General features: G+C 49.8%; 1 protein-coding gene across 1 annotated transcript; it reads left to right on the top strand.

Annotated features, from left to right (window-relative positions):
* Positions 1-45,320: 45,320 nt before the first annotated feature.
* On the top strand, positions 45,321-133,733 carry NECTIN1 (nectin cell adhesion molecule 1; the record flags this gene model as incomplete). Its single annotated transcript, XM_080357855.1, has 9 exons — positions 45,321-45,402; positions 87,313-87,663; positions 88,344-88,646; positions 89,038-89,155; positions 90,937-91,088; positions 119,952-120,099; positions 121,976-122,063; positions 122,553-122,663; positions 133,515-133,733. 9 exons carry the CDS (start codon positions 45,321-45,323, stop codon positions 133,731-133,733), a joined length of 1,572 nt encoding a protein of 523 aa, XP_080213981.1.
* Between the last annotated feature and the right edge of the window lie 9,570 nt (positions 133,734-143,303).

Genomic DNA, 143,303 nt, shown 5'->3' with positions numbered 1-143,303 from the left:
ATTTCCCAGCAGAGGGGTGATGTCTGGTGGATGCTCTGCCCCACAGCAGTGTCCCCTGCAGCACCTCACCTGGAGCCCCCTCTCAGGTACTCAGTCTTCCTCACTGCTTTCCTCTTTGGCTTTATGGAGAAGCAGAAACCACTCAGAAACCATTGTTGTGGAGAGTGTTCCTCAGTTTCACCTCAAACCTATTCTCATTTCTTCTTGCTGAGACAATCTTGACTTCCCAAATGAAGTGAGAATGAATCCAACGCCTGAGCGCAGTGCCCAGAATTGCCCTGTGATCTCTGTGCTGCCACTGGGTCCCATGTATTCAGCATCAATGCTGCCAGGCTGCTAACAGACAACCTGAAGAGCTCTCCTCCCAAACCAGGGCCTGCCTTCTGCATTACGTAACATCTTTCCACCTAGAATATTCCCCAAGCTGAAAAGTCGTTCACTTAATAGATGAATGCTCTGGCTGGACACTTCTTTTTATTATGCTTAATTCACTTTATCCATTGCTAATTTCCCTTTTACTGTGTGCCTGTCAGGAATCCATGTCTCAGCAATTCACTGAGCAGAGCAGCCTAAGTATATATCAGGCTTCATAAATAGCAGCCCAGCGGCTGGGGCTTGCTGACAGAGCTGCCAAGCAACACTGATCTACAGTGATCTGCCTCCAGAGACACAGTCCTGCGGGGTCAGATGGGGTAATGGCTGCCACATATACATCCCTCTTTCTTCCCCATAAGTTCTTCTCCCCCATGCCCTCCCTTTCTACCATTATTACTGTTATATAGCAAACACAACAGACCCCCGGCAAAAATCTATTTGCGCTAAGTGCTGGGGAAGGATTGCCCCGAGAGCCTCTGAAAATAGATGGCAATAGGGAAGGGTAAAAAGGGGGTTTGACCTGCCGCTTCACAAAAGGGGAGAGAAATGCTGAAGGATGAAAGGACTTGCCCATTGGCACTCCGTGAGTTTTACAGCGCGGTCGGTTGCCAGCTGATTCCCAGGCTCGTGCCTTATGCGCACAACAATCCTTTTCATCAGCAGGGGAAGCAGAAGCATCAGCCTTACACACACCTTAGGAGGCAGGCTGGCTCACCAACAGTCCCATGGAGCTCACACACAAGGTCACTCTACAAGCTTCCTCAAGGGAGCCAGAGCCATGCAGAGCTCATCTGCCATTCTGCTGTCACTGCAAGGACTGCTGGTCACCTCACTGCTAGTTCCGAGTCTGAATTCCCCCAAACAGAAGCTAAAATAGCTTATCATATAGAAGCAAAGAGCACTAGGAATTGGAGCTCTGTGCAAAATAGTTTTTTTCACGTGCTAGCCAAAACTGAAGCATCTCAAAAGTGCTCTTTTCATGTCCATTGAATAAATTATATATATATATAATCTACATGTCATTGTTTTTAATTTAAATAATCCCCTCCCCCCTTGTGTTTTGACCTCTGCATATGTAATCTTGTAATTTGGGGTTGAGCAAAATGTTTATCTTTCTGCTGAAAACTATTAGTCCAATGTTGCGTGAGCTCATGAATAGTTCCAGTCAACATCAATTGTATTTTCCAGAGGAAAATATTCAGCCTCCCCAAGTCATTAAATCAGTTCTAATTATGAGAGCAGAAGAATGAGAAATGCCCTCAGAGGTGGTAAAGTAAGTGTTGCTCTCAACATAGAAAAGGCAGAAATAAAGCAAAAGGAGATGTCGGAGGTCAATTTAGTTCCATAATGGAGTTATTGATGCACAGGATCTCTTGGCAAAGCATATTTTAATAATGATTTTGCAAGAGCAGCTGTTGGACCTAAAGGCAGGCACGCCTAATAGGGCAAAAAGCCCCTGCTTATATCCCCCAAATCCCGGCCGCAATTTCCCTCCCCTGTTCCCCATAGGTTGGTACTTCAGGGTTTACAGACTATCCCAATGCACACAATTCCCTTCCCCTTATCAATCTATTTAAGGTATGGATTCCTCGTACTCTGGCTACACTTCCCCTAAATTAACTTGTAAATACAGGTATCAGTATGTATACAGGTGTCAGTATATACTCCGGGAAAGGACTGTGTTTTACATAAGGGTTCATAGCCAGATGCCTCTTGGTCCTTCCCCCCCAGTTTGTTCCTCTGTGCAGCATGGAGCCGGAGCATCACTGCGCTAGCAAAAACTAGTGATTAGCACATTACTACACAAATGTTATCAAACTTCACAGGCAGAGCTACAATACAGTAATAACACCAATAGAAAAATACAAGAAGCAAGAACAACAATAACATTTGCAGAAACAGCAGGTAAATATTTTTACGCAGCATAAACTGTATATATGTCTTAAGTGTTTTCAGTGTTATTCTCAATGTAATTATTAGCATTGAGCAGAGTGTAACGGGTCTTGGAAAAAGGCATTGTGCAAACAATAAATATGATATCTACCACAAAAAAAGGTTAAATATGGAAGCTGTAAGACACCAAACTGCCGGGCAGGAGTGCGTTGCATCAATGACATGGTGGTACTCAGTGCATCTAGAAGCAAGTTTTAGCTTGCCCTTTAGTAAGTTCATATATATCAACACTTTATGATAGTATGGTCACTTCCCAAAGTGCTAAATCAAGGCTTGGGTGTTGTTATCCCCAGCACATTGCTAACGCAGCAAAGGGCTCATCTCCAGCCAAACGGCATCAGCAGACAGATGGGCAGAGGGGGGAAGATTCTGCAGCAAAGCAAATCAAGAAGGAGCAGTTTGGTGCTCACCTACAGACTGCAAAACCTGCTTGTTCTATTGTCTTTTAAAACTGTTGGCTTTAGAAAAAGAGGGGAAAGGAGGGAACCAGCCAAGTCCCCCAGCTGGCAGGCGGAGTTCGGTGGGTAACTGGCCCAAAGTGGGCCGTCAAAGGACAAAATAAAGGGTCACTTGATTATCTGTCTTAATACTTTCAATGAGCCCTTCCAAAAACTCTCTCCTAGGGGAGAATGAAGCTAAAACAGGCAGTGAAATATCACAGCAATACGCTTCCCTCAGTAACTATTACAGCAGCAAAACAGCATTGTCTGAGTAACTGGATCATTGAGTCCACATTCAGATAACACACCAGCCGTATCTTCAGAAAATAATCCTCTCCATTAGGTAGTTTTTGTTCTTCTGTAGTGGGTTTTTCTGTTGTTTTTGTGGTTGGTGGTGTTTGTTTTGCCTTTGGTTGGTTTTGGTTTGTGTTGTTTGTTTGTTTTAAGAGCAGGAGAAAATGTGATGGAAAACAAGCCTTGATACTAAAATACTATATTTCCTCTACTTGCTGTTTAAGTAGAAGAGGATTTAGTTCAGCATTTTTTTACAAGGCCATAACCAAACAGACACAGTTGGTATTGTATGTTTCTATAGGCAAAGTGTCACAAAAGCTTTGCTGCTGATTCAGTACTGTTATCTGGGAGCACACTAATAAAAGCACGAGCACGTATGCACATACAGAGAGGCACCAAAAACAGCAGAGCAAAGCAATTCTCTGGGAATAGCAACACAAGTCAATCTCCTTTCACCTCATGCCTCATCAGAAGAGCTTCTTTAGTGCCTGAACCAGGGTTTGATATTAGTTTCAATTACAAAGTGCACAATTTAAACACTTCCCCAATTACCTTTGCCACTTCTCTCTCATTACGGTCCCACAATCAATATATGGGCTGTATTCCTTTCCCAAACTCCAATGGAACATTAAAGGCAATCCAAGTAATGACACCAGCCTGCCTATAACCCTAGAGAGAGGGGACATGTTTTCTTACCCTCTAATATAATGCCACCCCTTTCCCAAGCTGAACTTTGGTTGCTGGATTTCACTTCGGCTCACTAATGATTATTACCTCCTCCAGCAATAAATAGAAAGCCCCGGCCTGATTCTGCGAGGATATTTATTACCCAGGGTGCCCTTTGATCCTGTTTACTCTAATTGAGCCTGGCACACAGCTCCAGGTTGTTAATGTCTTTCCACCATAAACTATATTTGCAGACAGATGGAAGTTACGCGATTGCCTCCTTCCACTGCTACTAGTGAAGCAGTCACCTCCTTACTTTTCATCGCAATTAATTACGAGGCATATGGAAATGTCGAGAGCACTGAAGCCAAGGCCCTTGCACAGATTTCAGTGCTCATTCTTTCGCCTTCTCTCCTTTGCAAGTAACCCCTAAAACAGAGCCCCTTCAATAGCATTGGGTAACTAAGAGATCCCTTTGCAAGCCATGCTGGGGTGGGCTGCTGCCTTGGGGAAGCTGCTCATAGTTTGTGGTGGAAGAAGCAGCTCATAAAATATCTCCTGCATTTCCACTACTATGTGTCAAGGAAACGGGGCTTCTCTGGTGACAGCTGATCCCCCTCCCAAGAAGATCACTAGCAGGGCCTTGCTAAGACAAGCAGCTCAAGCAGACATGCTCCAGCTGTCATTAGACTAGTTAGCTTGGGCAATGATCTTAGCATAGCTGGAGGTACTTAGACCTCATCAGCTAATCGCCTGAGCATTTATGCAACAACAGCTCTCCGAAATGTCAAAGACCTAGTAAAAATTGAGATGCTTCAACTCCTGCCTGGTTTTAAATATCAAGATGCCATTAGCTGTGCTCATTGCCCCCTAGGAAGTAAATGGAGGAAACAATGGCAATTCCTGGGTCCTTTGCATCTCCCTTTCATCCCTCCTCTCCAGATGCTCATGGGGATAAAGACGCTGCTCTCCCAGGCTCCCCTTGTAAAGCAGGCAGGCACAGGCTCCAAGGTACCCTGTACTAGGAAGGGCTGACGGGGTGCCTTCTAGCCATTATATTTCTTTATGTGCAACTAAAGCAACTTGCACATGAGCTATGGCCAAAATACAAAATAGCTTCCAGCTGGTTTAGGTGCTCCTGGTGCACTGAAAAGGTGAGTCTCAAAGACCAAATATTCCTGGTAGTGATGGCATCACCCAGTGATCTTACAGAGAAGACACAGAACAGAACAACACAGACTCAGTTGAGGGCTCAGGGTGCAGCCCTTGGTAAAGGGCACCCATTAAAATAAGCAGCAACACAGCTCAGCATTTCCTGCTGTCCCAGATGCTCCAAGAATCCCAATATAGACAAAACACTCTGACCTCTCTGAGAAGATATTAAGTTTTCTCTGAGGAAGCAATCACTGTGTTCCACTTACTGCAGAGATTAAGAGGCCTCTGCTAATAGTTTGCTTTCCAGAACACACAAAGCCAGCGTTGCCTCCCTGCCCCTGCACTGCCTTGCTCAGCCTCGCAGCGCTGCTGGGGCTGCTACAAACACAGCACCTCCCGTGTCCGATCCTGCAAAGCACTTGACAACCTGCTTCTCCTTCCTCTCCATCTTCCCATTCTCAAATAGTTTTGGGCACAAGCAATAACACAAGTGACAAGATTCCATGACCTGGAAACGAAACTCCAATTTTTGGGAGTGTCTTTTGAGCTTCTCACCCCTTTTGAGCGCTTTGAGTCCAAGTTACAGCCCCTGGTCCATGAAGAGCCACCTGCCTGTAAAGAATCCGAAACAGAAACAGTGCAGATGCTCCACACGAGTGAGAACAACACAAACTCTCACACCTACCTATTATTTGCTAAAACTCCATTCCAGCCATATCCTTGCAATTTGTTTCCAGCCAGATCTCCAAGTTTTATTATAAATTACGACTTGTCAAATGCAAGCTGGTACTTACAGATGCAATGATTCCAGGACAGAACTCTGTCCTTTGGGGAAATGAGCACCACAACCTGTGATAATTTTTTTCAAATCTATAATGGACTAATCATCATTAATAGGAATAGTTCTCTCTTCCTCTGGCTTATGGAGCCTTAACAGCAGATAAAATGCTGGTGAAATAGTTTCCTATTCAGTACATATTGATTGCTTACTTCCGAAACGTATTATTTCTCAGAGCTATCGCTGTGTGTCTCATTACCCAGGCAGCTTTGGTCACTGACAAATCTGTTAGACCCTCCACTGCCTTGAATGAAGGTTTGTAATGTAGCTTTTGTCTACACTTTTCTATAGCTCTATTGGTTTCTTACTGTTCTCCTAGAAGCCTCCAAAGAAAAATGAATTTCATAGCACAATGCAAAGAGAGCACGGCCTAGAAAGGCTTCAAATCAAATTATGGATGATGCTCTTAGGTTAAACAGTATCTCCATGGCTGCTTTTAACAGACTGATTTCTAAGCATCTGGGTGGATACTGCAGAACACTGCCATGAAAGGAAGAGGTCACAGACACAATCGCTCCAGCACTGGGACTCTGTTCGTCAGTCTAAGCTATCTGAAGATTAACTGTCCACTGCCCCCTAGGAATCCTCATACTCACCCTCAGAGGCAATAGTGCCCTGTGGCAGTTAATCTTTAAGGGTAGGGACCATCCAGTTTCCCAATCCTGCAGACAGATCCACCCTCTGGCATCCATCAGGGACCCAGCACTCGGCTGCTATAGGATCCCTCTTCCATTGAGTGGGAAAGTAACTGGCCAAGGTCAGCCCACCACAGTGTTCTGGTGAAGGGATTGTAAAAGCAGGTACCCAGCAATGTAAGTGCTGAATGGGTCACTGTGCCCTGTAGGTAAGTCTGTTGGGACTGACATGCACATTTAGTCCTGCTTGCTCCTTGCTTTGTCCTCAAATGGACCAAGGAGCACCCAGCAGTTGGTCTGATGCCCATCTGACGCATCACAGTAAGACCAGGTTGTTGAGAAAGAGATAACTGAAGTGTCTGAGAAGGAAAAGGGAGGCGGGCTGTAGCATACTGCCATTTGAAGAGCATGCATTCCCTTTAATCAGTGAAAATCACTCCATGCCTGTGGGGACCGGGATTGAGAAGGCTGCTGAAACAATCCCACTGTTTATTATTGCTGCTGTATAACAGCACTAAGTTCCTTAACCTTCCAGTGTTTACAGACTGATATTGAGGAAAAAGGAATAATACTGACCCCTGAAAGGCAGTTAATCTAGACAAGTTCTTCATTTGCCTGGTTTAGACCACCTGGCACCCCACTAACTAATTGAGGATCATTTTGAATCCTAAACACTATCAACTGTGTGTGTGTTTATTATCTCTTCCTCTCACCAGCCTCCGAAATCTCTGGACTGTTTAATTAGCACAACTACAGTACAAACCATTCACTAAAAGGCACTTGAACATAAAATTCCTGCTAAAAATCAGATAACCACAATATCTTTGCAAATCCGGCTTCAAACCTTGTATTTCAGAGATGGAAAATGGAGAAGTTCTCTACCAAGGAATTTGCTGTAATAACAAAGAACTCCAAAGAGAGAGTAGGTCCTTGCTATCGAAACAAATAACCCAAGACTAGGCAACAAAATGAGGCAATTAGAGATAATGACCCAGCATTTGTCACTTTCACAGGAGCTCATTGAAATGAGCAGCATTATGTTGAAGGTATGTTTAGCTTTTGGAGGGGCAGAGGGGGAAAATGATTGGATGGTTATTTCCCAATTATCTTTCCTCGTAAGTACCGAAAGGCGTTATTTGGTGGAGACGCACGTAATAAAAAAGTGAACAGATAATGAAGGAAAAGCAGTAGGAGTATTATTTATCCTTCCTGTCCTGAGTCTGGATTCTGGGGGTCTCAAGGTGCTTTTGTTGTCTGCAGCTTCCAGCTCAGAGCAGATCCTGCCAGACACGCATGGTAAGAGGCAATCTGCCCCAAACCAAAGCAAAGTGGTTGTCAGGAAAGGACAAACAAGCATCCTCCCCTGGCCATACAGCTGCTCACCTGGGGACCAAGTCTCCCGTGTTTGGAGGCAACTGTGTGCACAGCCACCGCGTTGAGTCAGGGACCAGTTCAGGATTAAACACAGCAAGAGGATGCTACTGAGAATAATGACAAATATCGAGCCTTTTGTAAGCCCAGTGGCATCACACAGAGGGCTTTGAGTTCATGGATCCATAAGGTTTTGCTTCTCTTCTGTTCCAAATTTATACTTACCAGTATAGCTTGTAACAATCTGGAGAGAATAAGACTTCTCAGGCATATTTTGCAACTTCCACTTAGGCTCAGTCTGTCTTTATATTCACTGTCATCTAAACTGTGAATATATTATATTTTTTCCACAACTTTCCAATTTTATCATCTGCAGTCCGTATGTCATTTCCATGCAATATCGCCTAGATGGGAGCCTGGGATTTCTATTTATTTCTTTCTTATTCAGGAACTTCACCTTAATGTGTTATAACACAAAACAAAACTGCCATTACTGGGTTGGATAGGAAAGTTAATATTTCATCTTCTCTGTTTCATGTCCTGATGGCTTCCTACTAACATCACAGGTAATTCTCACATACTTTACTGGGAAATGTAATGAAGTGGAAAGACATTCCCCAGCTCTGCAATCGCTATGCAAGCTGAGACACAGACGGAATAGGGACCTGCAGAAATGCATTGGTGGTGTCTATGCTGGACAGACTTCCAGCAATATATATAAGATACTAATACATTTGTCAGGGAGACAACATCAGACATTCTCTTTTTCTTTTGTTTGTTCACGACACAAATGAGAGAAAAGGAACGGGTGCATTTACTGAGATACAATCTTTAAGTTAGCGGTGTGGAAAATTGCATTGATACTTCCTGAGTAAAGTGATCAACTTTATTGAACAGCAGCAAAAGCTTAACATTTGCATTAGGCTTTTTAAAAGAAATCTTCATCTTCTCCCTATGACAAGTAAAACAGGAAGCACAGCAATTTCATCTGGATGTTCTCCATGGCGTAAAAGCTTAATTGGAGACCAATTTGTTTTAGGGGCAGAGGAAAATATATTGATCGAGGGCTACACAGAAATAGGAGACGTAAAATTGGAGACAAATTGAGCTGAACATGCTTTGAAGAAGGAAATTTGTTGGTTTCCAGGTCTGGAGTATGTAATATGGTCCTTTCAGCTTTAAATTGTCAGATTGACTGTAACTCACATTGACCAGCAAATACAGGACCACACCAGGCCTGAGCAATTCCAATTACTTCAATGGTCTCACTTTTTGTGTCAACCTACAGGTAGTTTCCCTACAACCAACAATAGTAATGGTACATGCACATTCAGATTAATCAAGTAAAATAAACAGAAGCTAGAAAATTAAATCATGTATTCCCACAAAGACAGACCAGCTAAACAGCTGGTGACCCCCACACTCCCTCCCTGCTGTAAGGGGACACACATGGCTGTGACTAATGATGCTGGTTTCACGTTCATTAAGGGGCATTTGATCTATTGGCCCTGGCACTTGCTGCCTGTGATGTCTGACAGGAGAGGAAGGGATTGGGCCCTAAAGCTGGCAAGGGTTGGGAGAAGCTGCGGAGGGAAGGACACCGCATTGTAAAATTAGGGGACAGCAACTTATGATCATAATTCAGCTTAAAGCAGCGGGAGGAACAATTTCTCAGGCAGCTATTTTTGATACCAAGGATGCTATAATCTCCTGCCCTTCTGTGCTGCCTTTGTGCCTGTTCTGTGCTCTAAGGAGAATCTAAAGGTGAGCTATAAAACACAGAGAAAGTGGGGAAAAAAAACAAAGACAAGACATGGTTTCAGATCCCAAGTTAGTATCCAGAAGTTTGTGCTGGCCTAAAAAGCTCCAATAAGTGTCAGCAATAAGGACAGGCTGAGAGTCTCCTTCCCACCCGGGGAATGACCTGTATTTTCAGTTTGCGAGGTGCCAGTGAATCCTTGAATCCTCAGGAGGACCTTGTTGAACATCTTGGATTCACACGCAGAGGGCAGCAAAGAGGCCCAGGTTAGATGTCCAGCTGTACAGAGACAATTCTAGTATCATATTGCCCTGAAAAATCTCAAGTCTCACCAGCCTTGAACAGCTTTCATGTCAAACATAAATAGAAATCAGCAATTCATCTCAGGAAATGCAAGGAAGAAACACTCAGGTAACCAAACAACTGTATTTCACTACATTAATTATTACTTCAAGGGTACAGTGAAGTTCCCTCAAGCAGGCAGGCTCCAAGCCACTGCTCAAAACCATTTCCTTAAGCCTCGACTGTTTGAAAACAAGCACAAAATTGCAGCTATGAAGCAGGAACAAATACAGGTGTTCACATCACCTAATCAGAGACACTGCAGTCTAATGGTTCTAGCCTCCCTCATTGGTGTTTAGGGAAGAGAAACTATCCAAGTGTGATTTACGAAGCCTGTTAGATGGATGAAGGACCAGAAATAAAAGATATAAAGCAAATAAGGGAGACTGGGAAGTGAAATTGGAGAGCTTGAAAATGGGAAATGAACGTCCTTGAGCCTGTCAAGAATGAGGCTAAACTCATAAATCCAGGCTCCCCCCACAAGGATTTGCCAGCTGTGCAGCCGGGGGCGCAGGGCACAGCAGGACACGAGTGCCCGCGGCTGTGCTGCCCTTGTTGGAGCTACAGCCCTGCAGGTCCAGCGCCACCAGGGAGCCAGGGACAAGGAGCAAGGCTGTCCCTGTCACACCCCCACCCCCAGAGCACCATGCGAGTGCATCAGTGCCACTGCACACCTGGATGGAGGAGTGTGGAGCTGTGGAAGATGCAAGAGATCGTCACATCCCCAACGACCCCGCTGGCACGGCCGGGAAGAACAAACCTCAGTTCTTTCACTCGCAGCATTTTAAATTTAAGTCTCTTTGAGAGAACAGGCTGGGAAGCAAAGATTTCTTTTTTCTTCCTCCTCTTTCATCCATTTCAAATGTCAAGCAAATTGAGGACAGCTCTGAAGGGCTAAAAACCAGGTCTCTTGCAGCTCCAGAGTGCTGACTTGCAACACATCAGGGATCTCAGCTCCTTGTTTTGTAAGTAAGTTGAGGTCAGCTGGGATAACACCTGTCAAACAACAGCGAGCTTCCAATTTCCCCTGACAGCATCAGCTCACATGTGCTGTCTCCTTCTCACAAGAGTCTGCCAGAAGAAATCAATTCTCTAAACACATGTTGAAGCATAAACACACACTCTGCTGCTTCAGTAATGTTCCAGCCACTGACCATGGACCTGAGAAAGGCTTCACCTCCAATCTTCATTTCTCATTTCGGCTTCAAGGCCATATCTGGTTCTAGCTTTCCACGGTGAGATTTGCTATAGGCAGCATATATAGGATGAGTTTCCTGCTTCTGAGAAGGCAGGCTATGTTAGAGGAAAAAAATCCCAAACCTTACCTATAATAAGAAATAAACAGTATTTTGGCTGAATTTTTGCTATGGTCTCCATACTGATACAAAGAACCTAGTAAATCAGAGCTCATTAACAAAACAATTAAGGAATAGATATAGAGCTCTGGTGGACTCGCCGTCCCTGGAGGTTTTTAAAGTGAGGTTGGACATGGCGCTTAGTGCCATGATCTAGTAAACAGACTAGAGTTGGACCAAGGGTTGGACTCGATGATCTCTGAGGTCTTTTCCAACTCAGTCAATTCTGTGATTCTGTGAAATAGAACCAGCCAAACCACTGACCAAGTGTTTCTATTTGGTCAGGAAACAAAACTAAGTGTTGACAAACAAACCACAAGAGCTGGGCTGGGCAAGAGGTTCCTCAATATTTTCCCGTGTCTGGCTTTTGCTTTCTAATGTTGACACATGCAAAAAAGCCCCGCTGTGCCCAGACCTGGGAACGCATCCCGGAGCCCATGGAAGGTGCCAGCCCTTCCAGCAGGCACTGCCTGTCACTTGGCAGCACAAGCCAGGGCACACGGCAGGGACAAGGCAGGACCCTGCAGGTCACACGCAGCTTCACTTCGAGCGCCTGGTTTTATAACCACTGGTAGATGATTAGCGGGGAAAGCTCAAATTATCTCCCTGCCCCTAAAGAAAAGGCAACAACTAAGCTCGACTACGTTATCAGCTACCAGAGCATCCACAGGGAAGAGCATTTTTATGAACTCCCCAACCATGCACAAAGCTCCGGAAGCGCACATATTATTAGACACCAGGGACTCCGACATAAATCAGAAGTCGGAAGGAAAGCTGGCTGGGTTACTTTTACAGCTCCTGAACTGCTTGTTCAATAATAAAAAGGACATGAAAGGCAACTAATGTTTGAGTACATAACTATGTGTAACCCACCGTGCCCTGCTGCCCGGCTCGTGGTGCAGCACAGCACCACGGGTGCCGCTGATGTTCTATTTGCAGGGAGGTGGGAGAATATGTCCCAGTACTATCTACTCACCGGACTGAACTGAAGGAGGCAGAAGGGTTAACCGAGACCAGAATGGCCTGGGATGGTTTCACTGTGGGCTGGCACGTACTTCAAGCGTACCGATCTATCTTTGGACTTCCTTTGCATATTTGCTCAGCTTATTTGCATACACAAATATAAACTGTACTTTCCAAAAATTGCTCAAGCAGACTCTGGAGCAAATTAAACACTCAGGCTGCGGAAAGAAAGTGAAAGAAAATTGTAGGTATTACGTGTTCTGGGCCTGTAGCTGACATGCCTTAAAGCAAAGAGACTTGCAAACATCAAGTACTAGGAGAAAACACGACAGGAAAGTCATGCTAGTCTAAGAGGAGATGCATGAGCAGTTTATTTCTGCATATTTTTTCAGCTAATATGGAAAGCTGCAGCTGTCAGCAGTGATAAGGATAATATCTAGCTGGGGAAAGATTGAGGCAAAGGACCTGATCCAGAGCTTCTTGGAACAAGGGATACTACCCATTTCTACAGCCTCCGACTGGCAAGGAGACTGAATTGCGCTGGTCCTGCAGATGCGGCTTCACCATAGACAGGCATGAGCAGATCCCACCCTCACCGCTTGATTCCAACCGGGAAGCACATTTTGTGTCAAAAGGCCACCTGGACCGGCTGGTCCGTGCCCCTGCCAAAGCGAGATGCCATGAAACTGCTTGTTTTGTGGCTCAGTGACACAGGAATGGGCTATGATGACTTTTACCACAGGGTTCTACATACAATTGTTACCAACCTGCCCTGGGGGATGTAAATCCCTTAGTCAAAAGCTCACATCAGGCTCCATATCAACAACTCGCACATGGAGCTCACCCAGAAGACTGATGGGAGGCTTAGAAAATACGAGCCCCAAAGAAAGGTCAAATTCAATAGACTTGCTCAACCCAGATACGAGTTTTCTGAAGTGGGGATATAACAGACTTCTGATACATAAAAGGTTGTTCTAAAAAGGCAAGTGAGTAATTGTCTTTCAGGCCACTAGAGGCAGGACAAGGGAAAACAGGGTGAATCCACATGGGAGAAAAAGGTAGGTTTAGGTTTATTGTTCGGATAAACATTTAATGGTGAGAATAAATAAGCACAGAACAAGCTTCTCAGTGCATTGAATCTTTGGAGGAGGATTTTACAGACATCTGTCAGGGCCCCCAAATTTACTTCTATTCTTGCCATTCAGTGAGGGGAGAAACTGAGGTTAAATTAAAAACAAACCAAAAAAATTGATGTGCCTGGGGAAAACTTGGGTACCTGCAGCGACAAAGATGGGAAAAGGCGCAAACAATTCCTTGCCGCTTGCCTTTGATCTGCTGAATAATTCTTTCAAGGCCAAGCAGCATCTTGGGCACACTTGTAAAGGAATTAGTGGAGAATCTGGAGCTGGGTCTCCCAGTGAATAGCACACAAAGGATCTCAGACACTCAGAGGAGCAGAGTGAGGAATCCTTTTTGTTCTGGGCATGTAACATTAGGGAACCTGTCAGCTCTCATTCCGCTTGATGACTTGGGTAAATCTCTCTTTGTCTTTTTTCTGCTTTTATTTCTTTCTTTTATTGTTTTTCCGAGAAACAGTTGACGTGAAAAATGAGAAGCAAGAATTGCGTTGTCAGTTAGAAATGCATACGAGGTAATGAATTGTAAACTGGTTGACCCTTCTTGGGTATTGATTCTGCTTTTTAAGACGGAGGGGAAGCACGGACTGCTTTGCAGATGATAAAAGAAATAAAGAAACCAGCCAAATAAAAACTGAACCCAGGATTTTCTTAGTTTAAGCTTAAGTTTGTCAATTACAGGGCTGGCTGGAACATTATAATAAAACAATCCTTCCACTGAAAAGAGGCTCCCCTAAAACATCACTCTCTGTGTGCATAAGAAACTGCCCTGGTTTAATTTATCATGGTTTTTATCATGAAGAAAATGTAAATAATTGAGACCAAGAGCAAAGGAAGCGTTCTAAAAAAGACAAACCTCAACATGTTTTGCTTTCTGGGATATTCTATCTCCCATCAAAACCTTCGAGATGCTCGTGAAATATTTTCAGTCACTGAAGAAGCATTTTTATGAACAAACATATTTCCTGCAAGAAAAAAAATCTGCATTTTTCAAACAGCTGCAGTAAATCCTCCGCTCACATGGATGCAGAGAGGAATGCTAAGCTTTAAAGAGTTTTAGAAACAGATCTTCAGCTGCCATAAATCAGCCCAGTTCCACTGAAACAATAGGCTTAGAAGCCCAAGTGTGCATAATGCAGCCCCAGAAAAGCTGTCCCAACCTACACCAGGTACCTCTAATATCCCCCTCCACAAAGAAACAACAGAAGCCGCTACAAGTGCCACATTCCTAATTCAAACAAAGCAACCAACATATTTTTAATCATCCCAGCAGAACAGCTGGGTAAACCTACACTGCTTACACTTAAACCCTTAAGCACATTCATCAGCATCACCGAGCTATTACTGCGCATTGCAAATGATTGGAAACAGGTAACAAAGTGTTCCCGTAACTTCCACTGCCACATGATAGATGCTGTTTGCATTGCAGAGAGCGGCACCACAATGATTGACTGCACACGGCAGCACAGACTAAGGGACAGGTGCTTCAAGAACAGACTTGGAAATGAGAGCAGGAACGCCACGTGAATTTCCAAAACATGGATATATTCAGAAGTTATTTCCCCCCACAACCCAGCTGGGCCAATAAAGAAAACACTTTAAAAATCATCTTTAGCAAACATGTGGAACAATGAACCTTCAATCTTGGCAACAAGCAGAAAAGGGTAGGCAACTCGGAAAAGCAGGGTAGGTATGCAGCCTGCTGCTTTACAGCGCTGTTGCCTGCATTAGTAAATGTGCTGCGGTTCCTCCTGCTTGCTTTGTGAGGACAGTTTCTAACTTACTTTTACTAATCTCTCGGCAATCAGCATAACACCCAGTGCATCCAGATCTGTGCAAGCGGAGCATCTGTATGCACCCAGACAAATGCAGGTGTCCAGAGACACAAGTGGCTACTTGCCAACTCACATCTGCCTGCCAAAGCCAGGGGTCCCTTTGCCAGCCTTTGCAGGAAGGGATCACAAGTCACCTCACATGAAGACAAAGTTCCTGTTTTCAGGTAAAACCATCCTGACTTCATAGCGGGATGCAGGTTTTCACCAGGGACCACTGTGGCCCCTGCCTCATGTGCTAGTGATAGAGGGAACTAACTAACTAACACTTTAAGGGTGCAACACACCTCTGATTGTTAGAAGTTGTGATCCCCCTTGCACCTGACATCAAAATAAACATATCTGCTTTATAAGCTTGCGAGTTGTAAAGTGTTATGACTTTATAGGTTGTAAAGTGGTTTCCACGTTCCAATAGAAGCTGGGTGGCTCGGGAGCACGGGGCACTAAGGAAGATCGCTGTGACCTTCACAACAAGTGCAAAAAACCCTGGGATGTTGGCAAAGCATTAGGAATGCTATAGATTTACATATTTGGTGCTCTCATCAAATACCAGAAGTCTCCTTGCATCTTTTGCATCCAGCAAAAGCCACCAACTTGTTCCCCACCTCACACAGCCCTGTGCACAGCCTGGCTGCTGTTTGCAGCTTGCAACACCCCCATGCCCCCCACCCCAGCAAGGGGATCCCAAGGCAATCAGTGGGGCACATTCTGCCCTGCCATCCTGCTGACCTTCCTGAGGGGCAGACTGTAAACGCAAAGCCAACAGATGGGCATTTTTGGATTAATTTCTAGCAGTTCCCCTTGATACTCTTTACAGCAATGCAAAACCTACCAAGGCACAACCTTGGTAAACTTCCACCCATCCAACGCCGCAGAGAAAAGCCTGGGGAGCAGTTTGGGGCTGGGTACAGAGCAGAGCTTTCTCTAGTTTTCTCTGCCCTTTCCTCAATACAGCCCCCAGATACACTGAGAGCAGAGGAGAAGAGGAAACAAACAACCAAACCAACCACAACACCAGAACTCAAGAAACAACCCGACAAGAGAAAAGTGCTGTGTCGACATTCCTGGGGCAGACGAGAAGGCAGAGATGGAAATGAATTGCTTTGCAGCTGCTGTCTCATTGACAGATATCGCTGCTCTTTGAAATGCACTTATCTCCCTGACAGATCTGCTGCAGTTTTCTGCTACCTCCCCAGCACTCCAAAAACCCCCAAAAAGAGGAGTAAGAAGTTTTCCTACCTTATCAACGCAGATCCGAGCTTGAGGGAGGCAGAGCAGAGCAAACAGGAACATCACCTGCACCTACAGCCCCAGTAACACCCAACTGCAAAATGAAAGCACAGCTCTAGCTCCACATGGGACACAAAACAAGAAGCAGCAGCACACTTGCAATACAAAAGCCCAAAAAGGGCCTGTGCTGCTCAATAAATACTTTTCCTGCCAAGGCGGTGCCCCCAGGTGCTGCTGCCTATTGAGGCATCATGGCCTTAACAGAAACAGCTGGGAAGGGCACCTGAATCATGGCTTGTTTGCAATCATAACAGCTCACTCCAAGGCCAATAGAGACCTCAGATGGAGGGTAGCACCTTCAGGTAGTTTTTAATAGGCTGAATAAACTGATATGTGAGAAAACAGTTTCCCAATGAGAAGTGTGAGAAATAAACTTCATTATCCCAATTAACTGAACCAGCTGTGTGCCCAAGTGAGGCTTAGGGTGGCTCAGATCACTTTCACCTGATTCCTTATGAAACAATCATGCTGTTTGTGTTTCTGGAGCGTGAGTCCATTAGACACTGGAGAAGCCATGCAAACAACCGGCCTTTGGAACGATGAGTCCATAGGTTCCACGGTGCAAGGGCCAGTTTGAAAATGCATTTAGGTTTGCAAAGTGGATAAAGTTTCCTTGCTTGTAGGAACGGAAAAGATCCCCCTATGCCAAGCTGATGGTCAGATGTCCCTAGGGAATAGCTGCAGCTATTATCAAAACTGCACCATAATGCACATGCTGATTGTGCATTTGAAATTTTCTATCAATACTCATTCAAAAGACTTGAAATTCCTTAATTCGAACAAAAATGACTGGGAAAATATTTGCTTGAGCACCAAGTGTCATTCCTACACTGTGTTGGACTGGCTGAATTCCTCAACTACAGCTGCAAAACTGTCATCTAGACCCAAGCCTCAAATGAACATTGGTTCAAGCCCAGCTTTTAATCAAGCTTTGGAGAGAAGGAAAGAAGGGCTACAAGATCTAAACATTCAGAGTGGTAGGGGTAGCAAGGGAAATGCTTTGTGCTGATCACATGGAAAATAACATCAAAGCCTGTGCAATAAAGTGAATTTATTTAATTGCTCGAAAAAGTTTATTTTAAAATCAATTCATATTGAACCTCCATAACAAAGAAATCATAAACTCCTTGCAGAGTAATGAACTTGAATTGACCTCAGCTGCTCATCTTGAAAGATGTGAAGCCACTAGTGAACAGAGACAGCCCCTCGCCCGCTGAATTCACCTGCTGCATTCATAAACGCACTGGCTCTGTAATTTAGAACACAATCTCTCCATTCTAGAAGTAAAGGGGCCTCTAAGCAATCAAATTCAGAAACCACTAAACCAATCCATTGCCCATTCTAAGTACATCACCGGTTTAGAACATAGTGACTGTTTTATCTATAAAGTAGTAAATGGCATAAATCTAATACTCCATAAAATACTCTTTCAGAGAAAGGATGTTGTGCTATCAATTTGTACAGTCTACCGACTAGCATCTAGAGACTTTCTCTCCAGCATGGAGTTTAGTATCCGTCAACATTAGAATCAGCAGATCTGCACTGGATCCCAACTAAAATCACAACCCGCTCTAAAATTTAATGTCTGACCTGAGTAACAAAATGGATCAGCCTGGAAGAGCACTGGAATTTTCTCCTGGAATTGCAAAACCTTGCACAGCAAATTTAAGTTCATTGTCAATGAGTTTGTTTTCACCAAACAATCAGAAATAGTGGGTGGGTGACCTGGAATCCATGGACTGCAGCTTGAAAGTCAACATGGACCTAAACTGATGTGGGACACGGTGAAACACCTCCCGGCGTGTGTGCCGACCTGTGGGAATGCTCAAAACAGACCAATAGCCTGGAATATAAGCTCAAACCAGAGTTTTCTTCCAAGTGGCCAGTGTCTAAATACCATCTTCAAAATGGCACTGAGACCTCTAAAGGTTTAAAACCATGATTCCAGATTGAAGATACCCAGTTGGCAAAAGAGAAGTGCTCTTGTGAGCCGTGCAGCTAACAGAGCTTTGGTTGTTTTCTGAGGCTCAGTGCCACACAGATTTCCTGTAACAAATGGATTCGCAAGTGCTGACGGAAGGTTTTCCCAGCACTGAGCAATCAGCACGTTCCTGGGCTGTGTGGATTCTCTGGTGTCTATTACTGCTGCTGTGCTCACACCGTAGCTATTCCTTCAGCTGGGCAAGTAATTTTGGCCTCATTCTCGCAGCTAGAAAAACCCATCAGAACTTTACCTGTTGAAATAAGCTGATAGTTCACTCTGATTAAGAACAGGACTGGGAGACAGGCAGAGGGAGTTGGGCTAAAAAAGGCTGCTGAGTTTGATTGTAGTAAAGAACAAATGGGTAACAAATACCCATATGCATTTCCATTAAAAAAAACAAAAGTGTTATCCCCCCTTATATTCAAGAAAGTCTTTACTAAGTGAACTTCCCACATTGAAACTCTAAGCTGTGTTTGGGTCTGGAGCACCCCATGGCTGGGGAGAACCACGTCAATACCAATTAGGAGTGAAGGGACAGAGGTTTGCCCTGTCAGCACTTTCACGTGTGCAATTAGTTTCCCTAAGAGAGCGGCAGATAGGTGAGGCCGTCTGCCGCCCCCGCTGATGGGAGAGGGATGCTGTGTGCATGACGAAAAGGCCGGACCTTGCTCTGGGCTCCAGCCATTCACGGAGCCAAGTGGCTGTTCGAAATCACATTAGCTCCTTGGAAAAAACTGTTATAGCAAGTGAAAACTGGAGAAAATAAATTGCCATTGCTCTTCGCCTTGCCTCCGGGTTCCCGCAATGGCTGCGATCACTCTTGGCTCTTTGAAAGCACTGGCTTGGCTCGAGAGAGAACCATGGGAAAGGGAAGGGCAAAAAGGAACCGATGGCCTCCCGTCCCCGCTGTGTGACAGTGTACGCAAGCAGGTGAGCCCTTGTGCACTGGGGTGGCTTGCCGGTGAAAACAGATGGAGACAGCTCTTCAGACCTGCACATGAGTGTGTTTGCATCACAGCAGTTATCAGGAGGGATTCCTCAGCCGCTGAGTACCATTTCCTCCCATCTGTTCCCTCTCCGTGAGTCCCCAGGGTCTGCAGGTCCATGCACATCATGAGGCGGGTAGGGGCTGTGTGCTGGGGTCTGGCTGCAGCTGTTACAGATGCTCATGTCCCCCGGGGCAGTAGCTCCGATTCTCAGCCTCCCGCCGGACCGTGTTCTTCCTCGGCTGAGTTTCCTGGTTGAGCACAGCATGTTTGTGGCCTGGGGAGTCCATGGAGCACTCAAGCAGAGCCCTCATCCAGATGCTTTAAGAAAGGAGACTTGGATAGGAGACCTGGATCCATCGCCAGCTGGGCACGTCCCAGCTGTGTGACCCTCGCTCCCAGGACTGGCCTCGCCACAGCCTCGCAGGTGTCCCAACAAGCTCTCCCTTGCTCCATGGGGGTGAACGGTAGCACGCTGGTGCCCCGAGTACAGGTTTTGCAGCAATGTCTAGAGAAGCAGGGCTTACGGACACTGAGAGGTTCCACCAAATCACCAGCAAAACCCTGTGTGCCGAAAAATACTGGAAACAAAAAAACCCACCCACATGCCCAGAACAAGCGTTTAGGGCATGACAGAGCTGTCTTTTTCCTAGACATCTGCCAGACTTGGCTGGCTCTGCTTCCCAAGAAGTTGCTAAGAGTGGCACTGAAAGCCGAATTTGATGGAACAGCTCAAAATTAATCACTAGACTGCTCTTCTCCCCCTCCCACCCAGCCAGTGCACATCCACCAGCACTGCGTCTTTCTTCGATCAGATCCCGGCCAAAACCTCCAGCAAGCGCATCTCCGAGGGACGTGGCCAGATGGTTGATAGCTGCATATCACCAGGGCCAGGATTATGAAGACCTAGTTTGAGATGCTGGTTTATCTTGCTGTGTCGCAGGTACTGGAACAAACCCAGTGTGTTTAGGCAGACGGGATTTTCTGAAACTTATGGGAATTTCAAACCTCAGAGACATTTCTCCTTCTGTGAGAGTCAGAGGAGAGAGGCCACTGACAGCAGAAGCTGTTAGTGGAGCGGAGCAGACACACAGACAGACAGCAGGTTGCATACACCTTGCTTCCTCAGGAGTTAGGCTTAACTTTTTTAAAAAGGAGTAACCAGCACACAGTATTTTCCCCTGCAAGTTCCATCTTTATTTTTAGAGCTATAATCAGAACATTTTGTCTCTCGGTTGGATCGGAATCTCTGGAAATGTACAGGGGGCAGCTCTGCTCTTCTTTTCTTTTCTTCTTTTATAAGTGGAAGAGTGGAAGCAGCGAAGAGAGCGGGAGGAAGGAGGAAAACGGTGCTGAAACGTCCCGGTGAAGTGATGGAGCTGTTATCAGTACCGCTGTGCTTTCTGTGAGTACGTGTGTAAGAATGGAGAGGCACGCGATGCAGAAGAGCAGCTTCATTTAGAAATGCACTTCATTTACATTTTCATAATGGAACTTCAAAGATCTGATTGATCTGAAGGGCTTCGCTGAGTACAAAGAGCAGAATGATTAAAGCTCACATAAGCAATGACTACGGGCCAGAAGTGAAGTCTTTCTCCCTTATTGATGGAGGTATGTTTATCCTGCAAAGGTTTACAACTCCTCCAATAAGAAGAAAGCTTCTCTGCACTCTGTATTGATATGGAAGCCGCACCTGTGCAGGCAGGGTCTCCAAGACGAAGGAGAGAAAATGCCGCCTCATTTCCAGCTCCGTGTTTAATAAACGACCCTGCAACCAGAAGCACAGATGAACCCGTGAAGAAGAAGTTCCCATACACATTAACAGGTGACTACTACTCCATGCTAAGCAAGAAAGGCCAAAGGAGAAGTGGGTGCAAGGCAGCATTGCCCGCTGGTGCTGTGCAGGTTTTTGCCTGCTGAAGACCTAATCCCTTATCTGACTGGGACAAGGAAAAGCCTCAGGGTCCCCAGGCTGGAAAAGGAGTGAAGCACTGGCCAGCAGGACCGTGGGCAGCGCACTTATCCTGCTGTGTGTGCCTCAGAGCCCCCAGCTGCACACAGCGGGAATAACACGCCTCTTTGCACATCTTTGGTCTCCCTCCTTCTCTCAGGTTCCCCAAAGCACCCCTGGGTGCCTGTGCAGCACCCCTGCACAATGAGGACAGGGTTGAGGTTTTGGCAAAAAAACCCCAATATTATACAGAGCAGCCACATTCTGAGTTAGATCCACCACACTGGCAGAGCCATCGAAATAGCGGTGTAGTGTTCACAACGCTCACCACAGGCCAACGCGAGAATGTGATCTGAAGTGCTCACCATGGGCTCTCTTGATCTGGTCTCTTAGGCATCACGAGAAAGCAGTATCACACTAAAACCCATCTCGGAAGCCTTATCAGGAAACCACATCAGAAGCTGCATAACAGATCTCTTCAGTCAGAGAATGTAGAGAACTGATTTGGAAGTGATCCAGGTGATACAATTAAGGGATGAAGATGGAGTTAAGGTAGACTTAAATAGCTCTGAAACTGTATCAGATACATTCAAGTTTTGATGTTTAGAATAAACCTTGTATTGAGAAACGGTCATTTTGTCATGAAACATCTTCTCTGCTCCACGTTGGAAACAGCAGCCCAATCCATATATTAATACTACCTTGGAATAAAGGCAAAAAGGACCAATATTGCAGAAGTCAGGACTTCAGGCGTGAAATTCTTGTCTTACACCCATCCTTGAAATGTTCAACCTGCATTAGGCAGAGCAAGAGTTAAATCACCCCATAAAGATCAAATTTTATGTTTAGGCAACTGCTTAAAACTGTTCAAAAGCAATAAGCAATACTGCCTGCCTTCACTGGTGTCACACTGCAATTTAAGAAAGCTGGCATTCCAAATCACTTATCCCACTTAACAGTCTTTGCTTGCTCCCAAAGCTTCTCCCTTAAACATCACTTAGAGAATTAGCATTTGGAGACTGGAATGATTTAGCAATTGCCCAGATTTTTTTGCCTTTTTGATTCCTGAGCACAAGTCACATCTTGATTTAGAGTGTATCAGATCTCAAGTTATATATATATTTTTTCCTGATTGAGAATACATTTGCGGTGAAAGGAGCACTGTGTATTTTATTTGTAATGCTGTAACTGGGTTTCAGATTGGCCCGATACAGTGATATATGACTGCTTTGTTCTCCTCGTAGCGTTTTTCTGGCTCTTTAGTGGGAGGTTTATGACTTTTTTGTGCAATAGGAATTCACCACCCTGCTTTTTTTTTTTTTTTAAATCATAAATACAATGTTTGCAAGAATAAAACCTCAATTCCAGGTAAAAATATGCACTTGCATATATATGTTAGTGCCAGAGGCTCTGATCTCTTCTTGTTGGTGAGTACCAGGATTAAACTCAGAGATGCGCACAATCCTGACCTGCTTTCAACAGGCTCACAGGAGCTCACAGCCCCGTCCCTGGTGCGGCTCAGCCCAGCACAGTAACACTGTGCACGACCTCTGTGACAAGGGGGGGAGGCTCCTGCTTCCCCAAGGGACCCGTCAGGTCACAGGCACACGGGGGTCACACGCCTGGGAGGCAACAGCTGGCACGTGCCACTTGTCACAGTGTTCCTTGAAGGAAGGGTCCTACGAGGTGATGCTCATCTAGTGTCACACCGCTGCCTGTCCCCTGCTCTGTGACACTGGTGCCCAGCACAGCTGGTTGGCCAGGGGACAGTCCAGCCCACATGGAGGGGACAGTGCTGGAAGCAGGCAAGCCAGCAGCCCCAGGAGGGATGCAAGCTGGAAGATGACCGCTACCACTAAACCTGCCCTTTGGAGCTCAGCTGGGAGTAGGGTATCTCCCACCACATGTCCCAGGAGGAGCAGGATGGCGCAGAAGCAATATTTTTGCAGCATGAGTCCGTCCTGAGCCCACAGACGTGCTCTGGTGCTGTGCACCAACAGCCGTGGCTCTGCAGGCGCTGAAAAGGGATTCAGAGCAGGACTCAAAGCCCCACGGCTTCATGAGTTACCACAGCCCATCCGAAACACGGCAACCAGCTGGACGTGTCGCACATGTGAGGCAGGATGCATTTAGGGGGAAAATGACACTGGAGAGGCTATGGGGCTGTAACCAATGACTAGAACTAATGGATCACTATTTAATAATAATAATACTTAGCACTTGAATAGGTCTGAAGCTTCAAAGAGGTGTGTAAACGGTGGCTAATTAATCCATGCAAAATCCTAACCAGGTATTACCAGATTCTTCCCCCCCCTTACGCAGATTACAGCTGCTAATTGTCCCCATAGTCACAGTGGGGAAGTGCGGAGATTGCTAAGACAGGAGGAAGCACGTTCATGCTGATGTGAACCCCACGATGCACAAAATGAAAGGTTTAGGCCCTTGGGAATATTATGGAGCTAATGATTCATCCCTTTCCAGTGATCCTAAGGGCTACTGTTATTATTACCCTAATTTTCACAGGGAAGAGAGAAAGGAGCATCAGAAAACAAAGAGCCCATGTAGGACTTTGGTAGAGCAGGGTTAGGACGGAGATCTTAGGGGTCATTCCTCTGCTGAGCGGTGGCGTAATTGCACCTGAAATTGCACACAGGTCTGGCTGGGGAGTTGCTCAAAGGGCAAAGGAAAACGCACCAGGAGATTACAGACCTGAGAACTAAAGTGTTTCTTTCCCCATGCTGCAAAATCCAGAGTAGCTGCTGTGTCCTGCAGCTGGAAAACCCACAGCGAACAAAACCGCAAGTATTTCTGTCGCACAGAGGAAGTTTCATCTCATTTCACTCCCTGGCTGCACTTCGGGACCAGCCCAGACCATTTCCATCTTCAGTCATGAAATACCAGGCTTGATACATCCGAGCTGTCCTGAGTCATCATGGATTGCTCTAAATCCCTCGCTGTGTAGTTCTATAGATCAAAAGAAAAGCTTGCCTTGCCCCTTTTGCATGTGGTTTGTGATCGTTCAGCTGGGGGTCACAGCACCACTAACTAATCTTCAGGCTTACGGGGCATTTTGCCATCAGCAATTTAGCACAGGGGAGGGGAACAAAATTACTTCTCTTCTTTGTCACTGGCCCTCACGCTAATATCACAGTACTGAACGGGATCAATGGGAATGTGCTGCTACACTTCCTTAATGCTTTATTACAGGCACCAGGGTCCTGCTAAACAGCATAATAAAATATCAATAAATGGACTGTTTGCTGTAAAGGCTCCTTCTGCTTCTGCAATTTCTCCCCCTCCAGCACGATTTCTGCAGTTCCAGTGTAGCCAGAGGGTACTTTGGTATGTGGGGAGAGATGGGAATGGGTAGATGGAGGAATGAATGGACAGACCATTGGCAGGCACGGGGGCGCCTGTTTTCAGAGGCTGGAAGAAACGAGCACATCGCCAGAGGAAAACTGATGCCCACTGAAACTGTTCTGCTCTCAGCTCCCTGCAAACAGCAAAATCCAAAATCGTTAATGAGAAAGCAAGACTGACCGCCCTCACTTAATAACGATCCCAGAGAAAAAGAAACACAGCGAGGTTTTTTTTTCTTCCTGTTTCTAAACCAAGATTTTGGGGAGTGTTGATTTGAAGGGATATTTCACTGGAAAGGTAGTAAATACACATCCCGAAGTAGTGGGGGAAATAAATACAAAAGGGCTTACATTAACCTGGATCATTGTGATTAAGGCCAGACAAAAATGGGTTTTGATGATTGATGAAAACCACAAGGATTTTCCTTTGGGGGAAAAAAAAAGGCTTTGACCTTCCCCCAGAGCAAGAAATCCTCAACCCATCCTGCTCTTCTAACCTGCTCCATTTTCGATATAATCCTTTCTTTAGTGCGTCTGTCTAGAATATCTCAGCAAAGCTCCTCTGCAGAGAGACAGCTCGGTCCGAGATGCAGCATGGTGCACCACAGACCTCCTTTTTTATTAACAGCTATACCCGAGCCTTTGGGTTAGCAAGGGCTTCCATCCTGAACCTCAGCCGGTCCGTGCCTGAAAAATCTCAGCTGACCAAGGTCTGTCCTACAGCTTCCCCCTTGGGGCTCTGGCAAAGTACCTGATAAAGATGTCTTCAGCGTGTCTGACATCCAGCTATCACGCTGCTTACCAGAGATCTGTCGCAGACAAGTACCGTCTGTACAGAAGCCATTTCCTCCCCGGGCAGAGCAGAGGACGTCCTAAATTAGCTCCCGAGGATGGCGTCACTCCAGCACAGCCAGGCACAAACTAAGCCATGCTTCAAACTGCACCGAGCTGCGTCCTGGTCTGGGTTTGACTTACAGCCTGTAAGCTATCTCATTTCTGATCCCATTCTTTCTCTGTTTGGCTTACTGATCGTTGGGTTTATTCAGAAGTTCAGCTAGAGAGAGGGCAAAAATTGCAGGGGAGGGACTGGAGATGGCGAGGCTGAGGGATGCTTGCTGGGAATGCTTTGGAAATCACCCAAAAGTAGGAACCCGTCATTGTTAAGAGGACTGTTAATATGAAACGAAGCAGCCAGGAGCCCTGTGTCATGGGCTGTGACCCACTCCTCCTCTCATACATGCAGGCAAAACCCAGGAGCTTGCAACAGCAGTTTAATGCCAGCTTGCAGATCTGTGGGCAGAGCCCAGGGACTTTGGATGTCCCTGTTGAGACCTTTCCCTGCTGCCTCCTTTCTGTCTGTAGCCAGGAGAGCAGATATCCCGCATGAACTAGGGTCATCCAGGACCTCTCTTCCCCTCCGTCTCCGTACTGCGGAGCAGAAGGAGGTGCACGCACGGGCAGGCACGTGTGTACAGAGGAGGCGGGGGGCAGCATGAAGTGGCGAAGGGTTCATTTCTCTAATCATAAATTCAGCGTCCCGTAAATTTAATTCCGCGATGCTGCATCTGTGACATCAGTAAATCACAGCCGCGAAGAAGGGGAGGCAACAGCAGCATGCAAAGGGAATGTAAATGCATCTGAGAAGCCGGGGCCATCACTCAGAGCGGCTGCGGCTGAGATCAGCCGCGACAGGCGGGTCTGGAAGCCGTGCAGGCAGAGATGCCCGTGCCGGCTCCGAACCTGAGAGAGTGGCAGCATCCTGAAGTCCCACCAGCTGCTGGCTTCATCCAGCAAGGGCAGCATCCTGCAGAAGATGGGAAGCATCCCTTGGAAGCTGATTCAGCTGAATGGGTGTTTGAGTTCAGTGTTTCCAGCAGGCTTTTAACAGCCAGGTCTCATCAGCTCTGTCTCTCTCCATAAGAGCTGATACTCCTCTTTGTTTTACTGACCAAATTTTCCCCAGAGGAACGGCATTTAATGCACATTTGACAACTACTCTACAAAGCTGGGTGCACAGCTGTACAAAAGAGGGTGGGTTGCTCCTGTCATAACAGGTGAGCTTCTGCCTCCAGCAGCATCTTGACACCCCACTGAAGGTGTTTCTGCCCCATAGACTGCAAAACAAAAAAAATACTGCAGATCCCACTGAGTAGGAAGACACTGCAGATATTCTCACTGGTGAGGAACGGGGCATTTGTGGCTGGACACCTGAAAGATGCTGAGAGCTCTGCCTCCCCCGTGGACCAATAACACCCTGATCCGCTGCCATGGCTGATGCCACCCTGCACGGCTCTCCCCAAAGCACTTGTTTCTTCAAAAGCAGATCCCAGCTGGCTCTCACATCCTTGCCCCCCATTGCCGGGTGGCTTTGTGAGCCCCAGAGCTGTCACACCACGGCTGTCCGCCACCTCCACCCCACCGACAGTGAAGCTAATGCAGGGTGACACCTCACTCCCAGCACATCACATGCCAAAGACAAGACCAGCTGAGGCTGCCCCCCATCCTGGAGACTTCCAGCACCAGGCACCTAAGTGTCCCTGCAAAGAGCTTTTCCAGGGTGATGGAAGGGTTTTGTAATGCATCTGAAATCAGCCTGTCACAGGCTTCTCTGCCTCCTTTCTCCCCAGAGCAGGGGGACCAGCTCAGCAGCAGCAGATTGGGTCGCAGGCTGATTCCTACACAGATCCAACGTCAGAGGAGACTCAGGACAGCCCCGAGCAGACAAGTCTCAACGGCTTCTCCATACTAGAGGCTGGCTGTATTGCCCTTGGCTGTGCATGGCAAAAGCCATCAATAAAGTCTGTGAGCAAATAAACCGGGTAAAAGTTGCTTTCCTCCCCTCCTGCCTGTGTAGAAAAAACTCAGCCATGCAAGCTGCTTTTTAGCTGCCTCCCGTGGAGAGATTTGCACAGGAGTCACACACAGGCAGGGACCATTTCTATTCGATGCCTGTGCTTCATCCACTTGCTGATAAAAACCCCCTCTCCGCCGAAACAAAGTGCAGCTTCTAAAATAATTCCCCACCCCACGCTTCACTTCTGACTGACAGCTTGGAAAGGTTCCTAATTATGTCCCCTGGACACTTTGGAGGCAACCCACCCCAGAGCGTGATTTGAAGTCTCAGCAAATGGATGGCCTCGTTTGTACTGATTTATATTACAGAGCTAGATCTAGCCTCATCAGCCTGGCTTGACCTAGTTTTCCTCTTGCATAGGTCAATAAAAACACAGCAAATAGAGCTAATCAGACGCTGAGGATGCTCAGTTCATTTAGGCTGGTCCAAACTTACAGGAACGCTGCAAACTCTGCTGTCATGAGGAAGCAGAGAATAAATATTTCCCTAAAAAGTCGAGGGAATTGTACAGAGAACATGCCGTTTCCAGCACAGATAATGCACAAGGCACTTTTTTCATTATTATTTGCTTCCCTTTTGGTCTGTCTGCATCTGGTGGATGCTGCACCATCCACCTTCCCCCGAAAGCAGGGAGGATGGGTCCCTTCTGGGGAGCACTGGGGTTATAAGCGATCCCCAAAAGGGCATGAAGTCGGACAATAAGTAAACATAAAGTGTGCAGCTGGCTCTAGAATGTCCAAATAAATGCTGGGTAAATGCCAGGCTGCCTTAGTCACACGATGACCTCCTTTAAACCGCCTGTGCAGCGAGAGCAGCGCCGTCAGAGGGCTGGCTGCGCGGGCACTGTGCCGTGGGCACGCAGACATGGGGCAGGGCTGGGCTGACTGCACACACATGGGAACACACGCACCGCAGAACGTGCCATACAAAGCGGACACGTGCCAGGCACATACAGCAGGGTAACCCGCACGCACAGCCAGGGACATCCGAACCAAATGCTTCGTTTTCGTGCAAACGCTGACTCGCACGTGACATATTAGGGATCTGCAGAGCAACACGTCTGCCGACAAGGATGTGGAGAGATGTAATGCCTTACAGCCACACACATGCCATCTCTACTCAGCCCGTTGCGCCACGTGGATGTGACGTCTGCATTCAGGCATCGGCATAAATAGGTCCAAGGCAGAACGCTTGCATGTATCACCCACACATGGAGGTAATATGCAGGGACCTCGCCGTTTTCTGTATTCATGCAGCCACTGTGTCCCTCTGAACCCACCGCAAATGTAGCACAGGAAAGGTGCACTCTGTGTAAATGTATGTCCCTGTATAGCCACACTTGAGCATCAGTCACAACATGTGTGTTGGCCTGTGTCAAAGTAGGTATGCAACACAGCTCTATGCAAGAAAAGACAAGTGTGTTTCGTACAGACCATACAGATACATATAGTACAATAAATATGCACCCAGCACACCATTATCCCACAGGCACAGCCTACAACCTCCTTAATGACAGTCACTCAGCAATCTGTGTGTTTCCAGCACCTCCACTGGCCCTTTTCCTCCTCAAAGCAGCTAAGAGACCTACCAGCAGCCCTGACAGCAATGTTCACAAAGGACCATACCTGTCCAGGTGCTCCAGCCCTTTGCTGTCCTGGGGTTACATGTGAGCCTGGGCTCTTGCTCCTCCTTTCTCCTGGCTCTTTCCTCATGTGGAGGTTTTCATGTCCTAAGTGAATGAGCCTGAGCAATAGCCTAATTAATGAGGGCATCTCACATCCACCCGCTCATTATCACCAAACGCAGTGGCTGGCAAGCGGAGCTCCCTGGAATTCAGGGCTGGCTTGGTCTAGGGCTGAGCTCAACAGTGTTCATTTCCCTTGGAAAACAAGTAGTTGCTTTCTCCCATGGCAGATATGCGTAAGCTGGCTTTGCACAGTGGCAGGAGCCGGTGCCTTTCCCCGGGAACGCTCCCTGCAGCCAGCCTGCTGCCATTCCCGCTCAGGGACTGCCGCTTCAGCGCCAACGCAGCTGGGAAGCAGTCTCGTAAGGGCAGGCAAGGGGGCCAAGGTCGCCCGCACCCACGCTTGCGCTCAGTGAGAAGAAAAGCTGGCGCTGACATGCCAGTAGTGATGAGGTCTCCACTTCTCAATGGAGCTGCAATGCTCAAACTGGCCTCAAACCACCCTGGGAAAGAACATCAATCCCTGCAGGCACTGAGCAGCTGAATCCCCAAAAAGGAAACAGCAGGGCTGTCTGCACGGAGGAAGAAGCGGGGAGAAAAGCTGGGCTAGTGTGGAGTAGAAAGAGGCTGAGCTGACCCACAAAGGACTGAAGGGCAGCGTAGCTGAATCCTCTGTTAAACAAGTCACGGAGGACTACAGGGCGTGGCAAAGAGGGGCTCCCAGCCCACTGCAGGCTGTGCAGAGCCCACCTGCATGCTCCCCTGAGCCTGGACGTGTGGGGACCAGGCGCCATTCCCCACCATGGGGAGAAGGTTTACCTGCCACCAGAACTGCACCAAATCACCGAAGAGGGGGCAGAAGCAGCAGGTCCAGTGCTGCCTGCCTGTGTGCCGGCTGCTCTCTCAAGAGATGCTTGCGTGTTTGCAGTGGGGGAGAAACAGCAGCTGGCAAAAGCTATTCCCAGGCAATTAGCCCTGAGAGGAAGGTGAAGGATGCAATTGCCGTGCTACATTGCGTTCATGTTTTCCTGTATCGTTGCTAAGGCAGGGTGAAGGAGCAAGAGCCAAATGCACAGAAATATGCTCATATATGTGTGGGAGCGCCCACTGCTCTTGTTACAATGCATGAGAGTATTTCCACGTGGGCACCCAGGCCTCTTGCTGCACAGGGAAACTATAGCTCTGAGAGCTGGCCCTTGGCTTCAGCTTTCTGCATGTTGGCCCGTTTGTTCCAAGAGCTGATGAGAGTTTGGTACTGTCAGAGACCCGTTCTTTATGGAGCGAGCTGTGCGATCCTTGCAGCCGCCCAGCCTAGCTTTCTATAAAGAACCGTTTATTCAAAAGATTGCAGCACCTAATGTTAGCTTGGTAAGGGAAGGTCTATCAGCAAGGTTAAGCCCCTAGTCCAATGTCTTACACTGATGCAAAAACAAGTGAGATATATCCATAAAATTAGAGCAGTGTTTGAGGACATCAGAGACACCGAGATTTTATTTCCCCCTTTTAATCACCTTAGCTCTGCTGCGCCTTGGGGAGCAGAGCAGGGCCGGGCACAGGAATGCAAGAGCCAGGTGACACCACCCGCTGACGCCAGCACCCATGAGAGGCTTGTTCCCCCCTGTGTCCCCAGGAAAATGCTCCTCGGTGTGCCACGGTGCCAGGACTCCAGCGAAGAACCAACATTAGCAGAGCAAACGCATCTAACCGCCTGCTGGCCCTCAGCACATCCCGCTCCGCAGCACTGTCCCTGTGTCTCTGGTGCTGGAGTATCAGCGTAATGTGATGTGACACCTTCCCCCACACTTTGTTATAAATATCATGTTTCACTGTAACTGCGTCTGACACCCCCTTGGAGGCATTTTCTCATGCTCCCAGCCAAGATGTGGGCACGTGCAGGTCGCCGCAGTGTCTCCGATGGCAGGGGGCTGCCCTCCATACCCTCTCCTTCCCCACCAACAGCGGCGCGGATATTAATGGCAGTGGGACGGGGTTGCGTAGGGTGAGCCGTCTGCAGCGCTGTGTGCTCGGTCTGACTCCCAGAAATAACGCTGCTAGATCACGGATCTCTCCCTTCCTTCTTCTGCAAGATGGACGCCAGCACAAGGGATGGGGGCTTGTATTTCCCTGTGACCAAAGTCTGCTACTTATTTGGAGAGCAGAACCATACCCTTACCACCAACTCTCAGGGCACGCCCTTCTCAGCCGTATATCCTTGTAGTTGTAGTAAAATTCCACTAGATGTCTGTCAGGGTTCTACACATCTCCTGCTAGGGATAGCCCTGATAAACAAGGGAGACAAGGCTGGGGCACAAGCTGTGCAGAACGCTGCGTCTATTTCTCACTTCATTATCCCAGTCAGGATTTCTGATCTTTTTTGACCTGCGCAAAAATCTCAGTTTTCCATTTATTTGCTTCTAAGAAACCCAGTGACGCTGAGCGTTATCTCTGCGCACCATAAGCTGCTCTCTGGTTTTATTGCAGCTGGTTTTAGAGAAGTTTTGCATTTGCCCCTCAAGACATGACCATCCCCTATACCCTGCCATGGGGACATGGACAAAAAGAGATGCTGTTCCAGTCAGGCTGGGACTGGGAGCTGCAGCTTCTTGATTTCACCTCGTGGGCAACTCTCCTCAGCAGATGCAATGCAATTACTGTCACTGATGTAAGTGCAATTACTGCTCAAGATGCTTGAGCAACGCCAGTTATCTTTCAAAAGAAATTTAGAAAGGAAACCATCATCTCTCTTTGTGTTTTGGGGAATTTTACATTTCCACTAGCTGCTGCTTCTCTCAAAAGTATGAGAAACATGCTTTTCTTAATACTGTTGATGTAAAAACATATTAAGGAAACACAAGGAAAAAAAGAGAAATTTGTAAGAGCGAAGCTATTTTTGAGTGGAAAAGAGAGCATTTCACATATTTTACTTTCTTTTTTTGAAATCTGTAAAGAGCCAAAATTTTGGCTCTTTTCCTATTCCAAGGGTATTTATATTTCTATGCAATAAAGTTAGTTGGATAAAAATATTAACCAGCTTTACATCCGATCTGGTAGAGGTTGGGAAAGCACAGGAGCCTCTGCATTCAGAGCTGTCCTTCCCATGGCTGCATGGCCAAGGAGGCTGTGACAGTCATGGAGAAAACGAGCACATTGCTGTCCCTTGTGCTCCACAGTGACAGCCCAGCATGGGACCGAAGGGGGACACCTTGGTAAAAGCTCCAGAAAAGCAGCTGGCTGGGAGAAAAAGGCAAAAGGCAGTTAAAAATAATGGAGAGGGCAGAAGAGAGAGCCAGAGATAGGTACTTGGCTCCCAAGATGCGGGGAGGTAAGGAGCACAAAGCAATTGGAAATGCTCAGTTGTATCTGAAAAGCTCCCCCAGTTGATGTGTCAAGAGGCTTCAAATCGCCTTTCAAAAGCTTCTCTTCTCCGCGCTGCCACTCACTCCCTTTGTAATGGGTGGCTGTTTCTAATTATCTGTAAATGTTAAATGTTCCTTAATTCAATCAGAACAACTTGTTCACAGATGGCAAACCCTTCATCTGCGGCTTTCAGCGGAGTCTCTGACTCAAGAGCCATTGATCTCTTCCTTCTCAGAGACGCTGGCTTGCGACATGCAAGGACGGGGGAGGAAAGCAGAGTGTAGCGTCCAGCAACAACCCCAGGTCTTCTCCTTTTGCCTTGACAGCCCCCACACCATCCCCGTGTAACCCAGCGCTCTCTCCCGAGCAGGACACTGAACCGTGACACCGGCAGACGCATCCTTGGGTTCCGTCTCCTCCTCTCCCCGCTGCCATATTCCCTTGCTGCTCCCCAGACTTGTTGGTTAGGGCAGAACGCTACTGCCCAATGCCCAGGAGTAGCTACAACAGGGATCCTAAAACACGTATCCCCATTCATGTCACTAAAATTTGCAATTTACACCACACAAGCCAAGGGGCTTGGGGAACAAAGGAGGGGAGTGGTGAGGTTTTCTCATTAAACCCAAGGGAGACACTTTACTGCTGATTCCTAATGATTTATTGAAGCATCTAGTCTACCCCTCCGACCTAGAAAAGGGTCTTGCCTTTGATCAACCGGTGACTCACCATCTGCAGCCGAGGTGATTTACGACAAGCGCAAGCTATTTCTGCACATGGAAGGGGAGAAAAATAGGCCTCATCATCACTGAGAGGGTGGGAAGGATGAGAAACAAGCCGCCCACAGGATAACGCTGGCTGGGCTGCTGCTCACAGCTTTGCTGCTCCCCCAGCGCCCCAGCGGAGAGCCGGGCTCCCCACTGCAACAACCCTGCTGCGAGGGGCTGTGTGGGGGAGACTCTGACATCTCAAACAAATGGCTCCACGCCAGGAGCGGAATAGAACAGCTTAAATTATACTCGTTGTGTTGTATCGCGGGGCTGGGTGCGGGTCCCCGTCAGCCACACTGGCAGAGCGGGACCGCAAGCACAGCCCGCAGGATGGAGAGCATCATCAGCGGATGCTGAGCACATATCCTGACCACACTTCCAGGTCTGAACCTGCTCTTTTCAACACCCATCTTCCCTTCCCTTATGGTACAGCCAAAATCTAATCGCTTCCAGATCAGGAAACTGTATTTCCTGGAAGCACCTTCCCACCCTCCTCCTAAAAAAAACTCTCCAGCCAAATCACGGCACAAGAATAAAATCCCTAAACACCCCCAAACTCTTTCCATGACGTATCTAAAACCTGAAGTATCGCCTCCAGTACCCTCCTGCCCTTCGCTTTCTGACTCTGCAAAAATGCTTTTAGCTATAAGACTGTCCCCTGTCTCACTGTTGGGGACGTGAGCGGATTCAGAGCCAGCACAGCAAGCTATGCAGAAACAACAACCGGTTAAGGAGAAGCAAAGTCGTTAAAGTGTGCGATATGCTCACTAGAACAACCCTTGGGCAGAAGCTTCATGCAGAGCCTCACCGGGCAAAGTGCTCCGCTGCTCAGGAGCAGTAATTAGGGAGTTTGTTAATGAAGCAGATTTTAGTGACTAAAGGCAAGTGGAGAGAGGACAGAGAGAGCACACGCTTCATCAAATGCTATAATGTGGGCTTGCTGCAGCTGATCTTCGGTGGGCATAAATCAGTTCAGTTCTCCCAGCTTTTATCAGCTGAGGATCTGACCCAGGGGGTGTGCGAACCATCGAAGGGCATAGCACCAATCACATCGTCATAAAACTGCTCATCTTTGGCAACTAGCAGATCTCAAAGCATTTTGCAGGCATCCAAAGCTGCTCCAGAGCCAGAAAGGTTTTGCTCGCATTTCCAAACTTGCCTTTTTCATACACTGCCCGAAGGTGCAGCTGCTCTAAATCTGGATGATCTCCCCAAAGCAGAGGACGGGGGTGTAAAGGGACCACGAGTAAAAGCACAGTCAGCCCTGCTGTTCTGATCTCACTGGGCCATCCGCCTCTGTAATGAAAATCAGCATCGCCCTGCGGATACCAGCAGAACATGACCAATTTACTCTGTCTGAGGCTCTGTGGTGCATGTTTTGCCCTGCGTGAGAGATGAAAGGGCGGATCAGTGCTCTTAAAAACCCAGCACAGTTTTACCAGTGCTCAGATGGTGCGTACCCGAGGATCGCACACACAACATCCCCAAATGCAGAAAAATACGTCCCCTTCTTTGTTATCCTCCTCCCCACCTTCATACCTTTCCCCTCCATGGGTGTCCACAGTCACACAGGCGATTCCCATTTCCTGCAGCAGACTCCAAATAGCAAATAGGGATCTGCTTCTGCCCTTTATGTCTTTCCCTCAACAACAATTCTACCTCTCCAAGTACCCTTGGTGTTGTGAGTCCCTGCTTATACACAAGCTCAGCAGAGGAACCTGTGCCCAATGCAGAAAGGCCATAGGGGAAAGGAACGAGCTGGAGGTGAAGAGGCTTAGCACAGGGAGAGCAAAGTGTCCCAGTGTCACTGGAAATGGATTCATAGGAGTCTGCAAGCCCTGCCCTGAAATAACTCCTGTTGGATGCGGGACAGATGTTCCGAACTGCTCCAAAGCACTTCCCAGAGGACTCGGGCACCTGGCTTTCCAATGGCTTTCTGCTAGTGCCAGCCAACAGTCCCTCCCCATGCTGAATCGTTTGTGACAGGAGGAAATTAGGCTCAACAGGAGCAGGGATGAGTGGTTTTAGAGAGACATCTCGCCTTCCCAGAGGGAAACTGGGGCAGAAGGGCATGAAGACCCCATGGCGCTGGGTGGTGTGCAAGCACAGAACAGAGAAGCAGAGAGATTGCGACAGGTCTCACACAGGCTCTTCATGTATTCTTCACGCACAAGCCCTTCTAAATCTCTGCAGTTCATAGTAAAAATGAGACGTTCCCAGGCACCATTGGATCCTCTTCATCAGGCGCTGCCCTGCACTGCCCACCCACCCATCCCTGCTCATCCTCAGGATAAAACTCACTTAGCCAAGCCCCTTCCCATACAGCCCTTCATCACTAGGGATCGATTTCCTATATTGACTGAGCAGGCCCCAGCCATTAACGAGTTCATTTTCCATCACTTAGATGCAGATGGATTCCCTCAGGAGCCCCAGGGTCACCAAAGTTTCATTAACAGACACTGTAAAAGTATTTAAATACATTTACAAAAATCACTTGACAAACGGAGCAAGCCCATAGTCATACTCCTCTCAGGTTATCTTAAAAGATAAAAGAAAACCTTTGCTGCCCACAGAAGAGCAGAAAGCCCTTAACAGCTTGTGCCTGCTATTATCCATCTCACAACACATCACCTATAAAGAGGTCTAATTTCCCATAATGCTCCAGATGGAAACCATTTATTCATTTACACAAGCTCTTGCTGAGCAAGTTCCAGCTACTAAGGGCTTTTGGCCTCTAAGCTTTCCTGTTAGCTGTGACACGTTGTCTGCTGGTAAACTGAGGCACAAAGTGATGAAGCCTCAGACCTGGATATGGATGCTGTAGTGGAATAGATACCATAGACAGGCAGTGCTTGCTCTGCTGCAAAACGAATTCCCATCCCAATTGTTTATATCAGGGCAAAAAACCTCATAACTGAGACCTATCTGGCCTTGGACACCACATAGAAGATTACGTGGGAAAACATGTGTCAGAAATACAGACTGAACTCGGGAGCTATAGATCTCTAAAACACACTGGATTTCACTCCCATGAAACTCCACGTAGACGCTGGCCTAGCTGTCACCCCTCGAGACGGGGTTTGAAACCCACAAACACCACCAAATCTCCACCAAAAACATGGCCATAGAAAATCCAGCCCTGCAGACAGTTTGCATTGTAAGCTCGTTTATGTCAAGAACTCAAACTACGCATTCGAAAAATCTGCAAACAAGAATTTAATGTGACATTTTTCTCCCCACTTGGAAAGAGATGACTCATTAACTCAGACTACGGCTCTTACTGCGTGCCCAGGATGGCAGGGTCTCACAGCACTTTCAAGTATAGTCACATTATCACCAGGCTCTAGGAGGAGGGGGAAATAAACCCGGCTCTCCCAAGTCCCAGGTCTGTGTGGATCCTTTCTCTTCGTGGGAAGGCTGTAAAGTATCATAGATTTACCAGCTTTTTCCATCATACACACACGCACACTCCAAACCAAACCAAACCAAACCAAATCAAACCAAACCAAACCAAATCAAACCAAACCAAACCAAACCAAACCAAACCAAACCAAACCAAACCAAACCAAACTAAACCACAAACCTGAACCAAACAACAACAAAACCCCCCACCAAACAGCTAGTAGTAGGATTAGCAGGTAGAGACTGGCTCTTTGGCTGGTTGATTGGAAGTCTGGGTACATTTGCCATGGGGACAAGTGCTCGCCCTCAGTGCCAGGCCAGCAGCTCTCCAGGGGAGATGGGCAATGCCTCCCTATCCAGTGTTTGGAAAGGTCTCATGATCCCCAGGCGCTCAGCACAGGGAAGGTGACCTCCTCCCTCCAGCATCTGCAGAAGAAAGCACAAGCTCGTGGATTGAGAAGAACAATTGCTCCCAAATTAGACAGGAGGAGGGAACTGGCCCACGAGGAGAACTTTGTCCTCTGACACAGAACAGTAATGTCATTTCACTGCCCCCCCCCCCGCAGTTACTCCAGCCTGGCAGAAACATTGCCCTTGGAGCCCCTCCAAATTCACTTCACTGGCTCTTCAGACTGCAGCAAAATTCCTCAGAGTAGACATCAGGCAGGCCCAGCTGGCACGTCTGAACCAGTCTGCAAGGGGGATTCCTCCAGGCTCACAACAGCACCGTTTGGAGTACAACCCCTTGCCTTCCCCAGGATGGAGAGGAGCATGCGCAGGAGACCTCCCCTGCACACACAGCCCGGCAGCAGAGTCCCCCTGCTCACCGGCGGGAGACTCATTAATGCTGACAAGGTAAACTCAGGCTGTATTATTCATATCTGTATTTATCAAGTATTTATGCTGACAACCTAGAGGGCGATAAATCAGCATCACGGGGATGTGTTGATTCCTGTGGCCAACTCTGACGCTGACAAGGCTGATGCCTGCCTCACCTGGCGGAGGGGAGCACAGGGCCCCGCTCACCACGAAACAGCGCGTTTGTGACAGCCAGAAATTAATGGCCTGGATGGAAGAAGGGGAGGGAGAGAGAGGACAGTCTTTGCTGCACGTGCCTCAGAAGGAAAGGGCAAGGATTGCATAGGGATGCTGCTTGTGCAGCAGGAATGGTTCCCCACCTGGATGTGGGTTTTAACAACGCTCGCACCTGCGTAGGAGGTGCAAGGGAGCGGGCTGCAGCGCTGCCCACACGGGGGTCTGCTCCACGGTCACAGCAGCAGCTCTACCGCCACAGCATCGAATTTACACTCTCGTGTTATTGACTTGACAGCCTGCAAATGAGAAAGGCCTCTTGACTTCCTGCCCTGTGATCCAGAGATCAGGTCCCACAAGAGCTCATGCCAAAAGAGAAGCCTATTTGTCCAGCTACTAAAAGCAAAGGGCTTATTTCCGCTTGTAAATTTACAGCAAGTTCTGATTCTGATTCAAATCCAAAGCAGAGCATGTCAGTGCGTTTCCAGTTCAGAAGAAATCCTCTCTGTGGCTTTTCCCTCATGGACGACTGCACAGCAGCTTCTAAAACCCTCAGTCAGAAGGCTATTCTGAGTATTGGTTTGGGACTCTATGTCCTGCCTTCCCTGCCATGCATGGGCACTGCCAAGGCACTTGGGAAGGCGGGGCTATGGTGCTGTTCAATAATGCATGCTGTTTTCTAATACAATAACCACTGAGGCTTGTGCATGCTCTGAACGAGCTGTGCCAGTGTCAGAGAACATACCAGTTCAGATGTTGGAGCTGAGAGACAACTCCTGATGAGAAGAGAGAGAATTCCCCTGCTGGACCTCATTAGCAATGCCAGGAACACATGCTCTTTGGAATATTTCTGTTGATTTAGTTTCGTATTTCTCCTCTATGTTTTCTTTCTCTATGCTGTCCTTTCTCTATGAATGCTATGGTTAATCTTCTCCTTAGCATTGGCTCTCTATGCATGTGTACGTACGCACACACACAACCCCAAGTGCAAGCCCGCGCGTTTGTGTGCATGTAAGACAGACCTTTTAATTCCTTCTTAGATGTCAGCTCCGTCAAGAAAGACGCTCGTTCCTTCTACCAAGCATTTAAGCAGCTTTGCTGAAGCAATTGTTCTCCACTGACGTGGAACACGCTCCCATACACCTGCCCTCGCCCCGCCAAACAGATACCTGGTATCCGGGAGCCGCGCTCCCCTGCCCGGGCGGGGATGGCTCCATCGGGGCGGGGATGGCTCCGTCGGGGCTGGGATGGCTCCACCAGGGCGGGGATGGCTCCGTCAAGGCGGGGATGGCTCCGCCGGGGATCCGGGATGGCACCGTCGGGGCTCGGGGATGGCACCGTCGTGGCGCGAATGGCTCCGTCGGGGCGGGGATGGCACCGTCGGGCTCGGGGATGGCACCGTCGGGCTCGGGGATGGCTCCGTCGGGGGGCAGGGATGGGTCCGTCGGGGCTCGGGGCCGCAGCGGGTGGAGGGCAGCATCTGTTTGTGGCCGTTCCACCGTCCCCGGGGCGCTGGGGGCTGGTCCCCCCGGGCCGGCACCCCCGCCCGGGCCGGGGCTGCTCCTGCCGACACTAGATGGTGCTCGGCAGTTGTGCTTGCTGCAGCGGTGCTCGGGCCTGCGCTGCGCTCCCGTGGGGAGCTGCACAGAGGCACCAGCCGCTTTTGCCTCTGTGTTTTTGCAAGGTGTTCGACCCCCCTGCTCCACCAGAAACGCTCTCCCCCCGTGCAGGGGGCTTGCATCCGTTCCAATGGCCCTTGGCCCGGAAAGGGTGGGATCAGCCGCACCTCTCCACGGGGGGATGTGACCTCTGTTCTGCAACTGCAAAGCCAGGAGACACCTCGACAAGTTTGGCACCCTTTTCCTAACCTATGAACAAATGAAGCCTCCATTCCTTCCTCTGCCTAGCTCAGAGAGGGCTCAAAAACATCTCCCTGCAGTAACTTTACTGCTGATGGCTGGAGTGGAAGGTGTTTGGCACAGAGAGCCAAGAGGAAAAGAGTGGACTAAAGGGCATGGTGCAGTCACTTGAGCTAGACATGGATGCTTCTTGCAGCAGTCTCACCCATGCAAGAACACTCCAGCCCAAGTTCACCCCATTTGTGGCTGGTTGGCTTGAAAGGCACTCAGATCAGTCGTTGTTGTGCCTTTCCAAAATGTGGGTCCTCCTGAGCCCACCAACCTTGCACTTCCAGCTGCTTTCCACTGAAAGCCCACAGCAGAATTCACACTGCTTTCTGCAAGACTGGGATTCCTAATCTCCCTGGGCTTCTTTTCTCCATGTATAATGAGGATTATGGTTTAATTTCTGCTTCACAAGGGGGTGCTGTGGGGATTGAGAGGGTTAAGGCACTCAGATAGCATTGCAGCAAGGCTATTACGAACCCCTCAACAGAGGGGGACAGAAAAACCCAGTGCTCTTTGCAGACTGCTTACCACTGCATCAGCTTCCACTAACTGGGAGGCAATTTTCTCACCAGTTCAGACTTAATTTCTTCTTCAACTGCTGGCCCTATCCAGAGAACAGCAGGACAGGAGTGACTGTCAGCACCGAATTGCCCTTTAAAAGGATGATGCTTTCAGATCTGAAGGAGTGTCTGCTGTCTGTACAGTGTATACGTGTGTGCATGTATGTGTGTTCATGTAGCATGTAGGAGGTTATATCTGGAGAGCTCAGAAGTGAAGCCAAGCAGAGAATCGGCTCAGGAAGCCCTTTGCACTTCTGATCCCTCGCTGCTGACTGCGCTGCAGACACATTCTGTGTGTTTACAGATGAAAAAGCAAAAACAAAACTGACGTTGGCTTTAGAATTCTGTTCAGCACAGCTTTCTGCACTGCTTCAAAATGTTTATAAACACAGAAGTTAATGTAATCAGCACTGCAGCAAATACACACCAGGTACACAGCGGAGACGAGAGTGTCAAATGCGCTGCCAGCTCAGAATGACAGGCCTCTGCTGTGGGCTCTTCATCAACAAAAGCAGCTGAAAAAACCCACTGAGGAATGTTTTAAAGAGCAATTCATCCCCCACTTCTTCCCTCCTTCCAGTCCCCTCCAGTAATCATAATTGTAAAAAATAATATAAGGTATCAATTCCCACGGAGCCCGTCAAGTCGCAGGGGCTCGCCAGCCCCTGTGTGCAGGGAGCCCCTGCAGAGCAGCCGCTGCTCGGCATGGGGAGCGGGGGCACAGCCCCGGACACCAGTGCGGGAGCTGGAGGTCACCAGCGTGGGGAATCCCTGGGTGAATTTCCTCCCCCGTGGCAGGCAGCAGCGCCACGGCTGGAAATGCAGCGGTCCCCCGGTGGCCATCCATCAGCCCAGCCCCATTGTTCTGGAGAAGTGCTGCACTCATCCAGAGCAAATAGGAGCTGCCTTTACAAAACTTGGATTGAGCCATTTTGCCCTAACTCCAGCCCAGCAACTGTTCAGCCCTGGAGAAGAATGTGTATCAGCTTGCCAGGGAAGACCCCATCCAAAGGAGTTGTGGCATTGCAGAACCCTTACCAAACCCACCTGCATATTGCCAAAAGACCGTGTTAGCCAGTGGGAAGGATTTTGGGAGGTGCGCATGAAACATCCTATTACAGCAGGTTGCTGCATAGACGTTACCTCACGTCAGCATCAGCAGAAAACTCTTGTGCTGGCTGAACAGCCAAAACGCTGGGTGGACAAAACAGCGCTTGACTACAAGCAAGCCTTTTTTTTTTTCCCCAGCCAAATGTTGTTTCATGCTTTAATTGCAATTTTCAAGAACTATATTAGCATGACAACTTATGTAAGCGTCGGCCAAGTCACTACACCATTTCTAGTATCTGTGCCTAAAACAGATTTCACAGGAGTGTAGAGGAAGGGGGTTGTATATCTTTTGGATCTCTGTTCTGATGGCTAGTTGCCATCTAAAATGAGACTTCTACCATCCCTAAAAATCAAGAAGGAGTAAATATCACTCCTGTACAGTATTAGAAATTATTTTCCTTGGGGAAGGGAGCTCAGTCCTTTGGAATATTTGAAGCACCAGGTAGGCTGTTTTTTATTCTCTTTGTTTCTAGTGCAATGTGTTCATACATTTAGGAAAGGGATTTCTGAGCCTCAGAGTAGTTCATGTGTTCCTGTACTGGGAGGGGAAAGGATGGGCAACCTTTGAACCCCCTGCCCTATTACTGCAGGCACCATGGTATATGAAGTAGCTGGGGATCCTGCTCCCACATCTCTGGGGTCACAGATGTGCTTTAGAAACCTCCTGCTGCGAGGGTTAGAAACACAGGAACAATTGGCTGAGCCAGCTGATACAGCAAAGCGTGAGGCAGCTCCATCAGCTCCTCAGAGGACATGCACACACAGACCTCCTCAAATCAGAAAAAATAAGAATGATGCAATTAAATATGTTACATATTATGATCTTCCTCCCCCAGAAATAACAAAAACTGCCAAACCAGAGTATTCTGCTCCTGTCTCTCCTCCTTATGCAGAAGTCCCCTTGGGCTTCACGGAAATTTTGGACTCATAAAAAGCTGCAGAACAGGGGCCCCATGGCACTGTGTAATAAATCTTAGAAGTTAACAGCCAGAACTGTGCCAAATGTGATGGGTTTTGCTTTGTGCAGGATCATGAAAATAATACATTCTGGCTCAATACGTTAGACCAGGGCTAATGGTCTACTGCTGCTGCTAATGGATTTACATTTTTGTCTCCTATATTTGAGGTCTGTGATTTGGGAGGCCAAGACCTGAGGCTCTATCAAGTCTCCCCATATTCTTGAAGGAAAACCTTAATCACACCCCAGATGTTGCACTGAAATACCACCTTGCTTAGACCAAGCTATGATCAATCCTTTTTCTTTCTGCAATTGATTTCATAGACGAGTTTGCAACAAACCAGGGGGGAAATGTAACGTATTTGCCATGTCTGTTCTGTGTCACCCACAAGCCGCCAGGAACAGCACTCCCCATCCTCATAGTGAACATCTCGGGCAATTTTAGTGTTTGCCAAACCGTCGCTGCTCCCCACGCCATGCAGTGCACTAAAGGGTTGCCAAGGGGGAGAACGGACCTGCCTGGTGTGCTGCACAATCACAGCTTTGGCTATTCTCTTTCCTTTCACGGAGGAGAACCCCCATTTGCTGGACCTGTGGGGGAAGCCCTGAGCCTGTGAAGTGAGGGTAACCAACCCAAGATGTCTTTGCCTGGGTTTGCAGAAGGTTTAATATACTAGTGCTGAGGTCTGGCCCACGCATCTCAGCGGAGGCTCGCTCAGGTGCCGGTGGCAACACATTAAAAGGTAGACAGGAGAGTACCACACTGAGCAAAATATAAGTTGGAACACTGTGTAATGTGAGGCACTTGATGGCAAATTCGAGAGACCTGCCCAGGGGAGTAATATCTCACAGGAGGTATCTCTTCAATGGAGACGAAATAGGAGATTATGAGATTTTATGGATTCAAGTTGAAGCCAGATAAACACTGCAAGGGTGGAAAAACCAACCACTGAAACAACTGTTGCAAGGATTCTTGAAGATCTCCATAGCTTGCCCGTGCACAAGGTCAGGGGTCTGTGGTCCTGCAGCTTTACAGAAGAGGCAGGATGAGGAATCATGGAGGCAGGTTCAGCAGCCTCTGCTCCGCAAGCAGGATATCCAGAGGAATGAATCCCAGTGGGCTTGAAGTCTGTGAATCTATTAACTAAACCTCATTACTACGTAATAACTTTTGTTATTTCGGAACAAACCTTGTATGTGGCTAATCCGCTTTGTTACAGAGCTGCCCATCCTTCCCTTGAACAGGAATTAACTTCTAAAGGAATTAAAAGGAGGAGGAGACTGCTGGAGGGGTCCTTAGAGGTATCTTTTTATAGCTGCTGGCTGCCCCCCCTTCCCTTCTCCTGTGTGGTATCCTTCCCCACTGATTCTGTCCTTTTCTGCTTGCCAGGCATTGATTTGCTCCTGTGTTGTTCTAATGGAGCTTGAAATCAACATGACTTTGTTGTTGGTTGTTGTCATTGTTGTTCACATCTTTGTTTGGGGTTCAGCATCCTTGTGGAGGCCAGGCCAGCTCAGGAGCTGGCATTAGGAGGCTAAATACCTCCTTAGCAAAAGATCCACAAAGGCTGTGTCTGTGTCCACATAATAAGGGCTGTCACAAAGCACAGCAAAGCAGTGCCTCCCTCCTTCAGTGCTGATTCTGAATCTCCTCGCTTCTCGGTGCACACAGAATGTGTCCAGAACAAGCTCCTTCTTTCAGCAGGTCCCATGAAAACGCTGTATATTACATAGTATCTACATCCAAAGCATTTGAGTGTAAATCTAGATTCCATATGATAGCTATGTCTATTTCGCACACGGTTTCTAGAAGGTATTTTTATATGTCGTATCAATGGGCAGATAGGCAGGCTGCTGCCACTGCCAGCAGCCATGGCCCAGGCATTCCACCATCCGTAAGGGAATTCCGGAAACAAGTCTCTCAAGTCCACAAAACCTGGGTGCAGAAAAACAGCCTAAAAAGCACCTTAGGAAACCGACAGCGAGGTGCCCTGGGTTCCGAGATTGTCCCCCGCAAGCACGCCGGACACCCGCCGAACAAAAGACAGCTGCCAACAGCAGCCGGCTGGAGGCGAGAGGAGGCGAGGGGCGAGGCGGGGGCACCTTGTCCCCGCTCACTCCGCTCATCGAGGCGGGCAGACCCCGCAGCCGGGCGCACCCCGCAGCCGGGCGCGGCCCCGCGGAGCGGCCATCCCCGCGGTGCCGGAGCGCGGCCCGCGGTGGCGGCAGCCCGGGCTGCGCGGCAGGCAAAGGGTTAACGCTGCGCCCTCCTTCCGCTGTGCACTGACATCACGCAGGAGAGGGTGAGCGCCGCCCCGCTCGGGACTGTGTGCGTGTGCGAGCGACCGTGCAGCGCAGCCCGGGCAGCCCGCGTCCCCCGCCCCGCGGCCGGCCCGCTGCCGCCGCCTCCCGCCCGGCCATGGAGCACCGCAGCCGGCCCGCTGCCGCCGCCACCTCCGCCGCCTGAGCGCCGCCGGCGGCCCGCGAAGCGGAGGGCAGGCAGCGGGCGGGGGCTGCCGAGCCCCGCCGCCGGAGCCACGGGACCGCCGCGCTGCGAGCGGCGGCATCAGCCCGCGGAGGGCTCTCCCTCGCTTTTCTTTATTTGTTCTTCCTCCCCCCAGTCTTCCTTATTTTTTTTTTTTTCCCCAATTACATTTTCCCCCTCCCTTTCTCACTCGCCCGGCTCTGCGGACGTGCTCGCTCCCGGAGGGAGGCACCCGCGCCGCCGCGCCGCCCGCAGCCGGCCGGAGCGCCCCGCGCCCGCGGAGAGGGGCTCCGCGCCCCGCCGAGCCCCAGGGCCCCATCGGATGTGCGGAGCGTACCTCCGGCCGCCCGTCCTCCCGCCGGCTCGCCTGCTGGGCGCGCCGCCTCTTTGTCCTCCTGCACCTACATTTTTTAAACCTTTTTTTTTAAAGCAGACCTGAAAATCACTGAAGGCGGGAAGGGTGGGGGGGCCCAGGGACGCTACCAGACCGACCCCTGCCCATTTCTTCTAAGGAACTCTCATGGCTTCACAGCTGCAGACAAGTTGCTGTGCATCTTGGTGGACTATCGGAGTTTGCATCCTGGCGGCCGCGCTCCTACCAGGTGAGCCGCTGCCGGTCGGTCCCCCCAGGAGGCGGTGGGCTCTGCCGGAGCGCTGCGGGGGTCAGGGCAGCCCCTTACGGGGTGCCGACGCGGGGAAGGGGTGCGGGAAGGGCTGTGGAGAGGCGGGGAAGGATGGGATCGGCTTTTTGGGGTGCCCGTCCAGGTCTGGAGCAGGTGTGGAAGCATCTGCGTGAGGGTGGGAGAAAATCGGGGACGATTTCATCCTTGGCTTGGAGAGGAACAACACCCGATTGTTTGTTTTGGAAGCAGCTGCAGGCAGTGGGCTCCGGAGTCCTGGGAGCTGAGGCGGTTTGTTTGCTTTTTGGATCGAGCAGCGTCTAGCGAGGCATAGCAGCCAGGCTTCCCGGGAAAGGGAGCCACCGGGCTGGGGAATGAGCACAGATGTTTCGGAAGGAGAGATGGAAGGCTTCAGCTGTCCAGCATCCCTAAAATCCCCACTCTCCTCAACACAAACACTTCCCACGGGCTCTTTTGCAGAGAGATTGGATTGCTTACAGTTTTCAGACCTTCCTTTCACTGCTTTTACACTTGGATGCCTGATGGCATCTGATCCATCCCTTTGGTTTTGATCCATCCCTGGAAAGGAGGAGATGGGCAGAGATTTGGGTTGACTTCTCTGCAGCTCGTTCGAACTACCCTGGTGGTTGCAGAACAACCCATGTGTCCCCACCCCAGGGCTTGGTCCTGCCCTGGGCTCCAGCACAGCTCTTAGAAACGGGAGAGTGACCCACTTTATGAAGTGCCCTGGGGGAGACTCTTATTCTGCTCCAGCGCAGAATGGGTTAATGCCGTCCTGGAGGGCTTTCTGGAGTCGGCTATTGGAGACGTGGAAGGGGTCGAGTGTTTGGGTTTACAGCGCTTGTGAATGAACTGAGAAATGCAAATAGAAATGATTTTTGCCTTCCTGAGGCTGGGCTCTCGGTGGCCGCCGCTGGAGTGCATGGCAGCGGGCACGTGTGCCACCCCCAGGCCGTCGTCCAGCCTTCTGCAGGGGTTAGAGGCAGCCTGTGCCTGCAGGAGGAGGAGGGTCTGCAGCTGGAGGAGAGGTTGCAGGGGAGGCAGGGTGGAATTGCCTCTGCTCCTCTCACTGGGCTGGGGCAGCATCCTGGAAGAGCAGCCGGGCTGGCTGGGCTGTGACTATGAGATGAGGTCTGGGCCAAAAGACTGACCATCCAAGCCAATGCCAGGGCCCAGGGTTCCCTGGTGCTAGCGAAGATGGAGATTATAACATCCACAGCATGAGGAGAAACCAAGAGAACACACTGGATGGTTCAGCTAATATGGATGAGGACAGAGGTGAAACGGGAGGGAGTAGTGGTCAAGAAACCAGCAAGACTTTGAGAGGGAAAAGGTTAACAGAGTGATGAGAAACAAGGCAGGGGCATACCTCTGTATTCCCAGGACAAAAGATCTGCTGTGCATCACAAAAAGAGGTGATGGAAGGGACAGCCCTGGGCTCCCCCACTCCTCTCTGCTTCCAGGCAGGTGCCTGGCTGAGCTCTGGCTCATCGCAAGGAGGCTTGGAACTTTCCCTGCCATTCTTCCCCTGGTGTTCCCTCCTCACCCCTTTACCGGGGCAGCCCCATGCAGGAAGCCCTCCCCACAACCCATGGGGAAGGCACTGGAGGTGGCATAATGCTGTGGTGACTGTCCTGAGTAAATTACAAGAGGTTTATGCTCCTCTAGTCCCTCTAGGAATTGCTTTCACCAAGGAGACACACAGCCAGCGACGCTGGGGCAGCCTGGCATCTCACCTTGTCGAAAGAGACGTTTTTTCCCCACACTTACTCTATTTCTGGCTGTTCTCGAGGCTTTGCTGCCAGCAGGCAGGCAGTCTCGTCTCCTGCCACTCTGCAGTAGCCCCGTAGTTTGTCTTGCGCTGTCCCGCTGGCAGCTCTGCCAGCACAAGCCAGTGGTGCAGCTAGTGGTGCCTTGCCAAGGAAAGGGTACAGCCAGCCCTGCAATGCTCCGCGAACACAATCCTTCCCGACCACTGTCCGTTATCACCAAGTTCCCTGAAGCCTATGTGGGCGAGACTCTGGCTGGACCAGTTTAGTGGTGAACGCTCCACATTGGCAGGAATGATTGATCTGATATTATGCATTTATTCATTTGTTCGTTTCATTCATTTGCGCACCTACTGGTGCTGTGGATGAGTCCCAGGGCTGCAGGGAAGGACCAGCACAATGCTGTGCTAGATGCTGCACAAAGGCTCGGCGGACTGACAGTCCTTACTAAACCACAGGTCTGCATGCAATACTGAGGCAGGTAGTTCCTCAAGTTCACAATCCATTGTGTCAAAATCAGCTGAGGGTGTTTATATATATATATGTATATATAAAGCCATATGTAAGCTTTGAACACAAACAGGCTTGCTTATCAAGGACAAGGGGTGAGGGGAACTTAGGATCCTATATTGTAAGAGAATTAGTAGCTGTGGACTTAGTTGGAAAATGCAGTTTGGTACCTAGTGCCCAAGAAGGATTGGAGGAAGGTGGGAGACACTACCCGCTTTCTGGAAAACCTTTCATGTTCATCTGATAAATGCCATTTCATTTTGTTCCCGTCCACGTATACCACCACCCCTTCTGACCATGTTAGCTTGTTTTCTGATCAGGAAATAAAAGTTCCCTGCTGTAAAAGCTGTAAGGCATCCCTTACAAAAATCTGCTGTACTAATTGTCTTCAATGTGATCGGCTCAATTGTCCAGAACGGATTCAATTCAGGATTCCTGCAGCCTTCCATGCAGATCTGCCTGCCTGTCCATTTGGAACCCTTAACTAGGTATCAGCTGAAGCTACGGCATTAGGGCTCCAGGACATTAATATGAACAGGGGTTATTGAAAAGCTGTGGGATAGCGGGGAGGAGAGATCCTAGGTGGCTGATCCTCAGAGGTCAGGAACACTCGTGGTTAAATTTACGCTTTACAAGGCTTAACAATCTGTCTGTTTATCCCCGCCATGAAACTCGGTACAGCCTGAGATGCAACCGTGCAGAGCAGAGGCATTCATCTTGTGCTTGGTCCTGCATCTGCAGATCCTGGCCTCTATTTCCCAACGCTCCCCTCCGTCTGGGCACAAATTCCTGTCTGCTATCACTGGGCTACCTCTGGGGCTCTGAGAGGGGCCTGTGAGTCTTTCTGTGCAAAGCGCTTTGAGATCCTCAGCAGGGGATAGCTGAGAGGTGTTTGGGGCTTTAACATGGGGTTTTTCTGTCGCGGTACATGGTACTCAGCATTGGCTGAGCTGCAGTGACCTGGAGGCCTTGGGTCAAACTTGGCTGCAGTCGGAGGCAGGGTTCCTTTTTGGGGAGGTACAACAGCTCTCTGGAGTGTTAGGAACAAAGTGTGTCGCTGCAGGATCTGGTCCATCTTGTACTCTTGTAGAGATGCGTTAATATCCCAAAGGAGCTTCCAAAAGGCAAAAAGTTGCCAGAGATTTTTTCAGCCTTTGGTTTGAGTTCTTAGTTGTTCCTTTTTCTTGCCTGCACCTATCTCCTCCCAAAACTCGGAAACAACAACATCAGGCTATTTCAAGAAGCAAAAGTGTGTCTTTTGCTGCTATTTTCTCATTAAACCTCGCTGTTGCAGTGGAACCGACCCATTAGAGTTTTAACCTGGCATGAATTACGAGCTCACGTATGTGTCAGTGTGGTTGAGGCGTATGAGAGCCAGCTCAGCCCACAAGCAGGAGGGTGTTTGCCCCATGGCCAGAGCCGGGAGACGGCCACAGTTAATGCTATTTGCTCTCTGAACCAGCAGCGTTAATCAAACAAGAGTTCCCAGCCCAGTGCACATGGATCCATTTGCAAAGAGAAGTACAGAAGCAGGGACGTTGTCACATCCAGCAACACATTCAGCGCAAGGCAAATGCCTGCAATTAACTGGTGGCTGACGAGATGCCGATGCTGGCGCAGCCTGGCACATCTCTCCCTCATCGCCCCTCCTCTGGGCTGCAACTGCGCCAGCCACAAAGCCAAGTGTACAGGGAGGCACCAGAAGGATCCTTTGGGCACCGCTCCCGCCTCAGCTGAATCACGAAGGGAACCAGAAGAGCTGGTTGTTGTGACCTGCTTTCCAAGCCTACATTTCCACCTGCACCCCTTGCCCTCTGCTAGTGCCGCTAAGGCTGGGGACAGGGAGGACAGCCCGTCATAAGGCGGGGGGAGAGCAGCGAGTGGCCACCACTAGCCAGGGAAGGGCTCCTTCCCACCTCCGGTGCCCAGGGGAGTTACACAGCATCACCTGCGGACAGGAGTGTGGGAAGGTGGTGGAGCAGTGCCAGGGGAAGTCAGGCTGCCTGTGAATGCTGCAGGGGTGAGTTGCCGCGTCCTCAGATGGATGGCCACCATCCCCACGGCCTCTGAGAGAAGGTTCACGCCTTGCAACATCATTGCTTGAGGTCGCGATGACTCTTGCTCAGTCCTTTTCACAGGCCAACAAGGCATATTGGTGCAAAATCAGAAACGAATGAGTGAGGGACAAAGCTACTCCAGTCTGAGTGACCCTAGAGATCTTCTTGGTTTTTCAAAGGCATCAGATTGAACCAGGGCGGCTCTGATGCAGGGTGAGCTGGTGCCGCCAGCCACTGGAGGTGGGACCCAGTTTGCATTTGAGACACCTATTGTGTTAATTACCAGAGCCCAGCCATCCCAGCGCAGAGAATTCAGAGCTCTGCAGTGAGGGCTCCCTAACCCAGATTATTGTTTCAGGTGAAAATGTGTTTAACTAAGGAATGAAACCTCTCATGATACATCCCCTTGCTTTTCTCCTGGCCGCTGTTGAGCTGCAGATATTCTCCTGGCCTTACAGTTTCCTGTGCTTCTCCAGTGAAGGTTTTGGTTGATGCACATACCCTCCCAGCTTGGTTTTCAAGGGAAACACCCAGCTCCGTAGCAAAAGAGAAACTCCTGACCGAACTGCTCAAAGGCAGAAGTGTTGTCCATGAGAGGAAGGGCAGTTTCGCCTCAGTCTGCGAGTAGGAGCCTGTAGCAGACAGACAGGCACCTCCCTGTCCTTCCACTGTGCCACCATGGAAGGTTTGAAGTCCTGCATTTACAATCTTGCCTCAGTCACACACATAAATGGGAAGCAAAAGTCGCAGATGCAAGGGCTGCCCTTCCCAGCACTGTGTTATTTTATATGCCCCACGCTGTCATTTCCATGTGACCCTGCCTGATGGGCACCCCAGGACGCATAGGGAGTTTATCACATTGCTGTTCATTCGCCGTCTCTGGGGCGGATGCAGCCGTTCACGCAGGCTGGCATCATAAAGCTGCGGCAGCTCTCGGCGCTGCAGCAATCCCAAGGCAGATGAACAGCAGCTACTGGGCATGAGAGGGGGAGAGCGCCAGCTTCGGTCCCTTGCTGCTTGACCAGCCAGGCTAGGGAGGCTGCTCGTGCCCTGCAGCAATTGAGGCCAGGTGGAGTCTGGCCAGCGGTTTCTTGTCCCTTCGGCATCTTTGTGGCGCGCTGGGGATGGATGGGAGGAACTGACCCAACTTGATGAACCATCTCTTCTCCATTCCCCCACGATAAAGCTGTCCCTGCAGGAGGTTTATAATCCTACTTTGACATTATTTGGTGCGATGCAGGAAGAAAGCCTTTCTAAGCACTGTCCACCCAGCCCTACCTCTCTCCCTGCTACAGGCCTGCCCTCCTTGGCTGTGAGCCAGTCCCGTTGGAGACTGGTGCACAGCACTGCTTTCCATCCTTATTCAACCTACGGGTGGGCAGGGAAGAGCTTAAGGAAAGGCAAGATCTAATATGTGACAGGGATGGAGTTTTCTGTTCCCCATTCCAGCCTGTTTGCCTTTCTGGAAATAGCAAAGTGCCTCCATCTGCTCCCGATCATGCAGGGATGCTACAGAAGGACCTGCAAATCACATCATTGCCTTGAAGCAGTGGCAGGTACCAGATGGACCACCTGGCTATGAGACAGCAGGTGCTCCCAAGCCTGGTTAGTCAAGAGGACTCTGCCTCCATGTCTCTTCTCAGCAATTTTCTGTCTACCTGGGGAAACCCCTCAATCAGACCGATCAGGAGCCTGTTTTCCCTTTCCCGTGGGAGATCCGTTCCCCCCTGTGCTGGAGCGAGGCATTGGGGGGCACGGCCAGGGCTGCGGAGGGGCCGTGCCGCTCACGGCCAGTGGCCAGCATCCCGCGGTTTTGCTCCGGCGGCAGGCGAACGCGGGTCCCAGCACCAAGGGCTGTGTGTGCGGGCGCCGAGGGGCTGGCGCAGAGCACCGCGTGGCCACCTGAGAGCAAAACCGGCCTTGTTCTCTGTGCGAGGCTAAAGACATGGTACCAATATAGGCCACTGCAGCGGACGGTCTGTAGCCACATCATGTGGATCCAGGGGGGACACTGGATTTCACCAGACTTATAGGTATCTATTTTTTTGTACTGAGGATCCCACACTTGGCAAAACCAGGTTTCGTTTCTTATGCCCTGGCAAGATACCCTCTGGACCAAGAGAGATGCTGCTTGAGAAGCTTTTCACTGACCAGTTTCTCTCTCCGTAGGAAAGACAGCCGGAGCGGGGAGCTGGGGGCAGATTCTGGCTCTGGACTCAGGGTCGAATGGTAATGGGCAGAAGAGGTCAAGAGCTCAAGCAGCAGCCTATAATTAGAGGTCGTTGTGCTGACTGTCCTAGCAAAGCCAGGGGTTACGAACAGTCCATCATGGGCAAAAGTCATAGACTTAGGGGAGAGTTTAATATGATGAACAGGGTTTACTGGGAGGCATATACTGGATAGTTCGGGAGAAAGGTCAGGGTTTCTGTCACTGTCTTCTCCAGGTTTCTGTGTAGAGCAGCTTGATACATGATGGCTGGTGCGAAGGGCTGTGTCACTTAGGGCAGGGGAGGGCAGCAAGGGAGGAATGAACCCTGCCCCATCCTTGAACAGCCCAAGCAAATGAGCTAGCCAGGGCTGGGTAAGTTATCAGCACTCTGTGGAGTCCTACATCACACCCCACCCAAACATGGGGCCGTGATGGAGGTTCCTCCTGCCTTGAAACATCTCACCCTCCCACTGGGACAGGACTAGAAATAAAGGCATTGTCCATATGAAGGCTGCAGTTGCGAACAGAAGGCAGCAGCTAGTGGTTTGGTGGTGTACATTACTGGACCCGTTCATGCTCTTCCCCTTGTCGGCTGCAGCAACGCGGTGGCCAAGGACCAGGCTGCGGGATGGGGTATTTTCTGGGTGCGGGGAGAACCAAAGCTGTGCCCATTTATGGTCATTCAGGATCGGGGATGTGTTGCACAGCAGCATCCTTGCCATGCTGTAATTTATATCAGCTGCCGCAGTTTCCATTGGATACAGGACCCCTCTTGGCTCTACAGGCAGTGCTGCTGGGTGCTGTTAGCCCGTGCATGGCACCCCAGAGCTGAACATGCTGGAGCTCTGTGTATTTTACTTGAGAAGGATGAGTTCATTTTGTGTACCGAGAGGCTGAGACGCAGCTGGTAGGTGCTGAAGCAAGGGCAGCCTCAGACCAGCCCCGGATCCAAATCTACAAGGCACCTATCATGACAACTTCAAAGCCAAGTGCTGTGCTTGTTGTGTCGTGTTGGTAAAGCACATGGCGCCTTATGAAAGGCTTTAGAAAAGGCTTCTTGCTTTTCTCTTTGAGGCCATGGTTGTGAAAGACACTTGTGCACCAACACATGAATCAACACATGTGTTGTGAAGTGCCACTTCTGTCCTGCAGTTTGCCCCTGTGTGGGCACGTCCACCCTGCTGCCAGCGCTCCCCTTTCCCTGCGCTCGCATTGCTTCTCTGCTGCCTCCTCGGGGGAAGAAGGGAGAGCAGGGCGGCAAGGGGACCTGCTGCTGTCCCTTGTGCCACCTGTGTCAGCCCCTCTCGCAGGTCATGCTGCTCAGCTGCTGCTGGGGACGCAAGACCCAGGTCTATAGGGCAGCGGCAACGTCCTCCTGACTGCAGGGTCTGAGGGCTGGGGCAGCCTCTGAACACCCGCTGGGCACCACGACAGTGGAGAGGGGAGCAGGGAGAGGCCAGGAGCTCTGTGTGTGCAAGTTTTATAAAGAGGCTTTTGCTGGTGATGAGGCTGATCTCGCCAAACATATCTCATGTGCTTGGGTTCGGCAAGAACCCAGAGAAAGTGGGGGAGGGCTTATGGGGATCTCCTTGCAGAGGGAGTGATTACAGTGTGCTCTGATCTTTAGAGGCGGCTTATTTGGCGATTTGCTTGATGCTCTGCTGCCTAATGGGTGTGCTCATGCATCCCTTTGATACGAGCTGAATAAGATCCTTTTGGGATGATGACAACAGTCCTGGGAAGGGGTGGGAGGGAGAGAGGCTTGCACAGAGCACAGCTTGTAAAAGGGGGAATGTTCCCAGTGCCTGCAGACCCGGGAGGGAATTAGGAGCAGGACTGAGTTTGGCAGAGGAGAAGCTGCAGTGTCTGCAGAGGAAGGCAGTGCTCTGGCACTTTGGGTCCTGTAGGACTGCCCTGAGAGCAGGGCTGAGAACTCTCACATCATTACACCTCCCGCTGCCATGCAGCATTGTCCAACCCGTGATCAGTCGACCTGTGATCAGTCAGCCGTTGGCAAGATTTCCCCACCCCGCGCAGGGAAGGAAACACTAACCAACCGGAGAAAGGAAAACTGGGCTGGCCATCCTGCAGAGGCCGATGCATGGGTTTCCCAGCCCCAAAGCTCCGGTGGCCTTGCGGTGCAGAACGGTGGGAACACGCTGCTCCAGCAAGCAAAGCACCACGTGAGGCTCTGCCCTGGCCCTGACTCCAGGGCTGCGTCCTTCAGCTGACACCCACCAGCAGGTCCCTGTGCCTCCGTGTTCCTTCCCCGCTGTGTTTGGTTACACGCTCCAGCTCCTGGCTGAACAAACCAGGCTTCTGTTCCCATGAGGGTGCCGCTCCGTAGAGCCAAGTCATCTCCTATGGGACATTACCCCAGACACCAAGTAAGCAGGGACAGTGCAGGAGCCACCCCGCAGGATTCGGAGGAGCTGATGTGTGATTCAGCTGGGAACTGAACGAGCAATTTGCCAGCAAAAGAACCCTTATCTCCTGCCTCCCTCCAGCCCCCAATCCTTCTGGGAGTTTGATTTCTCAGCCTACAACAGAAGGGTGGTGGTAGGAATGGATTTTCTGGGGCTAGTATTTCCAGCTATCACACTATATAAATAAAATTGTTTCTTTCTTTCTTGGTGTGGCAGGAACAGACTTTCAAAAATGTACCCTGATTTTTAAATACCCTTTTCGCCTGTGGTGTAAATACTAAAATGTGTTTTTTCTCTCTCCTCTCTCCCGGAGTTTAAAAATATCGCTAGCCTGGGGAGGTGCATCTTTCAGTGAGATTTATAATGGTTGCTCTCAAGTGATGTGGAAAATGAGCCTCCCTCTGCCCCATCCAGCCTGGCACCTTCCAAGAATTTATTTCCTTTATTTGCGTGAGCCTAAGAATACTTAGAGGCTGCATCTCCGCCCAAGCACTCTAATTATTTAAGTTTTGTTTATGGCCACTCTCTGGGGAGCTGAGTAGGTCCAGGCTGCTGAGCCTTCCCTCGCCTGGGTAATTCAGCCCTGCATTACTGCCGTTTGATAATGACCAACAAATCACAGATGCTGTATCTATTGCCCTCTGTGTATCACCCTGGCTCTGTAAACTGGCTGAGCCTTCGCAGCCGGCGTGAGCACAACGTGGCCCCTCCGCCCAGGGCTCCGCTCTGTTCTCCTCACGTTCCCTGATAAAGAGAGAGAGATAGATTTTGATCACGTTATGACAAGCAGCAGAGAGATGGGAGTGAAAGCTGCACTCCTACCTATTGTAATTCCAGTTAGCAGGGCTAACGTGGCCAAAGCCTGACAGTATTGATCCAAACTTTGTATGGGGGGAAGCTATAATGCAGTTTTCAAAGGTCCCTGGGGCATGGGGTTGAGTTCATGTGCAGCTGTGGGGCAGGAGAGGAGAAGAAAGGCTTGTTTATAATGGAGCACACGAACAGGCAACTGCGTTTCACCATCTGAAACACTAAAGCCAGCCTGGTATCTAAGCTCTCTCTAGGGTTGGACTGGCCTCAAGGTCTATGCTGCAAACCCCCCTTGAACCATTTAGGACTTCTTTCTACCTGCACGATAATCAGGTCTTCTTGCTGTGCGTGTGGAATGAGTTTGTTAGGACTGAGTTTCTTCTCCAGACAGAATGTCCCCAAGTAAAACAACCCAATCTGCACTTTTGCTGGTATCGATCCGAGACCTTTCAGTGGCTCGAAACTCACTTTGGAAATAAAAGGCTAAAATAATTATTTTTAGGTATATATAATTTTGTTGTTGTTGTTGTTGTTGTTACTCTTGATGTCCCAACTGCTGCCATGCCCGTGGAATACCTTATGGCACCTCACTGGGAATGAGAATATTTGCTGCCTCACACTGACTTCTACCAGGCCGTGAATCAGCTTTTACTTAAAGGGAAAGAATGTCCTGGAGGTGATGGCAAAGGCAGGCTGAGCTCAGAAGCATTGGCATCATTTCTTGGCTTTGCCACAAGCTCCTGGAATATCCTTGGCTAGCTCGCTTCACCTCTATGCGCCTTTCCTTGTCGAAAGCTGCCGGTGACTGTCCCGCTCTTCTTTGCTCACATTGCCGAGTGTCTGCAGGACTGTCCTGCTCTTCTTTGCTCCTATTGCCGTGCGTCTGCAGGGCTGTCCCGCTCTTCTTTGCTCACATTGCTGTGCGTCTGCAGGGCGCCTTGCACGATGTTACTCTATCCAGGCAGGAGACCATTTGCAAAGCACAGGGCAAGGTGACTCCCCTTTATTTTGTCATTTTTCGTAGCAGCCAGGAACCGACAGCTCCTTACCCAGGGATTTTAGTAGGCAAGAAATAGTTTTGCATAATGTACAAATATTCTGCCAGTGCAAACACTGGATGCAGTTTCTTACTGTGCGATGTGTGGGTTGAAATCATGGAAGTGAGAGATTGTGGTCCATTGGCTTCTCTGCCTGGTTTAATTCAAAGGCCTCTTGATTTCTTGCTCTGCTAGTTTGCATTTGGGTTACTTCTGGTTTCCAGCCCCCATGTGGACAGCCCTGCACAGCCCTGGTGCCCTGACATCCCAGGGCAGCTCCCCCAGACAACGCACCGGGCAGGATGGGTGACAGGGATTCACGCTGTGCCCTGTCCTGCCTGCATTTGCGGTGACTGTTGAGGCATTTACAATGTTGTAAATCTTCTGGTATCTGCAACGTGTTTTGCTTTTGCCACTGATTTCCTAGGCGGCTGTGAGCAAGTTTCATAACACCTGAGCTGCTGCACTGTAGGTAACAGAAATATCCGGCTTTTGCATGAACAAGCGCTTCAAAAACACTGTGGTCCTTCCATAAGAGGGGGCAGGTAGCAAGGCAAACCCAGGCCCTATGAGCCATTTGACTTGTTTCACGTGTGAGCCATCACATGATACTGATTATAATTGCCTCAGACAGCAGATGGATTTAAACAAGTGTCTTTATGCTATAAAAGCTTTCTAGTCTATCTCCTCAGTACATTACAATTTTAGCCATACGCAAGATTCTATGGGAGATTTGTACCACAACTTGCCATTTCTTTTTGTGGCCACAGGAGCTGCAGGATGCATTGAAGGAGGGAAAGGAGGGTCGTATGCAAGCTCCCCCAAAGCTTGGAGCTGGGACACTAGCTCAATGTAAAGGCAAGGAAGGCACAGCAACTGCCTGCATCCCCCTCCTTACCCATCCTACCCCAGGGAGCCCCAGCAAACCAGTCTGGGAGTGTTTCAGACTGGATGAGTTATTACAAAATCCTGGTCAGGACCGAGAGAAAAATGGAGGGTTTAAAGTTCAATAATTGTTAATTATTACCCAAGCTTCCCATGAGACTTTCTGGGAAAAAAAAGACATGCCTCTCTTTTGCAAAGGTGTTTTGTGGAACATTAGTCTCTGTCCTGGCCACGCTGAGTTCTTTCTCTCTGCCTTCTTTCTGCCTCCAGTGGGATTAATAAAGAGCTGCTGGAGAGCTTCTTATCTAGCAGCTGAATAATGTTTGCTATACAGGGAGGGGAGGCGGCTTTGATCCGGGAAAGGGAGCACAGGGGAAAATAAGATGGGCTATTGGGGCAGGGGGAGGGTGTGGGCCAGGCTGGGCTGTGCTGGCGCGTGGGAAGCTGCTCCTGCACCCAACCTGTTCTGCAGAGAAAAGATGTGGGTTTCCAGGGCTTGTCGGGCTGGGGAAGGAAGGGCTGAACCCAGACGAGAACAAAAGCTGGGAACCTGCTCTGAAGGAGAGGAAGCAAGAAAAGGGATGTTGCAGACAACCCTGGCCGCACTGGGAGGCTTTGCAGCCTCCCAAGAGCCGCGGTACGGGTCTGATACCTGCTCCCCATCTCTCACCAGCAAAAGTGGCCGCATCCAAGCTGGCACCAGCGTTCTCGCCGGGCGGGAGCCCAGAGGCGAAGGGCCACACCTGAGAGGCAGGACGGGCTCTCTCCTCTCCTCTCCTCTCCTCTCTTCTCACGGGTGTGGGCTGGGAGCCGGTTGGGTAGGGCTGGGCCCCCCAGGCCAGTATCTCTGTGAGCGTGCCAGGGCCACGGGAAAGGGAGCAGCCTGGCGCGGGAACGCTCGGTGCAGGAGAAGCGATTGCCGTCAGGCAGGAGGGGGTCTGGCTCCCCGCTGCGCTCCGTGCAGCACCCCAACACGCACATCGCCCTGGGACCACCTGCTTTCCATCCCCAGCCTCTTCTGGCCCTCAAGCCCTGAAAAACACTGCTTCCCGGGTGGGATGAAAGCTCCTGGGGCTACACGGGCACCAAAAGCATCTGTCTGCCCCCCATGGATCTAGGGACAGGGCTGCAAAACTCAGCCATGATCCCCAGAGACTGAACTTGTCTGGAGCTGAGGAAGTTGTGATAATGGTGGTAACAGCTCCAAGACTGGCTCTGCAAAGCAAGTGTTGCTTTGGGTTTTTTCCGAAGAAGATGGGCCTGAGCGGTTCAGACAGGCTGTTCTAGGAGCTGAGATTGCTAGAAGAAGAGCTCCTGCTTTTTTCTTCCTTGCAATAATGTTCCTTGCCCTCTTCAGCCTATGTTTCACCATAGTGAAAGTGTCCTTCCCCTCTGCAGGTCCAGGCAGCTCTGTAGGCTTTGATGCGTCATTTCACACTCGCTGCTTTTCCCCCAAAACGCAACCAGCTATGGGGCTGACCACACCAAGCAGTACTGGGTTTGCAGAATGAAGTCTGTGCCCCTGAGAAACACCTTGATCTCTCCAGGTGCCTCTCTGAATACTCCAGAGGAGTCATGGGTATCTCCAGGAGGGCTTAGGCATTGTTTGTCTGCTCCAGAGCCCCACACCACGGCCCCACGTGGACAGGCTTGACGGTTAATCCACAGGGAGATTAGTGGCTGAGTTTTATCTTCACCCACCCTGGTCCTCACCCCCATCTGCTCAGATGAATCCGTCTGGGAGATCCAGCAAGGCTGTGCCAGCTGAGCCCTGCGCCCGCTCGCTTCACACATGAAAAGGTCTGGTCCCCACGCTCGCCCTCTGTGCAATCCCCCCGTCTTAAGAGGTGAGGTTTGGTGAAGGGAGATGCTGCAGATGCCTGAGAAAACATGGCTCTTCCCGCGGCTGGAAAGGTCCAGCTCATGGGATGGTGGGTCTCAGAGGGTTCATGCCCCTCCAGAGGGGAACATGCATGTCCGCCCCGAGGCGGCAGCAAGCCTGTGAACGTCTCACCATGGCTGGAGGATGAGGGACAAGAGCACCATGGGGGCATCCTCCCTGTCCCCCGAGCCGTGAGGCCAGGACCTGCTCCCGCCCTGCCCGCACCCTGTGCTCTCCCCCTCCAACTGGGATTTGGCTCGCCAGGACCATCTGTTCCTTTCGGCCCGTTGCCATGGTGACGGGGTGGCTTGAGATGGGGTTTCACCAGTGGCGGCCAGGGAAAGAATGCAGGCAGGGAAAAGCCTTCCTTTTTTTTCCTGGGCGGAAATGAAGCGGAGAGGGATCCCGCCGTCCAAGGCTGCTTCCCGTCCTTCCTCCCCGTGCCCTGTCCCCGGCTGTCCTGGCCGCGGCTCCTCCTGCTCGCCCCTTTCCCTTCCCGTCTCTCCCTCTTCCCCGCTGTTTGGGTGTCGTGCGCATGCCTGCAGCAGCAGCGAGACGGGCCGATGCTGTGCAGGTGTGTGCAGGGAGGTGTCCTGCCCCCCAGGCATGGCAGCAGGCAGCGAGCCCACGGGGTGCTGCCAGGAGGGCTCCCCGAGCAGCGGTGCTGGGCTCTGCCTCTGCCCCAGCCCTGGTGCTGTGCCGTGGAGCACCCATCGCTCTGGACCACACTGGGGAGATGCTGCAGTCCCACACAAGCTGTGGCTGTGTTCCCCACTTTCTGCCTGGGCTGGTGGCTCTCAGTCCGGCAGTAGCTCGGGGTAAAGTCACCCATGTGGCGCTGAGCGCAAGGCAGTTCAGGATGCGTGCTGGTGGGTGGCTTGCTTTGCGCTCACGCTCAGCCCAGACGGTGGGAGCAAGATTTTGGGCTCCTGCTCGCTGCGCTGTGGCCGGGCCCCTCCTTTCCCCATGCAAAACTTGTGGTTGCATGGGAACATGTTGGCTGATGGGCAAGTGTGGACTGGCAAGCGGGCTGAGAGCTGCTCCTGGCGGTGTAGACACAACCTGGACCCTGCTCCGCCCCTGCGCCAGCTGCGCCCGGGCACACGGGAGCCGGGCAGATCCCATCGCCCTGCCCGCCTGTGCAAACAAGGGGAGGCTGTGGCAGCTTGGCTGTTGGTTTTAATGCAGAGAGTCACTTGTCAGACCAAGTTACTTCCAGTCTTTGTCTCTAAATAAGCCTGGAATAGAGAGTAAGCCTGGTGAAAATGGTGCATTGCTGTTTGTGTGGGTATGCATGCGTCTGCTTGTGTGTCGCCATTTTTCGAGAGGAAGTGACTTCAAAAAAAGAAAATAAAATAGGAAACAACACGTAACTATCTGCCTGTAAACAGTGAGATCTGGGCTAATGCGTGACAGATGAAAATGAATGCAAAGTGACAGATTGACAGAAAGACAGACATGTTTTTGTGCTAGTTTAGCATCCTGATAGAAACAGAAGATAATTCAGGTTGTAAAGGACCTCAGGAGGTCATCTACCTATCTACTGAAGCGGATGCGTGTGCTAAACGCTCTCTGTCAAGAGCTCAGTTTTCCTTCCCATTGCAGCAGCCACACTAGAAGGCTGCTCTTGTGGCAGGGCTTTGCAGGTCCATGGCAGCTCTTGCGGCAGGGCTTTGCAGGTCCATGGCAGCTCTTGTGGCAGGGCTTTGCAGGTCCATGGCAGCTCTTGTGGCAGGGCTTTGCAGGTCCATGGCAGCTCTTGTGGCAGGGCTTTGCATGGCCATGGCAGCTCTTGTGGCAGGGCTTTGGAGGTCCATGGCAGCTCTTGTGGCAGGGCTTTGGAGGTCCATGGCAGCTCTTGTGGCAGGGCTTTGGAGGGCTATGGCAGCTCCTGTGGCAGGGCTTTGCAGGTCCATGGCGGGCAGGGGCTGCAGGGCTGGGCCTGGGGCTGTTCTGCACGCTGATTGCAAACTGGTGGTAATGGGGCTACGAGCAGCGTGGCCAGGGGGTTAACAGGCAACAAGCACAACAGTAGCAAGCTGGGGGAAGCCCAAACGCAGAGATCCTTTGGGGTAAGACACTTGCTGGAGAGGCAGTCTGGGGTTTTTGATGATGTGGCTTTTTGTTTGTTTCTACTAAATCTAGGGAAGGGGGATCAATGAAGTGAGCTATCACCGTATACCTTTGTGTTGGAGTCGCACTGTGCTAGCTGCAGTCCCAGCCCAGAGACTTTCCAGTCTCTGGCTTTACCCCTGCACTGGCCGTGTCTCTTGACATGTCTTTTCCCACGGCAATAGGAGGCGTTTAGGCCAGGGCTGAGTGTGCCGCCTTGAAGGTAAATCTTGGTTTAGCAGCGAGAGCTGTGGGAAATGGAGTATCAGACCTTAGGCTTTGCTGACCTGTTCTGGGAGCTGAGAGGAGAAACCAGAGACTCCTGTGGCCCTTGTGAGTGCAGAGCTGGCTTCAACTCACCTTTCCCTTCCCCTTGTATTCCAGCTCTGAGTGCAGCAGGACTGAATGTCACCTGTTCCCTTGTGACGAGCGATTTACAAGCACTCATCCTGCTTCTTGTTTGCAGAGCAAATGCCCTTTTCCTGTTGGCTCTGCCCTCCCTGCAGTGGGGAATCAGCATATTCTGGGCTTGAAGCTTCTTCCAGATTTATGAGCTTGCTCTTCACCTTGAGAGTGAGGTTCCCTCGCCCTGAGAAACCTTTGAAATCCAAAAACACCAATTGCTGACTTAAGCAAACACCATTGATCCTCCAGCAAGGAAAATTCCCTTCTTTTTCCTTTTTAGGACGTGAGTTGTGGAGATTTTGTTGTTGTCCTCTCAGTATTTCTCTTTTTCTATGGAGGCACGAGTACCAAACAGTTCTGAGAAAAATCAATGCGATTTGAAAAGAACTCATCGATAACACATATGGGGGATATTGAGGCAATATCGATGTGTTATCGATGAGTTCTTTTCAAATCACATTGATTGGCAGAGACCAACAAAAACCCCACAAAAAACTCCTCTCGGTTTCCTCTCCCCTTGGAAAGCAAGGTTCTTTAATTGGCTTTTAATCTGGGGAAGAGGAGAGCTGTTTGCATTGAATTGGTAATAGGGGATAATATCTTACTCCGAGTGATGGGTTATTTGATCTCTGTGCATCAGAAACCTGAGCATATGCCTGTGAAACTGGGAGGGGGGATACCAGGGCTGGCTCAGGGCCCAAACAGGAGCACAGCTGCTTTTTTAATTCCAATAATAATTAGAAATAAGACGGGGAACAATCACCTTTTGTCCTGTTGCTCCAGGGCATCCATTGATAGTAGGAAGCCGGGGAGAAAGCCTTCAAAGCCGTGCATGGGGCATACAAGGGGTGTTAACGCTACCTAGCCACTGACACCCTCGCTGTCACCGCACAGGGCCAGACACTGCAGCAAGGGCAGTCTCATCGACCTCTGCAGCTGCAGGCTGGCGCTGGCCAAGCAGCGCTCAGAGCAGCAGTCCCGCCATGGGGTCTGTGCCTCTCGCGCACGCTTCTGTGTCTCTAAATGTCATCGTCGGGCTCTGCTGGTCCCAAACCACGCTTCCAAAGGGGGATAAATCAAGCAGTCGCCAGTTTACCCTCCCAAAGTGATATTAGCTTTGCGGGCATCACGGAGGTTTTGTAGCAAGATCCAAAGTGAAGATCATTGACGTCATTAGCGGGTGGATCGGGCCGTATCCGGCTCACTCCTGCGGTGCAGGAGGAGCGGTAGGTGCTGGGAGAGAAATGCACCGACAGCACCTGGTCCCCGAGCGCCGAGCCCAGTGAAACGCGCTCTTAAATGCCTCCTGGCTTCAAGCTGACTCAAGCACACATGGGAAACTTGTTGATGTGGATGACACCGCTCATTCCTGGCTGGCTTTGTTTGTTTTGTTTTGTTTCTTGCTGCAGCTGCCTTCAGAGCAATAAATAGCTGTGGATCTGACTTGTGGTCTGTGCAAAGTGGTTAATATTTAATCAGAGGTCTGAAGCTGGATTTGTTTGGTTGGCAAACATAAAAATTGCTTTTTCTGTTTTTAGAGCTAGGCAGATATGGCCAGACATTCAAAAAAAGCTCAGGGTCAGCTTTTAATTAACTAATTATTTTAAGATTTTAGCACACTGGTCAGTGACAGGTTTTCTAAGTAACTCAGCTCCCAGCAAACCACCCTAATAAATGCCAAAACATCCGAAATGACTGGCATCCAGGATGACTTTGCTAGGGCATCCTTTGTTCTGGGCAGGCTGCTGAGGTTTGGAAATGGAGCGCTAAGAAGTGAGCACCACAAAATATATACGTGTGCGCTTTACGATGCTGATTTTCAGTTTCAACAGCTGCTCCGTTTGGAACGGATGAACGTGCACTCCGGCTTAGGAGAAGTCAATTAAAAATAAACCGAGGGAAAAGGATTGGTGTCGGAGCCCATCGACGCTCGTCGGACATAAAGTTGCGTCCTTTCAAGCCTGGATTTTTCACTCCAATTTGCCACAGGCGGCGGGATCTAACTCGGAGCTCTCATTAGCATAGAAATGCTGTTGGTTGCTCTGAATTCCTGGCCCCATCGCTTTGTTCCTGCTCATGGCAGGAGCGCCGATAAAGCCGCCTCGCAGGCTGCCCGTCCCCTCCCCCTGCACACCCGGGGCCGGGGACGGCTGGGCCGGCCTCTCCCCTTTCTTGCCCCCTTCTTGCTTTTCCCAGCCCCCTCCCCTTCCCCTGCTGGTCCCTGGCGAGGGGCCGGTCCGGGGCCGCCGGGGCTGTCGCGTCCCGCGGTGCGACACGGCCGAGCCGGGCGGGAGGAGGCGTTGGTGCCGGGGGATTAGACAGCAGACATCCGCGGGAGGGGGCAGGGAAGGGCTGCTGCCTTTTGTTGTCTCTTCTTTACCTTCTGTCGCCAGAATATGGCCATAGGTTGCGGCCATCCTTAGGGGCTTTTTCCCCCTTCTGCTTCCCCAAAGCAACTAGGACTAAGGGTTCGGGTTAGCCCTGCATCTGCATACGTGAACGTCCTGCTGCCTCGGGTGCATGGGAGAAGAGTGCTTAGAGCAAGAGAGTTTGATTATAGATAGGACTCCTGTAATGTCCTTGCTCTTATTTGTGGTCTGAACACGTGTTGTTGTGGGGTTTTTTTTGGTCAAGAAACCTCTTTCTGCCTGTGTTTTTTGCCAGCAATAAATTGCAGCAAGGTAGGGAAGTACAGGGTCATTTAGGGGATGCGAGGAAGGTTGTGCCGTCCTTTTGGGAAAGAACTGATGGGCCACGGTAGGATTTTCAGCTTCCTTCTCTTCCTATTAGTGCTGAATGAATGCTCCCCTTGAGCCCCTCTCTTTGCTGAGATGGGAAACACGGACAGGTCCTCGCAGCATCAGGCAGCATCCTCTGCAATGAATGTGTCGGGGTTACCACTGCCTCTGTCCCCCAGACCCGCAGTTCAGCAGGGCAGGAGGGGATGGGAGAGAGAAGAGTCCCAGCATCGTTTTACAAAGGCTAGATTGAGCATTGGGCCAAAATACATCATCTTTAAGTGATGAGTCAGAAATCTGATCCACGGGCAGCGTCAGTTTTCACAGAGGGGTAGTTTGCAAAGAAAGGAGAAAAAAGGCATTAGAAATTTGGGCAAGTACTGCCAAGGAGGCTCTGGAGGAGGAGATGGGTTCAGCTGATGTTCCAGTTGTGGCTTGCCATTTGGGCTGTCCAGGTTAAGAACCATTAAGGAGGCCAACACTTCATAAGTGATTGCTGAAAAGAACAGACGCTCATGAAAAGGGGGCTCCAGCTAGGCAGCCCATTTCGGAAACATAGGCCAGGTTTTCCTGAACGAGTGTTGGGTAGGTCACTGAATGTGTAGAGCCTTCTCTCTAGTCCAGATCAGAAAAGCTTGATTTTACTGGGGAAAGGCTCCTGCTTCGACATCAAATGGGAATATGGAGCTAATTATCCAGACTCCTTCATGTCCGAGGAAATAAACAGACACTTTCAGGCTAAGATTCATCCAACCCAAGGTGGGTTTCTTATGCGCATTGGGTGAATTATGCGGTAGGAATTGCTCTCCATTGGCTCCGCAGTCAGTGCAGACAGCGAGCTGAGATGGAGATGCTGGCAATGCGTGGCCTGAGCTGTGTTTTTCCATGAGGGGGTCTGCTTGTTGTGCAGGCACAGTTTCTACTCCTCTCACCTTTCTGCCACTGCAACTTTAGGAGCCATTTCAGTATCGTGGCATCATTTTCTGGGATGCTAAACAGCTGCACAGAGTGAAGATGGCCCCTTTCTTGGAGCCTCCTTCTCTTCCCTGCTGCTTTCAGTCACTCCTTGTGCCTTCCAACGTTTTTAGTAGTGTGTTTGCGCGATAGGAAAACACAGGGATGGGAAATTAAATCTGGAGAATAAATGAGAGATTTAATAATTTATTAATATGCCAGAACTAATTACTGTCTCTCCAAGCTTCGCCTCCTTGCCTGGGTTCCCACACACCAGTGACTCGGTCCCAGGAGTCACATCACTGCGGTAGCGAGGCTGAGAGGAGCCTCCTGGGGGGAATGAAGAGCAAAACACACAGCCAGGGCACGGTGGCACCCAGCGCTCGGGCTGGGGGTGCACAGCAAGCTGAGGGTAGTACTGAGCAGGAACGACTGGATGGACGCGAAGCCATTGCCTCCCTTTCCTCTGCCGCTGCTCGCTGGGGTGACTCCCAGCACGGTGCTTCCTCTGGGACAGAAGCAGTCATTTTGCAGGGGACAACCCAAGTGATCTGGCTGCAAACTGCAGGAGTTCTTTCAATTCATCCAAAGACGAGGTTGACTCCGAAAGCTGAAGCCTCCTGAGTGCGTCTGGCAACAGCTTATGTGGTGCTTTATGCTGGGAGGCCTTGCACTCCCGCTCCTGTTAACGTGTTATTTAACACTGGCATGGGCCGAATCCTGCAGTCCCATGGGATGCCAAAACATGCTGATGAAACCTCTGGCTTCAGTCCTCTGGCATTATCAATGAAAAAGCCATTTGTCCTCAATGTATGCATTGAAAAATTCTTGTTTCATGTTATTCTTCATCACCAAGGCCTGAGACTCTATTTAAAATCTATTTGGACAACGGTTCAAAGGTTTCACAATGTCTTGGCAAGGTTTCGCGGGCTGTGGATTCACTCAGTGACTTCTCTGCATCCCTCAAGATCTTTTGCTCTGTTTCTACCTCTTTGTAACAAACAAAGGCAGCGGATCAAGATCAGTTTTCAAACAAGTGTTCTGCATCCTGCAAGGACCCTTGGGCCTGATCCTCAGCAGGCAGTAGCCAAAAAGGGGCAGTGTAGGCTCTTTGCTTAGTAGTGGCTACAAGCTGCCATCGCGGTGCTTCTAGTTTCTGGCTGTCTTTGCATTCGTGTTTATTAAGTGCAGCTGTTTCAAGGCGGGGTCGGCAGGGAAGCGTTTCTGCAGTGAGACGAGGTCAAGTGAGCGTCCTCAGCTCTCCCCGCTGCGTGTGCTGAGTTTTGCTGCTCTAAATTTGCAGGTTGCTCTTTCTCGCTGGGAAGGACAATGCTGTTGTGTGCAGAGGTGCCAGGAGGGCAGAGCGAAAGATGGTGTGGAGGGTGGGAGAAAGAAAAGAGACAAAATAAAGGTATGAAGTGTAAGTCAGGTGCATTTGTGTGTATTTCGGGGCCTGGCGCTTCCTCCTGGGAACACAGAGTGGAGAGACAGAGGGGAAGCTCCGCGCCAGCTCTTTGCTGGCTGCCCTTGACACGCGAGAGGGAAAGCACCGTGCTGGCAGGGACCCCGAGGCAGGCGGTTCCAGCACAGCTTGCCTCCCCCACACGCCATCCCCAGGAGAAGGCAGGGATGCTGCCAGCAGGCCCTGGCACCACGGCGATGCCGAGCAGCTCCAAAGAGAGCCTGGGGCTTTCCTTGGTGCGGTACAGCCCTGGCGGAGCGTGCGCTGGAGCTCAGGACCCTGCTGCTGGAGGGCCAGCCCTGGCTGCCAGAAACAGCTGGGGGGGGCCCGGAGCTTTGCTTCTTGGTACATCAGGTTGGAGTTAGCGAACAGAGGTGCCCAGCACCTCCGCCTTTTGTGTCAGGGTCTCCCAGTTCTGGGGATGCAGTTATTAAGCAGCATCTCCTTCATTCATCGAGTCCAAGGGTTGGACTCTGAGGTCTTTTCCAGCCCAGTCGATTCTGTGATTCTGTGATTGCCTAAATCTGTTTGCAGAAGGCAGTGGTCTGGTGACAGTGGGACAGTTTTAAATGCTTGTTTGTGATCACAGCTATGGTTGTCAGCGGGGACTCACCACATCATGCTGCATAGCAGCCTGCATCCCTGCAGGATGGTGTGAGCTGTAGGAGCCCTTTGAAGTCTCTCCATGGGGTATAAAATAATCCAGTCGCTAGCAGGTTGCAGGATTTGAGCCCCATTTCTGCAGGTACTGGCTGTGGATCTCAGTCCTGTCTTTCAACCAAGAGAAAGTGGTTGGTATCGGCAGTAGGAAGGAATGGGCAGTAAGTAGCATGCCTTGAAGGGACAGTTCCTCCCTGGGGTGGCAGCCCTGATCAGCTCCTGCCCTGAAGCATCTGTCCACATGTGGTCTGCACCGGGATGTGAGTCCTGTGGGGCAAGACGGACTCACCAGGCACGCCGGGGGCTTTGCCAGCAGGGCAGCTGGTACAGATGAAGGTGCTGAGCTTCTCACTGTGCTCCGGCCGCAGGCGGCTCCTGCACAAATGAGGTCAGGCCAGAGCAGCGGCTCTGCACTGCTCTGCTCAGCTGCTCGGTGCTGAGCTGCGTCTCTAGGAGGGTTTCTCATTTATGGGCTGGGTTTCTCTTTTGGCTGCTTTGTTTACAGGGGAGTAAGTGACACAATCAGGCAGCCTGTCTTATATGTCGGGAGGGCGGAGAGGGTTGATCCAGATCTTCATTGCTGCTGCAATCGGCTTAGCTGTTCCCAGGATTGGAGTCTGTAGAGATCAGCCTTGGTGGGGAGACTGAGACTCCGCTCTGCGTGCAGGGAGGAGGGTGCTTGGGGGAGCACGACTATCCTGCTGCTGCTGTAGTCAGATTGCTTTGCCAGGTTCCCAGCCCGCTCCTTTCCCCCATGGCAGCGCTGTGGTTTCAGCACCCATTGCCATATTGCCTGTGCATTTGTGCTGCCTTGCTCCTTGTCCCATGTTTCTGGGTGACACCCCTTCCTGTGCAGCTCCTGGCGCTCTGCCTCTCCCCGTATCTCCTATCTAATGTTCTTATTTGCTCAGTCGTGCTATGGTTGGAGAGGTAGAGAAGAGGGAACAGGCACACTACCTTCCCACCTGCACCTGCCGGCACCCGGGCGAGCATGCCTGACAAGCTGCCACGATAGCCATAGATAGCCATAGATAGCCATAGGTAGCCATAGCTGGAAGTGGGATGGGGCAGGCGGGCAGGGAGCGAGCGTGGGAGAAAAGTGCCTGTGCAGGAAATATTCCAAGTGGGGAAAATTGGCGTGTTTGCTAATGCTATAAAGAAGGAGGCAGCCTTTTCTCAAGCCCCAGGGCAGATAGGTAGGCAATAAAGGAGAAAAAAACACTAGAAATGAGAGCCACCGAGCTGACGGCCCAAGCAAGCCGAAACCTGCCTGGTGAGGAGGCTTGTTGCAGAATGGGAAGGAGCAGATTCACAGTCAGGACTGGCTCTGCACAGTCCCTTTCTCAAGGTAATGGAGCCCTAGGTTTCCAGGAGAAAAATGGGCTTTCAATATCTGGAGGGGAGCTCTGCGCCCCCCTGTAGCTTCCACTCCAGGCAGCTCCAAGCCTGAGGCAGCCTGTGGCCCCAGTTTATGCCCAGTTTGATATGCAAGGCCAACCCAACAGTTTCTCTCTGCGAGTCGCAGCTCCCAGAGCATATCTGGGTCCCATCTGAAGCCACGCTGGGGCTAATTTACAATGACAGCGTAAAAGTAGGCGCATTGTAGCGCCATGCCAGGACCTTTCACTTGTGCTCAAGCACGGAGAGCCCACCAGAATAGGAATGAGAAAGGAAACCTTTTTGGTGGATCCTGCTGTGACAGCTGGATCTTTCCTCTACAGAAGACTCATGCAGTCCCGAATAACACCCCCCCCCCCCAGGCTGCACTGGTCCTTTTCCTGGTTCATATGCAATATTTGCATCTGTCCTCAATTTTTGTACCAAGGCAACTGCATTTAGCCTGTCCACTCTTGCTGAGGCTGGAGAAGGGGAGGGCAATGGTGTTTCTGCACTAAACCATCCCTTCTCATTAGGGCTGGGAGCCAGAGTACATTCCCCAACGAGCCAGCGCAGACCCCCTTTCCAGCATGCACACCTCTCCCTGCTTTGCACATCCATGTGTTTATGATGGCTTTGGTCTGGCAGGACCCAAGCAATGGGAACTGATTCCATGGCCTTTCTGCTTTCCTGCTGACATTTCTAAAGCTGCGTTTCTGGGGCAAGTCAGAGCAGGCAGCCCAGTTTCTGGTCGGACAGGCTTTGTTTGTGCTCTGGGAGCAATGGAGGGGTTGGCTGCAGACCTCGGCTGGGCTGGGAGTTGCATGGTTGTGGCCTGGGATGGGGGATGTGTTGCAACTTGCTGCCCGCTGCTCCTCCTCTCCTCAGTTCCCTCTCAGGGTTTTGAACTTTGGAAGCGTCTTACTGCAAAAAAAAGGGGTGTGAAATGGCGCCAGAGGGAAGCAAAGGAGGAACAGCAGAAAAAAGGTGATTCTGTCTTACAGGAGTAAACTTGCTGGAGTCTGAGCACTGTTGAGGTTGTAGTTTGGAGGCACAGGGAAGACCAGCCACCCGCATGAGCTGATGCTCCAGGCTTTGGCATTAGATGGCTTGTAGTCCCCTGTCCTCCTGGGGAGTGTCACCCCGGTGACATACCGCTCCGGTAACTCAGGCAGAGCCGTGTCAATCCAGGAAGGGCCACTGAGCTCCCGGGGCCCCCGCACAGCTGGATCTGTGCCCTTGGGTCCAGGCTTCAGCGGTGGAAGCCAACCTCCCCCTTGTTGCTGTGCCCACCGACAGCTCTGTGCAGCTTCCAGGTATTCCATAGATAGCTGGACATTCGGTGGGTAGCTTGCAAGGCAGAGGAGCACCATGGGTCACCTTCAGCATGTGGATGAGGGACGTGGTTTCCCTCCGTCATACGTAACACACGTAAGACAGGGCAGTGCTTGTATCTGATAAGGAATGATCGCTCCACTTTTCCTGCTTCCCTCTCTTCTGTTCAGCTCCTTCTCAATTTTAAACGTGGGGTTGTTTTGTTTTGTTTTCCCAACCATTTCTCTTTCCATCCCTCTCCTCTCTTTGCTATCCTTTTGTCTTTGTCCTTTCTGCATGTCTGCAGGATGCCTCTGCCCAGACACAACAGATGCTGAAGGGCAAGACTGGAGCTACTCTAGATGCAATCTCCATTTTGCTGAAGGATCATTAATTACCTTGATGATTAAATACAATTACAGATCCGTAAGACCTTTCTGATACCAGAGCCTTTAGCAAGAGCAGCTTTTAGGAACCTTCACCAACAGTAAAACAAAAGGAGGAGATAGACCAGTAAATCAGGGAATCCCAATTAAAATCCGTGCTTAATTCATTAACCTAATTACACATTGTGTCACGCTAGCCTCAGCTCCACTGAGGGGGAAGAGAGGCAGCAGTGGGGGCAGGCTGGTTACCAGTGTGCTAACTGTACTAGGTTGTTTGTGTCAGATCTCTATTGTCTCTTTGGCTGAGACAATGGCCTTTGTGGGGGATTTCTAGCTGGGCTGCGGAAGTCGAGAAGCATTTGTGCCAAGCCCTGAAAGACGACGTGTGTGCATGTAGTACAGCATGTATTTCCTCTTCCCCAAAACGTCCTTTCTACGTGCTCCCTGCTCTGTGACCCGCTTGGCAGATGGGACAAAGAAACCTTCCCACACCCAGTGCGTCCTCATCCCTTATTCTTGGAGAGGCAGCGGCAGAGCTGGTGGAAGGAGGAGAGTGCCTGAATGGGCTGATGAGGAGGAGAGGGGGTCTCTGGGAAAGCAGAAGAGCAGAGAATCAGAGGCTCAGAGCTGTGACTTGCAGCTTCCTCTGCGAGGAGCCGCCTGCTCTGGATATGTGCTGCGGCACCATGTATCCCTGTCCTTACTCCGCTTCCCTTTTGTCACAGGAGGGCACCGGGTTGCAGGAAGGCCTCCCCTTTGCCCGTCCTGAGCTCTGGAGCTGAGATCCCGCTCCCAAAGCCTGGCAGGTGTGTCCCCATCAGGAGTTACTGCAGTCACCGGGGTGGGAGCAGGGAGGCAGGGTGTCTTTGGAGCGTGTCTGCCCCACTGAGAAGGGGAAGAGAACAGGAACATTTGCTGGCTCTGGCTCTGCCGAATCCAGGTGACTCATGGATTTGTGGTTTTTCCACACGAAAGTGAGGGCTGTATCCTGTGGTGTGCAGCTGCACTCAGCGTGCCTCGCTGCCTACGTGTCTGTGTTCAAAGGGATGGGGAGGAGGCGGCAGGCCCCGGCATGTCCTACCCATAACCTGTCGAATTTGGAAAGGCAAGTCAGAGCTCGAAGAGGTCAGGGTGCGGCTTCCCGCATGGCAGGGCAAGGGGAGCAGGAGCATGCTGGAGATCCCCAGTCCCGTGGGACCAAGCTGTGGCTCTCCTAGTGCCTGCAAACATGGAGAGAGAAGGGAGGCGGCGGGGAGCCAGGGCAGCACGCTCCCCTCAGAGAGCAGCTCCATGCGGCTCTGTGCTGCAGAGCCATTGCCGGCTGGCAGGGGACAGGTGTACCCGGGGGACACCGCTGAATTCCCTGGATCGGCAGGGCTTGGACTGCCCTGCAGAGTGCTTGGGAAGGGGGCAGGGGAAAAGCAGAGAGAGAAGTCGAGGTGTTTGCAGGAGTTTCGATGGAGGCACAGCACAGCTTGCCGAGCTATTTGAGCTTCTGATGGGGAATACTGCCGTAGCCTCAGGTGACTTCACACAGGGCCAGGGCAACCCAGCTGGCAGGCAAATGGCCATCCCGGCGTTGAGAAGAGCTCCTGTTCGCTAGCGGCTCCCACCTTAGCCTCTTGGGAAAGATCTGTTCCTTCCCTCCCCTCTGCCCGCATACAAACACACCCAAACACCATTTTCTTTCAGATGGGGATGCTGTGGGCATGTGAGGAAGATGGTGGCAGGGATATGAGTGGAACAGAAGCCATGGGGAGCTACCAGGAGTTGGGTCGGGCTGGGTGGATTGAGGACGGACGGACTCAGATAGGCAGATGGAACACAGGGGTGCAAGCGACCTGCTGAGTGGGCGAGACGGGATCACAACGGAGCGAGGCCCCTGGCGCAGCTCAGCCCCGCGTCCCCGTGCAGCCCTCGGCTGAGCCGTGCTGAGGGTGCTTGGCCTGGCAGCAGTTTACTTGAGGACAGTGTGTATGAGAACAGCTGTTAAAAACCTTCCACGGCGGGTGCCAACCTGAACCGAGCCTGGAGAGGCAGCCAGGAGGCATAAAGGTGATCAGAATCCTTTGAACTGCAAGAAAACAACTAATAGAAAACAGGTTGAGAAGATCAGGATGTGCCTTTTGTTTTTTTTTTCTCTCTGATTATTTTTGTCATTTGGAAAGGCAAAAATCCCACTCTTAGCAAGCTGTGTATCAGTTTTGTGGGGTTATTGTGCTAAACCCTAAGTCTACTCCTTGTAGCCCAGCTATGGCTGCATCTGGGGATGACACATGCTGATCTTCTGAAGCTCTAGGGCTCTGATAAAGTGGGATCTGCCTCCCTGCAATGGTAGGAACGGAAAAGCAGTAACTTCAGACCCTGCTGAAGTAACGGCTCCTGGGATTTCGCAGGGAGTGTTGTAATCCAGATGGGAGGTTTGCAGCTGCACTCACTGCTCTGGGATCACAGGCGCTGCCCCAGACCAAACAACGGGCTCCAGGGTGCGGGAAAGAAGTGATCCCCATTGCCATAAAACTGCAGGCCAGCTCTCACAGAAGAATTTAATCTAGCAGAAGATCAGCAGGCGGCCTTCCTGAGACATCCCAGCCCCACGGGGACAGCAGGGCTTGCTTTACACATTGACCATTCTTTGGCTGGTGCTCTGCTTCCAGGTAATTAAAATGGCTTAACCTGGCAGCCCTAACAGCTGCTTGCAGATAACTGGTGTGTATGCCCAAGGGACCCTTACCTCATTGTCTGCTCCAGAGAACCCCTTAACTGCAAGGCATGTTGGAAGGATACAAGGATTTCATTACACAGCCAGAGAGGGCAGAAACTCAAATACTTTTTTCCTGGGATCAAAACAATGGAAAGAAAGAGGACACGAAAGAAGAGAAAAACCAGATCCTAGGGATGTGAGAGAGCAGAGGGTTTGTAGATCCAATCCAACAATGGGAGAACTTGGAGACTATTTCTCAGTTGTGCCAAGTGTATGTGGAGTATTCCCAGCGCAAACAATGCAATTACTTTAGACTCACGCTGTGCCAGCGAGTTGTCAGGTTTGAGGTTCAGACTCCCAAAGGGTCCTGTTCAGACTTGCATATAAGCTGTTAAGCTTTCCTGAGGGATACGGAAGCTCTGAGAGAAAAGGCCACGTTCACTTTTCTGAAGACAACTGTAAACTTCCTCTTGGGCTTCCCGGTGCTTCCCTGTCTGAGTCCTTTGCTTGAGGAGATCCGCAGCAAAATACCCCACTCATTTCCTCAGTGCTTGTTGAGCTTGTGTAGCCTACAGGGTTGGAAACAGCCCTGGGGATGATGAGATTGGGCTGTCCTTTCAGGTTACCTTCAGCCCTGCAAAGAGGTAGTTGTTTTCCATTTCAGGGGTGTTATTTCTCTCTGATGGGATCTGTCCTGAGGAAAGTGTGTCTCTCCCCTAAATGAAGTCTCTTCATTTCCCTTTGGGGCACATCACTCTTGTCCTCTTGTGTGCTGTTTCCTCTGTCTCACTGCCCGTGTGTTTTGCTGGGTCTGAGCAGAGGGTGATTTCAGGTGCAGAACCCATCACCTTCGTATTCTTGAATGGTGATCGGACTGATCTGCTTGCGACACTATTGATCTGTTGAGGGTTCAAGCCCAAAAGTCTATTCCCTATGACTGTCACAGATTTGGTGCTGTGACAGCATCAGAAACCGGAGATTCTCAAGTCTGGTGCCTTTTCAGAGCTAGAAACAAACTAAGCTCTTGGTTTAATGAATGATTCTTTCATTTCATCCAACTCGTGGGTATACTGCCCTTGCTTACATCAACCAGGCTGCTTAGCATAAGTAGAGTCCTTTACCAGATTGGCTATACCATTTTCTAGAGCCCGAGCTTACTTTTAATGAGCAAATTAATCTATTTCTGCGTGACGCTGTGCTCTGACAGAAGACACGTCCTGCTCTGCTCTGTGTTCACACAAGGTGACAACGTGCCTTACAAGTGGTGCTTCTTTCTGCCCACCTTTGCCTCCTCTCAGAGGTTTAATACACAAGCCTGTTACCAGACACAGCCCCTGAGACCTTTACCCTCAGCTGAAGTTCGACCCTTTGAACTCTCTGACCTCCACACTAATAGGAGTTAATGACATTTATCTATATACTTATCTTTTCCACTGCCTACCCTTTTACTCGCCACACTGAAATATCTGTGTACCTTACTGGTAGTAGCCACTGGTGGCATCCAGATGACATTAACTCTCTTTCCAAGATGGGAAAATTACAGTTCGGTCAAATTAAGAAGTTCCCTTTAATATTCTTCCTGATTTCTTTTTTTTTCCGTTCATTTACATTCATTCAATACCCATCTGCTTATTTTATTTCTGGAAGTCTTTCTCCACTGCTATTCTGGTCATTTTTTACAAAATCGGAGATGGGACTTTTTGTCCTCTTCTTCCTTTCTGTGAGCTATTTATATCCTTCCATCCATCTTCTTAGGTAGTCAAGCATCCAGCTGTGTTATATCTGTCACCTTGGTACCTAAGCAACCAGCAAAGATGTTTCTTAACAGCTGTTAGCCGGAGCAATGTCTGCTCTAGAGCAGGGGTTACGCTCGAGCTGCTGCGCGGCGTGTGAGCCGTTCAAACCCCGCTGCCATGCCCACGGGTGGGGAAGCACCACGGGGAGCCCTGGCCAGGCTTGTCCTGTCCTCCTGCGGAGCATCGGGAGCCAGGGGAGGTGTTCTTGTCTCCCACGGATTCACTCTGTGCAGCTCCCTTGCTTGTGTGATGATCGTCAGCTGCTGTGGGACCTGGCATGGAAGGTCGTCAAGAAAGTCTATCATATCTGAGCTACATCTCCCTGCTTCTGCCACCCATGTTTTGGCTCCAGAGCCATTTTCCCCATCCTCAGCCACTTCCCTGACAGGGGACGGGGTGCTGCGGTATTGAGGAGCATCCGTCCTTGCTGTGTGAAGTGGTGGGGTGGTGTTGCGAGGGAGGTTGGGGGGTGCTGGCTGACATTGGGGCGCTGCTCTGCCGTGTGTCGCTCCCCATTGTGTTGGAGCGCAGCTGCTGTGTGCAGTGGCCAAACACTTGGCCTCCGGACTGTACAGCCAAGCGCTGAGGTATCTTGCCCAGTTGTTTTCAGCTTTCCAAGGGGAAAATAGAAAAGTTCTGCTGGTGAAATGAAGGACCCTTTCTTTGTTTTTTCTCCCTCCGGGGGAGCCAACTGACTTATTTTGGGGTCTTCAAAGATGTACAACATTCTGCAATATTGTTGTGGCTGCTAAAATAATGCAATAGTCTGTTTTGCGTTCTCTCTCCCTTTTCTTTCCCCCCCCCGCCCCGATCTGAAAAGAACACGCGTTCTCTTAAATAGCCTCCCGTGTAGTTGTTAGCGAGTGGGAAGAGCAAACAGCAGACGGAGGAGGAGGTGGGCACAGCAGGCAGGTGGAGGGTGGGAGCAAATCCGTCTGTCGGGAAGGAGGAAGAGACAGGGAGTCCAGAGGCTCCGGCGCTGGCGCGGTCCTGTCCCAGGATACAGCGCAGGGGTCGGCTTGAGCCCCCAGAGACCTCCTGACACAGGGACGGGTGGGATGAGGCTGTTGCAGAATGAATCCAGATGGACTGGAGCTCAGGGTGGGCTGTGGAAACCACGGTGGGGAGATTCACAGGCAGGCGGGAGGTGCTGTATCTTCACTGTGGGGAAGGTCGGCTGCCGAGATGACTAAAGCACAGAATGGGCTCGCAAGTGGGGCCATTGGGCGGTGCAGAATGAGTTTTCCTTCTGCTTCGAAACAAGCTGGCGTTTGAAAATTTCCACAGAAATGAAATTTCAGGAGGAAACCTTGGCCTGGCTTAATCTGAAACGTCCTATTGCGTTACAACCCAAGCATTTCATTCTGGTTGCAGTTCTGGTCAGCGTTTTACAATATGCCATTGAAAAGGAATGGGAGTTCAGAAGAAGTTGTTCTATTGATAAGTCGTAAATTGAGATGCCCCCCCCGCCCCGTTTTTTTTTTAAGTGGGAAAAACTAAAACCACAAAAAAAGGAAACATTCGCTTCCAAGGTTAGCACAGACCATTTCAACCTTATCAAAAGGCTTTTAAATCGTACTTTGTCAAAATCAGCACGTTCCAGTGGATAGTTTTGGCTTGGACTAAATGGCACTTCCCATCAGAAAAACATGCCGTGTTGGAAAGATTTTCCACTAGCTGTAGTTTTTTATTTGCCACATGCTTTCCATTTTTGTGGCCGCTTTGTCAGTCCCAGTCTCAGCTAGGATGCAGCACACAGGGTTCCCGAGAGAGCAGTTGACCTTCTGCTCTTTGAAGACCAGCGTGACTCACTGAGCTCTCCCTGGTCACATAGCGGAACGTACATCGGCCCTGCTGAGCAGCCCGCTGCTCCCTTCCACATCCCCAGCCCTTTGAACACGGCTTGTTGTTACGTAAGAAGGGAAAAGGGAGCCTAGTGCTGGTGCAGTTTCAACAAAAGTCAATGAAAAATGTCAATGAATGCTCTCTGAGCTGTCTGACCCTCAGTCTTTGGACCTGGCTTCTTCAGCAAGAGGCTGGAAATGGGATGCTGACTCTTGGCTTGCTCCATCCTGTTGACTGTTAATAGATCTTTATGGGGAACTGATTGCTTTTTGGTTCTGGCTTGTCGTTGTGAATCTAGACTTCAGGAACAGTTAGATTTAGAGCAAATAGGTGATTCAAGCTTGCCGTATGGATTCAGGCATTGTAGCTACCCGCAGCTGCTGGCACAGTTGATAATCCCAGTTCTTTCTGCTCAGGCATCCCCAGGCTCTTGAAAAAAAGTGAAACATGCTGAGAGAGGTCCCAGAAAACAGCTCAAATAGCAGCAACCCAGTGTAGATGCCTGTCCCTGCATCCTTCAGGCTCCAGGTGATGCATGGCTGGAACGCCTCCTGGGATGCCTATGGAGGGACATCTTTGTACCTGGGCATAAGATGCCTGAGGAGTCACTCGGCACAGCGTGTCATTCCACTTCCTGAGTGACATTCATCAGCGAATTCCCCCGTGTTATATCATAACTGGGCTCCTCCCTGGTGCTGCCTGGAAGCACAAAGCCGCCTTGTTTGACGAGGGGAAAATAAGGCTTGGAGAAAGCCTTAGTTTCTCTTCTTGGGAGTTTGCTTGCCTCCCCGTTGTGCTACAGTCACTAAATATACAAAGGTGATAAGTCTAAGACCCCAGTTACCCCTGTGTGCCCCAGCAGAAAGAGCAAGCCTTGCTCCCATTGAGGGATGTCCAAGGGAAATGCAACATGGTCTCTATTTTGTAAGCAGGACAAACCATCTTCTTTCTGCAGAAATCCCTTTGAACTCCTGCTCCTCCTGCCTTGCCCTCCACTCTGGGCTAAACGCTGTCTGAGCCCTCGCTGACCGCCCTCACCTTTCTGGGCAGGTTAAAGGGGATATAACTCTGTTGCCATCTCCAGAAATGCAATGCATCTGTGCATCCCCAAACTGTGTACCGCAGGACACGGCAAGGAGCGTGACCCCCTGTGGGAGGCCTCCCCACCCTCACTCATTGCCTCCTTCATGATTGGGGCCAGCACAGGCTGCTTGTAATGGGTGGTCTTGTCGCTTGTTTACAGTCCTGGCTCTTGCAAGCTCAGCAGGCTCCTCTAAGCCCCGACCTGTGCAGCCGTTTGGAAGCTCAGCAATCACTCCTGCGACAGCCTGGGTGGAGGCTGTAACCTTAATAGATAAGAGAGCTGCATCCATCCAGCGCGGAGCTGCTCTGCCAGCTGCCCTCCGCTCAACCCCACCAGCTGCCGTGAGCTCTGCAGTCAAAGGCGCTCCCATGCGCCCAAATCTGCCCCCTGAGCTCTCCTGGCTGAGGTGGCCTTGCCGCTGAGCTGTAGGGGGCCGTGCCAGTTCCAAACCCAGGCTGGGAGCATCACAGCAGCCACCGATCTGGCAATGGAGAGAGGTGAAGCAAAGCTGGAGTGCACGTGGGCTCCTCAGGGCAGTGGGGAATGGAACTGTGGAGCTGGCTTGGCTCGGCGCTTGAACAGGACGCTCACCGTCAGCCTCAATGTTTCTCGTCATTTCTGGCATGTTCTTAACACGAAATGTCATAGATATGGTCACGGCCAGTTTACTCGTTGTTGAGAAGAACGTGAGCCACATTTTGAGAACCTTTAGTCTCGCTGTTGGTGTGGATGAAGTTTAAGTTTGCTTCCAGGCTCTGACAATAGAATAAATTTTCCACTTCATCTCCCTGTGCCTCAGTTTCCGCAGCCATAAAAATGAGGGTGACCTTTTCTATTTGCATGAGTGCTGGGTGAGGCTGTGAGGCCTTACCACAAACGCTTCCATAGGTGAGAATTGTCACCATAATATGCAGATACCCACATCTAAACCAAGCCATTCAGGTGTGATTGCCTTGGTGGCCTTGGGCACATCTCTTTGTCATTCAGCACCTCTGATTTTCCCATCGCTGCAAGTAGGGGTAATAATACTTCCCTGCCTCTCAGGGTGTTGGAGGATTAATTAGTTACTGTTTGAAAAGCCTTTTGAAGATGCAAAGCTTTCTATAAATATGGAGACTTGTTCCTACAGATGGAACCCACGTAGGACTGAAGCCTGGTGTCTGTCACTGCACCGTGGAGGTCATTAATCTAGGAAGAGGTGTAATTTGTAAAATTAGTTCCCCGCACAGGGACTTGATGATAAGAAGGATGAGCAGAAGCAGGCTGGAAAACAGGCAGGGCACTGAGTTTTTGTTTATATGTACACACTGTTCTTTACAGCCCCTTGTTTATGGGCAGGAATCCTTAAACAACCCAGGCGAAATTAGGAGGTCTGGGTCTCTTCCCCTTTCCTGAAGAAGTATCTCTAGGGCAAGGCAAAACACGTTATGAGAGGAATCAGCGGCAGTCAGGGTGTCTGTCCGTCGCATCTCTTGGGTGCCGTGTTTGCATTCATGTTGTTTGCAAAGATTTCTCGTAGTTGTCGACTGATGGCTCATGAGCCACCAGAACATACATCATTTTTTCTGGTCACAAAAAAAAGAATGTATTCTTTCTATCTTCAAAGGAATTACAGTAGAACGGAGCATGGCATTCCTGCTCGCAACAGTTTCTCTTTAACTCAAGGAGATAGTGAAATATCAGGAATGTTTTATATACCCAAAGGATAATGGGAGCAAAGACAAGAGGAAAGAAGACCACAGTAAGAAGCTGTGATTGGTTAGAATGCATTTAAACTATAGAAAAGTAGGAGTTTTGAGAAATTACAGGCCTGGCCAATACCAGCGTGGTTTGGCAGGGGCGCGTTTTCACCGTATCTTGGACAGAAGACCAGAGAGTTTGTATCCTGTGGGAATTTCCTGTGACCTGGTATCTACCCCTTTGATAAAAGATTTTATTGAGGGCAGGGAGGATTGGAGCGGTGAGGGCAGTGACATGAGGGCTGCCAGCCATTAACCCGGCGCTGAAGTCACGCCTGAGTCAGCAGAGTTTCGGCTTTGTCCCGTTCCCATTGTGGAGGCGAGTGAGTCATCCCGGCCGAGCCCTGAGAGCTCCCGTTTCCTGCTCCCACTCTGAGCTGTCAGCCCGGGGAGGGAAAGAACGATCTGATGTTCGCTCTTTCTGTGCCGTCAAGTTTATTTTTGGTATTTTTGTTGAGTCTCTTCAGTCTCGAGTTCATTTCGGAAATGAGACTCTCTATGGGTTACTATCTTGATCCTCTCTTCACAGCTCTTCATTAAATCCCTCCTCCTTAGCACCTGGAGAGCTCGAATAGTGAGAATATTTAGCTCTGGACCAAGGCTCCTTGAACAACATCCAAGGCAATGCAGAAGCCCAAGAAAGAAGCAAAGGCAGAGAAAATGCTCATATACATTTGGGGACTAAGCCCATCAAGATAAGGTCTCAGGACAGTCTCAGCTTAATTAGCTTCCCTCTGCTCAATTCTTCAGCTTTCCCCTCCTCCACACTTGTTCTTCCAGCTGTACTGTTCTTTTCTGCCCTTGCTTCCCCACCCAACCACCAAATAAGCATTGGCTCTGCATGTGATCCCCTTTCTCAGTCTTCCCTCTTGTTTATGGGGCAGAGTTGGTAAGTGAGAGATCCTGGCTTTTTTCTTGCCGTCAGCCAAAGAGGTGATTCTTCAGAGAAGGCACTTTGATCTGGTTTTCTTCGTTGACCATGGCCAGCTCCCTGCTTTTCCTAGTGTAGACTTGAGATCCTGGACATATCCACAGGAGCTGGTGGCTAGGGATGAGGAGAGGCGAGTGAGCAGCCTGGAGTGTGGTGGTGGTGTCAGAGAGACACAAAAAGGGTGGGAAAACGGAGGCTAAAATGGAGGAAGAGCAAGTCAAAGAAACAAGCATTGTAGACCAGGTAGAGGGGCTGCCCTCTCCCACCTTAGGGAGGGAGGTGGCAGTGGCCAAGGGAGATGTGACTTAGCTATAATAAGATGGGAGATGTGACTTAGCTATAATAAGATGGGAGATGTGACTTAGCTATAATAAACTGCATGAGGCCACGGGGTAAAGGAGGTGAGAGTCCTCTGAAGGCAGGCACCGGACAGGCACGAGTACGAGCGCACAGTGGGAAAAGAGCTGGAGTAAAGTCCGGTCCAAAAGACCTGGAGGGCCAGGCTGAGCTGCCGGGAAAGTGGGCCAAGCGCGGAGCTGCCGCACGTCGGGCGGGGGCCGAGGGCAGTCTGGGTCTCTGCTCAGGTGTGTGGGAACCGGCGGCTCCGCTGCAGGATTAGCTGAGATGCTTGCGGGGCAGGGCGGGCAGCAGGAGCTGGCTCCGCCGTGGTGACTGAGGAGCCTTTGTGCTTTGTTGCTGAGCATGGGGTTTCATAGCTTTATAGCAGGAAGGCCTTTCCCAGTGCTGCGTCAGCTCTTTCAGCACGAGCCCTGCTCTGCCAGCCTCGCTGCTCTTGCCATGGGGCATGTTCCCCTCCCCTTGGCTTGGGGGGTGAAGCAAAGAGGCTGTGTGAAAGCCAGGAGAGGCACAGCAAAGAGTGGAAGCCGGGAGCAAAGGCAGACGTGGTCATTCCCTTCCCACCCCTCTGGTTTGCAGCCCTTTTCCTATAGAGCTAGAAGGTTGTCCTCAGCTGGGGCTATTTGCAAGGCTGAAGCACAGACAGCAAGAACTAGTTGTCTAGTCTGGTGTTCATCCCTGCTTGTCACTGTCTGTTTGATCTGTGGCTGATCTCACCTGGCGTCTGCTTTTATTTCACCTAATTTCTATGAAGAACACCTAAGACAAACATGGCCAGGGCCTTTGTGTGAACCCCAGTGGTGGCTCAATGAATAGACTTCCCAAATATTAAGAGAGAACAAGCAGGGCATCAATGGATCAGGCCCTGTGGGAAAGGTCTTTCATTCAAGTGGATCCTGAGGCTCCATTTGTCCAATACTGTGTAGGCAGGAGAAGGCAACCCTGCTTTATCCCAATGGCATCTCCACTGCCCTGTCCCAGCAGAGAGCAAATCAAGGGCTGGCTAGAGGCTTCACTCAATATAAGCCATCGACTGGTCCTCAGATAATAACATCTCTGCTGTTGCTACTGTGTGCCGGTTCTGGATATGAACCAGTGACCTAAAGGCCGTGTGCTTTCCATTTGCAAGCCAAAGCCAAGCTCCTTCTTTCTTTTCCGAGAGGGATTTGGGTGGGAGCCAGGTGGGTCGTTGTACATGCTGCCATTTCCCCATCAGCTCCCATAAAGCTCCCAGCTCTCAGCAGGGGGGACACTTGGGCTTGCAGTTTCTCTTGGTGTGCCCCCACCCCATCACAATGTTATCTTTGGCCTTTTGCTTTCCCGCGCAGCCATGCCACCTGGAGCTATAACCTTGCCACATCTTTCACTCTCTCATCTTTGTTTTCTAAGGCTCTCTCTCCCCTTGTGCTGGAAACTCAGTCTTCCTCTTCTAATCCCTTTGGTGTTCAAGCTCCACACTTAAATGGGGCAGAACTGAAAGAGTGCATGACACTCAGAGCTCCAGTGAAAGTCAGGAAGTGCATGTCCATGAGTCACTGGAGACTCACTGGGACCACTCCTGCATTGCAGTCGGCTGCAAGCCATTGACTAAGCGGGGTGAGGCGGGTGCTGTGCTCCTTGGACAACCAGCCGAGTACCCATTTGAATGCCTGGCAATCAATGCAAAGTCTGTTTGGCAAGAAGAAAGGTATTAACCCCACTGTCTTGGCCAAGGGCCAGCTCAAGCCTTTGGTTCTTGCCACCTGAAGTTACCCTGCTGGGATTTAGGATCTATTTTCCCATTTCCCACCGTGCCTAACACACCTCTGGTGTTCCTTTGGGCTTTTGGAGAATGGCTGCATTCTGCCCCACAAGGGCTGTATGTCAGACCTTGATTTCCACTTAAAAATAGGAAAGGGTTGAAAGATGAATTCACAAATACCAGAAGAAAAATGAAGTGCCACCAGCTAGACAGTTTTGAGCTCCCGTTCCATCCCATTTTTCCCCTCACGGAAAGTTCTGTTTGAATTGCCTGTGAGGCACATGGGACCACGTACAGGACATCATTGCCCATAGTCAAGGTGCAGTGCAAGGGTGCAAGATCAGGTGCTTTGTGCTGAGTCTTTTGTAGGTTGAAGCATGATGCATTGTTTTGTCCTTTTGTAAGCTCTGCCTACTGTCAAACTTCAGATTAGTTCTAAGTGATGCAAAGACTATTAGGAGTGATTGCTCTGACATCTGCATCAGCCATCATATTGCCACACCAAAGGGTGGCTCATCGCGGTTCTGCCAAGGGCTGTTTCAGTGCCCTTGGGGTGAGATGAGTATCAAGGAACAGGAGGGAGGGAAACTGGTGAGAGGCTCAGCAGAGGCAAGGTTGTGCAAAGCAGTGTGGAGTTCACATGGTTCTTAACAAAGAGGCATTGATTGGAGGCTCCTGTTGTGACAGACCTCGCTAGAACCTGGAGATCATTTCCAGAGCTTTCTATATGGGGGAGCAAGAACCAGATCTGCAAGTGTGGGAGCCTTAGAGTAACACCGCCTGCTGAGATTTTAGGAGAAAGAGTCTCCAGGTTCAAGACCCACTGGCTGCCACTTAATCTGCCCCCTCCCCAGCACTCCTCGCACCCAGGGAGTCCAGGTCTCCCTTCCCAGCCTGCTGCCTGTGCCGCAGGGCACCCCGAGTTCTGCACGGTGCCCCCAAGGCCTGGCATGACCTAGTAAATATCTGGGTTTGGGATCGTGGGGAAAGGCATCAACACAAACCACTTCAGAGGCCAAGGTGGAGGAGCAGGATCTCAGAGGTCTCCACTAATGAGGTCTTGGCACCAACGCATCTTTGGCACTCAGCTGGGCCTTTTTTATTGCTTTTGGTCCTCAACAAAAAAAATAACACCAAAAAACTAATGAGTAAAATGCAACTCAGCAAGCTTCAGCCTATACAGTTAATCTTTCCTGGTGTGCCAGCTGTCTCCTGGGAGGTGGCAGAGTGGATTGGTGGCACTGGGAGATCTGGCATAGGAGCTGCAAATGGCAGGATATATCCCAAAGCCTCTTCTCTGCCATAGCGACCACACACATCACTCAGCACCGCACATGCACACACACATCCTGCTTAATATGATCAAGCCCCTCCAGAGGCTGATTAGTGATTTTATTTTCTCCTCCTCTCCTGGCCTTGCACGCTTATTGCCATCAATTATCTATGCATTTGCCCTGATGAATTATTGAGTGTGTAACGGGGCGAGGGAAGACCCACCAGCCCAGCTCAGTCACTTTGCAAACAAATGCTCCCCAGAGCATGACAGCAGCTAGTTTATCCTCTGGCTTCTGATTTAGGATGGGGAGCATGGGAAACGGATCCAGCAACTCGCAAACACCCCTTTACAACGCTCTCCTTCCACATCATTCCTGTTACAGTGTGGGTGCTATTGCTGTGGTACAGAGCAGAGCAACGGGTGCGCCGCTACCCCCATGGGAGGCTTGGGGGAGCGGAACATAAAGAGCTTACCCTGTCTTGCAAAAGAGCCACGAGTTACTCAGTCACCTGGAAAGGAAACATGGTTTCCGCACAGTGTTTGGGGTTTTTTGAGGGGGGTATTTTTTGTTTGGTTTTTGTTATTTCTTCTGCTGTGGGTTGGTTGTTTTTTATTTTATTTTATTTGTTTTTTTGGGTTTTTTTTTTCCCTTTTGCCCTGGAGCCTCTAGAAAGTTTGGAATGTGTTTTTGTTAAAGCTGCTACGTGCAGGGACCTGAATGCTAGCACTGGCAGCATTTAGGTGTTGGCAAGCAGTCCTCAGCTGGCACCAGCCTTTTCCTAAGCTGAAAGTCCGACCCTGCAGCCGGTAGAGGAAGGTTCTGCAGGTCCATGCTGGAGTCTGGCTCAGGGCCAGGTTGGTCAGCACCAAAGTCTGCTTTTCCTCCAATATGTGTCCAGGTACAGTCCGCACTGGTGCATGGAGCCCATGGCAGGGGCGGGAGGGTGGAGGTGAGAGTCGTTACAACACTCAAGGTCAGGAGAAGTTACCTGATTTATAAAAGGGCCACTCATTAATTTGCAGAGAAATCATACCATAAAGAAAGGGCATAGTAATGATGGAGTGAAATGTTGGATTGATCTCTCTCTTGTGATATATACCACGTTCCCTGCCAGGTTGGCTGCCAATATCTTTATTTATGGGGCACATCTTAGGTGCCCGTCCTTGGGCAGTGGTGGCCTTCAGCCGTGTTCCCCATCTTCATGCCTCTCTATGGAGAGACCAGGCTGTTCTCCCAGCTGCCCTGCAAGGGCAACTCCGAGCGTGGCTTTCCATCCTCTCCTCCCTGGGCTTTCGGCTCATCTCTCTTTTCTGGCATTGCGAGAAGGTGCTGAGCCACGACTTCCTACGGTTGCGAATGGGGCGTCTTTTATTGGGATGTCGAAAGCCTGGTTCAAAAGGAACCGCTGAGGGCTGTGGGGGGTCAAGGAGCTTGTGTGGGAGCAGAGCCAGCGGTGCCAGCGCCCCAGCCCCGGGCAGGCGCTGCTCGGGGGCACCGGCCCTTCGTGAAAGAGGTGGGGACCGGTGCTGAAGAATCTGCTCTCCCTTCATCCTCAGGAGCGCTGAGCACACCTACAGCCGTGGGATGGGCGGCAGGTTGTTCCCAGGGCCTCTGCTACGTGATTGCTTTTGCTCTCCGGCAGGCTCCCACATGCTTGAAGACTTCAGAGCCAGACTGCTTGGCAGAGCTGTTGCTCACCTCCGCAGGTGTGGGCAATTCTGCAAGAGGCTCTCTCACCTCCAGGGTACAAGGAGCAGCATATGCTGCAAAGCATGTTGGAGACGTCTCCCCCCTCCCCGTCCACCTGTTCTTTCTTCAGGTCCCAGCATAGCGTTATCTAAACCCAGCCTTGTTCTGCACGAGGTGCCCTCATTTCTTCAGGAAAGCCATTGTGGGCCATGCGGTCCCGCTGGTGTCAGAGAAGTGTTTCAACGTGTCTTACTCCTTGGACATCCTTCTCCAGCACGCCAGTGCCTCTGGTTGGTGTGGAGAAACATGGTCCAGCTGTGACCTTACAGAGCAGGAACATCCCCTTGTTTTTCTAAGGACTCGATGGCTCCATGCATGCAGGCACTTGAGGCCACCAGTGCTTTGCTGTGGCTGTAAGCACTGAAAAACACTCCAGCCACAATGCTGGGGTGTGGGGCAAACAGTGCTTGGCTCAGGGAAAGGGGGCAAGTTCACACAAAGCTCTAGAGGCTGAGTTTCGGTCTGAAGTGCTGATGACTGTGGTCAACTGATGGCGTCTCACGGCCAGGCTGGGTTGTCGAGGCTTGTCCTCGGGTCATGGGCTTGGTGGGAGGGAAGGAGAAAGGGAGGAAGAAGAGGTTTAGATGTCCCCCTGGGTTAGAAGATGCTGTCCTGTTCCTTGTGCTATGCATTTTTCCTCTTTCTCCAGCCTCTTTCTATTTCATTACACTTTCATGTTCCTCACTCTTTGTACATCTTTTTTTATTACCCGTTTCTTTCCTTTACTCTCGGTCTCCCAGAATACATCCAGTTTCAGATTCAGCCAGAAGCAGTGAGCAAAACCCGCTTTTCTTGTTCTTACCACCTTGCTTCTCCATTGTATTTATCATATAAATACCAGCTATATAATTGCCAGAGCATTATCTCTAAACATACAGATTAGGGAAAGACACAGCGGCAGCCAAAGATGAATTTCAGGGTCAGTCTGTCCAGCTGTCAGGAGGGGAATCAACTGAGACCAAATAGCTCTTTTCCAAAGCTCCTCTCATCTTTACTTCACAAAATCAAGATGGAAGGTTCCTAAATGGGGTTGAAAAGCCACAAAAATGATCTAGATCATGCAGGTAGATTGTGCAAGGTGGATAGGCTCTGCTGTAAATCTATTCTTACATGGGAACTATTGCTACTCTGAAATCAGGGCTGAGTCTTTGCAGCTCATTTAATTACTGACACATTTCCAACCGCATTAAATGGATGTCTGAGTGTGTGTTAGCACGTTAGGATATGCTATGCTGATAAATATCAGGGCTTTCATATGCCTGCAGAGGCACATGCTCTGTACATTTACAATAACCGATTTAATGTCATCCAAAGTTGAAGACAAAAGGAAGGGAGGTGTTATTGATCCAACTTTGTGCCTTTTGGTGCTCTTGAGCCCTAGGCTGACTGCAGAGCATTAGGGCTGGTTGTAGCCAAGTGTGAAAACTATTAATAATAGTGGGAAGGAAGGTGTTTATGAACAGGAACGAAGCTGCAGGTGGGTGCAGGTAGTTGCAGAAAGTACTGAGTGCCTGTAGCCATAGACTGTTCTTGTATCAGCCACACCGGGAAGAAGCAAATGGAATAAATGAAGGGGTTCATGGGCCCAATATCCAATAACCTTTCTTTTTCTCTTAGAATTACACATATATTTATGTCTTTCTATTTTATTGCAGGGCTGCAAGCTCAGACTGTCTTAGTCAATGACACGGTGTCGGGGTTTATTGGGACAGATGTGGTCCTGCACTGCAGCTTCACCAACCCGCTCCCTAACGTCAAGATCACGCAGGTCACGTGGCAAAAAGCCACCAACGGCTCCAAGCAGAATGTGGCCATCTACAACCCCGCCATGGGGGTCTCCATCCTCTCTCCATACAAAGAGCGGGTGACTTTTCGGAATCCTTCCTTCAAAGACGGCACCATTCAGCTCTCTCGGCTAGAGCTGGAGGATGAGGGAGTTTACATCTGTGAGTTTGCTACCTTCCCAACTGGCAACCGGGAAAGTCAACTGAACCTCACTGTGCTGGGTAAGATCCTGAACAAGCTCTGTCCTGTGAACCGTTGCCTCCTGTTAAACAGATCTGGAGAAACCTGAGACTCGTGTCCTGGGACCTCAGGGCAAAGGTGAAATTTGGGTGTAAATTTTACCTATGATGATCTTTCAAGTTGACCGTAAAGAAGTGAAGAGCAGGGAACCCAGGGTAGGTGGTTTACTGAGCTATCACAGGAGTGCCTTTTCCTCTTTCCAGGCCTCAGTTCCCCTTTCTCTTAATGCAGGTGCGATAACAGTGACCAGTTCCCTAAGGGAGCGGTGGGTTGTAATGAGCTGGTGGCTGTCAAGTGAACAGAGAGAAAGACAACAGAGAGATCCTGAGCACAAGTAGAGCTTGTCCATGGAGCTTGGGGTTGTGACATAATAGATGCCACCCGAGGTCTACGTGATTCATGTGCTTTCCAGTTTCAGTCTTTCATCCTAACGTAGGGCTGAAACGCAGTGTCTGTAAAGGATTGGCATCATGTATCCCTGAATCTAGGGCACCTCCACCGTTCCTTCCCCAGAATAGGTTGCTGGCCATTTGCAGCAGCTCTGCATTTGCCACAAGGTCTGTCACAGGCTCAGTGGTGCTACTTGTAGTAGAGAGAGTAGCATTGCTTTTCTAACCATCCCTGTGTACCCTTTTCTCCTCCTTTTTGCACTTCCCTGCAGCCAAGCCTACGAATCGGATGGAGGGCACCAAGCGGCCACTTATAGCTAAGTCTGGCAGGACAGAAAAGATCTTGGTAGCTACCTGCACCTCCTCTAATGGGAAGCCCCCCAGCACTGTCACCTGGGACACCAAGCTCAAAGGGGAAGCGGAGTTTCAGGAGATCCGGAACAGCAACGGCACGATCACGGTGATCAGCCGGTACCGGCTGGTGCCGAGCCGGGAAGCCCACCGGCAGCAGCTCATGTGCGTGGTGAATTACCAGCTGGACCGCTTCACCGACAGCATCACCCTCAACGTGCAGTGTAAGTGCGGGCAGGACTGCGGAGCAGCCCCTGGGGTGGGCGATAGGGTCTGGCAAAAGGGGATTTTTCTGAAGGGAAGAAATAGGAGGCTGCTTGCTTCTTCTGGAGAGTAAAAACTAAGTGATGCCTTGGAATAATCATATGCTTTCTCTTTTCACACCTTCTTTCTCTCTGCCTCTGCCATGTCCCTTTGTTCCTCGCCTTCTCTCTCTCCTTCCTTCACCATCCCTCACATTCCCTGTCCCATCATCTTTCCCACTTTGCAATCTCTCTCCCTCTCCCACCCCTTCCCCCTCATCTCTTCCTATTTCATTTTGTCCCCCTTCCTTTTCCTTAACTCTTTACTCTCCTTTTCCACCCTGCTTTTTGACCTTTTTTTGTCCCCCTACAGATGAGCCAGAAGTCACTATTGAGGGCTTTGATGGCAACTGGTTTCTCAACCGGAAGGATGTGAAGCTGATCTGCAAATCTGATGCCAACCCCCCAGCTCACACCTATGAATGGAAGCTGTAAGTGCCTGCAGCGCTTCTGCTCTCAGCACCACATGTGAACAGGGACACGAAGTCTCTCTAGAAACCTCGGTCACCCTCTGGTCAATCAGCGCCCAGACACCCCGACACCCAGGAAAACTTCCCATTCCCACTTCACTGGGCTAATATTCTGCTCTGAGATGTGACAAGGTGAATGATTTGCCCAGCACCGCAAAGTGCTTCAGTAGCAGAGCTGGAGAAGGACCCAGGATTTCCCTTCCTTGAAGGGGCACAAATAATACATAATTTGTGTGTAGAAAAACCTTTCCCTGGAATCAGCCCCGAGCCCCCTTTGCAACACTCATCCCCACACCACTGACATGAAACAGAAGCAATTCCTCGTCCTCCAGGGTTTCAGCTTTTGGCTGAACACACTAAAGGGACTGCAAAGTGAGCGAAAGGTGTCTGGGAAGTCGGATGGGAATTGATGCAACCTGATGTGATTCTCTCTTCTCTTTCTTTCTTTCCTATAAGCACTCACGTAGCTTTAAAAAAAAAAAAAGATCAAATGGATCCTTTCTTCTTTTCAGCTGGCATTTGTCATCAAGAAAGAGCCTCTCAAAACGGCTTTGCAAGAAGCTAGGCACATTGTCTCACATTTCCCTTCCCAGATCAAACTGTTCACAGTGAAAGGTCTGAAGAGGGTTGTTTTTCCTGCCTTTTTTCTAGTTACCATCCCCAGCTCTCTCCCTCTGTTGTCCCTGCCAGTTTGACTTAAACTCCAGGGGGGTTCTCTTGGTTCCTCAGAATGTTGCCAGGAAGGTGTTAGAGGCAGAGATGCCCCTTGTGGCACTCAAGGCACCTCGGCTGTCTCTGTGTAGCGAGTTGAGCCGTGCTTTCCTGAACCAAGCTATGCTTTCCTCTCCTCTCATTTACATTGTGATGAGCAACAGTCAGGGGAGATGTCAGAGGAAGCAAGAGCCTCTTTAGCATCCCACACCAGTTTTCAGATGTGTCTTTGTAGATTCAGGGCCCTGTAGGCAGAGGACCAGTGTTAGGCTATTCTATTCTTCCATCAGCTTTGAGATCATTGCCTTGATGTAGCTGAGAATTTGCTATACGTGTGTGCCTATGTGTATAGGTAGACATGAAAAATATGTACATGTGCATTTAGATACTTATTCACAAACCTAATTATACTCCCATTATTTCCTTTCGCTTTTTACAAATTGCTTGACAATATGTGCACATTTTTGTTGGGAGGAGGGGATAGAATTACTTGCCTAATTTTTGATTGCCTAAGAGAAGTAATTACTTACTTTGCTTCAGTAATTAAGAATAACCAGGCCATGTGTGTCTTCCTAACACACGGGGTTTTTAAAGTTTTTATCTGCCTTTGCTCATTTATTCTGTGTATCTCTAGATTTAGTTTTGCGTTATTCTGGTTTCACACTCACCCGACTGTTCTGCCATGGGCATAATAGATGATAGATGATAGATCATAGATGACAGGGCTCTAAATACGTCCAGTCTCCCTTGGAGTCACAGAGAAGGGAAAAAAATATAACCAGTCCGTGTAAAGAACCTGATTCTCATAATGCAATTTGTTCACTCTGAAGACTACTGACTGCCCTAACACTCTGTCTGAGGGTTTGGTTTCAAGGCTAACTACATGAATGGATATTTTCCAGCCAGCACCACCATGTTCTGGACCTGCCCAAGGGCAAGAACAGGACCAGGACGTCAGGGTCACATCTACAATACAGCTTGACCATACTGAGTATCATCTCTGGGGTCAACCATGATCTTGTTTCCCCTAGGCCAAACGGGACCCTGCCCGGGAGCGTGGAGATCCAGAACAACACCATCTACTTTAAAGGGCCTGTCTCCTACAGCGTGGCGGGCACTTACATCTGTGAGGCCTCCAACGCCATCGGTACCCGGTCGGGCTTGGTGGAAGTCAATGTCACAGGTAGGAAAACATCTGGTGTGCTCTGAAAGAGAGGAGGAGGAGATGGGAAGAGGAGGGTGTTAGCGGCTGACACCATAATGTCTGTCTCAATCACCAGTGTCTGCTTCTAGGGGTGGGGAGTTTCACAATGCAAATGGAGCAGTGAAGTTCTTTGTTTTGCACTGGTTTGCCTCGGATTTTTTCTCCTTTCCTCTTACTGTCTTTTCCCTTCTTACACAAAGATACATTCGGTTTGTCTCCTCCTTTTCTTCTGGTTTGGATTCAGAGAGATCATTGAACATGTGAGAAGGGAAGACATGTCAGGGAGATATTTCTTAGAAGGTAGAAGAAGGAATAGCATAAGGATACAGACTGCCACTGAGGCAGCAAAGCCTGAGGTGGATGAGTCATTTGTTCAGGATGTTATTTGGTGTTTCTGATGTTAAGCAACATTCACATTTTTTCGCTTGTGCTCCTTCCAATGCCGTGTTGGTTTGTGCACTCGCTCACCTGGCTGCCACGTTACTGACAGGCTGCGAACCCTTGAGTAGCCTTGGGCTCCGGAAAGGAGCATCACAGGATGCAGACCATGGCAAGTGATGCTGTGTGATGTCTTATGGGACAGACCTGCTCTCTCTGGGGGGAGCACCGGGGCTGTGACTGCGGAGAGCAGCCGGCTGCCCGTGTCCTGGCAATGCCACAGACAGGGGCAGTGCCTGCGAGCCAGATGGGCAGCGAGGCATGCTGGCATCTCCCCGAGCCATGGGAAATGCAGGGCAGGTTCCTGGCGTTCACAGCCCTTGCAGCTGTCCAGCCTGAGGAGTCAGGGTGCCCGCTGTTCTGATAGCAACCCACTCACCCCATTTCAGAGGTGTCTAACCCGAGTGATGGAACGGGCTTCTCAGGGGCACCCACCTCCAGCTCCCCACACACACTCTCTACAGGGGTAAGTGCTGAGCAAGCAAAAAGATGAGGCCCAGGCAGCCGACCTCCTGAAATCAGCAATAACACTGTATTTGGCACCCTCACCACCTCAGTTCCCCTCTTCGGTAACATGGATAAAACAGGCTAATCTGCATCTATCCAAATGCTTGGAGGTCAATGGATGTGATTTGCTAATTAGATGCTAATTACCAAGTATTTATTTATGATCATTATCACTGTAGCAGGCCTTTAATTCACACCTCTTGTGCTGGATCCCTGCCTGGTATATGCTTTTCTCTGGGGAATCTTTCACTTGCCAGTGAAAGGCACCAGAATAACAAAGCGCTTTGTTGAGGACAGACGTGGAGCGGCAGCCACCCTGCCCTGCCCAGCCACCCAAAACCGGGTGAAGGTCATGGGCAAATCCTTCCGGCTGGCTGCTTCGTGGGAGATGCCACCAAAGGCACTGTGTTTCTGGGACAGTGCAGGCAACAGCCCGATACAAACTGAGCAGACCTGCATCCCGTCAGCAACAGAAAACCATCCCACGCAGTAGCACCATCCCTAGCACCTTGGTTCACATTTGAAACAGTGATCAGAGGGAAAAAGCCTCCAAGCTTAGTCCCCAGTTTCAGAGAAGGAGGTGGGATAAGTATTGCAGAAGACTTAGAGAGAAACGGGCTCTCTTCACCATTTCTGATTTTCCATTCCTGCATAGCCTGTACATCCATTTCTTGCCACCGTTCTTGTCTATTCAGCCACCCTGTGTCTTTTGTGCTGTCAATGCACGTGTTCCCGAGCACCAGGTACAGCCCTCTCTTTATATTTCCTGCTGCCAGTGTTTTATCTGTCTCAGCATCGCGATAGCAGCGAGCCTGGGCTCTCCTAGGGACCAGGGTCTGGGGGTTCCCCCTCTGGGCTTCAGTTAAGGTCTCCTGTCCTGTTGGTTTTTGGGGGGACCTGTAGGGCATCGTTCTTATGCTCTGTTAGCGCAGGGCTGGCAAGGGAAGCAGGGACCGGCAGGATTTCTGGGGAACGACTTTGGCTTGATGTCTGCCTGCCTGCAATCTCAATTTATTCCCAAGGTTCTGAATTGTGGGGTTCAGGTGAAATGAGAAGGAAGGAGGGGCGCACCAGCAGCTTCCCTGCTCCGAGGGATTAGCAGCCAACCCGTTAGGCCAGGGCTCCGCCACGTTAAAAAAACGCTTTTAATAATTCATGGGATCTGAATATGTTTATCCAGCTCTCCCTAAGGACGGATTAGGCCAGTGCTGGGGAGGGCTCAGCCGTCCTCACTCAGCTATTACAGGTACATTTGTTTGGGTCTTGCAGGCAATTTAGGGATTGTCAGTGGACCACGAAACCTCTTTCAAGAGCTGCATGCAATAAATGGAGTTCAATCGAGTGAGCAGCCAGCCTTGGGAGGAAAAAACAGGAGGCTGATGCAGAGAAAACCCTGCAGCAGCTTCCCCCCCATCTTCTGGGTACAAACCTCCCCCTCCTGCGCCCAGTTCTTCCTCCCAGAGAGGAGGAGTGCGGGGATAGTTCAGGGGGAGGGTGATTTGTTCAAGGGGGAGAAGGCTGAATGCTCCTATTAGAGTTATAGCACATTAAAGAGATTGATAAGTGGAAATTTAATATTTTATCCCAGCAATCTGTTCCTGTAATAGCTTCTCCTGCCTTGCAGGACCTTTGTCAGCTGCAGCCAAGCCATGTAGTGTGATATGTAACTATTTATTACAGGTGGTTGGGTGACATAATAAAAGGCTGTGGTTATAGACTGCATGCATGTCCCTCTGGGCCTGCTCGTGTGGTGTGGCGGTCCTGCACAGAGCTGCTCTCGTATATGTGCACCTATGGGTGACCCTGATCTGCATCCTGGCATACAAACGGACCTCCCGAACCTGCATGCCTGCACAGGGACGCCCTGCTGCACAGTCACCGGTGCATGCAGGACGCGGGAGCATCAGTGCGTTGGCATGTGTGAATATGCGTGTTTGTGAAGATGTGCTTGGCTATATAGGCTATGGGCAGCAGTGCATATACATACCATGGCCCTTGTGCACGTATGTGTACATACGCGTTTGTGTGTGTGTGCGGGGGGACATTCATGCACTTGTGTACCAGCTTCAGCCAGAGGAAGCACAAGGAGAAAGACGTTAGAACATCTCTTGTCCCCATGGGCCTTCAAGCACCAGAAAAACATCAAAACCGAAGGAGAGTGACAGTGCTGGAGCTGGGGGCGCAGCGCCTGTGCAGAAGCAGTGACGGCTATCAGCCTCTCCGCTGCAGGGCTCCCGCCTGATTCCCATGGCCAGGAAGGGCTCTTTTGCTCCGGATTCTGCAGGCTGCTCTGTTTGCTTGGTGCAGCCCTGCCGCTGCACCCCCTGAATTTCCAGGAGACAGGATATGATATGGAGGTGCCCTGGGGAGGGTCTGTGAGGATGGGACACTCTGTGTGACTTTGCAGCCCTGGCCTTGGATGTGTGACAGGCTCTTGGGGGGAGGAGAGGCTGGCAGGGGTTGATGTCCCCCCTGCATTTGCTTGGCTTGCACCAGGGAGTTATTTACACACCGCTAGTGATCTCGTCCCAGCAAGGTCAGTGCGAGCAGCCTGCGGGGCTCGCTGGAGCCCTCTGCCATGTGCCAGCTGGCCTTTGGTACAGCTCAGGGCGTGGGAGATAGTGTTAAATCCTGAGCACAGAGCAAGCACCCCCAAAGCCCAGCTGCTGGCCAGGGCCGTGCCACGCTGCACCAAGTGCTGGTGGCTTCTGTAGGTGGGAGGACGTATGGCCGGGGGGCTAAAAAGGAGCAAGCCTGGGGGGTCCCATCTGATGCTAATCTTCTGGAGGGTGGGGAGGAGTGTCCGCTGCATCCTGTCCGATGGCACCTGTGCCAACGGCCCCTGCGGGAGCAGCGCTTGATTGACAAGCGATAGGTGACCTGACAGAGAGATTAAAACCTAAGAGGCGTTTGGCATCTGGCCTAAAAGCTGTCACACTCTGAAACGCCAGTGGCAGCTGCTGAACTTCTGGATTAGTTGCCAGTGGTTTTTCCACCCTCACTGCCTGCTCTCCCCGCATCCTGCTCCACACAAGGAGGGCAGAAATCCCGGGTGGGGAGAGGAAAGGCAGGATCCGTTGGAGCCACAGGTCTGCATGCATAGGTGCAAGGGCTGTTGTGAAGGAAAAAGGGCAGCAGTGCTACGGGCTTCTCAAATTGCAGCCCAGTCTGGGCTAAGGCGGGTCCAGAGCTATCTCCCTATCTTCATTTATTCACACAGCCGGTCAAAGTCCTGGGATAATTTGCCATGGACTGCACTGGCAGGGAAAGTTGCCATCAGCAATCTGCCATATAAAAAAACCACCCCTGTATTTGCTGAGGCCATCTGGGGAGCTCCATGAGCCCATTGACTTCAAGGTTCCTGCTGCTCACCCTGGCTGGAGCCAGCCCAAGTCCCCCCAGCTTCCCACTGCAGCGCGTTTGACTTTGCAAGGCTCTGGAGGAGCTTCGTGCAAGGAGCAGCTTGGGCTGACACATGTCCAAAAGGTAATTTCTCATGGAGTTTGACATGTTCCTACATGCCCATGGCTACAGCGAGAATCTCAGCTGGTGCTGGGTTTTTCCTTGACCCTTATGATTGAAGGGAAAAGAATGGAAATGTGACTTCAAGAAAAAATGTGTCCATGGGAAGTGGTGTCTTTTAAAATATCTAAGCAGTGTGATGAGCACAAGGGCTTCTGAAAGCTGATTTCCTGTGGATCTTGCATTTCATAGAATTACTTGGTGCCTGAAAATGCGCTTTTTCTGATCTGGGCCCTTCCTGCCCTTGGGAACAGCTTCTTGTCCCTGTGGGTTCTCTGATGTCTAATGAAGTTTAGCTCCCACCTCTCCCAGGGATTCCACTCCAGAACTTTATGTAGGGATAATTTTGGCTCCTTGTCTTCTCAGATAGCCCTGAAACTGGCCGGCGGGTTCAGAAAGCATTAGATAAAGGACTGATGGAGCGGCAGGATGATTTGCATACTCTTTTTTTTTTTTGGAAACCAGTCATTAGAAGAAAGATGTGATTTCTAAAGGCACTCTTGTGATGGGGAAAGCCTGATTCGTCTGCAGTGGCAGCAGTGCTGTGCCTCTGGGTGCTGCAGGGAGCAGGCAGGAGGATGCTGGAGCCCTCTCGCCTTGAATGGAGGGATCAAAGAGAACCTGTGGGCTGGGCGGGGTGCCAGCGTGAAGCCCAGGGCAACCCCCATCTCTCTGCACTCCCAGCTGCCGCCCCAGAGGTCCAGCTCCTGCTATGGGGACAGGAAGCCGGGCTGAATGCAACAGCTGGCAGAGGCGGGCAGTGGGCAGATAGTGTTGCTGCTTTAATTCCTATTCATACAGCAGGAGGGGGTGGGAAATGTTTGGTTTTTTATGCTGGAATTAAAGCCTAGCTTGTTCCCCCTCCCTCCAACTCTGCTGTCTCCTGTTTCTCCAGTCCACTTCTCACAGCAGCTTTAATTCTCTCCAGACTCTTCCTAATGGATTTTTCACATGGGGCCCCCAGCACACTCAGGCATCGCACCAGTTTCCAGAAATTTCACGCACCCCTCGAACACAAAAAGTGGATCCTTTTCCCACACTTCCCCTTCTCTCCCCAGGCTGCTCTTGCGCTCTCTTTTGCACCCCAGGCACGAAACTCCGCGGGCAGCGGGGTAAATCCCCCCCTTTGTGGGACTGACAGCAATGGATGCGTGCGGAGCAGCACCCGCCGGGAGCCGCAGCTGTCCCGAGCCATTCATTAACCTGGCTGTTGGACACCGGGGCGCTGTGGCAAAGGGCTGCAGATGTGCCAGGCTGTGCCCGGCAGCTGCGCGATGTGCCGGGGACACGGCTGGGGGGACGAATCAAAGCGAGCCAGCTGCGGGGGAGCGGGGCAGAGGCGGGGGGTGGCACGCTGCACCCCCCCGGCCCTCCCCAAGGGGACCTTGTGGCGGAGCCGGCCCGGGGACCCCCCTGCGGGCTCGCAGCGGCGGTCTGTGCCGCCCTCCAGCGGCGGTGCCGGGCCGAGCCTGCCCGCTCCCGCCGCCCCCCCGGGCCGCTCATCCCGCCTGGTCCTACCGCCCCCCAACAGCGGCTCAGCCGCATCCCCCGGCCGCACCCGCCGAGCCGCTCGCTTTTCCAGGCTGCGGGGGGACGGTGGGTGGACGAGCGTGTGGGTGGGGAGGGGGATGAGTTCGGCTGCTGGCTTGCGATCTTCACATCTCTCTTCTCCCGCTCTTCCCACAGTTCGGGTTTGTTTTCTCTGGCATGGGAACTGGGCCACCGCGGGGAGGACGGGGATGGGTTCTGAGCACAAAATAGTTCCTTCCCTGAACATGTGAAATCCAGAACAGCAGCATGTTAGTTGTCGTGTCCACGGCATTGGCAGTGGCGGGGGGGGGTGGCGTGAAGGTGAGCAGCACAAAGGGTAGGAAAAATATCTATATACATATATATATATATATGAGAAAGGTAGAAAAACATCCCCCCCTTTCACTTCATCTGTCCAACCTGGGCTGTTAATGAGGCTTTTCATAGAAAAGTGGGCCAAGCTGCTTTTGGTTTTGTGCACAGACTTGTCTCAGATCTGCCTGTTTTCCAGAGCTGGGAGGCAGGGGGGCTCAGTATGGCTTTAGGGAGCCTGTGCCCAGCATGCACACTGTGTCTGGGTCTTTTCAGGGTGGGATGTTGGGACCCGCAGTCCCATGCACAGAATCAGCTTTGCTGTGGGGAAAAGTGAGGGAGAAGGAGGCTTCAGATTGGAGCTGTGGGTGGGGGAAAATCAAAGCTACAGCCCCTGGGGTGTGAGCCAGCTCGTTGGCCTTTCTGTACACTTAAGCTCTAGGTGAACCCCTGCTTTGTGCACAGTTTTGGAAATGGAGCTCCGTGGGGCTGCAGAGGCTGTGATGGCAAGGGGCAGGCCTGGGAATGTGGCATGGGCAGGGGGAGCAAGTGCAAGGGCTGCGCGGATCCTTGGGTTGATTAAATTGAGCCCTCAGCAGCCAAGACTACCAGGGGATGGACGTGACATTTCTTGCTGTCTCTGCAGAGAAGTTTTGCATTAACCAGCTGGCTATGACAAGCCTTCTGTGGATGCAACATGTGGTTTTGGCTTTCCAGAACCCAGTCGCACCTCCCTGTGCTGAAAAACATGCCCTCGCTCCTGCTCTCGGAGGCTGTCTTTGGGAAGATATGCTAGTTCCTGCCTGCACAACGTCTTGCTCCTCATTGTGGCTGCAGCAGGGAGCCCCTCCATCTGCCTGTACGCCAGCCCGCTCTGCCCGATGTGCTGTGCTGTGTGCGGTTTCAGGCTCGTGAGGCTTCGCACAGGGCAAGTCAGCACTGCAGAAACCGAGCTGCTGTTGTTGGGATGATGTTTCAGGAAAGGAAGGAGTGAAAAAGCTCTCAGGCATAAGAAAAGCGTTTTATGCCGCAAGGTTCAGCCCAGCAATTGCTCAGATTCAGTACCCGTGTCCAAAATCTGCAGCTGTTTTAGGAACTGCCTCTACCCGGGGGAAGCTTCTTTCTCCCCTCTTCTTTAGTGGCTGGGCTAAGCTGTGCTGCAGGAAACCCGCACCCTGCTCATCTTGTCCTTGGACAGGGCTTTTTGCTCTAATGCAGAAATGTGTCTGCCAGCAGCAGGCAGTCCCACAGGTATGTGAAGAGGGGACAGGAGTCAGAATTACCTCCTATCCCTTTTGAATTTGCTGCCTTTGAGCCTCTCCTTCCCCATCACCCCATTCTGGCTGATCCTCTGGGAGATCATGCTGAGATTGCTGGTTGGTCTGCACCTCTCCTTGGTTTGGTAAAATACGAGGGCCAGGAGGCTCCAGAGCAGCAATAACAGCTTGCAGCTACGAGCAGAGCTGGCACACAGGCCTCGGGGGTGGAAAAAGCAGTGCGAGGTGTCTGAGCATGCTGTGCAAAGGCAAAGCTGCCAGGGGCATTAACCAGGTGCCCACTGTCTAAATTCAGAGGCAGGAGAAAGGCTGAGGTAGCCATGTGATGCTAAATGCCTCATGGACACGGATAGTCAAAAGGCAGTTTGTGAAAGCTGAGTTTGGCCAGGGGCTGTAGCTGCGCGCAGGGAGTATTAGGAAGGTTTATTTAAGTCCTGGATCAAACTTTATCTGTGCCTAAGTCTGGGTGCTGAACTGCGTGAAAGAGAAGAAAGCTTCTTTCTCATCTCTTTTCTTTTCCTCTTTCGAGTTGTTTATTTTTTAAATAGGTCAGGGTAGCTGTAGGAACAAGATGAGCATGAGCGGTAGCGCTGTGCTGGCCACAGTAAAAGCAGAAGAAGAAGGAGCAGTGGGAGGTCGGTGTCCCTGCGCTGCAGAGCGCAGCCAGGGCAGCGGGCGGGCTCAGGAGCCAGCTGTGCCCTGCGCGGCGCTGTGCGGCTGCAGGTCACTCGTGGGAGCGGAGATCACAAGCTGCTGCTCCTTTCTGGCCCAGCTTAGGCTGGTTGGGGTCATGCTGGGCTGGGATACTGAGGAGCGGGGATGCAAAGCTGGCAGGTCCAGGGTGGCACCTATGGGAGTAGTCGTGGCAGCTTGGTGCCCACCGTTGGATGGGGTTTGGTGATGCTCCCCGGCAGAGGCACCCTGGGCCTGTCAGTGTGCTCTGATAAACTGGACCTAACACGTCGCGCAGTTAAACGGGAAGTGTCTGGACTCAAGGCACTGGGCTTGTGGGATCTGAGCCTGTCTGGAGAAACCAGGTGGGCTGGGGTGGGGTGGGGAAACACCGCTTCCAGCTTGCTGGGCTCCTGCATGAGGCTTGGCGAGCTTGGCACGGCACGCTGCGTTCCCTTGCTGAGGCAGAGCTCCCGTGCGCTGACCCCTGTGAGAACGCACCCTTTCCCCCTTTCCCTAGTTTTTCCCTTCCCTGTTCCTTACCCTCATCTTCCCACCCCTGCACTCCCCAAAAATGGCAATGAAAGCATGGAGGGAGGGTGCGTTTCCGCATGGTTTGACACTGTTCCCCCTTCCATCTGTCTTTTCCTACCCAGAATTTCCCTACACCCCGTCTCCAATCGATGATCGCAAATCCATGGTGCAGCCGAACATCCCCACACCGGTGATTGGGGGCATAGTGGGAGGAGTCTCGCTGGTCCTGGTGGTGGCCGTGGTGCTCTTTGTGGTACTCCGGCGCCGGCGTCACACCTTCAAGGGTGACTACAGCACAAAGAAGCACGTGTACGGCAATGGCTACAGCAAGGCTGGCATCCCGCAGCATCACCCTCCCATGACCCAAAACCTCCAGTACCCTGATGACTCAGATGACGAGAAGAAGCCGGGCCCGCTGGGCGGCAGCACCTATGAAGACGAAGACGAGGATGCGGGAGGCGAGCGCAAGCTGGGCGGCCCCAACAAATACGAGGAGGATGCTAAGCGGCCTTACTTCACAGTAGATGAGGGGGAAGCACACCCTGAACCTTACGACGAAAGGACACTCGGCTTCCAGTATGACCCCGAGCAGCTCGACATAGCGGAGAACATGGTCTCACAGAACGACGGATCTTTTATTTCCAAAAAGGAGTGGTACGTGTAGCCCGGCACCCCATTGCTACACACATATACACACACACACACACATACAGACACGTACACACGAGTGATGCCCTCCCGCTCCCCCTGCATCGCTGCTGAGCGGAGCCGAGTGTGCCGCGGCCGCTTGCACACTCACTGCACGCACGCTGCCCCCGCACGCACCGCCCCGGCCGGCCCTGCGCCCTGGGCACAGACTTTGGACGCTCCCAGCGCTGGCAGCGAGGGCGGGTTGGGGTGAGGGGGGGCAGCTTTGCTTACGGATCATTTTTGGGGTGTACGGGAGGTGGGAGGTTGGGTAATTATTTTCTCCGTTTTGGTTTTTGCTTTTTAATTTCTCTTGATGACTTTCGTCCCCTTCTGTGGTGTTTGTATTGGTCGGTGGCTTAGGTGTTACTATTTGCTTTAACGACTGTTGCCCAGCCTGTATATTACACTCTGTTTGTGTCTTCATGTCTCAGAGTGCCCTTCAGCCCCACTTCCCTCTCCGAGGTTCCTCCTCCCACTTCCACACCCCTGAAACACTGGAATTTGTTTGTATGTTGTCTTTGGGTTTGTTTTGTTTTGTTTTTAACCTTGGGAGGGGTCAAGTGGGTTGTCCATAGAAGGCTGGAAGCCAGGAAAGCTTATGGCACTGGAGACATAGGTGCTGTTATCAGGTGAACCGATGGTGTTTTTCCTAATCACTTTCTTTTCGGCGAGGTGTGGGTAGCGTTCCCACTGCCCGCCGCATGCCTGGGGAGATCCACTCCCACTTTTTAGTGACTCAATAAAAGCAAAACGAGAGAGGGGGGAGAAAAAGCCCTAGAACAAACCCCAGGTGCACGGGCTGATAGCAGGGCAGGGAAACAGAGCTGCCATTTTCCTCCCACCATTTATTATTTCCCGGCTTTTCATTTTCTGTCTTTGTATGAATATTCTTTTGGAAGAAAGAAAAGGAGTATTTATTGCTGACATTTTTTCCCCTGTGATGGCTCAGAGAAACGCTGGCTCTTTTTGTCCCCGTTGCTGCTGTTGTTGCTGGTACCAGCCGCAGAGCAGTTAGCTCTGCCCAGCAGCTGCGCATGGCGTGTCCTGCACATCTGGCTGCCATTGCGCACACCTGGCTGTGTCATTGCACACACCTGGCTGTGCCACTGTGCACATCTGGCTGTGTCATTGCACACACCTGGCTGTGCCATTGCACACACCTGGCTGTGTCATTGTGCACATCTGGCTGTGCCATTGCGCACACCTGGCTGCCACAACCCTGGGGGAGCGGAACAACAGATACCACTTTGCTTTCCCCATAAACTCAACTGCCTGCAGCGCTGCTCTGTGGAGCCCGGCAGGGCAGATCTCCAGGGTACCATCCAGTGTCTTTGAGGGCCGCGGTACAGGATCAGGCCCTTAAGTGTTATTATACCACTAAAACTTAATTGTCACGTGTTTACACTTTTTTTTCTCTTTCGGATCAGAACACAGGGCCGCTTCTCTCCAACTTGCTCAGCAACAACCCCAGCCCCTGGATAAGATGCTTAGTCTGCATTGATTGCCACTTTTTCAAAATCACATCCCACTTCTAAGCAAAGATTTGGTAGATAGGGCAGGAGCGAGAGAGCCTGGAGTATTTATCTCATCCTCCTTCCCTTGAGCCACTGCATTGTGATGGGGAGGCTTGGATTGCTGCTATCTCTGCTCTGTGGGTAAATGGGATTCCAGACTTCAGTGCCCTCTGACTAACACTGACCATATCCAAATTACATTCATTGGGTTGGGGGCTTATTTTTCTTCTTGTGTGGTGTTTTTTGTGTGTTTTTTTCTTTTTTTTTTTTTAATTTGATGTATAAATAAATCTTTTGTTTGAAAAGAAACCCCCAGTTTTCTGAGCTGTATTATCATGCACATCTAAAAATAGCAGGACTAATTCTCCTCCTGCCTTACCCGCTGGGTTTTGTTCCATAGCATCCAGCGGTTATCCTGCTACAAAAGGGAGGGTGCAGAGCCAGACCCACGCAGATGAGTCAAGGTCAGCTCTCTGATCCAGGCAGCTTTCCCTTAGCATGTGGTCCTTGGTGCAGACAACGCAAAGCTCAGCCCGAACCGTCCGCGCTTTGTACCCTGGTTTTATTGCCTTAGCGGTGTAGCGGACTGGGAAATCCGATTGTTACCCTGTAATCTCGCTGCGGTTCCTGCCAGACCTCCCTGTTTCCTGCCCTCTGGCAGAAGAGCTGCATGCCACAGGAAGGCTGCTTTGTGTCCACACAGCAGAGATTCTCTTGGGATCTCTGGGCTGGATATTGCAAAATATGGCTAAACCTCCCTGTGTCCGTCCACTGCCACCAGCAGCACCCGCCTACCAAGCAACCCCAATAAAGACGTTAAATCTCTAACATCTCTCCATATCTCTGATTACTAGTAGGGGCTGACTGTTCGGGGTGTTGTAAACCCGCACAAGGAGTGACTTTACTCCGGTGCTTTGGGATAAGAGCATACACAGGGCTTTAATTCCCCCCAGTCTGAACCCTGTAATCTGGATCGGGGCAGAGCAGCATTACACCTTAGCCACAGTCACTTAAGTGTAACACGGGCTATGCTGCAGAGCCAGCACAGCTTGTGATGCAGAGATCATTCCCAACCAAGTCTATTTCTCAAGTGAATAATCCTTTAGATCTGAACTTCACAACCAGGCTCTAAAAAGGGTTGTGACAACGTCTCCAACACCAAACTCCAGGTGGTCCATGACCAAGCGCGGAGTGGGAATCCGTGGCACAGCCCCTCCTCTGCGCATTCCCCCCAGCACAGATATAACGCATACTGCAAGGAGGTGGATTGGGAAGAAAACAACCTTTTATAAAATCTGCAGAGCCCATCAGCGTTTCTTTCATGTTCTGCATTAGTCACAGACAGGGGCCGCTCAGCTGACCTGGAAAATTCACATTAGCCCTCAGTACAGTTGTGTCCTAAAGACCAGCGCCACAAAGCCTTGCAAATGAAACAGTCGGGCCTGGGGGAGAACAGGACAGAACGACTGTTGCGGAGTTAAGGTACGACTTGCTGAATATATAAACAAGCAGTCCTAAGATATACGCTTTGGTAGTTATTAGCCTTGCACTCAGAGGCATCATTTTTTTAAGGGTTATTCGTTACCCATTCACATACTGTCACACAGCTGTCTGAGGACTCAAAACCAACAGTGGGGCTTAGAGAAAGGAGACAGTGGAGCTACATGGTTTTTCCAAGCTAGAGCCTATATGCAGTTCCCTTTTTGCTACATCACACGTTTTGCTCCCCAAAACTGCACAAGTCTAGGAAAGAGCGCAGCCAATTAGCTCACCAGTGTGGCTCAGAAGGGTCAAATGATTATTTTCCATCCAGAACCTGGGCAAGCCTAGAGCGGAAGATCCTTAAGACAGTATTGCCTGGCATAGCAGTGCAACACCCTGCAGGTTCAAGGTTCACTAGTGCATTCCTCGCATCCTTGGGCCCCTCAGCATTACTCCACTGGTGCAATCATCCCCACAGCCATAGAGAAATGCCACCTCTGTGCAGTCATTTGCTTCTTGCTGTCCCTTGCAAGGTCAGCTAATTGGGCGAGACACTCTTGGGGTGGTAATTAGCCAAGTGATTAGCCATTAATCCATAGCAAAGTAGGAAAAAAAAGAAGTATGGGGAAAAAATCAGATTGATGTTTCACCTGAGAGCTGTTTTGATCCAGTAACAGCATCACTCCCTCCTCTAGGTTAAATTGCTCTGAGGAGACCCTTGAAGGTAATTAGATCATGTTTTCCAGCAGCATCAGGAAGCAGTACCTGTCTCTGAATGCCAAGGTGGGCTCAGCAGAGGTGCCAAATTGAAGATCATGTGCATCCTGCTCCCTGGGATGTTCTCCAGGGCAATGAAAGTGCTGGGGACCATGCAGTAGTCACTGGGGGGGTACAATCTGCCTGGGGGTCGCAGAGGGCCAATCTGCTCTTTCTTTGAGAGGCAGAGTTGCTTGTCCCTTTGTGCTTCAGTTTCTCGCCATGGGCCAAATTCTGGCAGGCTGGGGTCAAGATGCTGATTTTGGGCGGTGACGCCCTTCTCACAGCTGTGCACGCTCAGTCACCGCTCTGAGGGACCCCAGGGCTGCCTCAGACCCCCGCTTCTCTGCCCCCTTTGGTCAGAGGTGCTAAGGAGGTGTAAAACACCCCCGTGATACCCAGTGACAGCTCCCAGCTCTATATGGAGCATCCCTGCTTCACAGTCCCTGGTCATGATGGGGCACGTCCCCATCCCAAAACAGAAACCAGGTGAATTTGGGCCAAGCCCCCTGCTCCTTGCCCGCATGTATTCAGGGAGCTGTACTGAACCACACGCATCCGTGTCACAACCCTAAACGAGCCTGTAGTTTATGTACAAAGATACCCCATCTGTTTTCCTACTGGGGCTTATCTCTAGGATTATTCGTTGCAATTCACACTAGTGATGCTATTTTCTCTTATTTAGTTACCAGATTCTTTTTCCCCTGTTGTTAAATCATTTTCTTTCAGCCAGGGGGAGGAAAAACAAAAAAAATAGCTGAAGATTTCATAGTAAAAAACACAAATTGAACTGGTAGCACCGAATTGATTGCACAGACGTAAGGGACAAAGGGAGCCATTTTCCTGATGTTGAGTAAAGAAGCCAGCACAAGCGTGCAGCAGGAATTACTGAGGGTTAGAGAGAAAGAGAGATTCAAAAGATTGATCTTGAAGCAATTAGAGAAGAGAATGCAATGAGAATGGGGGCTGCTGCTCCCCGTTGCTGTTTTTCTTTGCCGTACACAAACGCGCACACGCACAGATTTGTGGAGGTTCAGACACCAGCCATTATGCTCAAAGAGTGGAGGGAACACCCTGTTACCCCCTCAGGGTGGGAGGTGGGTGAATCCGTCCCATCTGCAGGCTGCACAACGCTCAGAGGTTCTGTACGTTGGGAATGAAGGGGATATCCCCGGCCCATTTCGCGCTAAGAGTAGAAGCGGCGGAGCAGGTTGTAGGTTAGAAATTCACTGTTATGTTTCCCGTGTCCACAACCGCTCCTGTCATAGCACCCAAATGTTGGGGTCTGCCTGCTGGGCTGCGGTGGGGAGATGCTGCCAGCCCCCCCTGCGCCTGTTGTTCATTCTGCGGGGCTCACTGTAGCACTTTACCCTCCCCTACCCTGCAGCTTCACCCTCCTCTTTCCTACTTCACACAATTTGCTGTCTGAGCAGCTCTGAGCAACGTGGGCAGGTCTTGGGTCCAACGGCTGCCTCATCATCCTCCTCTGCCCAGGACCGATGGGCTGAGCAGAGCACAGCCAGGCTAGGCAAAGGGGGATACAGCAATGGGCAATGGGCAAAGGGGGGATACAGCCCACCAGCAAGGGAAGGAAACCCAAGCCTTAGAGGGGTTGAGTTTGTACTTCAGACCAGTGTGATTTCCATATGTAATTCACCTGGGGGTGAACGTATGGAGCATATGGACTCAGATCCTGCACTGGCATCAACTGGTATTGGTGGAGGTACCCTCGCTGAGAATCTGGTTTTTCTTTTATTTTGCCTTTTTTTAAACATGATTCCTTAACTCCAGTGATTTTTCTCTCTCTTTTTCTTCTCCCTCCTGCTGTAATTATCATTGTGGAATAAACACGACAGACAACCCCAACCCCACTTGGTGTTTTTTTTTTTGGTAACCTGTGTTGTAAGTGCTTTTGTAAAAAAAAAAAATTAAAAAAAAAGTAAAAATAATAATAATAATGTAACGGACTTTAATGATTTTTGTTGTTTTGTTTTCCATCCTTTGTAATTTGTTTGTTTGGGGGCGGGGGGGCATTTTCATGGTTCTAATTTGTGTGGGTGGGGTGTTGCATCGCCCTTCCTTTTACTTGTATAAAAACCAATAGTGGCTCAGCTGTGGAAAAAAAAAAATGTACTTTTTTATAAATAAAGAATTTTAAAAAAAGAGAGAAACATTCTCCTTTCTTTTGCGTGCACCTGTGACCGCGTCCTCGCAGCCCGTGGCTGTATGGAGAGGCACAGCAGCAGAAATGGCATTTGCTTTCCAATGACCCGAGTGTGTTGCCATGATGTGTTTTGTAATGGGGGTTGCTTGCTGAAGGCTGAGGGTCGAGCGATCTCCAAAACAGCCTGGAGAAGGCGGGCAGGGAATGGGTGTTTTGCCACAGGCATAGAAATTGTGTGAAATTCTGGGATAGTATTCCAGACAGATGAAAGGAAGTGGGAGCATTTCCCCTTACCCATGGAGACAGCGAAGTTCCTTGTCAAAGGATGCTGCTGATGCCAGGAGTTAAGGTGAGGAAAGAAAAAGTGGCTAGAAAAGCCTAGGGAAGAAAAATCCATCAAAAGCCATTACAAATTGTGACACTATCTCTGGCTTAGGATGTTCTTAAGTTGCCGTTAACCACAGCAGATGGGACAGCCTATTGGGAAAATGTCAATACGCACTTGCGCTCTTCTTATATTTTCTCTAGGCAAGTGTAATTAACTGCAGTCAGGGCCAGGATACTGGGCTATGCCAAGCTTTGATTTGACACGGTAGGATGTCCCTATAGTGCAACGCTTGGCTAGCGTGACGGTTGTGCATCAAAAGTATCTAATGCTATGGGGATGCTAAAGGTCCATTGGGAGGCAAGATCATTCACATTGCATCCCTGCAACTCCATTACTGATCTCTGCATTGAGAAGAGCTGTTTGCCTTTCTCCTTTCCTTTAGCTTCCCGAGTGCGAATATATGCTAGAAAGAAAGCCTTGTTCCCAAAGATCAAGGCAGACAGCTCCACAAGACCCAGACTTTTGCAAGGGAGGGAGAGACAAAGCAAGCAAGAGATGAGAGAACATGCGCATGCTCGTCCTTGCATTGACATCCACAGGCTCTTTGTCATGCCTCTGGCATTCCACTCTCTAAGTGGAATATGCCCTGGGAATGGATTTTTGCACCCAACTTCAGCACGTGGATGATCTGCTGGAGATCTGAACCAAAACCCAGCTGTTCCCCATCCAGAGAGAGAGTGAGAGGGATCCTGACCCAAAGCTGCTACGGGGCTGCATCTATATGTCCACATGTTTTACTTCTCTCATTTTCACCTTTCTGCCAGCCCCTCTTAGCAATGACAGATGTTGGAAGTGTAGCTTTGCTTCAGCTGCAGCTGTTCAGGTCAGTAGCCCAAGGAGTGACCACGAGAGGGATGCAGAGGGGCAGCATCTGACAGAACTGGATCCTCAGCAGTTGGCTCAGCCACAGCAGCCAAGTTTGGGAAGAGAGGAAGAGAGCAAAAGGAGAAGAGAAGGAGAAAGATGAAGAGAGGAAGGAGAGAAGAGAAGAAGAAGAGAAGAAGAAGAAGGAGAGAAGAGGAGAAGAAGAAGAAGAAGAAGAAGAGAAGAGAGGAGAGGAGAGGGGAGGAGAGGAGAGGAGAGGAGAGGAGAGGAGAGGAGAGGAGAGGAGAGGAGAGGAGAGGAGAGGAGAGGAGAGGAGAGGAGAGGAGAAGAGAAGAGAAGAGAAGAGAAGAGAAGAGAAGAGAAGAGAAGAGAAGAGAAGAGAAGAGAAGAGAAGAGAAGAGAAGAGAAGAGAAGGAGAAGAGAAAGATAGAAAGATAATCACCAGGGAGTTGGAATGGAGGTCTAAGATGGAAAGGAGGATAGGAGGGACTATCTTTGCCCATGGTCCTGCTGGGATGAGCCCCTGGGAAATGCTGAACTCATGTCTCACAGTTAAGCGATGATGGATAAAATCCATTGCATGGGGCCTCTTCTTAGCAGCTCAGGTTGCAGAGAGCTGAACACAGCAGGGACTGACTCCCATGCAGTGCCCCTAAGTATTGTGTTTCTCCGGAACAAAACAGAAGCACGTTGGGATGGGGCTGCCAGCAATGTATGTACGCAGCCCATGGAATAATAGCAGCGTGGCTTGGATCTCTTCTCAAAGCCACATCTCTGCAGGCGAGCACTGCTGGTCCCAAAAGCAACCTCAGTGTCCTGATGATCAGCAGAGGAGCTGGATCAGGGCAGGAGGGGATGAACAAGAGGCTCATGATCACTCTTTGTGTGCCCACTGCTGAGCATGGGCCAGCCACAGAGAGCCAGGCTTGACCAGAGCAAACACCATGGATGAGATTTACCTCCCTGGAACTTTTCTGGCTGCATTGGAGCGATGCTCATTTCCACCAGCACAAAAGAATGTGGCAGAAGTAAGATATGAAGTAAATGAGAGTGAGATATAGTCATGGAATTACCAGGCAACCTACCCATACCCCTGGGTACAGGCAGCTGGGAAAGAGATGCTGCCCCATGCTGGAATTAATGCCTTGCACAAACCAAATGCATCTCCCAAGGATGCACATTCATTGCAGGCTCCAAAACAGAAGTGCAAGAGCCAAAGGGCTCCAACTGACAGAGAAAAAAGCCTTGTGACTGGGAGATGTCAAACCGGGCTGGCTGTGAAGCACTGGAGACAGATCAGATCACGGAGCATCAGTCCAGAAATATGTGACTCTCAACCCAAAATTCCTAGTGAGATAATAGGCAATCATGCTGGAGTTCAAGTCAGAGCACTCAAGGTCAAATTTACCACTAAGCCTCCTAGAGCAAGTGCCGAGAAAAACTTGACAGTTTAGAGCAGTGTTGAGTGAATTACTTGTAGTAACAAATATGTTTGCTTTTTTTTTTCGTGGTTTCAGACTATTTGCAAACTCGAGTTTGATTTGTATGAACGTATTTGTTAGAGGAAATTGCTTTATTCAAATATATTCCAGCTGGGGGGCCTGTGACACTGAGAAGTACTGTTGAGCCTCAAATGCCCTCAGTGTTGCTTGGCAGAAAGAAGGTGAGGGCGGCTGGTTCACTCCTCCTCCAAGCAAGCCATTTCACAGCCTTCCCAGACATGCTTAGGCTCTCTCTTATGTATTATTTGCAGAACAAGGATCTGTCTGTAAATAAAAACCTGGATGTGTGTTGCACTCCTAAAATTTTACATAATAGCAGAAATCAGAGTCAGGTGTGGTGGTGCAGGCAAAGCAAGAGAAATGTGTATATGATTAAAATGCAGGTTAAATATGTCGTATCGCCCCAAGGAGCTGAGATATTGAAAGGCAGTAATCTATGGATACCAGCCATTGGAGCTGCTCCCTTAGCCTGCAGGTGAGGTGAATGTTGTGGCCTCATCGACTAAGCCCAGCGCAAGGTGAGTTAGGGACGCTCCCTCCTCCATAGATTGCACAACTGCCGAACCAAACCTAGATCCTCATGGGAAACACACAGAGGTTTTTGTCTGAACTGTGTAGAATTTGGAGAAGAACATTGTTTGCGTGCCAAGAGGCACTAAATGCTCTTTGTGCCCTTTTGCAGCCAACACTGTCCTGTAATTCGCCAGCGAGCTCAGGAGGAGCAGTCCAGTGCTGGCTAAAGCCAAGGAGATGAATATGGGTCAAATCTTACAAGATCAAAGGCAGCGCCCATTGAGGAGCTGTGCCAGGGAAGGGTCTCTATTTCTTGTTAATGCCTGGTTGTCAAGACCTTTTCCAGCCCAGCATCTGAGTTTCCTCCATCATCTGCCTGTGGGCCCTATGGAGAGAGGGCACCTGAATGTTTTCATTTCTCCCTTATCTCTCTGTTCCTCTCAAACTCCTGCCAGCCTGTTTATCTCAGTTTTGAAAAGAAAATTGCCAACTTCACACCTGTCAGGTTTAACTGATTGCCTGTCGCTCGGAGGGAGGGACTCCATCCGTATGGCCCCGGTTGCACAGGTTCTGCTCGCCGGGGGGAATGTCTCCATCCCTCAAGGAACAATACGCTTAATTTCCCATCTCCCGGCCTCATCTCATCGTCCTGCTGTAGCTCCCAGCCCTTTCAATTACTGCTTTACAATAGTAATGAACAGTAGCTTTCTCCTGGCACACAGTTTTGTCCGCCCAAGGAACTGATCCCATCATGAAACGCTCATCCCCTGAGGTCCATAATTTCCTCACTGTGCGAAAGTGCCCTTTCCCGGGGGGGTGATACAGAGAAGTGAAATGACTGCAGCAGAGGTGTGCAGGGAACCAGGGAAAGGGCTCATGGGTGGATTCTGCGGCTCTGAATCCTTATCTTGCTTATTGGAGCACGTTTCTGCCTATGGGATGTATATTAATACAAACACATGCTTGCTCTTGCCACCCCCAGCAGTCGCCTTTCTCTGGGTCTGGTGCATGGCCCCTCTACCCACCCGAAATCTGCAGAATCTGGAGGAGACTTAATTCTGCTTGTGCCCTTTCTAGTACTAATAGCTTAGCCAAGCAGGAGGTAGGACAAGGAGCAACAAGTACAAGGGGCACCCAGTCCAGATGCTGCCAGCTGTGTGAGGTCAACGGCTGTTGATACGAATGCTGCAGCTGTCTGGGATTATGAATGGGTACTGGGGGTGGGAATGCTGAGTCTGAACAGCTCAAGTAAACACTGCAGAGCAGTCCAGAAATAATGGCATGGGGGATTTATAATAGGAAGGAATCATAATTAAATAGAAATCAGTTACTTAAATGGTCACTTCCTGGGGTTTCGTTGATGTCCGATTAACTTAACTTTTAATTTGCATAAGCAATAAATGTTTAATTATGTTATTAATATATCTAAGTTGAGGAGCTTATGGGGTTTTATAATTGGCATTTAACTAGATAGTTCCAGCATATTAACTGATGTTTTATAGCTCTGTGCGAGGTTTCCCAATTATAACTGACCTAAAAATTCGCTTGGAGGACCTGCCTTGAAAGTGTTACCTGAGCAACAGAATGGGGGAAGCTGAAGAGGAGGGTGTGCGGAGCCTGTCCCGCATCGAAGAGCATGCACAGGCAGCTCAGCACCCCGCACAGAGACCCTGAGCCCCCTCTCCGCTCCCTAGGATGCTCTTTCCCTAAGGGCTACAAACTTCCCTGTGCCGGAGCGGGGTGACCTCCCGCATCTCAGCATTCAGCTGACCGCTGAGCCAAAAGGCTCACACACAGCATGGAATTAGGAGAAGGAGATTTAGAGATGGGGAAGGCTTGTCCCTGTTACAGCAAGACCTTGTGGCTGATGGCTCTGGCAGCCTCTGTGACTGCGTTCAAATCCCAGCCCTGGCTTCTTCTCCTGTTCCTCTGCTGGAGGTTGGCACCATTTTCTTTCTCACCAGGGATGTGTTAAGGAACATCCTTTAAAGTCCAGTTTTGCAAATAGTAGACACTAATAGTAGTGAGTTAGTGATCTCCTCAGCTGAGACTTTCAACCTCTCTCTTTGCTTATGTTAAGTGGAGTCTCCAAGGAAATGGTGTCCAGCAAGATCTTCAGCCTTGTCATCCTCAAACATGCACAAATAGTTTTGTCATCGCAGAAGCCAGAAACAAATGTCTCTTGATGTCCAGAGCTCCCCTTGCTCTGCAGCTACCAGGGAAGACAAGAACTGTGGCCCTGTCCACCTTTTCATTTGGACAACAGTCGATGTGCTTTCGGCCAGATGAGAGAGAAGCAGAGCAGTTCCTCCTCACCCTGCTGCACATACTCTGTGTCTGCACCCAACTCTCAGCAGTGTCCCTGCGTGTACGCAAACAGGGAGCTGATCTCATGCTTTGGGGATATTCAAGACACAGCTGCCCTGTGCTGAGCACCCTACAGGCAGCAGGAGACAAATACAGCCCAGGACACATGGCCAAGCAGAGTGAGATGTTCCCAGGAGCGCTGCTGAAGATTGTCAAGCAAATTAACTCTATTAATGCAAATGATAAGAGTCGGAGCTGCGGTCTCTGTACCTTCTATCTGACAGAACTCGTCTGGTGGCTGCTTGTAATAGCATGACCTTAATGGACTCATCAAGAGAGCAAGGCTGTATCTCTGACTAAACATGGGTTTGGGACTGCACTGTGCTCTGGGCAGCTGGAGCAGACTGCTAAGGACAAGAAAGACAGGCACTGGTGTAATGGGGCTCAGGATCTGGCCACTTCATCCCTCCAGGAGAGATAATTTCAAGTGCTATCACCTACTTGAGACTGTACAGCAGAAGAAATAAATTACCGAAGTGATTTGATTGTTCATTACTCTGCTGAGCTGCAAGGAAATGAAGCAGAACTAAAATTAAGGGCTGGGAGGCAGAGGAAACATCAGATACCATTTCCCACCTCCAGGGCCCATCTCCTCCCTCAAAATAGGCTGGGGCACCCTCCATACTGTTGCAGTGAGCTGTGAAGCCACTAGCTATGGGAAGGCAGGGGGGTCTGTGTAGCTGGTCAAGTGGGAGGGAGAGAGGGCAGGGTGAGGTTTGTGCTGGATTTGGATAGACGGGTTAGAGGCAACAGGGTCACATCTGGCCCCTCTTTGCTAGAGCCACTGAGCAGCACAGAGAGACAGGGACATCCCAGAATCTGAATGCAGGCATTTCTTGGCTGAGTGGAAAGCACAGCATGTAGCATACATGTGTACATACAGAGGGGTTCAGTTTCCATGGGTGAACGCTACTGCAAATAGCTGCTTGCTTGTTGGACCCTGAGAACAACTGGCTCTTTCTGCTGCACAGTAATGGCTTTGCCAAGCTCTGTCCCTTCACACAGAGAGGCTTCTTTAAGCCATCAAACCACGTTTCCAGGTGCTGTTTAACAACTGCTACACTTGGCTCTGGGAGCAGAATGAAAACCAGGCCGGTAAGAGGTGTCTGCAGGGGAGCTCCCTACAACAACTGCTCTGCAGAACTAAGTCCTCATCTCTGCTGGATCCCATGGGGTTAACACGCTGCTCCTATTGCTGCTCTCCAAACCCCATCCTTGTTAATGGCCACCGGGAAACATTGCATGGGGAGGTCACCAGGGGTTAAAGCCACATTCCAGACATGCTTTTGCAGCCAGCAGCTACTTAACCAGATGCTACTTAACCAGGGATAACTGCTGCTTCCCTTGCAGGCGAGGAAGGGGAGAAAGCTGGTCATTACTGGGGAGATGCCTCCACCCTTGGTGAATGGCAAAGCAATTGCCTTTGCTGGAATGTGTGTGAAATCTCCACTGACATCAAGCACATCCATGTGTTCCCTTGCGGTTGGGAATGCTCTCTTAGCAGGCACCGCAGGGAGGGCTGGATCTTCACACCACACTGCCAAGCTCTCCCAAAACCTCCTCAGAGACAGACAAGTGGTTTGCAAAGTCTTTAAGTGCCAGTTGGCCTAGTAAAAATTACAGAGGAAAGCAAAGTGGGCAGGGATGTTAAACACGTTGTGATTAGTACCTAGGCACTGGGACACCCGTGCTCCAGATGCACTCAGGACCCAGGGGACACCCAGCTGTCTGGTCTCCAGCAGAGAGGAATTAGAGCGGGGATTTCCAGAGGGATGAGGCTGAAGCGCTGTGCAGCTGCAGCATTGCAGCCATGGCTTGGCACTGGCAGCTCATTGTGTAAATGAGAGTTACATCAACAGATACCCTGGCGGGGAGAGGCTGTGACGGCTTTTAAAATTCCTTCCGACTTATATCAGGGCACAGAGGCAGAAGAGCCGCTCTGCCTTCATTTTTGTATTTAACCTTTGCTTGGCTGGCTGCATCTCCAGCTCCTGCGGTAAGAAAAAGGCACAAGCACCTTCTCTTGCTAGTGAGAGAGGTCCTGGGTGCTTTTTGTAGCTGGAGGAATGGGCTTCTGGATCAGTTCTGCCATTGCTAAGCTTTTGTCTCCAAAGGAAGCGCAGACACTCTCATCCCAAAAACCCTGCCAGCCGCCTTTGCTAACCAAACTGATCCTCTTCCCCACGCTGAGGTCTGACTGCCGCTCTTTCTCTCCCCATATGTCACCAGATGAACAGCACCTGGTAATAGAGCTGGTTCTAGATGCTGCAGGTGTTCAGAGGTGCTGCAAATCGCAAACTGACCATCAAACATGGATTTGTGTCTGCACGGGGACAGATTCTCTTCACTGCAAAGTGCTCTCACAGGTGTTTTTGGTCACCTCCACCTGCAGTTAGGCGAGGATCTGAGCTGGAGCAACATCTGAGCAGGGCTTAGGTGGCAAGAGACAGAGATGTTGTGGTCCCCTTCTCCTCTCTCCTTCAGACCAGTACAAAAGGAAGGGACATGAAGATTTGGACCCAGCTCTGATGGATGAAGGAAATCCTACTGAGGGGGCAGAATGGCAATCCAACCTCACACGCTAATGATCCAGTGCCACTGGACCAGCTTTCCAAGCAGTGTCTTTCCCTTCTTATTCCATTTTATCCTCTGGATGCTTGGCTGTCCCTGCAAAGCATTCACTCAATATACACAGTGAAGGGAACTACCCCCAGAAAAACCTATTCCACCTCTCCTTAAGATCCCTTTGAAATTTCCAGTGGCTTGCAAGCCCTGCTGTTTACCCTACCCTTTGGCTCATCAGCTCCACCAGCTCACATGTCTGGCTCTCCTGGGAACAGCATTTCATTAACCCTTCACATCATGAGGCTCTGAAACAGCTTGCGCCCGGGGCTGTGTGTGCTATTGGAGCATGTTTCAAATTACCCAATCCCGCTCCTGTCTTTAAAACCAAACTGGAGATGTGCTCATTCCACCAAGCTTTTCAACTCAGTTTTATTTAGCCCTGTGAACTTGCCGTGTCTCAGGCTCCCTGGAATGTGTCAGGTAGGGTGTATTATAAATATGCATCATCTGATCTCATTGTCTTGCTCAAAGGTTCAGCAGCCAGAAAGAGTCCAGCAAGCACCAGGTTCTTCCACTGGTCAGGGTGACAATCCAGGTCACAGACGCTTACTTTGAGTTGGCACTGTACCAGGACAGGCTGCTTTAGCCATGCAGGCTGTACATGCCTGTGAACAGGCGTGCAATTGAGCACCAAGGTAACGTTAACTCTAACAAGGCTGGAAGCTAGACAGACTTCAGAGCTGCTAGCAGAAAGAAAGGATAATAATCATGATTCCTTCCCATTGATTTGTAACGTGGCTGTGAGGAAGGCAGCACGTTGCCCAGTGCCCTGGCTAGCCAGCCACAACATAGACGGGGATTTGTGTTGTGCGGGGACGTGATAAATGGAAAGGGAACCCTACTTTGCAATTGGTTACAGACACAATGAGGCTCAGGCTTTCCCTGGGTCAGTTTAACGCATAGCAGGATAGATAGAAGGAAGAGAGTACCAGTGCAAGACACAGCCCTCTTATCCAAATGCAGCCTTCCTGCCTGCCAGCACCTTCATCCCACCTCCCAGCACCTTCATCCCACCTCCCAGCTATCGGTGCAATGCAAGCAGGACCCTATCCCACCCCTTTGCTCCTCCACACCTGCTCAGGCTGGATGTCACTGTGCACTTTCTGCAGCAAGAACAGAATTACCTGACTGATCACAGCTTTACGCAAGAAGTCAACCCCAGACAGGCACATGGGGGTGTAACAGATCCTGCTCTGAAGGCTCGATCCTAAGAACAGCCAGGCTGCTTCATGGTGCACACAAGTAGCTTAGAGAAGAGACCTCACTTCCAAAAGTGCTGCAGACGCTGTCTCGTCTTTCCTTTTGCAAAGTCCTCCACATCGCTCTCCCCACGCCAAGAGCAAGTGAGTCATTTTCTCTGCTCTGGCATACACTGGAAGCTTTCCAGCTTATCTTTCTTTGCCTCACTTCAAGTTCCCTTTGGGAACACCTCTCTTGCTCTCCTTCAAGCTGGTTCTCCAAAGCCTTCATTGTTCCTCTGCTATTATTTACTAAGGCGCTCTGCAGCTGCACTATTTCACACTGCGGGCGCAGCAAGTGCGGGCAGCTCCGTCCATTTGTGTCTGTGCTTTGAAATGCTACCACAGCTGTTTGCACCGACAAGGCAGTAAATCTGAGCCGTGGCTCAGTCCATACAGAGTCATCAGTGCTATACCTGTTCGGACAAGGGGTTCTTTTCACAACCAAACTGCATGTCAGTCGTGCACTGTGATTGTGCCTAAAGCATCTCTGCATGGTGGGCATTCGTCACTTATTGGGAGATGTGAACAACTGACAGCATCGGGCTGCTGGATGTGATTTAACTGAGCATTGGGACTGGTGAATTAGAGTATCAGGACCTCACAACATGTTTTAATTGATCCAGCTGGTAGAAAGATCTTCATCTGTTACCAGTTACTTTTGGAAACTCAGACACATACGCACAATCAGTTGACTGGGAAAGATGCTTTACAGATAGGTAACCGCTTTTCTAACTTTTCTGAGTCCGTTTCCATCTCCAGAAGAGCCATGGGAGAACAAAGTACAGAATGAAATTGCTCTGAAAGAGACTGGGGTTGGAGTGTCCTTCTTTTCTCCTTAATTGTAATACTGTGAATTAATTCAGTTTCCAGCAGGAAGAAGCGGTTCCCAGCAGCCCTTCAACATCCAGATAAGGCTGAGCTGTTTGCTCAGTCCCTTTGGGTTCTCTGGTACCTGCCTCACTGCCAACTGCTTCACACAAACTTTGTGGAGAGTCTTAAATTATTCGAGCGTGACATACAGCGAGGGGTTTTGCATTCTTAATTGGCAAAGCCTTTTCCCACTCCAGTCTGGAGGGCCCTGAGCTGTCCTGCCAATTTATTCTGATCCTGATTCGCAAGCCTTGCAAACATCTTCCCAGGGCTGCACAAAAGCCCTGTCAATGTAACTGAAGCTTCATCTGCCAGTTCTTATTGTCTTCCGAGGCTTTCTCGGTGCACAACGTCCCTTCTTGCAGCCACCCTTCCAGAAAGCCCTGTTGGTACCACTGACTCAACCTGTGGAAGAGGCAACATACATAGAGGAGAAAGGAGCAGAAAGGAAGGTCTCTCTCTACCTCTTCCCATTTTCTTTTCCTCTCCTCTGCACTTTCTTGCTCTCTCAGGACCTTCATCTTTCATTTATCCTGTCTCCTGGTGTTTCCTATTACTGCCAGCAATGATCCCTGTTGCCTTTCACAGCTTCCCAGCTGGACTCCTGCAAAGATGTGAGCAGCTGGAGGGTTCAGGCTGTCCCCAGGAAACAGACCTGCACATGTAGGGGCAGAGCTTGTTGTCACAGGATTGTGTCATTGTTTGGTACCTGCCGTTCCGTGGAAGCACTGCATTGCCACACAGACCCATCTCAGGCAGCTGGGGTGGCAACTAACACTGGGCTGTTCATATCATACTGTTGAGAGCTTGGCAAGAAGGAAGCACTCTGATAGACACCCCAAAACACCTGCATTCCTGCTTGTGCTCCTCTGTTCTTTCCCTCTCCTCACCTCCTTACTGTCTTTATCCATTGCCCTATATTTCCCTCTCTGCTGCAAGCTGATGGCTGCATTTTCCCCTCTTCAACTTTTCCTAGCCCCTTTCTGCTATTACACAGCCCTGTTCAAGTTTCTGGAGATTTGTTTTAGCTTTATCTATTTATTTCCCTTCCCCTCTTTCTCCTTCTGCCCCCTTCCCCCACACACATACACACACCTACTGATTTACAATGGTAGCAGGAGGCTGAGGTCTCTGCTCAACACCTGCCATCCAGAGAGCCATCAGGGGCAAATCCATCATGCAGATGCCCCAGACAAAGCTACTGGAAGGTTCTTTACACTCCCTGTCCCTGCCACAATCTCAAATGCTGTTCTGGGGTTTGCATGGCTGTGAGTTGTCTCAAGGAAGAAATATTATTTACAAGATAATGTCACATATGGGGAAGGGAAGAGAAAGAACAGAGAGCCACATCCAAGGACAGCGAGGAACAAAGCCTTGTGTTCTGATGGCTACAGCATCCTGCCACTGGAAAACACACAGCTCCCAGCTCTTAGTTAAGAAACAGGGGGAGGTGGCGTGTGGGACCCTGATTGACACTTGGGGTTCCCTTGAGAGGCAAAAGAAAAGCAGGTTTGCATGCAAGTCTTCAGAAAAAGGACAGGGGATCTGTGTCAAGGCAATTCCCAGGGCAAAGCCTCCATCGGTAGTGGTGTCTTGGCGTGGTGCTGGGAGTTCAAGTGTTTGTACTGATACAGCAAACACACCAGTTCCCTGCTGTACAATTTGTTGGTATTGACCAGAAAGGGTTTCCCTGGGAAATGTTTATGCACCTTGGTTCACTCCTGGATGACAGGAGCAAATCTGGAAGGTGAAGAAGGCTGAGATCTGGGAATAGGCTGTCGGCAGCAGCTCAGCACAGTCAGTTCTGCAGTTGCTCCTGGTACGCAGGATTTCAGGGAGCGCGGTGCTGAATCCGTGGATGTGAGGTGGGAGAAAGTGGCCGATTTCGACCCTAAAAAGTCCTGTATAAGTTGTCCTATGTGGTTTAGGAAGGTGTGCAGACATTTTATAACCATGCACACATATAAGGTGAGAATACTATTGAGGCCTTGGGGATGGGTGCTTTAGTGGGGATACTGGCTACCACTATGATGTCCAAAGCCATAACTGTTGCAGAATAAGGACCATATAGGCCAATATCTAGTCTCTAAGGGCATTTGGTAGCCAGTGCATTAACAAAAGTCAAAAAAACAGGTGTGAAAGACAAGTTCTACAAAGCACCTTGTTCCCTCATCCCTGTCTTGCTACCCTCCCCTGAACTTCTTTTCCTTCTCCTCCTCCCTCCATTCCAATTATCTCCTTCTTTCATCAGTGCCGGAGCTGTAAGTACAAAGTACCAATTAGCTGGTTTTCAAGTTTAATTAGGTTGGAAGTTAGAGCAAATTAAATCCTTTTATCGTACGTTTCAAAGTGTTTTCCCATCAGGCCCATGGGATGGGTTTCTTTTGAATGAGGTCCACTTTAGTCACCGAGGAGCTGGCCCAAGTCGCAGAGCTCTCCAGCCATGGGACAAACAGGAGATGAAATACAGGATATGATATATCTCCCCCTCATCCCTAATCCTACACGCAGGACACCTTTTTTTGTAAGGTTTTGGGGTTCACATACACCTCTGATCCACCTCAATAAATTGAGTATTGGTCCTTAGCTTTTCTAAGCTCTACATTAACAGTAAATCTCTCCATCACAACAGCGCCAGGAATTCAGTGAAGATGCTGAGAAAGCCCTGCAGAAGGTTTTCAAGACAGTTAAATAATATCAAGTAGCAAGTCCACATGAATCCCTCAGCACCTCATGGGATGACTGCTTGGAAGCACCTTTATTCCCCAAACCCTTCTTTCTTTGAGGACAGAACAAAGGCAGAAAACCAGATCCAGAAATAACCACCTGATATAAGGTGAAACTGAAGAATAGTGTAAGGAAGCGGGTAGCTCTTGGAGACACAGAGGACTGCAATTGTAGCTGCAGATATCTGTTCTGCTTAAGCTCTGACTATATATTTCAGTATGACCTGTCTCCCCCCATGAAGCTGCCTGTACACAGCGACCTGAGACAGTTTTGGGGTGCATTGGCATATTTGCTCCCAGAGTCCCTGGTTCTACCAGTCTTTGCTCCTTACCGGTTGTACTGTCTGATGCTCTAACCCTCTCTCCTGTCTTCACTGTGTGTTACAGATAAGCCGCTACCTCAGGGCGCCCCGGGAGGCATTATTGGGATCGTGGGAGGAGTCATTGCAGCTGTTCTCATCATCAGCGTGGCTGTCACCGTGATTATTGTCTACAGGCGGCAACAGAAGAACCACACCGAAACGGACAACGACCTGTAAGTAGCCCCATGCTCCCGAAAGCGCAGCACGCTGATGGTACAGGTGCTATCGGATGGGAAAGCACCACTGGCCTTCCTGCTACATGCACACAAGAAAAGCCTGACAGAGAACTGTTTTTTCCTGCCATTTCTTCCTGTCTGCCACCCTCGGACTCTCTTCCCTTCCTTGGGGCCCCTGGCACTTTCCATCCTGCCCTCTCCTATTTTTGAACTCTTATCAAAAGCCTTAAGTGTAAACTGAAGCACAACGATGTTCACTCCTTGCACACAGTGCAGCTGCTCAGTGATGCTCTCACTGGCTTCAGGCTCCTGAATTAGACTGAATACCATTCTGTCACCAGAGAGGGGTCTCTAGTAGACACTCAGCACCTCTGAATGTATCCCAAAGAGTCCAGAAAGAATTCTCATTCCAGTTTTGTACATATGGTGGCAGCCTGAAGAGCTGAACTCTGGAAATATGAGAGTAGGAGCCTCAGGGACTCCTCTTTGACATGATTCTGTGATTCTGTGTGATTCTGTGTGCTTGCTTTGGGCAGCACAGATCCCAGGTGGAGGGCCTGGTGGTGTGGAGTTCAGCCTACATGAGCAGAACCCTCTTCGGAAGTGTTTATCCTGGTCTCTTCCTGAAGAGCTCTGTCTTGTCACTGCTATTCACCATGGCACCCCCTCCCTTCCTTCCCACCTCACAGGGGAGCCCAAAGGCCAGGAGTTGCTTTTATCTTCCACACCCCACCCCACCATTGTTATTACATCTTGGCATCATTTCGTGCTCCATTTAATCCCATTTGAGAGAGGGCATTGGAGGGTAGCCGGAGAGGGAGAGCAAGAGGAGAGACAGAAATGCACACCAACAAAAAAATAGCACCACAAGGTGAAATTGCATCAACAGCATCAGCCCTAGGATAGAGATGCGTTCAGACAATCCACTTCCCACAATCGCCCTCCATGAAGGCACAGGGAAGAGCCACTTTAGCTGAGAATAGAAACGCAGTTGTGCCCTGGTCTGTAGAGGTTCTGCTGCTATTGTGGGGTCTGCTCCAAAGCTTCTGAAAGTAAACAGCACTTCTTTTCTTTAGAGCCTTAAAGTCAATGTTTTGTAGTGCCCTGGGGACCCATTTTACTCTCCCCCTCACCTGCACACTCTGGCTGCACAATGGAATCCATGGGGTTGCCAAGGAAAGTCTCACATCTCTATCAGAAGATCTGGTGGAGTTTGTGCAGAGATAATGGAGGGAGAGCCAGCTAATTAGCTGATCAAAGTTTTAATAATTTTGTAAAGGGATTAGGCACATCTCTGCGTATGAACAGAATGTGTAGAGACAGTCTCTAGGCTGGGATTATAATGGTTGCAAATCCTTATGCTCTGGGGCAAAAACTGATCTGCTGACTCAGGGTCAGGGATAAATGTCCCAGAGCAGCACAGCATGTCTGTGAGGGAGATTCAAAGTCCTACTGCAGCAGGGGCTACTGTTCCAGATAAGCTCCTGAACTGGGGGTGCCATTAACTTGTTGATTCGCAGTGACCACTGCCAGACACTGTCTGGTGCCACCTCCCATTTGGAGCTATTCCAGAACACTGCCAGGAGACAGGTATCCCGGCTACACTCTCAGGATCTGCAATTCGACATGGGGATTTGCATAGAATTAAGAACAGAATGCTAGGAGGGAGTTTATTTCTATTAACAATTCTTATTGGGGTGAGAAAGCGGGCACAGGGTGGTTACTGACAATAATCTATATTATTATATTGACAGTTTGGTGACAAACATAATGACAACTTTAGAGCGTGCAGGATCTGGCTTGTTACAGCACATCAAAGCAAGCAGACCCCTTTCTCCTGCTCTCTAACCAGCAGCCGCTTCTTTATCCACAGGATTGACTTGCCCCCATCCCACAAACCTGCCCCTCCACCGAAAAGGAAGCAGGAGACAAAAAGCCACCTGACTGCAGAAGACATCCAGGTACAGCCCAGCTGCAGTTCCTGCCTCTGGCGAGGAAAACTGATCCCAAGCAGCGTCTGAGAGCCTAAATCTTGGAAAACTGGGTTTTCAAGAGCAAAGCGGCCCATAGCCTAAGTCTGAGGGACAGAAAGCAAGGATTGTCTGCCCCAAATTCCCAAACGTTGGCACTAATTGAAAGCTCTAATTTGGATCCTGCTTACTGCCCTTTGAGGGGATTGAATTCTAAATGACGTGGTGTTGAGATGGGCTCTTAGGTGTGAGGACTTTCGAGCACCTCCACCATTTTGAATGTCGTGAATTGTAGGGAGAGGCATGAGAATGAGAGATAACAGGAGGCAGACCGTGTGGCAGGAGCAAGGGAGAGGGTAAGATGCACTGCCCTTCGTGGTGATACCTTGTGGTGGTGTCACCTGAGGCAGATGTCACCCCAAGCTGTGACAGAAGGACAGTACGTGCTCTGCTCACCCTCTTCTCTCTCCTCTGTTACAGGTTGTTCACTTAGACAACATGAAACATGAGGAAGAAATCCAGAAACTCCCTTTGCAGACTCCATACTATGACATGGCAGCCACTGAGCCGTCTCCCTACACCGACAAACTGGTAAGGAGTTCAGAGTGTTAACAGCACTGGCCTCATCCTCACCACCTTTCACACAGATTCCTTTGAAATAAAAGACCCTAACCACCCACAGGGGTGAACAAGCATCCTGCCCAGCCCAGCAGCATCCCTCCTGGAGCAAGGCAACCCCCACGCTCTGCTCTCAGCCCCCCTCACACATACCACTGACTCTAATTGAGCGCTTGCCTCTTTCGCCCTCGGTTTCCATAGGTCCTAGAGCTGTGCCTTTATGGGTCACCCCTCAGCAAAGCACCCTTCATGCTCCAAATCTTCATCAGAGGACTATAATAACCTGTAGTAGTCTTATCTTTACCTTAGTATGACAGCGAAGCAGACAAGCCAGCTATCCCACCCTGGTCACTCTTCACTGCCTGCAACTGAGCCCTTGTTAGAGCTTGCAGCTGAACAAAGCAGCTCTCCAAGAGCGCTGTGCACTGCAGCGAGAGCTTCACAAAGCAATTATCTGCAGGGCAGAGTGAGCCAGTGTTTGGCTCTCAATTGACAACAAGTTCTCTAAACCCCCTTTTTTGTGTGGATTTGTTCAGCCTCAGAGAGGGAGATGCTAATGTGAGGCAGGAACAGCAGCATTAAGGGCCAGGGAGAGATGTTAGCAGCCATGTAGGAAAGGCTGGTTTGCAAGGACTGAGGCTGAAGAAGGAAGTGTTAGGTTCCTTCCTTGATGAGAAAACAGAAAACCTTCCTCCTCCCAGGCCTTGGACAACATCCTTTCCCTCCCTCACCCCATAGCATGGAGCTGCTCCCCGCATTCTCCATAGGAGACGCAGCATCCCCGTGTAAATGCTGCAGGTCTGTCTCAAAGTCTTCCTCCATGAGGGCTGGTTCAGAGCACTACACACCAAGCCTCGCACTTCTAGATCTCAGCAATGTCACCTCCTTTGTTTGAGAAAGCTGTATAAATATCAACCAACACTAGAACAGTGTTTTATGGACATAACTAATTATAACGCTCCTTCCAGTTCATCCTGGTATTACCCTTTAACACTTATTCCTGCACAGATAATAGGAGGACAGGGCACAGTGACCTTTAGCTAGCAGAAACCTGTGGCAAGACAGATGCTGAGGGCATCAGAAATAAAGTAGACACAGTTCTGTGCTGAGCTGTGTTGCTGTGACCCTCTTTACTTCATCCTAGCTGAACATGGCAAATGACCCTAGAGAAAAACTTCCCTTTGTAGCCCTACTTCAATCCTGGGGCTTGTCTCCAGCTCTTTCTAATCCTTGCTGAGCGGTAGGTGAATGGTAAATGAAACACAGGATGCCAGAGCCCAACGGGCTGCTCTGTGGAGAGCACCAGAGACCCGAATTTCAGGCAAGCAGGAGGATGGAGGAGCTCATTTTGGGAAATAATGAGCAGTCAGTTAATTAAGTGGCAGAATTAGTGATGTGAGATGGAGCCTCATGGGTAGCAGCTCTGTAACCATAGCAACTGAGTTTGTTGCTCTCAATCCTGGTCTGAGAAGATGCATTTCTATGTCCCATGCTTGGCACACTCACAGCTCCTTACCAGTGGTTTTAGCCAAAAGGTGATGGATTGTGGAGCCCTCATTTCATTTGGCCCATGAATAAACTCCCGTTGCAATAGGGATGCGGTATCAGGATGACTCAACTGCTGCTGCTACAGCTGTGGCCGCTCTTGGCACAAGCCTAGAGCAGCTGTGAACTGGACCTGTCCTCTGGTCAGTTTGGCTGGAAGTCCCTGTAAGTGCTATCCGGCTCCTCCATCACTCACTTTGGCTTTTTGGAACGAGATGAGGCTCGCTCCTATTTCTTGCTAAATTGTTGTATCCTTTGGGCAGGCAGCAGGCTGTTCAAGTGCGTGACTTGCAAGGGGAAGGAGGGTTCACTTTGCTGCCAAGGAGTGCTGGTTTTGCTGGTTTCTTCCCAGATAACACAGGCGGCATGTGCTGCCACAGCCGGGGCCGGGTGTACATAGCACTGCCCAGCCACGCTTTGCAAATGGGCCAGCCCTTGCCCTCCTCCCTGCAGGACCATTCAGAGAGCAAGGCGCAAAAGAAGGCAAGATATTGTTGTTCTGCTTGTACTTCATCTGGAGATTTGAGTTGGGAGGGTAGTGAAGACAATGAGAGTTGAAGGAAATGGATTCTGCAGGAGAACGGGTGCATTCAGCTTCAAATGAGTTGTGAAAAACCTAGTAATTTGGGATAAGCTAGATTCATCACAAGGCAGCATGAAAGCCACTGCCTGGGGTTGACAATTTCACAGCACTAGAATAGGAGTCAGAAAGTGATTAGAGTTGGCAAAGAGTTACGGAGGGGGAAATGGGAGATGTGCAGGAGAGAAAAGAGGTGGGTGGAGGAGGAGCCCACGCAGAGGGTGTGCAGGTGTGGGTGGGCAGATGTGTGCAGATGCATGCTGGCAAGGGACCAGGTGAAGGGGAGAGGCTGGGGCACATCTGCAGGGACAGGATACCCGCAGGAGGGAGGAAGGGTGGGCCCCTGTATCAGAGGCTGCAGATGAATATGTATGTTTACCTGTTGCAACCTGTGGGAAAGACAACATGAAGCTGACAGCACGGGAATATTCAAGGGCAGGGTAGGGGACAATTAAGGATAGAGAAGTGGGCATAATGGGGATGGAGTTGCCTACAGCATTTGTCTCTGAGCTCTTGGGTAAAAGCTTTGGTTTATATGAGGATATCTGAGCAGGAATGAATGGGATGGAAAGGTGAGTGTGTGTTTCAGATACCACCTACAAAGAGGCATGTCTGAGAGTTCCAGTAGCCATCTGTGTCAGTGCGCAGCACAACATGTGTGAGGGTAAAAGCAGAGGCATGCTCATGCTTCACATCATATAGGTGCTGCGTGTTTGCGTGTGAGAGGGAGCACAAGAGAGGGGGAGGCACAAGCACAGATAGGAGCACAAGTATGATTAGTGTATGTGCCAGCAATACCCATTTGCACAGGTAGAAGGGAAAGTTTCATTGCTGCAGACAGCAAAATAATTCCTTTCAGTTTACAGGGCAATTACCAGGGTGCCGATGCTGATGATTTACACAGAACACTTGCATGTGGCAGCGCTAGACCTTGTATACAAGCCACATTATTGATATTGTAATAAATTTTGGTCCGAACAAGCAGCAGGGAGCAGAAGCAAGCCCGAGAGCTGCAGGAAGCATGGGAATTTCACAGAGAAAACACCTTCAGTGGGAAGGAAACACCATTTTGGAGAGGAGTGAGGCAAAGCAGACAGAATAGGAGTGAGGAGGTAAATACTTCAGTCTGCCTTTCTCTGGGACTAGAGGAAGTACCGAGATAGAAGTTCAGGGGGAAAGAGTTCTGCAGGGCTTAGGTTTAGGTTTGAGACTGGAGCATGAAACATCCATAGACACTCAGTCTGGGTCCAACACAAAGCAAAGAGGCCGTGGGATACTCAGCTTTCACCCCAACAACTTGCCACTGTCGTATGGTCACCTTCCCAAGGGCAGGACAGAGGGTGACCTCCTGGTCCTCCAGCACCCAGGGGAACCAGACACTGGAGGTGCCGCTGTGGCTGTGGGACACCAGCAGGGAGCCAAACCCTGCCAGGAACAGCACGGCACTCAGAGATAATCACTCACTGAATAACCCCTTCCAGCAACAGGCACTAAACCAGGTCATTACCAGGCTATAAACTTCTGAAAATGGCTCTGCCACAGCTGCTAAGCAGCTGAGGACACTTCCAAACAAAGAAAAGAGGAATATTTTCGAATTAAACACCTTTTGCATAACTGCTATCTGATGCAGCCATTTCAGAAAAGGCGCAGAGGAACTGGAAAGCTCTTTCAGTTGGAAGAGATGACTCTGCTTGGCTAGTGCTGGCACAGAAACCAGGCCCAAAAGCTCATATTAAACAAACTCCACAGGGCAAGTAGCCAGAGCACCCCCTCCCACCTACTGACACCGGGGCTCCTCCTGGTGACCCGTTTTCCCCACCGAGCACTGAGGTTTCAGGACATTCTGCCTTCCAGGGTTCTCTAACCATGATTATTTGCAAAGCATGAGAGATGTCTGTGTAGGAACGATCAGACAAATTGGATAATATTCCATTCAGACAGTTCTTGCTGATAAGCCTGCTTAGTAAGGGAATACCCATAAATATGTTGTGCCAATGAAGGATGCTTTTAGCATCTATTAGACATTATTACAATGACAAAATCATGCTGCATAGCTAATCTGCAGTAGCATACCGTGCAGTCAAGCCTCACGTAAAAATGTAGCATGTAAGAACTCTACAGCCATAACACTAGTGCAAAACAGTATGGGCTAAGCAGTGTCATTTCCCTATGGCAATGTGTCTGCTGCAAACCTGCCCTTGCAGCTATGGCTTTGAAGCTGCTCCCTCCAGATGTCTCCTTCCTGACACCCAAAATTCAAGCCTCCCCCATGATTTTCACTCATGCCCCCAACTCTGCATTTGCCTCCAGTGTGTTCTGACAAACTCCAATTTCCAGGACAGAGCTGGCAGCTCGGGTATCTGATAAGGTTTTAATTCACTGAACCACCCCCGGCTAAGGAAAATGGTGATCCCAGAGGGGTTGGTGGGAAGAGCAAGATGCTGCTGGGAGCAGCCCCAGTAAAAGGGGCAGAAGGGGCAGTTGCTGGGAGTGCTCGCCAACCTGGGCTCGAAGGTGGGTTTGGGGAGCAGTGCCATTGGGACCTTTGCTTTGGTTTGGGATTTTACCTGACTGATTGTTCATTACCACCCTACCTCCCTCTTTTAAACTCTTTTTTCTACCTCCCCCCACCACCCTTTTCTTCTTTCTCCCTCCACCATTCACACACTCCTGCTCCCCTCTCATTCACTCGCTCCCCACCTTCTGCACGGTTCCTGTGTTCTCACTCCTCCCACCACCCCACTTCAACCCCAATTCCTCCCTCCTGTGTTCCCCACCACCTTGCTGCTCTCTTCTCTCCAGAACTCTGGCAACAAGGACTCTGATGTCCACTATGCAGAGCTGGACACTTCCGCTCTGGCCTCGTCACCCAGTCCTCGGACCTCCATCCATGCTGGCGGAGACCTAGTCGAGTATGCAACCATCCAGCCCAACTTACGCTAGCGCATGTCACTCTAGGCCCTTTACCCCTCAGATTCTGGCCTCAAGGTACACGATCGCACTCTGCCTTCCTCACTGCACCCCTCTGAAATCAGCGCTTCCCCCTGCATCTCCTTCCCTATCGGTGGAATGTCCCCATGCATCCAGTCTGTCCTCCTCCCCACTCCATCCACCTCCTGCATGCTGCCTGCTCTCTTCGCTACCCTTATTTCTGGGGGTGCTGACAGAAATGCCTTTGTCTTACCTTGCTTTCTGTGCATGCTCTTTGCAGCGTTTCCCTTTGCTTTCTACAGTGAGGCAAAGTGTGTCTGGGGGGGTCAGGGTTAATGGCTTTGTTTCAGAACAGAGGTCAGCCCTGGCTGCAGTCAGTGTGGCTGGAGGCATAGGGAGAAATGAGATCGGTTTGAAGGGTACAGGGATTTGGTTTGGGGAATTTTTGCAAGGCTCAACTATGTAAAGCAAAGCAGCAATGCCAGGATGTGCAGAAACCGAAGATAAAACCTCATGGAGGTGTTAAGAGGGCCTTGCTAAGCTAGTCAGTACAAGAAGGGGAGGGAAAGGAAAGGGAACTGACTGCAAGAAAAAAAGAGTTTGTGTGTGCGGAAGCAACTATAGATAAGATGGAGCATATGTGCATGTGTGAAAGAACAAGGTGGGAGAGCGCGAGAATATGGGAACACGTAAAGGTTCCTGCATCTGAAAGAGTGAGTGAATAAGAGACAGTCAGAGAGGGACAGTGTATGCAAAAGTAAAACAGCTTGTGTTGCATGAGGCTGGTGCAGACAGCATGTCTGAATGCTTGAGAAGAAGAGACAAAGATTGTTTTCTTTGGTGCTTTCCTCAAAATTAGAGAACACACCTGACTGTTTCCCTGTTCTCGTATTTTTCTGACCACTTTGTTTAAGCATCACCGAGCTCCTTCAAGCTCAGGTCTTGTGGCAGGCACTGATTAGGACTCGGCTTACGTTTAAACCCACAAATTATTGTTCTGGGCCACCTCTAGCTACCAGTGCTGTCTCCAGCTCTTTTAGCATTCCCTTACCCTATATTTATGCCCTTTTCGAGGCACCAGGTCCCTGTCTGAAAGGGAGGCAACTCTTCTTTCCCACCTCATGGGAGATTTGCTGGGTGATGCCAAGAGCTGTTGTCCAAGAAAATGCCATTGGAAACCCACTCCTTGGTTATGACTCTCCCTCACTCCAATGTATTCCCTGAGTTGTTGCCTTGCTCCTTTCTCTTCCTTTTGCTGACTTTTAAATGGGAGAAAGGAGCTGTGGGTTTGATGGGGCTACAACTCCATAGGAGTACACAGTGAAGAGGTGCATACAAGAATGGGATGACAAGGTAGAAAGCAGGGGGAGAAATGAAGTACTTTGCAGTTCACTGCATCCCTCCCAGATCACCCAGGGCAGATCAGAGCGGGCATACAGAGAAGCAGTAGCTTGGAGATCAAGAGGGGCAGTTTGCAGAAGATAATAGAGGGCAAGGGAATTGGATCCTTGGGAAGCAGGGAAATAGCTTCATGCAAGAGGATAAGCAAAAGAAATATGGTGGTTTTAAAAAGGGCTGCTGGACAGGTCTGTTGATGCCAGACTAGGAACGTCTGGAGGAGGAGCAGAAATGTCTGTGTGGAAGGTAACGGGTTAGTTCAGTTTGCATTTAGCCCTGTGGTCCCCGGTTTTCCCGTGTTAAAAGCAGCCCTGCAGTTCCCCTGCTGTAGCAAACCCCTTCCCAGCTAAGTGTCTTCAGCAGACCTAGCGCGGACCAGAACGGTAACCTCTCTCTCTTGTGGTGTCTCACCCATCCCTGCTCCCAGAATGAGGATCAAGGTCTTCGTAGACGTAACGAGCGAGAGTGGACAGTAAGTTTTGGATCAATTTGGTTTTTCTTTCCTCCATCGGGGTGTGGTGTCTGTTTGTCACTGTCACAACAGGCAGCAGCACTGCCAGCCTCCTGCACACACACACAGAGGGTGAAACTGCCAGCCCGGAGGAAGATGTGGGTGGAAACAGCCACTTTCCCTTGTGCCTTCACCTCCAATGCCCAACAGTTTCTTGGGCTGGACTGGAGGACCACCCCCCTGTTATAAACAAGGCAAGAGCTCCCTAATCCACCTTGGGAGGTCTCGCCTTGTCCTCTCTGGGGTGGGGGATTTTATTGTCAGCAAAAGGACAGTAATCCTCCAAATCCAAATTTGGAAATCCTCCCAGTTTCTCTGAAGTAAAAATAAAGCCAGTCATATGGTACTTTGAAGGTGTAATCTCACCGCCACAAAATCTCCCTGCTAAGATCAGATTGATTTTTTTTTCTTTTAAATGTTTTAAAACTTATTTCCTCCCCCTTCACCTTCCCACACTCCTGCGCTCAGTTCAGATTCCCAACACAGCTTTCGGAATGTCCCTGTAAAACCACTAAGCAGATTTGGTGCAGACTGAGCGGGGGATACTGGAGAACCAGCAAACGTAGCAGCCTTGACTCAGCTCCTGGTTGCCACCTTTCCTTCCTATCAGCACAACTTTATGTGCAAGTTTTCTGCATAAATAATACTTGCGCATGCCTGTGGGTGCATCATCATAGGTCCTTACCCTATATTTTGGCTCCTGCTTGTCCCTGACACTCTAATGTTTGTTGTTTACTCAGGACAGTGACTATTCCAGGAGCTCCTTCATAGAAAAGGTGTCGAACAGAGCGCATAACCATACTGGGAGACTCCTTAAGTTGCAGCCATGCTTAAAAATTGATAAACAGCTCGAAAATGCTGAGCAAGGAGTTTGGGAACAGGCAGGACAGTGTGTGAGGCTCCCATGTTCTTATTTTTGGTTCCCATTATATTTTCTACCTTCCAACATCTACATCCTCTCCACCAACTGGTCCACAGTGTGATAACAGTCCTCTGCTGCTGCCACTCAACAGAACTGCTACTTTTTATTCATCGGTCTGTGCTGCATCCCCAAATCCAAAGCCTAATGATGGAGAGGGTCAGCCTAGTAGCCCCCCGAGATACAAATGGTTTTGAACAGCAGGGATTTTTCCCAAGGGAACAGGGTAACACATCCAATGAGTACATGAACATCCAACAGCATTTGCCTTGAGTCTGGCCAAGCAGAGAAGACCAGCCTACCTCTATTTGTGAGCCATGCTGAAAGACTAAAACCAAGTTTAAACAGCACGAGAGGTTATTAATAGGCGCTTGGGCTCTTGAGCAATAGCAAACCCCACAATCCTGTGTAATGTTTTCTGCCCAACTGGCACATGTAACAGAGCCTTCAGATTTTTCCAGAGATTATAGCAGAGGAATCCTCAGGACCCTGAAAAGTTTCTCACTCTTAAACCAGTAACAACTCATTTTTTAGGAATGGTTAAAAGTCCAGCATATGGTCAGATTGGAGGGAAGGGCATTGCAGCACACCTAGTGTTAGCAGAGATACTATCTGCAAATAGAAGAAAAGCTGGAAATAGGTGTATAGAGGATGGAAAAAGGCTGAGAGTAAGTCAGGACAAAAACGAAAGCTAATTCAATCAAATAAAGACTGTTTACAGGTAATCTGGCAGGTTGTCTGAAACAGACAGATTGCTGACATCCCCTTTAATCAAGCTCTTGAACATAAAACTGAGAGGGGAGGATGTAACCCAGATAATGAAGAATTGTATGGAGTCATGCTGGAAACGAAGGCAAGTGGGAAAAGGAAGGTGGGGGAAGGTGGCAGAATTGTGTGCCGGTTCAATTTAATTAGTTCATTACCCCTAATTTAATTTCAAACTTTGTTAAAGATAAATTAGATTTGGGAAAAGTCACAGTGGGACCGGGGAAGGAAGTCAAAGGGCACCGGCTGCTAAATATGTTAAAAAACACCAGGCTGATTTTATTCTCTTCCTTTTTGCTGCTTGGGAATGAGATCAGGGAACAAAGCCAGAGCAATGTGGCTCCTGGCTTCACATGCTGAACAAAGGTGAAAGGAGACAGAGAAGTCTCTTATTTTGAGCCCGATGATGCTGGCGTTCTCCAGCTGCCCTGATTTGGCCCCACTCCCACCTGTGAAGAGTGAGCACAAAATGCTGGCCAGAAAGAAGAGCTCGTTCGTGCTCACCTGGCCAAATAGAACTGCATATCCAAGCCTTGAATTCTGCAGAGGCCTGATGTTATTGTGTATATATAACTCCCACCTGAGAATGTGAGACCTGTGGATCAGGGCTGCCTAAGTGGCTAGGGAGAGATTGTAGAGTTAGTGAAGTTTCCTCATGTCCCATGACTTGAGTTCCTCCACTTAAACAGCTATAACGCTGCACAGCACCTCTCCACCTTTTCATTTTGCTATTACAAAACCCTCATGAGGTAGCTGTGGCATTGGCCCACCTGTATTTCAGATATTAACACAGCAGTTCTAAATGGAAGGGGCTTAGAATCTATTCTTCTTTGCTATCTGGCCAGGTCAAGACCTTGACATTTAAAAGCTTCAGTGGCGAGGCTTACAGTTTTGCCAAGGAAAGCGGAATGAAAATCAGATTATCCTCAGCATTGCTGGTGTTTTCCTGGTGCTCCCCATCCTCTAGTGGCCTTCGTTGCTCTTAGGGAGGCTGGTCCTAAAATTGCCATCAGTCTGTGCAGCTCTCCAACTTGCTTGTTGCTTCTTCTAGCAGTCTGAACCATCAATAAATTATTGTTGACACTTTGTTTTCCATATGATTTTTTTAAGCATCCTGGTGAAATATTTATCTAGGAACAGGCAGCAGATGAGCAGATTGTTCTGTTCCTTCAGGCATTTTCTCCTTAGGGTCAAATCCTCGTCCTTTCCACTAAACTGACTGTTTCTGGTAATTTGAAACAGAACAAGGAAGGACTCAAGGGCAAGTTACTTGCTTCAACCAGCCCTAGTTCAAATCACAGGTATAAACGTTGATTGCCAGTGCATTTACTCTCTCTTAGAGGAAAGAGCCGATGAATGTGGGTGGATTTTAAAGACCAAAAGCACTGTCCTTGCTACATGTCCATCCTGCTTGGGTCATCTTGCAGGGCTTTAAACCAGAGCAAAGGGAGCAAGGAGAAATCCTTCCCATCTGCTGCCACCCTCTGGGGAGCCACAGTCCTGGGCTGTGGGAGAGCTTTGTTGAGTTAAAGCACTTTGGACTCTGAGGGGCTTTCATTTCATTTGGCACTTAAAGAGGAGGAATCAGATTTTGCAAAGCATCCATCAGAATGCCCTTCATCAGAGGAAGATGCACCACAGAGCAGTCTCCATGTTATGAGTGCTTTATATTCTCTGTAGTTGATTTGACTTACAAAACTGTCCCCAAGGCTTCTAGTGGCACTGCTCACACAGGTGAAGCTTAGCGCACGCACTCCTATCTCCTAGGTAAACGTTAGATACAATAAACCATTCTGTCTCCAAAGTCCCTAGTCAGACACGTGTCCTTTAAATAAAAGAGCATGAGCCTGGATTAGATGAACAATGCATACAAGAACTGCTTTTTAGCAACTCAGCTGTGGAAGAGTTAGGAAGATTGAAAATAAACTGCCCTTTCTTGGCTGAGTGCCTGTTTTATCCAGAGAGGGGCAAGCCATGCAAAATCCATACACATTCATCAACAATATGGATATTTCTGGAAATGAGCCAGAAATTTTGAAATGTAAGGATTTATCACCTCTTCCATTTTCCACCCTATTTGTTATATGTGTGTCTCGGCAAGGAACTGAAGAGTTGTATGTTGTATAGTCAACAATCCCAGAGTTTTCACCCATTCGCTTCTGTCTCTACTTACAGAACTTTGGAAAGTGTCACTCAGAGATATCGAATGCGAGTGATTACCTGAGCCGCTGTTACTCACATGAAGATCGATACATGGAGAAGATCCCTCATGTCTATACCCCCCTGTCAGATCTCCCACAAGATCTTTATCCTCACCATTCTGACATCTCCTTCTGCTGCCCACCTCCCGGTTCTCGGGCTCCTTACATCTGTCCTAAGGAACAGTATGTTTAAAGCGTCAACACAACAAAATGAAGAAGCTCATGTTTTTCACTTCTCCCAACCCTGTTGCTCAACAGCCAAGGCCTTTTAGATCCTCCCTTTGCCAGCGCTTATTTTATTTATTGACTTTTAAATTATGGTGCAATCGTAATCGACATGATTAGCTTAAGTATCTGCCTGGCTTGCTAATGCTCAAGGGAACACTTTGCCCACATCACATTCAGTACTTGCAAGGGTAACTTTGAAGGGTAACGTTCTTTTCTCATGCTGGCCATGCTGTATCAAGCTGACTATGTGTGTGCATGTGTGTGCGAGTGGCAGCTGCCCTGTGTTGGATAGGATGTGCCCAACCCCATTAAATGTTTGTAGGTTTCCTTCTGTCAATCTCTACACTGTTTGCACCAGAGTAGCTGGGTGTGGATTCTTCACAGCTCTTGTTCCAGCTTGTATGAACCTTTACAGCACAGCCAATGCTCAAATCTGAAACCGTCGCCTATTTTTCCCTCCTTTGGAGAAATTTGTTTCCCCCTTGGCAGTGGGGATGGGAAACCCCAGTTGTGAAGAGCTAAACAGCCAAGGCTGTTGAAACAAATAATAAGATGCTTATAATAAAAGATGCTCAAAACCAGCCCAAGAATAGAAGCAAAGGGCTTGGTTTAGGGGGTTTGTTTTGGTTCTTTTTCCCTGCTGCTCCCACACCCGGTCTCTTAAATCGACTCTTTTAAATCCAGACAGCATAGGGATGTATTTTGAAGCCAACACATCTGGAGAAAGCATCCTTTAAATAACCACCTTATAACCTGAAACTCAAAGGGGAAAAAATTAGAAAGGAAAACATTCTCTCTAATTTTCCTTTTCAAAGCCTAATGTGACCCCCCACGAGTTTCCCCTCTCTCTTCCTTGCATCTGTTGATTGGAATTTTCAAATTAACTCAGGCGGAATATAAAGAATAGATCGTGATTTCAGGTAATCTTTTTGCTCTTAATGAAGGATAAAAGCCAACAGAGGAATCTGGTCTTTTAACTTTTTAAAAAGCATCTTAGTTTTGGGACCACGAATTTTTTGATATTGGAATGTGTGTGGGTGTGTGAATCCAAACATGTACATTCCTGTGACCACAAAGTGTTATAGAGACGGGAATTTATCTCCACATCACATTTGTGTTCACTTGTATTAGAGGAAAAATAAATATAGATTCATACTTCAATGTATATAAAAGCAAAGAAGAGGAGAAAAAGGAATCCTGTGTAAGAGCCTGGTTTCAAGGATAACTTTAATGTGTTTCACCCAGGTGTGGCATACGAGAGATGATGACTGGGGCAGTTGTGAACAAGGGGATATGCCTCCTTGGGCATTTGTTTTCCTTTGTCTCGGGTTGCGTATTTGGCATTCTGCAGACATTGCACACTTGACATTACTCTGGAAACCATGAGGATGTTTGAGCAAAGTGCATGTGGGAGGGAAAGATGGGGACCACACCATTATCCTGCTGCGCGGATACCGAACGATGTTTCAGTGCTACTTGTACAAATAAGAAGTGAAGCTACCATCAAGACGAAAGCCTCCCCATAAGAGGAGGTATGAAGAGCACATTGGATGATACCAGCCCAGCTCCTGCCATGCCACATGGGCTGAGGCGTCATTTTATTTCCATGTATCTGAATCTAAACAGCTATAGTTGTTCTATGCACTCCCTGTGTTCCCATCACCTGGAGTAGCCTCAAGACTCACCCTGCTCATCCATCTTCCTCCACAGAGAAGCACATCTGTGTTCACACTACCTCATGGATTCCCTGCAGGCTAATAAATAGATACGTATGTAAGAGAGAAGTTTACACTTCAGAAAGTTGGGCAATATAGCATCGTGTGAGGATGACGCTGCATGCACGGTGACATAGCTGTGCTTGGCTGGGTGAGGTGTGGGTCAAACGGCACTGATTTCTTGGCCAAGCTGGAAGAGGAGGTACCTCTAACAAGCATAGCAGCTTTCATATGTGCTACTACATGGAGCGCTGTTATTCCTGGGGGATCATTAAACACAGCTTTTCCAATACCATCTTTTGGGTCTTGACTGATAGAACCCTTTGTGGAGTCGTTTGGATTCACATTTCTCTGCCAGCCTCCAGAGAATTCAGCCAGTCATTTCCTGACATCAACGGACTCAAATAATGTATTTTTCTCTCTGGTTCTCTCCTCAACATACCTTGGGGTACTTTCTGGTTACCACAGAGCTGAAAATTTGGTATACTGTGAACTGAAGCCATAGCCAACACATTCACCCCAGTGAGAGAACCGTGTTTTGGAGTCTGAGAAATCTGCCTTTGGTCACTCTGTTTGGAAAGATGACGAGGTGCTGGGAAACCCAGGGGAATCAACCATCCTGGGATCAACCCAGCACCGCTGACCATGGAGAAAAAGCAAGCAGAAGTCCATTATACGCTTCCCTGTTTGCATGCCTGTAATAGCAGGATGCTGCCCGCCCAGTGGCAATTAGAGTAGATTTGATTAGGAGCCTTCACCTGATGCACTTCCAGACAGATCTAAGGATTTAAATGAGAAGTGGAATACAGTCAGGTCTTCAGATACATAAGGAAACAAGCTCCACAAAGTGCTTGTCTGCCAGAGGAGGCAGAAAATGGTCCAGGTGGCTGGAGGAACGATGCTTTGAAGAGGAGGGGGAAAGCAGAGATACAGACTGCAGCATTACACAGAAACCGCAGCTGCCGTGTGCAGCTTTGGATGTGAGCTGCCCACAGAAGGCTTCCACAAAGGGTTTTACTGTGCTTTTCAGCAAAGCAAGAGGATTTCAATCCTCCTGAGAAAGGGAAAAGCAAGAAAAGCCTAAATTCAAAGCAGTAGTTTGACTTATGCCAGCACATATATTAAGCTTAGGGATGTCTTGGTTCTCTTTGCCTCTTAACAACCCCTCTGCTCCTTAAAAACTGGGTTAGCCTCACAAAAAACGGCAAATGAGAGTCTCTCCATACCACCAAATTCCTTTGTACCCTATGAAAAAGCGGGAAACCTCTGAAGAAAGAGATAGTGATGTTCAAGTCCCTTGTTTCGGTTTCGAAAAGCTGCATTTAGAAATGGTTCTGATTCAGGGCTCTTATTCCCCCCTCTCTTCCCATCAAGTTGCACAGTGTTTGCCTAATTGCCATGTCCAAACTTTACTGCAGCTGTTAGTATGGGCTTAACACTGTCTGTGCTCCTGCTGCAGCAATGCTAAGGAGAGCTGCAAATTGATTTTGGGAGACCCCTTCTCCAGGAGGAGAGCCATCCAGTGACACTGTTTGGGGTAGATTGCTGACCAGTTGAACAGGAACCTGGTGGAGTATGATGCAGTGTGCTAGCAGGCTATGCGAGGAACTGGTTTTATTTCTGCGTGTTATTGGTTTGAGAAATGAAGCCGTTCTTCCTGTTACTGGAGTGAAATGTCATCATTTCTGTTCCATGTGTCGGTAGCAACGACACAAGAGTTCTCGGAGATGGAGAAGACTGATAATAAGCTTAAATAAAAGTTAATTGAAAAGTTATGGCAACTTCTCTCGTAGCTGCGAGACTTGTGTGAGGTGCTTGATCTTTTCCCTGTTGTGGCTTCTCCCTGTATTGTTCACTACATCCATCACCCCTTACACATTCACACCCCCAAATGTATATGCACACACACTCCTGCCTTTGCACTGGGCCCCAGAAGTTGCTCACTGAGTTCTGCCTGCTCAGGCATCCTTCAGTGCCTGCAGCACTGGTGGGGACATGGGACATAAAGCAGCAGCGTCCAGGGCAATTCCTGGTGCCCGTTACTGCTATAGTTCTGCCCCCAGAGCAATATAGACACAATTATAATGCCCAGGTTCTCTATGAGAGATATCGCTTTCATTCATTAGTTTAAACTGTTATCTTTCTGAGAAGTCTCCTCCCAGCTTCCCCATGGCTGGAATAGTTTCAGAGCCACAAACAGCTGGTCCTGTGGGCCAGCAGCTATATGGGGAAGGTATAGGTGAAGTAGTCCCTGAAGCTGCCCCCTCTCTAGCTCACTTCTCTTGCAAGTGCCCTGATTTCCTTCTGCAGGCAAGCAACACTTCCAGTTCCATATGTAGGTATGCACTGAACATTGTTTTAAGACAACAAACACATTGTGCCTGTCTTTGCTGCAAAATACAGCTCAACAACCCCTGCTGCACTCCTGTGTGCTGCGTGGGATCTGTCAGAGAGGGATGGGGAGCCCAGAGACCCCTCCTCTACCCCATCCATAACACAAGGGGAGGAGACTACTCCATCTCTGCTCCTGTTTGATTACACACTGTTCGCACCCATGAGTCAGGGTGCAGTGAGGGGGCGAGTGCTGCTGTCCCGGGTGTTTCCACACACATGGCAATCGGGTGCACTTTGGTCAAGGGGCACAGAGCCCTGCAGCAGCTGGCAGGAAGGGCTTCCTGCTTAATCTGGGATTAGCAATAGCTGGATACACACAACAAACAGGCAGCAGAATAAACCCCCATCCTTAAAGAGAAACCTCTGGTTAAAAAAGAGAGAAGCAATGGATCCTGCAGGGGATGGAGGACAGACAGACAGACACATGGGGGAACAGGGCATCAATCCAGTCCAGCTGAACACGAACCTCGTGCTTGCTTGGGAGGTGCCCTATCAGTCAGATTTAATCAATACACCATTAGAGAATTTTTAGCTCAAGCCACTAACTCTGAGAATGAAAACTCCCCAGGATATTTTTTAATAAAAATGCTCCACTGCACAACGATAGAGCCTCTGTATCTGGATAAAGACCTTTTGGAACAATCTAGCCACAGATCTGGGCTCGCAAATGGCAGAGGACTGGGTGGGGGGTCATGAAGGGAGGGCAAAAGGGTCTCTGTGTTGCAGTCAGTGGGTTGAACAAAGCCTGCATTAGCGGCAGCCAAAGCTGGTCATTACCGGGTAGGTGTTTGTTGCATTGCATGCGATAAGCTGTCACGAGCACGGCACACGCTGCTGAGAACTCCGGAGTTTCTCTTGGTTGTTTCTCACGGTGATTCAAGGAGAGATAAAACTTATCCTCAGGGACAACATGGCACAGGGTAGTGTGCAGATCCAAGCAGCAGCGCAGGATGCTGAAAGCAGACTGCTGGCAATGCTATCCACAAAGACAAGTTTTTCCTGTATTTCTGGAACCTGGCATCTTCCCCCAGGACTGTATGTACTTTCTGAACAGAGAAGAAGAATCCAAATTCACCTCTTGAGTGCCGGTTTATAGCATGGGTGCCATTTGCACAGAGGATCTCACCAGTGCCCAGCTAGAGCTGAAAAGTCACGCAGACATTCAATATCAGAGACACTTTGCACAGATAAGGTGGAAAAGATGCCTGCTCAAACAGAGGTGCTGTGAAATACAACCATTCCTGGGTTTTGTTTGTTTGTGTTTTGTGTTATTTTTAATTATTATTACTGTTTTGTTTCCTTACTGCTACCAGATGTGCAATCAGGGTCAGGGCTTAAGGTGACTTTTGAGGTCACTTTCTCCAGTTCTTCACTCAGAACAGAATACCTCCTGCTCTGTATAAAGAACTTCACGTATCAATCTATATATATATAAAACTAAAGTATCAGTATTACTGCCTCTTGGGCTGCACTAAATATGTAAAATATATTAAAACACTTGTATAGCTAAAGATCTGTTGTTATGTCCTGGAGCTAGTCACCTTTCTAAAGAGCTTTTCATATAGAAGCAAAAATAGGCTCCATGGAGGGCAGAGAATATCCCACAAGTACGGAGAGGAGTGGGGGAGCTGCAAATTAAAGGGCAGCATAGGAAAGAGCTGCGTGAAGGATTTCACATCTCTGCTGCAAACGGGGATGGCTAATCCCTTTCCTGCTACTGTCATGCTCTGTTTTCTTCCCCTTAATGGCGGATGGGAGGTGAGGTTTAAAGCCTGCCAAGAGTGCATCCAGCCCTGTTCCTCTGGGTGAGCAGCACCATAGATGGAATGAGCTTTCTCCAAGCTTGCTCTCACCCCCAGATCCTCCCCTCCCCCTTGTAATCCAGGCTCGAGTACCATCATTTTCATATCAGTACTAATTACATTAATTATTCTCCTCAGTATAAAACTCATTAAGCTGGAATTTATGGTTCATTAAACTCAGAGCCAGAGTTCTTCCTCAGTGGAGTGGTGTGGGGCCAGGATTATTTCTGTCCTGGCTGGGGGCAGATTCTAATCCACGTCCCTTGGCTACGCTCAGCATCGCCTACCGAAGTGTGAACGGAGTCGCGTGTGCTTGTACAGGAGCATCACACCAGGCAGGGCAGGTGTTTCTGAACCACAGGAGGACTGGAAACATCAACAGCCCTGGTGCAAAGCCCAGTGTGAAATGCGTTTTGTTACAGTTCAGGGAAGATCAGGTAGAGTGAGAGCAGCCGTGGGAATATTTGCAGGGAGGCTGCACGCCTGGGTGGGTCGGGACGGAAAAGAACATCTCTGGTGGGGAAAGATTTGTGCTAGTGCTCGGGAGATCTGCCTTCAAGTCTGGTACAGAGTTGCTACGAGCCTGCAGAAGCCACTTATTGCACAGGACAAAGAGGATTTACACTGCCTGACCTAAGGCAATGTGGTTAGGTGGCTGGACATAGCTGGGAGTGAGATTCTCTTCTAGAAGAACATCACACCTACTTTGAGGGCAAGCTCTAATCACTCCCTTAACGTGCCATGGACTGGAAATGCCACCCTGGCTGATGCATTTGGGATGAGAGTAACATTATCACAGTCGCATCCCCACTGTGTCCATTCTCCATATGCCTTTTCTCTGAGCAGAGGGCTAAGCCAGCTCTAGAGTCCCACCTAGACGCACTTCATGGTCGGTAAGAGAGAAGCCCTCGCTGTCCCCATCCCTTCCAGGAACACTTATCTAACTAATAAACACTGTCCTTGTCTTCTGAAGAGCAGCCAGGAGTGGTCTTTCATGGGGGCTGACGCTGGAGTGTCAAAGCAGTCTTGGGAATGGCAGGGAAAGAAGGAAGAGAAGAAGCTGTGTGAGTCCTGAACAGGACACAGGGTCCAACCCAACATCTTTCAGACAGGATTCTCAGGCTCCCGGACTGGAGCAGAGGCTGGAGATGGACGTGACAGGCAGGCTGACCTCCTAATGGACCCAACTGACAGAGAATCCATTTCCCGAGCGTGGTGCCTCCTTCACAATGCGCGGGTTGCTACCACGCTCCCTAATTACTGTAATTAAGCAGTCACGCTGAGTGATGTTAGACAGAGGATTCGGAGTCATTACAGGCCTGCAGAAGATTAAACCAGCCCTGGATTCAGCGTCTGAGCTTTTCTTGGTGATGGTGATGATGGAGATTAAAGCAGGAGATAGATTTTTATGACAGGAGGTCATGTCATTTGTCATGGCTTTCACATCTGCTCTTGTCAGATGTGGCCAGCACTAGAGGGGACACAGCACTGGTCTCCCTTCCATTCCCAGGGACCTCTGCACCCCTCCATCTCCCAGAGGTGGATGACTGCCCTGAATGGTAGTTCTGAAGTTCTGGAAGGGAAAGGTCATTGTGACTGGCACAGAGATGACACTGATGCTCGACGCCTATACGTCTATTTTGTCATTCGTCAAGCATGAGACATACACAGTTGGGTTTGTGCAAGTGAAAAGTCCTGTGGAGCAGACAGGAGTTCAGTTTCGCGTTATTCACTTGGTATCCATCACTTTCTCTTCTGGTCTCCTTTAGCTGAAAGGTCTGAGGCTAGTCTGTAACCCTGTATGTCAACACCATGGTGATCATTGAGTTTGAACGTTTCCCTATGCCTGGTTAGTTGAGCAGTGGCTTTCCCTAAGGTGATTGCGGACAATTGCAGAAGATTAGACTGAAAAACCCTTTTCAATCCCATAGCTCTACTGCCTCTCTCCTCACCCTTCTTTCCCTTGAGGGCGCCCCATGTTTTGCAGACCTGCTGTTGTTCACACAGGTAGTGAGAGACACCACGTGAAAAACACAACAGCTGAGTTCATACACAACTGGCATCTAATTCATTTCTTTGTGAATGTGAAAATCAATACTGTTTATAGAATCCACAAAGGCTCTTCAATCGGTCAGTGTCCTTGTTCAGTTTGCTTCTGGCTGCCAAAAGATCCTTTTGGAAGGGGATTATATGAGCTGAAGAAAGAAAATCATTATCCCCATTTCTTTAATGAACCAAGAGAAGTCTCTCAACTTCTCCTTCTGCCCCCAGTAGAGGTAAATTTTCCCTTGGTAATCAGCTTTATGGGATAGACTGGCATTTATTGGAACCTTGCCTGGCTAGTCAAATTCTGGGGCTTGGTTTTGCTCCAGTTAAGGTTGAAATCTCTTCTTACACATGCAAGAACATGTATTTCTTCTGCAGATGTTAAATTATTTCAGCTCTACTTGTGCTTGCAAATTTTGTGGGCATAACAGTAAAAGCCAAGTTTGGTCTGTCCCAGGACATCAAAGCTCCACAGTTTACAGTTTCCTGTGCTGCTAATTTTAATTCTATCAAGTATCTTCAAAACAGTGTTTAATCTCTGCGGTCAGCTGGTCCAGTGAAAGCTTCTTTCCATCTGGTGATGTTCCAGATGTTCCTTGTGCAGCTGTTGACTGCTTTCCTATCTCCATCTCTTTATCTACTCAATGAGTCACCAGTCCAGTCCGCTATTTTGAGTACAGCTCTTGTGATGTAGTTACATGGCAACACCACCTGGAGCTGTTGAACAAGTGAGTTTAGCTGACCAGGAAATCCAGGTGGAGGTCTCCAATTTGCAGCTGCTCTTTTATTCAGTGTTCGTTGTCTAAAAGCTACAAAATTGTTACTAATATTCCGTCCCTGCCTATTGATGATAAACTGGCTGGAGTTTGATTACTTGTTATAGCTCAGGGTCTATTGATAAATGTCGCTGTTAAACTGGCCGTTATACAGTTGTCAAAGCCTCAGTACTAGCAAACTTTGATTTTGCTTTTCCTTAAAATAGCGGGGGGTGGGAATGGGGGGAAGCCAAAGACTTTAGAAATAAGATTAGTTTGACCTTTTCCTCTCTTTCCTCCGCAGTCTGAATAGATGGGTGTTGGCTTGGGCAAATACAGCCACAATTTTTACAACTGTTTCTGTTCTGTTTGTTATCTACCCTGTGTATAGTACATTCCTCTGCTCCCAGACTAGCTGTAACCCCGGGGCAAGGAGCCCAAACCCAGCTTCCATTCCCTCCTTAGGAGCAGTAGGTGCAAAGAGGCACCTGATCCTCTTCTGTGCTGGTTTGGAAGACCTGACTTGTCTTTTCATCGCCAACCCCAAGTCCGCTCAGTTTTCACCTGCGGATACCCAGGGCAAATCTGGACAGTCAGCAAAACGCGTCAGCGTTGCTCCAGGTCAAGCCCAAGGGTAGGAGTAACTGAAAGGAAGAGGACTCTATCTAATCTGTGGCATTCCCGACAGCAAAGAAACCTCATGGCAAACCCAGAGTTCAAACTAAGTCTTTTTCTGTTCGGGGCTTGCACACCCCCCTGCCCAAGCAACAAGTACAGTCACAGCACTCCCTGTTCACTCTGCTCATTACCCTTTTAGCTTGCT

Source organism: Nesoenas mayeri, assembly GCF_963082525.1.
Source record: "Nesoenas mayeri genome assembly, chromosome: 22".
Lineage (NCBI taxonomy): Eukaryota > Metazoa > Chordata > Aves > Columbiformes > Columbidae > Nesoenas > Nesoenas mayeri.
This window is presented reverse-complemented; position numbering and strand designations above follow the sequence as displayed.